The 144179-nt window shown below is 46.1% G+C and overlaps 1 long non-coding RNA gene across 1 annotated transcript; it reads left to right on the forward strand.

The window, feature by feature from the left end:
• The first annotated feature begins 47240 nt into the window (after positions 1 to 47240).
• LOC139279318 (uncharacterized) lies at positions 47241 to 113159 on the forward strand. The gene is made up of 3 exons (XR_011596442.1): positions 47241 to 47328; positions 75394 to 75500; positions 111335 to 113159. It is a non-coding gene; the product is annotated as an uncharacterized lncRNA (long non-coding RNA).
• The last annotated feature ends 31020 nt before the right edge of the window (positions 113160 to 144179 follow it).

Raw genomic sequence — 144179 nt, forward strand, 5'->3', positions numbered from 1 at the left:
TAGATGTATTCAAAATCATGTAAGGTTTTGATAGAGTAAATAAGGAGAAACTGTTTCCAGTAGCAGGAGGGTGGGGGAACCAGAGGACACGGATTTAAGGTAATTGACAAAAGAACCGGAGGCGACATGAGGAAAACAAATGTACGCAGCGAGTTGTTGTGATCTGGAATCACGGCCTGAATGGGTGGTGGGAGCAGATTCAATAGTAACTTTCAAAAGGGAATTGGATAAATATTCAAAGGGGAAAGATTTTCAGGGCTATGGTGAAAGAGCAGGGGGAGTGGGACGAACTGGATAGCTCTTTCAAAGAGCCAGCACTGGCACAATGGGCCGAGTTGCCACCTCCTGTGCTGTAAAATTCTATGATTTATGAAAGAAGCCTTTTGTCTCTGACTGTTTCTTGTTATTGTTTAGCTGTTTTTCCTCCCTTCCTTTAATTCTTAAGGCATCGACTTGTGCTGGGGTACAGTTCCCCAAGACTGGGCGCCCTCTTGTACTTCACCCAAGTCGCCTTGCTCCATGTAGGAGAAGAGACACGAGCATTGGCAGGCTATTTGTTCCATGAGGGCGTTGCAGCAGAGCACAGTACTGCCCTTAAGCAATGACAGCACACTGACCTTCCAGCTGGGCTCACTGGATAGTGATTAGGAGCAGATTCCCAAGTCTGGGATGTTGAGGTCAATTCCATTGCTCCTACTTCTGGACCCGGTGAGATCAGCTAACTCTACACACACCAGGGCAGCAATGGAGGTGCGACAATTTTGGGGGGTCCAAGCCAATGCCCTCCTGGTCTGTGTAGCCCGGGGATTGCACCAGTCGGGTGCATATACCCCTGAATTCACGTGGGAAAAGCATGAAACATGTGAATTCTGGCGGTTTGTATACCTAAAATGTCTGCCCATCTCTCTCAGAAGCTGGAGAACCTTCTAACCATTTCCAGCATTTGCACTTTTTCTTTTAACTTTGTGTGACATTGCAGACAGACACTCGTGGGGTTACGCCTTCGGTCTCATAATGTGTGCCATAGTGTATCATCATCATCATAGGCAGTCCCTCGGAATCAAGGAAGACTTGCTTCCACTCTTAAAATGAGTCCTTAGGTGGCTGAACAGTCCAATATGAGAACCACAGTCCCTGTCACAGGTGGGACAGATAGTTGTTGAGAGAAAGGGTGGGTGGGACAGGTTTGCCGCTTGCTCTTTCCGCTGCCTGTGTTTGATTTCTGCATGCTCTCAGTGATAGCAAGCACACATTTGGAAAATCAGGCCCATACAATAGGTACATTTATGTGATAACACACAGAAAGTATGTCCTATATTTAATTTTAAAAAAGAAGACTTGTATTTATATAGTGCCTTTCATAACAACATAAGAAATAGGATCAGTTGTAGGCCAGACGGCCCCTCGAGCCTGCTCCACCATTTAATACGATCATGGCTGATCCGATCATGGACTCAGGTCCACTTCCCTGCCCACTCTCCATAAACCCTTATTCCCTTATTGTTTAAGAAACTGTCTATTTCTATCTTAAATTTATTCAATGTCTCAGCTTCCACAGCTCTCTGAGGCTGTGAATTCCACAGATCCACAACCCTCTGAGAGAAAAAATTTCTCCTCATCTCAGTTTTAAATGGGCGGCCCCTTATTCTAAGATAATGCCCTCTAGTTCTAGTCTCCCCTATCAGTGGAAACATCCTCTCTGCATCCACCTTGTCAAGCTTCCTCATAATCTTATACGTTTCGAGATCACCTCTCATTCTTCTGAACTCCAATGAGTAGAGGCCCAACTTAGTCAACCTTTCCTCATAAGTCAACCCCCTCATTTCTGGAATCAACCTTGTGAACCTTCTCTGAACAGCCTCCAAAGCAAGTATATCCTTTCGTAAATATGGAAACCAAAACTGCACGCAGTATTCCAGGTGTGGCCTCACCAATACCCTGTACAACTGCAGCAAGACTTCTTTGCTTTTATACTCCATCCCCTTTGCAATAAAGGCTAAGATTCCATTGGCCTTCCTGATCACTTGCTGTACCTGCATACTAACCTTTTGTGTTTCATGCATAAGAACCCCCAGGTCCCGCTGTACTGCAGCTCTTTGCAATCTTTCTCCATTTAAATAATAACTTGCTCTTTGATTTTTTTTTCCTGCCAAAGTGCATAACCTCACATTTTCCAACATTATACTCCATCTGCCAAATTTTTGCCCACTCACTTAGCCTGTCTATGTCCTTTTGCAGATTTTTTTGTGTTCTCCTCACACATTGCTTTTCCTCCCATCTTTGTATCATCGACAAACTTGGCTACGTTACAGTCCCTTCCTCCAAGTCGTTAGTATAGATTGTAAATAGTTGGGGTCCCAGCACTGATCTCTGCGGCACCCCACTGGTTACTGATTGCCAACCCGAGAATGAACCATTTATTTCAACTCTGTTTTCTGTTCGTTAGCCAATCCTCTATCCATGCTAATATATTACCCCCAACCACGTGAACTTTTATCTTGTGCAGTAACCTTTTATGCAGCACCTTCTCAAATGCCCTCTGGAAATCCAAGTACACCACATCCACTGGTTCCCCTTTATCCACCCTGTTCGTTACATCCTCAAAGAATTCTAGCAAATTTGTCAAACATGACTTCCCCTTCATAAATCCATGCTGACTCTACCTGACCAAATTTTGCTTTTCCAAATGTCCTGCTACTGCTTTTTTAATAATGGACTCCAACATCCTTCCAACCACAGATGTTAGGCTAACTGCTTTTTGTCTGCCTCCTTTTTTAAACAGGGACATTACATTTGCAGTTTTCCAATCTGCTGGGACCTCCCCAGAATCCAGGGAATTTTGGTAAATTACAACCAATGCATCCACAATCCCTGCCGCTACTTCTCTTAAGACCCTAGGATGCAAGCCATCAGGTCCAGGGGATTTATCCGCCTTTAGTCCCATTATACAACTGAGTGCCACCTCCTTAGTGATTGTGATTGTGTTAAGTTCCTTACCCCCCTATAGCCCCTTGACTATCCACTGTTGAAATATTATTAATGTCCTCTACCGTAAAGATTGATACAAAATAGTTGTTCAGAGTTTCTGCCATCTTCATGTTCCCCATTTCTAATTCCCCGGTCTCGTCTTCCAAGGGACCAACATTTAGTCTAGCCACGCTTTTCCTTTTTATATACCTATAGAAACTCTTTCTATCTGTTTTTATATTTCATGACATCCCAAAGTGCTTTACAGCCAATGAAGTAAAGGCAGCAAACAATTTGCACACAACAAAGTGATAATAATCAGATAATCTGTTTTAGTGATGTTGGTTGAGGGATAAATATTGGCCAGAAAACCAGGGATAACTCCCTGCTCTTCTTTGAAAGAGTGCCATGGATCTTTTACACCACCTGAGAGGGCAGACAGGGCCCTGGTTTAACGGCTCAACCGAAAGATGGCACCTCCGATAGTGCAGCAATCTCTCAGTACTGCACTGGATGTCAGCCTAAATTTTTTGCTGAAGTCTCTGGAGTGGGGACTTGAATCCACAACCCTCTGACTCAGAAGCGAGAGTGCTACCCACTGAGTCATGACTGACACCTAATTAATGACGCTAATCTGTTTAATTTAAATGGGTTCCTGATTCTGTTGAAATAGTGAACGGAGAAATTTCGCTTGAACGAGTTAACCAATTCATGAAGAGTAGCACACCAGCTAATGTCTGTCCCCAAGTATTTGCTGGTTTTAGATGAAATATAAACAGATAAAAATCTGGTAACATCTCTCTGCATGCTGTACTATAACCGCCACCAGTAACCTGCAGGTTTATGTAAAACAAATGGCTGACTCTGACTGTCGGTTCAATTTCCATCTTGCGAAAACTAAAGGGCAAAATTAACCACTGTAAATGTTTCAAGGGGAGCAGGAATGGTTTTAATGGTACTCATTAACTGCAGCCAGCTGGACTCCACTGAGTATTGGATGGAGACAATTATTTAGTCTATACATTTTATTGGATCTCTTTTGTTCCCTTTTTTAAAAAAATTCTCTCTGAGCATTTCTGCTCCACCAGCCCAACGAAAAGACAAGAACTGTTATATCTGCAACACTGTTATGAATTTCGGTCTTCCGTAGATACCTTCACAGACAGACAGCGAACAAAGGGTGTCCCAACACATGGGTGAGAGGTGATTTCCGATAACCCAGATAAGCCAATGAATTAGCCTGTTGTTCTGTTGTTTAGTCTCTGGGAAAAAACAATTCATGTTTAATATATTAACTATGCTTCTTCTGCACATTGCTTTTTAAAAAAACATTGAAAGTAATTATTTTTCCAAATCTTTTCTGTTAGAAGAATGGTCAATGATCCTGAAACGTGACAACTAACTTATCATGCCTCTTAGAAGGTCCCAAAATGCTTCACATACATGGATTACTTTGAACTACGGTCATTTGTGTTATGTAGGTGAATGTAACCATTATTGGAGGTAATTGTGACTTTGTGCGACAGCGTAAAGTGGGCAAAAGGGAATCAGCAGCTCCTTTTAACATCTCTCCCAATTTTTATTTCCAGGGAAGTCCAATCAGGAGAGATGTAACACAGGCTGCCGACTCACTGTCACCTGTTAAGCACTATGGCACAAAGTCAAAATGACCTCCATTTTGTGCACAGCAAGGTCCAGGGTGGAATATTGTCCAGGACACTGGAGGAAGCTGTGGGATTTTCAGTGTTAACCTAAACAGACAAATGGGATTGTGATTGAACATCTCTTCCAAAGAGTGGAACTTCCAACCATGAGCACACCCTCAGTACTGCACTGGAATCTCACCCCAGACTATGTGCTCATGTCTTGGGGTGGAGCTTAAACCCACAATATTTTGAGACAAGAGTCTTACCAGCTAACACACAACCTCAAGGAACTTACCCTGACAAGGGGAACAGATTGGGCAATCTGCTTTCAAACACCTCGTCAATGTGTTCTTGTCTTCTGATGAAGCATCCCCTCCCACTGCCAATGTTAGCTTGTCTTTCTCTTTGAGGAGTTGACACACCTGTTGTGTATTTTTGGTATTCCATATTCTGCATATATTACACAACCCACCATATTTATTGGGGTATGTCAGCTGTGGCTCAGTGGATAGCATTCTTGCCGCTGGGTCTGAAGGTCGTGGGGTCAAGTTCCACTCCAGAGACTTAAGCACAAAATCTAGGCTGACATTCCAGTGCAGTACTGAGAGAGTGCTGCACTTAAAAGGTGCCATCTTTCAGATGAAATCTTAAACTAAGGCCCTGTCTGCCCTCTCAGGTGGATATAAAATATTCCATGGCACTATTTCGAAGAAGAGCAGGGGAGTTTATTCCGGTGTCCTGGCCAATGTTTATCCCTCAAACATCATCACTAAAACAGATTATCTGCTCATTATCACATTACTGTTTGTGGGACTTTTCTGTCTGAAAATTGGCTGTCGAATTTCCTACATTACAACAGTGACTACACTTCAAAAAAAGTACTTAATTGGCTGTAAAATGCTTTGGGACATCTTATGGTCGTAAAAGTTGCTATAGAAATGCAAGTTCTTTCTTCTGTATGTTTATCTAAAACATGCTAAAAGTCTTGTGTATAGCGTGACTTCACATAGTTGTCACACATACTTCCAGTAACATTTCCCTGTCCTGCCACCTCCTGTCATGCTTTACTGCCACAATCAAACTTACCCATCAAGTGTCAGCTTGAGTTGGTTGGAAGGACTTCAGTGTCTGAGTCAGGATGTTGTAGGTTCAAGTGCATTTGAGCATATAATCTAGTCTGACACTTCAGTGCATTACTGAGGGAAGTGTCATCTCTCTGACGAGATGTTAAACTGAGGCCCCATTTGCCAGCTCAAAATGGACATCCAATGGCACTATTCAATGGAGAACAGAATTACTCCACGTGAACTGGCCAACATTTTTACCTCAAACCCTGCTGTATGCAAATTAACTGTTGTATTTGCTTAAGGAGAAACTGTTTTCAGTGGCAGGAGATTTATATTAATTGGCAAAAGAGCCAGAGGTGAGATGAGGAGAATTAATTATCCGCAGTGAATTGTTATGATTTGGAATGCACCGCCTGAAAGGATGTGATGGAAGCAGATTAAATGGTAACTTTCAAAAGGGAATTGGATAAATACTTGAATGGAAGAAAATTTCAGGGTAATGGGGAAAGAGAAGGGGAGTGGGACTAATTGGATAGCTCTTTCAAAGATGTCAGCACATGTATGATGGGCCAGAAGGCCTCGTTCTGTGATGTAAGAGTCTATGATTCTATGATTCTACATAACAAAAATAATCCATTAGTGGGAAATGCTTTGGGATGTCCTAAGAATGTGATAAGACGTCATATAAACGCAAGTTCTTTCTTACTTACCTCTGATTCTGCTTTCCAAACCTGGTCTCGAAGGCATATAGTGCTATTGCATTCTTAGTTTTAATGGTCTCGTGCTCCCCTCTATCTCTGTAACCTACTCCAGCCCTACAACCCTCCGAGAACTCTGCACTCCTCTAATTCTCACACATCCCCGATTTTAATCGCTCTTGCCATCTGTGTCTTCTGCTGCCTAGGCCCTAAGCTCTGGAATTCCTTATCTAAACCTCTCTATCCTCCTTTAAGACCCGCCTTAAAATCTACCTCTTTGACCAAGCTTTTGGTCACCCATCCAAATATCTCCTTATGTGGCCCGGTGTCAAGTTTTGTCTGATAACACTCCTGTGAAGCGCCTTGGGATGTTTTTACTATGTTAAAGGCGCTGCATAAATGCAAGTTGTTGTTGTTGTCTGCTCTCCCACAATGGCTGGGTATAAAGTGACTATGCAGCAGCTGGCTGCTGTGATAGCCCCAGGGGTTGGTTTGTGTGATAGGGGAAGGTATAGGGAGAGGAATGGGAAAAAACACAACCACCTTAACCAGGCAAAACAAAATACAACTATTTTAGTTGAAACGTAAATCAAGTGCCCCTTGATTAAAGGGGGCACTAAAACCGACAGACTAACAAATTAAACTTTAAACATTAAATGGATCAAATTAAAATTTGGTTGCCGGGGGTGATGATGCACTCCAGTCCCTCACCGCGGTGCCCATCTCTCATGGAAGGCCACGAGCGTAACGGTGGACACCGCGTGCTCCATCTCCAAGGACACCCTGGCTTGAATGTAACCGCAGAAGAGAGGCAGGCACTCGGGCTGAACGACCCCTTCGACTGCCTGCTGCTTGGACCGGTTGATGGCCACCTTGGCCATGCCCAGGAGCAGCAAAACAAAATACATGCTTACTTTTACTATTTTACTGAACTTGCTGCATTCTTGGTGTACCACCTTGATTGAATAGTGTTCAATGAATTTGCTTTGCTACATTTGAGTGACTCTATAGTGTATTCCAGTTTGAAATACACATTGGCCCAGATCTTGCTGGAACGGGGCATGTCGCAACGTGCCTGGAAATGCGAGCAATCTCTTTTAAAGATGTCAGCACATGCATGATGGGCTGAAAGGACTCCTTCTGTCCTGTAATAGTCTATGATTCTATGATGCTACATAACAAAAATAATCCATTAGTGACAAATGCTTTCGGATGTCCTAAGAACGTGATAAGACGTTATTTCGCCCCATCGTGCATGTGCCGACATCTTTGAAAGAGCTCGCTCGCATTCCCAGTGAGTTACAGGGCAACATATTTTCTAGCCGAAAGGTGGGGAAGAAGTCTAACTAACAGGCACATTGCGAGATGTCCCGCTCCAGCAAGATCTGGGCCTCAGTGAAGGACGTACCAACAGTTTATCTCCTTAACACATGAGATTTAAGGATTAAGAAAGAAACAGAGGAATGGCGGAGAAGGGCGTGAATTAGAGTCAAATCAGGTACAGAAAGAGAAATAAAGAGTGGGAAAGTTTAAAAAAATAATTAAAAATTTTACATTTTATAAATCTCTAACAACAATTTACTACCTGCAGGAATGAGATTCCACAGTTTCAATTGTTCCCTTTCCAGACCAGAGAGGTTGAGTGACATTGCAGGAACATAAATCCCCTCATTAAACAGGTCCTTTTGTCATTAATTATCAGCCCTAACTTTTTGCGAGGACTTTAATGGGTAATTAATGCGCAAACACAGCCAGTTCTTGAAACTCACGGGGAGGATGAGGGCGAGCTGACGTTTTCGGTAAATGGTCCAGCAACTTGTGGCAATTTGCAACTCATGGGGTATCTCCTGTATTGGGACGCCCTATAAGATATGAAAGGCGCTATATGAATGCAAGACTTTCTTTTCTTTATCTCTTCCTCACCACAAGTTGCTGGACGATTTACACGTTAATAACAGTGAGTGCCATTAATTTTGCAGCAAATTCTGGGCCAATATCATCACTCCAAAACTAACAGAGGACCGTTCTGCCACTTCCGAGATCAGAACATTGCCTATTTAAGTTCCTTTAAAAAAAATTGGGCGAGGTTCATTCCAGGCTACATCGACAAGAAACTCTAAACTCTTGGGCACACAAAACAAATCTATTTTTTACACACAGACCGTTTGTCAGGTTGCTGAATATACTTAGCTCCATCCTGTAATTTCCATGCTGACAGTGATACAAGGGATAATGATCATTCTGGGTGCATTTAATAACATGCTAAGGATTCCTCTCCTCTTTTTCTTTAATCCATCAGCCCGGCTTAAAACGAGCCTGTGAGCTTTGAACCAGCTGCAGTTAAAGAAATATTAGAATAATCCACTCTTCATTAATTGGGAGGTTTCTGCTCATAGCCAGTGTATCTGTAGATTTGGTATAAGATTAACACCCTTCCAGTGCTGAAAGGGGACTTTAGGGTAAATACTTTTTTTTTTGTTTTCAAATTCTGTGAAACTAAGTTGATTTTAAGTGTATTGTTAAAGCTTTCAGCACTATGTGATTCGGTACATTTGCCCACTTTTACTTAACAACAGCATTTATACAGCACCTTTAACATAGTAAAACGTCCCAAGGCTTTTCATGGGAACGTTATCAAACCAAAATTGACACCGAGCCACATAAGGTGATTTTAGGGCAGATGGCCAAATGTTTGGTCAAAGAGATAGGTTTTAAGGAGCATGTTAAAGGAAGAGGGAGAGGCGGAGAAACTACGGAAGGAAATTTAGGAGCTTAGGGCCTAGGCAGCTGAAGGCACGGCACTAATGATGGAGTGAAGAAAATCAGGGATGCGCAAGAGACCAGAATAGGAGGGTTGTAGGGCTGGAGGAGGTTACAGAGATAGGGAGGGGTAAGACTATGGAGGCATTTGAACACAAGGATGAGATTTTAAATGTGCGGTGTGAAATTAATTGACCTCAGTAAAGTGGGCTGCATTGCTAATATTAAACCTAGAGACAAATAGTCGATGGGAATGTTCAAAGAAATATTTGGTACAACAGAAAACCACTACATATGCCTAAAAGGCAAATGTTCCACGTGTACAGTTAAGCAGCCATAGTCAATAAATTAGGTAAGAGACAGTATCAAGCTAAAAGATAAGACCTACACAAATGCAAGGAAAGTTGAAAATCCAGTTGACTGGGAGAACTATGAAAAGCAACAAAGAAAGTAATAAGAGGGGCAAAAAGGGGGATTGAAAAAAAACTGGCAAGGGATATTAACGCTAACAGTAAAAGTTTTTCAATAAATATATTAAGAGAAACAAAGCGGTAAAGGGACCTGTAGGCCCATTAAAGACAGATGCTGGTGCGATTATAATGAACAATATGGAAATGGCAAACTTGTTGAATGATACTTGCTTCCTCCACTTGTTTTCACAGTGGAGGAAGAGGACAAAGTACCAGTGGTACAAGGAAACCTAAAAATAAGTCAAAGGGAGGAACTTATTGATTTAATAAAAGTTAAACATGGTAATGGAGAAAATAGTGGGACTTAAATGAAACAAATCTGCAGGACGTGATGGCTCCCACCCTAAAAAAACAGGTGAGGAAATTGCAGATGCTTTAGTCATAATTTTCCAAAGCTCCCAAGATTCTGGAAGTGTGCCTTTAGATTGTAATACTGTGAATGTCACTCCATTATTTAAGGGAGGGAGGGAGAAACCAGGAAACTACAGACCCATCAGTTAACCATCAGTTGTGAGGAATTTCCTGGAATCTATCAGCAGAGACAGAGCTGATCAAAGAGATCCAACATGGATTTGTGAAAGATAGGTCATGTCTGTCTAAACTCGTTGAAAATTTTGAGGCGGTCACTAGCATGGTGGATAAGGGAGTGTCTATCCTGTTGTCTATGTGTCCCAGAAAGCATTTGCTAAGGTTCCGCACAAGAGATCATCAGCAAAAATGAGAGCGCATGGAATTGGATGCAATCGTGTGATATGGGTTGGTAATTGCTTAGGAGATGGTGAGTAGGGGTAGAGGGAATGTTCTCTGATTGATGGGATGTGACAAGTGGTATTCCCCAGGGATCCACACTGGGGCCTCAGCTTTTCACCATATCTAATAACGACTTGGATGAAGGAATATAATGTTGTACATCCAAGTTTGCAGATGACACTAAAATAGGAGGTACAGTAAGTTGTGTAGATAGGAGCAGAAAGTTACAAAGGGACATTGAGCCATTAAGTGAATGAGCAAAACTGTGGCAAATGGAGTTCTGTGTGGGGAAGTGTGAGGTCAATTCTTGGGACACCAGATTAACGATCGTTACTTCCTTGGCCTGTTCGGGTCCTCCCTTGACTCCCCATCACCACCCCCCCAATTAATCACCACCTCTCCCCCAATTGCCTCATCCCCTCCCAATCATCACCGATCTCCCCCAGTCACCACACTTTCCCCATCATTACATCAACCCCCACCCCGCCGCCCCCATCACCACCATGAGTTTTCTTAATAGTGAGAGATTGGGAATTGTGGAAGACCAAAGGGATTTGGGTGTCCATGTGCATGAATCATTCAAAGCTAATGGATGGTTATTGGGGGAGAGTGGTGGTGATTGGGGGAGAGTGGTGGTGATTGGTTGGGGATAAGGTGATTGGGGGTGGGGTAGTGATTAGGGAGTGAGGTGATTGAGGGAGGGGAGGTGATTAGGGGAGAACAGTGGTGGTGATTGGGGGAGAGCGGTGGTGATTGGTTGGGGGGTAAGGTGATTGGGGGAGGTAAGGTGATTGAGGGAGGGGTGGTGATTCGGGGAGTGCAGTGGTGTTGAGGGGAGAGAAGTGGTGATTGTGGAGAGTGGTGGTGATTGGGGGAGAGCGGTGATGATTGGGGGAGAGCGGTGGTGATTGGGGAGGGGTGGGGGTTGAGGTGATGATGGGGGAGGTGGTGTGATTAGGGGAGACCGGTGCTGATTGGGAGGGGATGAGGCAATTGAGGGAGAGGTGGTGATTAATTGGGGGGAAGGGGGTGATGGGGAGTCAAGGGGAGATCAGAAGGGGCTCAGGAAGTAACGATAGTTAATCTAGTGCTCCAAGAATCGAGCTTGAATCGATAACCTGCTGACTCAGACCCAGGACCCAAACTGACACTAAAGAGCACATTGAGCACTGAGCCTGAGGTGTTGATGTCTATAAGGGTGAGGATTGTAGCCAACGGGGAATTCCATGAAAGTGAGGTAGAGAAAAGCGAATCTTAGGCCTTTTCATGCAGTGTAGCTGCTTGTGCGTGAGAGTCCATGACAGTGGAAAGCGATAGGGATGATTGGAACAAATGTTAATCAATGGGCTGTGAGCTCTGTCCCGATGGCCTAGTTGGTCGAGGCACCAGCTGGGGCAGTACTAAGCCACAGAGACCATAAGCCATCAGGTTTGATTCTTGGTCTGTGCTGAGCGAGCTGATCTTAGCAGGGTCGCAGTTGGGTTGAGTGTCGCGGGCAAAGGAGCGGAGCCAACAACCGGGGCCCTGCTGCTGATGGCTACAGAGTCACTTTTGCTACTTAGCGCCCATATGTGGACGCCAGATGGCTGTGATGTTTTCCACAGACGAATAGCTCATTGACATTGAATGACTAGGCTCGCGCATGAAGAATGGGCCCCGGGGTGAGGTACTGCTTGCGTTCTGGCATCTGTGGACCCGATCCCAACACGACTCGGGAGAGGAGTGGAGTAAATTGGGGGAAAAAGCTCAATGGAGAGTAGGGTTGCCAACTCTGGTTGGACGTATTCCTGGAGGTTTCATCAAATGACCTCCCACCTCCAGCTGCCCCACCCTGATAAACAGCCATTTCCCCCATCTCCAATATTTTTATAACTAATAAACAAAAGTATTCAAAGAAAATGAAGGAATTTTTTTTTTTTAAATGCCCCTGTGCTTTTTCTCCCGAGTTTCCTCGCAACAGCGTCCTGGAGTTTAATCTTTAATCCCTGGAGACTCCAGGGTAATCCTGGAGGGTTGGCAACCCTGGCTCCGGCGGAGCTGAGCACAACATGGGGTACTGACTGTGATACTCTCACGGAAGGGATGCCCAAGTGCAAGCAGAACCGAGAGAGGGAAAGAGTTAAAAAAAAACCCCGCATTGTGTGTGGCAATCAAAATGACCTTTGGGTACTTTAGTGAGTTGCCCTGTTTATCTGGGCTGCTGACTGCAGTGGGGGGAAGGACAGAGAGAGAGAGAGAGAGACAAAGAATTCTGTGCTTGCTGGAAAGTCAACATTTGCTCTTTGAAAACCCATTGGGCTCACTTTAGTATTCAGCACGCACGGCACATCATGCATTGGAATGAGGGTCTGCGGAGCGAAGATTTGCCTACAGCGCTGTGTATCACGCTGATTGCAGCAACTATCGGGGCCTCTCCATAGCAACGCAGCGGTTGCTAGGATACCACATTACTGGAAGAGCTGGATAAATGCCCAGCAGCTTCTGTCACTGTCAATATTTTAAACTGGATTATAAATGACTTGGCACTTTCTGCAGCGTTGGGGCATTTAACGGGTGTCTGGGGTAGGGTAGTGGGCGGGTGGATGTTGGGGGTAGGGGTTTGTTGGGCATTTCTCCCTGGAGTTTCCTTTATTTTTGGTGAACCCAGTATTACAGTATTATTTCTCGGGGGTCGCTGCTCAAGGGGCTGCAATGCTTTTGAGTTTGTACCAGTGAGCATGGTGCAACTCGCTGACATTGTTTTCAATCTATTCTAAGGAGCCCGGGGACCTTTATTTCGATGGACCGTGTCTTTAAGCTCTGCTTGTGACATCTCGGTCGGCCCTCGCTGGGGATTCCTTTGATGGGACCCATCTGCGCAATCTGCCCCAATTCAGGGCCATCAGTTCAAGTGGGCCTGATTGCCCCCCAGACTCGTGCCGCACTGGTTAATTGGTGGAATACATACTGACATTTCTTGGTTTAAAGGCAAGTTAGTCTCCACCGAATTGCCCTAAAAAGTCACGCATCTATGCATTTAACTGGTGTCTCTCATTTGTACCCCTCCTGAGGGTTGCCAACCCTCCAGGATTGGCCTGGGGTCTCCAGGAATTGAAGATTCATCTCCAGGACGCTGCTGTGAGCAACACCCGGCAGAAAAATCAATCATAGCAGCATTAAAAAAAAAATTGTTCTTCATTTCCTTTGAACACTTTTGTTTATTAGTTATAAAAATATTGGACATGGGGAAAAAAAGCTGTTTGACTGACAGCGAAAAATCATCCCATCGGGTAATGAAGTGTCTGCTCGCTTTCCGATTGGCCGTGAGAAGGCGAGGCACTGCGAGGATGGACATGTCGGACGATCAATGGCGGGAGTGTGGGTGGGGGGAGGTAGGAGGCAGAAGCTCATGTGATAAAACCTCCAGGAATGCAAGTTGGCAATCCTACCCCTTGCCATTCCTCTGCATTCCCAATATCTTTATGCAGCAGATCGGGGCCCAGGACAGGCGTGAGTTCGGGGCCAGGAGCCCAGGGGCAGCACGGGCCAGCCCACACTGCGATATGTGTGCGCACTAGGTCCGTGCAGCAGAGCAGGTCTCCAGTCGTCTTGGATAACCCTTGCCACTGGCCCAAGACCTAGCTCTGTCAAGCCCGGGTGGTGGCTGGTGTGCAACGGCCACCACACGTTAAAAAAATCCATGCACAGGCATCTTCCACCCTTCAAGATTTAGTTCTGGACCTGGAATATTAGATCCTTCATTGAAACACCTGTGAACTAATCACTTTTTTGGCGTGGAAGCAAGTCATCCTCATTTCGAGGGACTGCCTATGATTAAACTTTAAACGTTCTGTTTACTGCCAGCCAGCCTGGGAGCAGCCATTTTGTGTCCTCTTGCTCATAAATGTGTTTTTCATCTCACAAGGCCAGATGGGATATTTTTAATAGATGTGAGGAAGTTTGTGTGAGGGAGGGGGGAATTTTCTTAGTGTCCAGGGATCCATGGGCGGCTCTGGAACGAGGGCGGGGAAATAAATAAAGAAAGACCAGGGGGTATCTTAGGACATCCTTGTATCAGCCATGGGCAGCATCTCACTTACTGAGTCAGAATTGGGTTCAAGTCCCACTCCAGGGACTTGAGCACAAAATCTAGGACCTTGCTGTGTGCAAATTGGCTGCCGCGTTTCCTACATTACTACAATGACTACACTTCGAAGGTACTACATTAGCTGTAAAGCACTTTGGGACATTCTGAGGTCATGAAAGGTGCTATAGATATGCAAGTCTTTCCTTTCGTGGGACTGAGCAGTATACACTGGAGGTGTTGATGATAACTGTCCAGACACTACTCACCCTATGCCGGTATACACAAGGGTCCGGCAAATTGCTTCCACTCTCTCGATAGTAATTTGGACCAAATTTACAATTTTATTTGGAAAAGCCAAGAGAATGGCTGGTGTGAGAAATGGAGATGTCAAATGAGTAAAGTGAAGGATGCTCTTTAGGCCTGTGTGATCTTTACTTAACATCTGACCCAAGTTTGGACAACTCAGAGCAGAGTTTTGCTTTGCATCTTACGTGTGCTATCTTTGCCCTGTGAGTGCCTGATGCAACAGTGAAGAGAGATCTCCAGTCAGCACAGGCCTGTGTTCCACCTGACCTCGGAGTTCTTGATGCTGACTCTGAGTGTCTAGAATGGAAAAGTGTTCCATGCCCCAGCACCAACATCTCTTACTTCGATGAGAACGAAAGCTCAGTCCAAAATAAGTGGAAGGAATTCTGCTGCAGTGCTATTGATCTGTTTATAGATTGTGTGTGTATGTGTGGGAGGGGAGAGGAAAGGGAGCTCTGTTGTGATGATTTGAGTTCGATATTTTTATGGAATCAGTTATCGCCTTTCGGGCCTCGTAGAGGTGGGAGAGTGAAGGGCGCAGATAGTCTCACCTACTGACCTGCGATGGGTCTCCAGATTCGTCCATGGGGTACAGTCACCCGGGGGGAGGTGGGTGGAGGGGGTGAGGCAGGGTGACCTACAGGCACCCAGTGAGCCCTATCCTAGTGGGGTGGGGTGGAGGGGGAAGAGGGGAAACACCAAGTAAAATGAATGATATACTTCCTTCAAGTGATTGTTATTCTGTGCATAGGTTGGAGGGAATAAATTCTGTCACCTCACTGCCACTCTCTAATAGAAGGTTCTGAAAGCTGACTGTCTTGATTTTCTGGTTGAGCAGCACTGCATACATGGCATAAGATATGAGCACGTCTATGAATGATTTACTTATAAAATGCACATTACAAGGAGCAGGTCTGCATGGCATGACACAGTTCAAACCTCAGCAAAAAAAAAATCCCCTCTGATGACCTGAGAAAATTGTACTTTTCTGGTTCTGTTCCCTGCCATACGCTGGGATACGGCGTTCCGCGGGCTCTGAACACCTCCCCCAGTACCTTGCCTCAATGCCCATTCTTCATCTGGATGCCAAGGTGGGCTGTTTAACCGCAGAAGGCACCACACTCCAGCCTGATCCTTTCTAAATCTGACGTGCACAGCTCATACACTTTGTCTGCGAGAGTCACTGGGCAGTGGAGCACGGTGAGTTTCTGCGCTCAACTGAGCTGCTGTGGGTAGCAGTCTCTCCGTGGTGGGTGGGAAGGGAGTGGTGAGGAGAATTAGAAGGTTGACTATATCTGGCTGCTCTTAAGAAGTAGAGAAAGAAATGTAGATGAATTGGGTGGTGCAGTTCACCTCTGGGATCCGAGTCCGGATCCAGTACAGACTTGTGGGGGAGGTGAAGATCTTCTTTATCTAGAATCATAGAATCATAGAAATTTACAGTACGGAAGAAGGCCATTTCAGCCCATCGTGTCCATGCCGGCTAACAAGAGGCTATCCAGCCTAATCCCACTTTCCAGTTCTAAGTCCGTAGCCCTGCAGGTTACAGCACTTCAAGTGCACATCCAAGTACTTTTAAAATGTGGTGAGGGTTTCTGCCTCTACCACCCTTTTAGGCAGTGAGTTCCAGACCCCTACAACCCTCTGCGCGAAGAAATCTCCCCTCAAATCCCCTCTAATGCTTCTACCAATTACTTTAAATTTATGCCCCCTGGTTGTTGACCCCTCTGCTAAGGGAAATAGGCCCTTTCTATCCACTATATCTAGGCCCCTCATAATTTTATACACCTCAATGAGGTCTCTCCTCAGCCTCCTCTGTTCCAAGGAAAACAAACCCAGCCTATCCAATCTGTCCTCATTGCTAAGAATCTCCACTCGCGGCAACATCCTTGTAAATCTCCTCTGTACCCTCTCCAGTGCAATCACATCCTTCCTGTAATACGGTGACCAGAACTGCACGCAGTACTCCAGCTGTAGCCTAACCAGTGTTTTATACAGTTCAAGCATAACCCTCCTGCTCTTGTATTCTATGCCTCGGCTAATAAAAGCAAGCATTCCATATGCCTTCTTAACCACGTTATCTACCTGGCCTGCTACCTTCAGGGATCTGTGGACCTGCACTCCAAGGTCCCTTTCTTCCTCTACACTTCTCAGTGTCCTACTATTTAATCTGCTGGGTGTAAGGGTCCGATGTGAAATGAGGAAGGGCAGTCTCTGGTTCTCGGTGGACATGGGCTGACTCAACAAAATTGTCCCTAACCGAAAATCTCAATCAGGTGAGCACTGGAGAGTTACAGCAGAGATTTACAAGGATATTGCCTGGACTGGAGAATTTTAGCTATGAGGACAGATCGGATAGGCTGGGTTTGTTTTCTTTGGAACAGTGGAGACTGAGGGGAGACCTTATTAATGGTGTATAAAATTATGAGGGGCATAGATAGTTGATAGGAAGGACCTGTTTCCCTTAGCAAAGGGGTCAACAACCAGGGGGCATACGTTTAAAGTAATTGGAAGGAGGGTTAGAGGGGATTTGAGTTGAAAATTTTTCACCCAGAGGGTGGTGAAGGTCTGGAACTCATTGCCTGAAAGGGTGGTAGAATCAGAAACCCTCAACAGGTTTAAAAATATTTGGATGTGCACTTGAAGTGCCGTAACCTACAAGGCTATGGACCAAGAGCTGGAAAGTGGGATTAGGATGTATAGCTCTTTGTCGGCCGGCGCGGACACGATGGGTTGAAACGGCTTCCTTCCGTGCTATAAGTTTCTATGATTCTGTGGTGCAGAGAAAGGAACAATCTTCTGAGGCTGGGGCTGAGACATATTATTCGGGTGAAATAGAAGGAGTATCTTGCTGGGCTGTAACCTGATCTGGGAGTGCTTGATGTTGACCCTGGGCGCCTGGCATGGGAAGGGTCCCATTCCCTGGCACTAACGCACTTTATCCTGACGAGCACATCTGATGCTCAAACGTGAGCAAAATATGAAGCCATCCTCACATCTCCATTACCAAACATTTTGGCACAGTATTGTCCCAGAGGTGTTCTCCTTTGGGGGTGTCCATTAGATAACATTCTCTCCCCACCCTCAGCCTCTGATGGACTATTTGATTATCTTTCTCGCCACTAATACAACAACCTTGTGCATCTCTTAAAGTTATCAACAGTGTTGGTGGAGGCTAAGGAGGAGGGGACCTCGAGGGGAGAGGAGGGGTGAGGGAAAAAAAACAATTCGCCACATTTAAAAAAAAACTTGTAATAAAATTTGAAATAGGAACGGAAAATGCTCAAAATACTCAATAGGTCAGATAGCGCCTGTGGAGGGAGGGAGGTAGAGGGCTAATATTTCAGGTCGATGACCTTCCATTCTGAAAAAACTTCATTGACTTGAAGCATTAACTCTACCTTCCTCTCTCCACAGATGCTGCCGGACCTGCTGAGTGTTTCCAGCATAGAATCATTCAGTATAGGAGGAGGCCATTCGGCCCATCATGCCTGTGCCGGTTCTTTGAAAGAGCCACCCAATTAGGTCCATTCCCCTGCTCTATCCCCATAGGCTTGCAAATTTTTTTCCCCTTCAAATATTTATCTGATTCCCTTTTGAAAGTTACTCTTGAATCTGCTTCCACCAACCTTTCAGGCCGTGCATTGCAGATCATAACAACTCGCTGCATAAAAATATTTCTCCTCATTTTTCCTCTGGTTCTTTTGACAATTATCTTCAATCTGTGCCCTCTTAAATCTGTCTTAAGTCTGTCAATTATCATAAACCTGTGATCCTCCTATCAAAATCCTTCATAACTTTGAACACCTCTGCTAAATCTCCCCTTAACTTTCTCTGCTCCCCAACTTCTCGAGCCTCTCCACATACTTATTTCAGCATTTTCTTTTTTAATTTCAGATTTCCAACAGCTTTTTGCAATTAAACTTCTCTTTGAAAAATGTCAAAGTTCCATTTCAATTATGATTCCAAGCGGCAGTCGCGGTTGAATTGGAAGTTTGTTCGAGACATGATAAGGTGCTAAGCTCTTTCTTCATAGGCCGCTAGCTAAAATATCCCCTGCGACGTATTCATTTGATAGTCTTCACTCTTTTCTGATGCTCCCCATCCTACATAATCTTCCCCTTCAAGGGAATTGTTTTTAAAGGGCAATGGAGAACGAGCAGTGATTAATTGAATAGCTCTACCAAAGAGCCAGTTCAGCCATTTTGGGTCGAATGGCCTCCTGCTGTTCTGTATCATTATATGATTCTATGATTAAAAGGGCGCCGATTCTTGCTTAATGTTCTATCTGATGTTAACTGTCTCTGAGCTTAAATAATGAGTGTGGATCATTTTTTGTGAGCCATACTAGACAACGGACCTTCCAGAATGAAGGAGACCATCGGGATGGGAGAAGAAGAGCTAACAGGAGAACAAGGACATCTTATGTTTACACTGCAACGTTCGTGTATTGGACTGTCCCACGGTACGCTATGGGAGGAGCAGTGGGCACTGACCGGAAATGGGGAGAATGTGGGATGGGGCTATGGTTTGACAAAACCACGGTTAAAAAGGTAAGTTTTGAGTTGGCTTTGGAAGGAGGGAAGCAAAGAAGTGGAACAGCGAGGCAAGGGTTGCCAACTCTTCAGGCTTGTCCTGGAGCTTCCAGGAATTAAAGGTTAATCTGCTGGACACTGCTGCGAGCAAACCCAGGAGAAAAATCATTTAAAAAAATGAATATTTCTGTCATTTTTATTTGTTTATTTATTTGTTTTGTCTTATAACACTCCTGTGAAGCGCCTTGGGACATTTTACTATGTTAAAGGCGCTATATAAATACAAGTTGTTGTTGTTTTTCTTTCAGCGCTTTGGTTTATAAAAATATTGGCGATGGGGAGAAGGCTGTTTGGGCGGGGCAGCTGGAGGCGGGAGGTCTTGTGGTGAACTCGCCAGGAATACGTCCAAACAGAGCTGGCGATGCTAAGCGAGAAGCAAACTGCAGATTGGGATAACTGGGGTTAGAGTGCTTTGCATGGCACGAGCAGGATATGTCAGAGCCAAGCTTTATCTCTTTGACTTTGGCACCACTCCAAGATCTCTGCACTCCTCCAACTCCGGCCTATGGCTCATCCCCCACTTCTTTCTCCCCACCATTGGCAGCAGTGCCTTCAGCCACCTAAAACCTGAGCTTTGGAATTCCCTCCCTAAACCTCTCCGCCTCTCTACATCTCTCACCTCCTTCAAAAGCCACCTCTTTGACCAAGCTTTTAGTGACCCCTCATAATATCGCCGTCTTTGGCTCGGTGTCAATTTTTATCTGATAACGCTCCTGTGACGTGCCTTGGAACGTTTTACTACGTTACATGCACTCGATAAATGCTCAAGTTGTTGTGCTGCTTCAGAGTCGAAAGGGTTAAACTCCTCGTCTCACTTGCTTGATTCTGTCTTCCCTGACATGCAATTTCTGCAGTGTCTATTGTATGGATGGATGCCTCGGGTAAGGCAGGTTGGCACAAGAAGAGGAAGAGGTTGGAAGGAAGGGGGGGTGGAGAGGGGAAGGGAAATTGCCCCTCAGCAGTTGAAGTGGTGAAGAAGGATATGATATGTGTGATCTCATTTGCTCGAGTGTTTGTCCACTGATTAATGATATCGGAGGGGCTGTGTCTGTATGGTCATTGTCATAGTCCAGCTGGGGCAGGAAAATCAGCAACGCATCATTTCTCTCCCATCTCATCCACATAAAAAAAAAGGTGAAGGGACATAAAAAGGATTGAAAGACATAATCTATTTCACCCCCTCCTCCCAGTGTTAACACACATCTTGTGAAAACCTGTAACGGGCTTGGGCTGGAAGAGGCTGTCGTGTGTCTGTGCTGCGCAGGTTCTAATCAAATTCATCAGGGCACCTTTATAAAATATACATGAGCAAAGCTTCAGCTCCATAGACTTCCCAGGATGCTTCACGGCACAGAACGGCAGTCTTGTGCCATATAAAGCAGTGTGCTCCCCTTGCCCACCAAAATGCAATTGACGGCAGGTGTTGGGTCTGTCATGTTTGGGTAAACATTTTACAACAGGAGTTTTGGCACCTTCCTGTTTATTTTTTTTTTTGTGCGTTTCACTTTTTTTTCTGTGTGACGTGCATACTTATGTATATATATATATAAAGTCCCCGTGAAAAACCCGCGCAGAGGAGCTGAGCGACGTGTGTTTTTTTTTAAGGTAAGCTGTCGCCTTCGGAGGGGAGGAAAGAAGAAAGGATCTTGGGTCTTGCACGGTGAGTGATTCGATTGCGGGATTTTTTTTTTCTCCCCTGTTTGTTTCTCTTGTGCGTTTTTTTTTGTGTTGCTTTTGTTCCCTTTTTTAAATTCTTCTTCTTCCTCTTCGCGTTCCAAGTTTTGTAAACAAGTGCGCTGGGTCCGAGCTGATCTCCTGGCAAAGGAACAGTTAGCATTCTCGGGGAAAAGTGGCTGGGTTGCGGATTGCAGAGAATAAGCTGGCACTCAGTTGGCATTGCGCCAACGGCTTGTATTGGGAGGGTTGCCAAGCTGGGTTGCCTACAGTGGAGGAAGCGAAGAGAGAACAGGAGAGGCGGGAATGTGGAAACCCAGCCAGTCAGTTGGCGCTCACACACACACACACACACACACACAGCCCAATTTAAATACTTTATTTGTCCTGCATAAATCCTCAAGTGAGAGAGAAAGAGAGAGAGAGAAAGAAAGAATTTGGACGGGGTTTTGTCACACCGTCTCAAAGCTCCATCAAAGAGCGCAGCCGAAGAGAAAGGAACAACCGTGGTCAGTCTCGGAATCCATGGGCCTTGTGGACAGGTTAAAAACGACAGAGACCTCGTGGATTCAAACTCGCCACAAATTTATCGTAGTTTGCAGTGGGGCGCGGTGGATCTAATTTATTTCTGCATAGATCATTTAGATTCGCATGATTCCGTATGCAGAAGGAAGGTAGTGTGGTTGGACACTAAACACCAGAATGGCTGATGTTAAATTGCACATTAGACTGGCATTGAATGAATCTTAACTCTCCGGGCACTGTGCCAGTCCGTTTGCCAGCTGAGCAAAGTTCCTGATTATTCAGCAGGGGCAAGGGTTAATTTTTGTTGCTGTGCTTTCCCCCCCACCCCGCCGCCCTCCCCCAATAGTCTTAGAATCTAAGATCTCAACTCAGTTTGACGGTCTTGCATTGCCAGCAGAATAACCCAGGACAATAGTGAGCCGGTTGTCACTTGCACCCAACTCTAATTACTTTTTTTTCTTGCTTTCAAGCGGGCTTTTAAAGCGCTTCGTACCCGCTGTGTTGGATTGCGCAGTTTGTTCAAGTAGCAGATTGTTTTGGGTGCCGTGCGCCAACTAACAGCTTGGCACTGCTCAAAGACTCGGAATTCATTTGATGGAAGCTGGCATTCGTTTCGTGCCAGGAGGCGATTGATTTTTTTTTTTCCCCCCCACTCGGCTTTCGCTAAGAGTCACGACGGAGGCAGTGACCTGACACATGTCCGAAGAATTGGATGCCCACTCAGCACCCCCGCTCACCCCCTGCAGACCAGCCCTTCTCTGAAGTTAACCTTGAGTGCAAGACCAGGAGCAGAAAGACCCTTTTGAATTGCATTTTTAGTGGAGCCAAGAAATGCTTTGTGCCAGCCGTGGCTCAGAGGGTAGCACACTTGCCTCTACGTCAGAAGGTCGTGGGTTCAAGTCCCACCCCAGAGACTTTGAGCACAAAATCCAGGCTGACACTTCCAGTGCAGTACTGAGGGAGTGCTGCACGGTCAGAGGTGCTGTCTTTTGAATGAGGCGTTAAACCAAGGCCCTGTCTGCGTCACAGGTGGAAGTAAAAAAAATCCCACGACACAATTGAAAGAAGAGCAAGATAGTTGTCCTCGGTGTCCTGGCCAATAATTATCCAATTGTTTGACTGCCACGTTTCCTACATTACATGTTTCGAAGAATGAGAGGTGATCTCATTGAAACATACAAGATTCTGAAGGGGATCGACAGGGTAGATGCTGAAGGGTTGTTTCCCCTGGCTGGAGTGTCTAGAACTAGGGGGCACAGTCTCAGGATAAGCGGAAGGCCATTTAAGACAGAGATGAGGAAGAATTTCTTCAGTCAGAGGGTTGTGAATCTTTGGATTTCTCTGCCCCAGAGTGCTTTGGATGCTGAGTCTCTGAATATATTCAAGGCTGATATCGATAGATATTTGGAGTCTTGGGGAATCAAGGGATATGGAGATCAGGCAGGAAAATGGAGTTGAGGTAGATGATCAGCCACGATCTTATTGAATGCAGAGCAGGCGCGAGGGGCCGTATGGCCTACTCCTGCTCCTACTTCTTATATTCTTATGTTGTTATTACAAGGGTGACTACACTCCAAAAGTACTTCATTGTCTGTAAAGCATTTTGGGACATCCAGAGGTTGTAAAAGGAACTATTTCAATGCAAGTCTTTCTTTAACACTCAACACGATTACAGGATCTGCCTGCATGTGATTGCGTGCATATGTAGCATTTTTGACTTTTCTCTGCCTCAGCCAATTGAGTGTTTGTAGTAGAGTCTAAGACATTATTTAAGGGATGAATAGATAAATACTTGAAGCAGAGGAAGACACATGGCCATGGGCAGAGAGCAGAGCTGGGAAATTAGTTTTGGAATGAGCTAGCAAAAGATGCTGGCACAGATATGATGGTCTGAATGGCCTCCTTCTGTGCTGTAAACCTCTGTGCCTACCTGTCATTTTCTGCACATTTCTAAAGTGTAAACCAGATACCAAAGATCTGATTTGAAAATAGAACTTCTCTGAAAGATGTGAATAGCCCAGCCATACAGAACCCAAAGATCTTGGTTTAGTTTGCTCTTCTAGTTGACTAATCTCAGCAACTGCCGTGGTACAATTGACCCCAACACTGCTCAGCTAGAAAGGCAAAAAATCAGCCAGAATTCCCAATCATGCTCATCAATCAGTGAACACTGCTGGAAATTGGGTGTGGAGATTGGGTGAGGATATGGTTCGAGAGGTATGTTCTTCTGATTCTGATCTTTTGTGCATGCCCCCCTTCCTTCACCCACCATTTGTAGCTGTGTCTTCAGCTACCCAGGCCCCACACTCTGGGATTCCCTCCCTAAACCCCTCCATCTCTCCACCTTTATCCTCCTTAAAACCTACCTCTTTGACCAAGCTTTTAGTCATCTCTCATAACATCTCATAACATTCTTTGGGTCAGCATCCATTTTTGTCTGATTATGCCTCTGTGATGTTAAAGCACCATATAAATACAAATTGATACTATGGTTGTTGTATATGTGTGTGAAGATTGAGTGAGGACAGGATTGGACATTGTATGTATACGTGTGTGTGTATACGTGTGTGTGTGTATAAGTGTGTGTGTGTGTGTGTATACGTGTGTGTGTGTATACGTGTGTGTATACGTGTGTGTGTATACGTGTGTGTGGAGATTGGGTGAGGGTCGGATTGGGTACCCATGCACCCATGGTCAGATAGGCTGCTGACGTTGTCTAGACCTGCCTATAAAGAATGGAGACTTGGGTGATACACTAGGGAACTACAGGTGTCCATAAAACCATGCCCTAGTGTGGCTTACTTGAAGAATCCTCTATGATATTGCTTATTTGGAAAGCCTTTGACAAAGCCCGCGGAAATCTAGGATTGAACTTGTGGCTGGACAAGAAATTGTAGACAAAATAAGAAGTGGAGAGTGGCAGTGAGAAGTGTCATGCCAGACTGTGGAGTTCTGAGGGGGAACTACAGAGGTCAATGCTTAGGCTACTGCTTCTTATCTATAAAAACAACCTGGATGATGATTCCAAATGTAAACTTCTTAAATGTGCAGACAGCTCTAAAATAGAGTGCAGTTGGGAAGGAGAATGGAGACGTGCCGACAGAAAGACTTGAATTTATAAACCATATCATGCTTCAGAGATGTCTCAAATCACTTCATAAAGAGTGAATTATGTTTGAAACGTGCTGACTGTTGAGTAGGCAAGGACTTTTAGCTTTACAAATTGGCAGACAAATGGCAAATCAAACTTAATGCTGACAAATGCAAAGCGTGGGAAGGAATGAGTAACATTGGTATACAATGAAGGGACTGGAATTAACACAGGTAGACTGTGAATGGGACCATGGAGTGAGAGCACACACATCCTTTTCAATGCCTAGACAACTTGGGAAAGCAATAAAAAGATAAGTGAATATTGGGAAACAGAGCCAGAACTTTAGAGTATGCCTCCTCAGCGCCTCCCATTATTGCCTCCAGGGGGCGGTAACGGGACGCTAACCGGGTTACAACCGGGCGTGGCGATAACATTGACCCAGCGGCGGTATGGCGTGGCACCCTGATTTCCTTCGCCCAGAGATTGTGACATCATCGCGTGCACATCGCCGCGGTAGCACCCCGGACCCGAACTTGTGTTCCCCCTCCCAGCAGTATCGCTGGGCAAAAACACTGGCAACTGCAGGAAGTGTCCATCGGGAGACCGGGCGCTTTGGGGGCAATAATTAAAGGCGAGGTGGCCGAGGTAAGTATAAAAATAAATTACCTTCACTTTTGCAGGTTTTAGGCCGGTCTTCTTTGCCTGCAATCGATCAAGCCGACACTCTGCCTCAGTGCACCCGGCTGATCGGGCAGGATCGCTGCCGTCGGGGAGAAGATAAGGTTTTTTTGCAGAGCCTGCAGCAATGCCTCTTCCCTTTAAGGGAGGGAAGGATCTTTTCAACGCGGCAGCGCTGCATGGCCCAGTGTGCAACATTGCTCCACTCACCGCCTCGCCTGCTGCCCATTGCGCTCCAGGAAGGAAGTAGAACCTCTGATTTAGCGATCCACTTCCTTCCTGGAGCACTACCCTCAAACCTTTTTAAAGTAGAAAAAGATTAGTGCCTGGCACTAATCTTTCCTACTTTTACAAGTTAACGCCCCAAATGGGGTGCTCCCGAATTTCTCCCCCTATAAGTCTACAGAAGTCAAGAGGTTACAGTGTCAGCCTTGGCTCAGTTGGTAACACTCTTGTGTTTGAATTGGAAGGTTGTTAGTTCAAGTCCCACTTGACTTGAGCACATAATCCAGGCTGACACTTCACTGCAGTACTGAGGGAGTGCTGCACTGTCGAAGATGCCGTTTTTCGGATGAGACATTAAATCCAGACCCCGTCTGCCCTCTCAGGTGGATGTAAAAGATCCTATAGCACTATTTGAAGAAGAGCTGGGTAATTCTCCCTGGTAAAACTGGGGCCAATATTTATTCCTCAACCAACATCAGGCTAAAAACATAATGGTCTGGTTTTTGCTGTTTGTGAGACCTTTCCAGCTACTCCATTTCCGACATTAGAACGGTGACTACTCTTCGGAAAAATACTTAATTGGCTGTAAAGCAGTTTGGGACATCCTGACGTCATGAAAGGCAGTAGATAAATGCAAGTTTTTTCTTGCTATCTTTCTTTATGCTGATCATATGGTGAACTCGATTTAAGTTCAAGCTAATCTGGCCTCATTTGGAATATTCTGGCCACCACATTTCAAACAGGCAACACGTGCATCGGAGAGGGTGCAGGCAAGAGCAAGACTGATCCCAAGTGTAAAGAGGATTTCCTCTGGCAAGTGGGTCGGTAACCAGAGGTCATGGATTTAAAATAATTGGCAAAAGCACTTGAGGGGAATTGAGAAGAAATTATTTACACGGAGGGTTGTTAAGATCTGAAATGCACAACTTGAAAGGGTGGTGGAATCAGATTCCAAACTTCCAAATTAGAACTTTCAAAAGGCAATTGGACATGTACATGAAGAGAACTCATTTGCAGGTTTATGGAGAAAAAACTGGGGTTTGCGACTAAATTGGACAACTCTTTCAAAGGGCCAGCACATACACGATGGGCCGAATGGTCTCATTCTGTGCTGTATGATTCTATGATTCTAGGATGAGCTGTAAGGAAAGATTCAAGAAATTTGAGCGTAGACAGAAATTAGTTAAAGGGGTCCTAGGTCAGGTAACATGAAATATTAAATCTCAAAGATATGGTGAACTCGGGTTATTATTTCAAGGCAAATAAGAACTGAGGGCATACATTTAAATTTCCCATTTTACAGCTGGGAAATTCATTACTCAAAGGGCGATTAATGCATTGAATAATCTCACAGAGACAGCAGTGGAATCTAAGACATTACGGGGTGATCAAAGTACAATTGGATGCAAGCCCGGATGGCCTGCCCTCTGCAGTGTGAGGCCGGGGTGATTTTAACTCTTCCGCCCAAACCCAGCAGGAAGCGGTCGCTGACCACACAGAGGAGCGGGGTTTGGGGTGGCAGGAGGCCGTGGCTGGAGACTCCAAGGAGCGGTCCCCAGCAGTCAGGTATGTTAGGCAAGGTATTCAAGGTCACAGAACCAAGGCGAGGAGATGCAGTTAAGATACAGATCAGCCATTATATAGAATTACATAGAATTTACAGCGCAGAAACAGGCCATTCGGCCCAACTAGTCCAGGCCAACTTTTATGTTCAACTCGAGCCTCCTCCCATCCTTCCTCATCTAACTCTATCAGCATAACCTTTTATTCACTTCTCCTTCATGTACTTATCTAGCCTCTCCTTAAACACATCTAGATTATTTGCCTCAACCACTCCCTGTGCTGGCGAGTTCCACATTCTCACCACTCCTTGGGTAAAGAAGTTTCTTCTGAATTCCTTATTTGATTTCTTGGTGACTATCTTATATTGATAGCCTCTAGTTTTGCTCTTCCCCACGAGTGGGAACACTGTGTCTACTCTATCAAAACCCCTCAGCCTTCTCTTTTCAAGAGAAAAGAGACCCAGCCTGTTCATCCTTTCCTGATAGGTATATCCTCGCATTTCTGGCATCATCCTTGTAAATCTTCTCTGCACCCTCTCCAGTGCCTCTATATCCTTTTTATAATATGGTGACCAGAAATGTACGCAGTACTCTAAGTGTTTTCTAACCAAGGTTCGGTACAAGTTTAGGATAACTTCCCTACTTTTCAATTCTGTTCCTCCACAAATGAACCCCAATGTTTTGATTTCATGATCTAATTGATCATGAATGGCCTATTCTTGTTTTTATATTCATACGTGGCGAGGGAATGGGTCAGAAGTTCATTGCAGTCGGGAAAAGAGGAAGAGAAGCCCAGGGCATTTGAGACCCAAGCCTCCCTTGTATGGCTCGGTGGAGCACTCCTGAACCTCTTAGGCCATAAATTACCAATCTCTTCTGGCCCTGGATCCTCTTGCTGTCAGGATTGGCTTGTGTGGGGAAGCCATAATGGATTTTCCCACACAGGCCTTGGGTTAAAATTACAGTCGGGCCCCGTTGATGTCATTGGAGCCTTATCTGCATAGGTGCCTTCCGGCAGGTGTCCCGCTCACCTGCTCCAAAATGCAGGTAAAAATTGCAACCAGTTTGGTCGCCGCAGCTATTTTCACCTCCCACCCCTCCCGTTTCCAATGGGCGAGAAGGGTTAAAATCAGCCCAGGTGTGTTGGAGCGCTAGACGAATAAGCTTGGTGATCTGAATGCCATTTTTTTTCTTCCTTGCATTTTTTCTTGTGAGTCATTGAGGTAGATTTTCCAGTTGCTGTGTTTCATTGCCATCCATTTCAATGGGGATGACAATCGACAACAACAACATCTTGTATTTATATAGCGCCTTTAACGTAGTGAAACATCCCAAAGCGCTTCACAGAAGTATTATGCGCTAAAAATTTGACACCGAGCCACATAAGTAGAAATTAGTGCAGGTGGAGATAGGTTTTAAAGAGCGTCTTGAAGGAGGAAAGAGGGGTAGAGAGACAGAGAGATTTATAGATACATAGAAACATAGAAAATAGGTGCAGGAGTAGGCCATTCGGCCCTTCGAGCCTGCACCGCCATTCAATGAGTTCATGGCTGAACATGCAACTTCAGTACCCCATTCCTGCTTTCTCGCCATACCCCTTAATCCCCCTAGTAGTAAGGACTACATCTAACTCCTTTTTGAATATATTTAGTGAATTGGCCTCAACAACTTTCTGTGGTAGAGAATTCCACAGGTTCACCACTCTCTGGGTGAAGAAGTTTCTCCTCATCTCGGTCCTAAATGGCTTACCCCTTATCCTTAGACTGTGACCCCTGATTCTGGACTTCCCCAACATTGGGAACATTCTTCCTGCATCTAACCTATCTAAACCGGTCAGAATTTTAAACGTTTCTATGAGGTCCCCTCTCATTCTTCTGAACTCCAGTGAATACAAGCCCAGTTGATCCAGTCTTTCTTCATATGTCAGTCCCGCCATCCCGGGAATCAGTCTGGTGAACCTTCGCTGCACTCCATCAATAGCAAGAACGTCCTTCCACAAGTTAGGAGACCAAAACTGTACACAATACTCCAGGTGTGGCCTCACCAAGGCCCTGTACAACTGTAGTAACACCTCCCTGTCCCTGTACTCAAATCCCCTCGCTATGAAGGCCAACATGCCATTTGCTTTCTTAACTGCCTGCTGTACCTGCATGCCAACCTTCAATGACTGATGTACAATGACACCCAGGTCTCGTTGCACCTCCCCTTTTCCTAATCTGTCACCATTCAGATAATAGTCTGTCTCTCTGTTTTTACCACCAAAGTGGATAACCTCACATTTATCCACATTATACTTCATCTGCCATGCATTTGCCCACTCACCTAACCTATCCAAGTCACTCTGCAGCCTCATAGCATTCTCCTCGCAACTCACACTGCCACCCAATTTAGTGTCATCCGCAAATTTGGAGATACTACATTTAATGCCCTCGTCTAAATCATTAACGTACAATGTAAACAGCTGGGGCCCCAGCACAGAACCTTGCGGTACCCCACTAGTCACTGCCTGCCATTCTGAAAAGTACCCATTTACTCCTACTCTTCGCTTCCTGTCTGCCAAAAAAAGTGGAGGTTCTAACCCATGGATTTTACAACCACCATTTTCCCTGAATGGTCAGTCAAAAGACTTCTGACAATTAACTCAGAATTTAGGAAGGGAGTTGCAGAGCTTGGAGCCTAGGCAACAGAAGGCACTGCCACCAATGGTTGAGCGATTATAATTAGGGATGCTCGGGAGGGCAGAATTAGAGGAGCGCAGACATCTCGGAGGGTTGTGGGGCTGGGGGAGATTACAGAGATAGAAAGGGGCGGTTTTTATATCGGGCGACGGATCTGCAATCCCAATTTCACATCCGGGCGGCAAGATGAAAACCTAACCCACTGTGGGCAGCAGAAGAGATTAGGCAGTGGGGATTAATCCAATAAAAATGCAACAACACTTCACTGGCCCCATGAGCGCTGGACTCTCCTGTAACGGTCGTGACCCTGCTTACTATGGCCTCAATTTTGGCCGAGCCTGTTTTTCGGCGCATTTACCGGAGTTGCGCCGCTTATGTATGTTCCGAGATACGCCGAAAAAAAATGTTGCAACTTTGGCCCCTGTCTGGCCTCTTCACTGCAGTCGCGCAGCATGGCCAGCCGTTCTGCGCTGGAAAATGTGCCGGGACGTCTGCTACATGCGCAGTGGTGATTAGTGATCACCGCGCATGAGCAATAGCGCTGCGAGTCTGCGAGTTGGCAATTGGCCATTAAAGAGCTGCTTGTGTCTTCGCGACCGAATTTCTGAGTTAGAATATCTTGCTTTCTTGTTATTCATCAATTCACTCAGCGGTTACTTCTTCTAAGTAATTCATCCAACAGAAGATATTAGATTTTCTGTTTTCACTCATTTCTCAGAGCTCGAATAATTCAGAATTCTGATCAATCGGCACTTTTCATAAACTACACCTTGCAAAACGAGAAGTGTCTGAAATACAGTGATTGTGAGATAAAGGTCCCAATATTTACGGGGAGGCGGGGAGGGAACTCATATATTCGCATTCGGATATCGCTCTGTAACGGAAATGAAAAGCCACTTCTACTTTTACTAAATCAAAGTTCCCTGTTGATTTATTCAACTGTGTTTACTGCTATTATCTAGAATTGCAGCCTCTCCCTCTCTGTGGCCCCTGATGCTTGCCAGCTCCGTCCCTCCCCCCGCCCCCCAGCCTCTTTGTTGATTTGCTTGCAGCCTCTCCGTTGAATCCCAATGCCGGCTAGTTCACTCACTCCCCACCCTAGCCCAGGCCGAGTGGCCTCCCGCACTCGCACTGGTCCGCTCCTTCCCGGGCCAAGTGCAGAAAGGTGAACTGTAGTTTGAAGATGAAGGTAGAACTTTAATTTTTTATTTCTTATAGAATTGTTCGTAGTTTTTGTTTGCAAACATTGCTAAGGGTAAGGCTTGGTTGTTTTAGGTCCAGGTCCTCTCCGCTTCCTGCTCCTAGCCCAGGCTGAATGGCCTCTGATGTACTTACCTGAGCCGATTTCTTTATCGCTCCGCAAGGGTTTTCTGAAGTGGCCACATACGCTGGCCTAAGTAGAAATGGAGTAATTATTAGCTGGCCAAAGTTGCCTAAATGGGCAGAACTGGTGTAGGTGGCTGGTAACGCCCCTTTTGAGAAAAAAACTAACCTAAAAAAAACGTAACTAAGTGTTGGTGTAAATTGATTTTTAAGTTACACCAGAAAAAGCAGCCTACTCCAAAAAAATCGGAGCAACTCCTGGCCAAAATTGAGCTCATAATGATACCAGAATGGAGGCAGAACTGTTGCAGAATCTGGGTACCAGAACCAAATGTAATCAGAGCATAGAGGTACTGGCCTCTACAAATCTCTGGAGAATAATTAGGACCCTCCTCACCCCCAAGCCCCATCTGAAGAAAAGCTGGTGTGAAACTACATTTAAACAAGAAAGCAACTGTCAAGCATTAATTTGCATAACATTGTCTGTTATTTACATATCTGTTACAACACAGACACACCGAGTCCAGATAAACGCACGCCTAATTTTCCTCAAAAATGTTCCACTTGGGTCGTGAGCTCCAAAAAAATTTACAATTTGCAAGCCTTTGTATCACAGTCTGTTGAACCATTCATTGCAATGGCCCACTCCAACCTAAATGTAAATGCTGTGAGTACAAATATATATTTGACACAAAACTCATTAAATCTCTTAAATGTCCTGATGAAATGTGGCAGTGGGCTGCAGCCGAGCACCAAAAACCCGGTAATTAGGGAACGCTTCATGCTTAGATCAATGAGCAGCAAGAGATTTGGATCATTAGAATTCTATATACGAATGTGAATTAATTGGGAGATGTTTGGTCCTCTGGGACTTGAGGGAGTGGGAGTGAATGGGAAGTGAGCTGAACCATTGTAATTCCCCACAGTAGGAATGAGTTGGGATTCTGCACATTGAGATTCAATGGGTAGAGCTTTTTTCTCCATTTGGGATTTTGTAGAATGAATGTGAGGGGTTGGCTCCATTGGGATTCTATACACTTGAGCTGAATTGGAAGAGGTTTTATTGGGATTGTGTACAATAAGAGAATTGAAAGCAGTTTTGAGTCATTAGATTGTCCATAAAGAATTGGTTTTGAAGGGGAGAATTGCTGGGTCTGTTTTTAAACAGTGCAGTGTAATATCACTGTAATCAGATGTTATGTATGTTTCATCTGGTAACATTTTAGCATTTAAAAAAAAACATTCATTCTCGGGATGTAGGCGCTGCTGGCAAGACCAGCATTTATTGATGTCCTGAAAAGGTGGTGATATAATGAGCAGCTTGCTGGGCCACTTCAAAGAGAAGTTAAGAGTCAAACACTTTTGGCGTAGAACTGGAGTCAAATACAAGCAGACCGGGTAATGGATGTTGGGTTTTTACAACAATCTGACAGCTTTATGGTCACTGTTACTGAGACCGCTTTCTATTTTTCCTCACAGATTTTTGAAACTGAATTTCAGATTCTCAAACAGCCACAGCAGGATTTGAACACACGTTCTGACTGGATTATTAATCCAGGCCTCTGCATTACTGGTCTAGTAATGTGACCACTACACTGCCGTACACCTCAGTGTTGATGTTGGAGAACGTGACACTTTTCGAATCCGCGGGTTTATCGTACAGTCCCAGTACCAAGGCCGCATTTGTAGGCTGCACACATCAGGAGGGTAGAAATCCTGGGCCAATTCCACCATACCAGCTGGCCGCACTTCCCTGGGACTCTTGCGATTTCACAATCTGGCCAACTGCTGGAACATGGGAACAGGAGCTCCTCAAGCCATTCAATGAGATCATAGCTAATCTGTATCTTAACTCCATCTTCCCACCTTGGTTCTGTAACCTTTAATACCCTTATCGTACAAAGATCTCAGTTTTTAAATTTTCAATTGACCCCCCAGCCTCAACAGCTTTTTGGGGAGAGAGAGTTCTAGATTTTCATGACTCTTTGTGTGAAGAAGTGCTTCCTCGCCCATGCATGGCCTAGCTCTAACTTTAAGGTTATGCGCCCTTGTTCTGGACACCCCACCAGAAGAAATAGTTTCTCTCTACCTACCCTATCAACTCCTTTAATCATCTTAAACACCTCAATTAGATCACCCATTAATCTTCCATACTCGAGGCAAAACCAGCCTAGTCTATGCAATCTGTCCTCATAATTTAACCCTTTTGCCCTGGTATAATTCTGGTGAATCTGCACTGCACCCCCTCCAAGGTCGATATCTCCTTCCTGAGGTGCAGTGCCAAGAATTGAATGCAGCACTCTAAATAGGGTCTAACCAGAGCTTTATATAACTTAACTAACTGTGGGTGAGATTCGCCGCCAGAAAGACGCACACATAACATCGTCACTCCAGCAGCAGCATTGAGCCAAGGCCAGGTACAGCACAGGCTTCAGGCCGATTGGATTTCCGTCTACTTCACATCCACAATACGCCTCAGTCCCAGCCTTTTGATGAATGCACTGTAAAATATCAGTGTGACATCTCTATGTTGTACAGCAGTCATCCTTGTGGAATGAGTGAATTTGGCGATTGGAGCTGAATTCCGAGCTGTTCCGTGTTGAATGGCTGTGCCTATTAATAGCCGGGCTCATTTGAAGCAAATGAAGCTTTAAAGGACTTTGGTGGCATTTTTAGCAGCGCGAAACTCTGAAAGGGTTACCTAAATTTAATCTCCTCGCTGTCCTGTCAACCTTCCCCTTATCCTGATCACGGAAGAAGGAGCCAGGTTCGGTAATCCACCCTTGTACCTTTCAATTTGTGTGATGCGCGGGTTTATCATCCCGCTGATGGTCGCATTAAGCTAAAACATTCAACTGATCCATCTAAGCCTGCCTGAAATTAGACCGGCATCTGTTGTTTTAGCTGGCGGGCGTGGACTGGAATCCATTCTCTAACAATAGTTTCTCGGTGATCCCTCTTTAACTTCACTCTTAATTACAGTAGAGTCAGAAGACTTGGTGGGTTGGAGGGGAGGGAGTATGGGTGATGGTCAGGGCCAACTTTTAACCCCAACCAACAGTCAGCTTGCAAGCAGTAACTTTCAGTTAAAGGGGCCATCACCACCTCCGAGTTCAAATTGTTGCCCTGGTGTAATCCAGGTTACGTCCAAATTTATGACTCCATCTTTCCTCGAATGCCTGAACGCCACTGTGCGGGCCGAGGAATTGTCGCTCCCCTGTCCCCCGACCACAAAAAACCGTCAATGATTCATTATGACATTTGCAATCTCATGCAGGAATAATCACGTCTTTTCCAGTTCTGGCGAAAGGCCGTCGACCTGAAACATGAACTCTGTTTCTCTCTCCACAGATGCCGCCTGACCTGCTGGGTCTTTTCCAGCGTTTTCTGTTCAGATTTCAGATTTCAGCACCTGCAGTATTTTGTCTTTGTAGCTAGGCCTTTTGGCTAAGAGCATTGGCGCAGAGTGATCCTTGATGTGTGCAAGGTGACCTCTGGCGTTTGTGATTTGACAGAGAATTGGAAAGATTGGCAACGAATATTAAAAAAAAAGCAGGAAGATTGGTCGATTGCTCTGCTGTGCAATCTGCTGGGGGCTGAGTGATTATCGGGGCACAGGGGGGCCAACTCTGCTCTGAATCCGACCCGTGGATGTACCAGCCCCGAGAGTCAAGGCTATTGACGCTGGGACACTGGGATTTGAGTTGTTCCCCTCTCTGGCAATGACACCCCACCACCCCCTCAGTTGAGGAACACAACCGAAGGCAAAGAAAAGCACCAGCATAAATGGTGCGGGCGACATTGCTGCGTCACAGATGATGTCATGGTGTATTCCCCTTCCTCTCCCCCACTTCTGTTCTGTGAAACTTTTAACATGAAACTACTACTTTTATTATTTTATTTAAATTAGTAAACAAAAAGAGAAAGTAAAAGTGCTGGAAATCTGAAATAGACTGAAAAAATGCTGGAAATAAGCGCCTGAAAGAGAAAAAAAGTGAACATTTCAGACATATATATAGATATCCTTTCGAGCTGAAAACGAAAAGGGGCCGTATTATTAACTTATGAATATGCAAATTGGAGCAGTCTTTTAAGTGGACAATTTCATCTTTTGATGTGCAAATCTGTAAATCTGCTGTGTTTTTTCTCTCTTTCTGATTAGCGCGTGTGATTAAATCCATCGCGCTCTTCATCGCAGTGTTTTATTTTGCTGGTCGTGTCTGATCGACATTGTTTGCAGGTCCTGCCGCAGACTGAAGGTATTAATGCTGCAGCCTTTGTAGGCTGTCCTGCAGCCAGACCACAGGACAAGTGGGGAAGGTGAAGGAGGGGGAGGAGGAGCTGGAGCAGACAGTCGGGTTTCAGGGCGGGCAGGGGAGGGTAGCAATCTGATAATTTAATAATCAGAGAACAGTTGTTCAATTTCAGCAAGGGAAAAAAAAAGCAAGTGCTGTGGAGGTGCACACTGACCCACTCCGCCGTCGCACATGCAGCAATATGTGTGTGTGCGTGCGCGTGCACTGACCTTTGCGCACCCACATAAGTTGTGCACACACTGCGCGCGCACGCGACTTTGCGCATGCAGGTATGTGCGTGTGTGCATCTCATTTTCAAAAATGCCCCAGTTTTTGGACGGAATAAAAGGATCATTTTTAGTGGGAAGCTTGTAAATTGGTAAAAGGCAAAGTATGTGGTTTAAAAAATGCACAGTTTATACTTGCCCCCCCACCCCTTCCGTAATTGATTTATGATGTGGAAGCGTTATTAATGAAGGCTTTCACCTTAATTTTTCAGTAATTTCAGAAAACAATCCCACCCCACAAATCCTTCCCCTGTATTGCAGACTGGCAAAAGCTGGTCACCTTCAGAAGGTGTTACATTAAATACCATTTGGGGGGGGGGGGCGGTTGAAAAGGATGTAACAAAGGAGGGCAGTGCAGTTTTTTTCAGGCAACACACTGGGATAAGGGGCATGGCGCATTAATGACAGTCCTGTTGATTGATTAGAACATAGGGGTAATCCATCAATGACAGAGAGCGAGGTGCTAACCAGTATATGTCACCCCGTCTCTCGCTGAATTTCTGCAGCATGATAACTCCCAGTTCAGACTAATAACGCGAATGTACTGAAATGAATTCATGTGGATAATTTATTTTAATCTATTTTTTTGTGGATTAGCCTTCGTGTTAGGTGAACTGTCTTAATAAAATGATGAGAACGAGGCTTCATGTTTGCACAGAAGTAAAGTTTGCGAGTGTAAAACAGGCGATCGCGAGTCAGTGTGTTGTTATGTTCTTATGGAAGCCTGCTTTACCTCTCCCGATTTTTATTTCCACCGATTTCAACGGCAATATAAATGAAGAGATGTAAAACAGCTGCCAACTCGCCCGTTTTACACTGCCCTACAAAGTCAAAATCTACCCCAATGAGTTCTGTTGTGCAGAAGGAGAAGATTGATTCTCGATTAACAAGATTTTAAACATCGTCTTGGTAATCACTGTTCATTTTTATTTAAAGTTGTTGAATAGCATTGCTTAATCACCGACTGAGACTGATGTTGTTGGGAAAGATGTCGTGGGTGAGCTGGATTACAGTCAGTAACTTCTGGAATCAAAGTGCCTCAGCTCCCGAGTATTCCAATCACATCTGCACTATTTAAAATTATCCCCCCGAAATAATTAAACAGAGGCATTTATTATTTCCCCGTGGGCCGAGCCACCACCTGGGGCCCCATTCCTCAGCCGAGGGGCCATTCTTCAGCTTTGAGCGTGAGAAGGCTTTGTAACCGTGGAGGGCATCGCGATTTAGCCCATTCTACTCTTATCAAAACCTCATCTAATGTGGTAATGACCAGATGATCTGTTTTAGCGATGCTGGTTGAAGGGTAAATGTTGGCAAGAACACTGTGGAGAACTCCCCTGCTCAATAGCGCTGTGGGATCTTTTACATCCACATGAGAGAGCAGACGGGGCCTCAGCTAAACGCTTCATCTGAAAGACGGCACCTGCGACAATGCAGCACTCCCTCAGTGCTGCTCTGAAGCGTCAACCGAGATTATGTGCTCAAATCCCTGGAGTGGGATTTGAACCCATGGCTTTCTGACTTAGAGGTGAGAGTGCTACCCACTGAGCTACAGCTGACACATTAAATATAGCTGAACTGACCAGTATTAACGCCGGACAATTGGTTCTCGTCCTTCTCCCTCTCCCTCCATTATATCCTGTCATGTTCCGCCACCTCATATTTTACTGCAGTCTCTCATTATTCAATATGACCTGATTTTTCTCACTGGACCTTCCCAATGTCAGGCCCTTGCACCTGGCTTGCATTGAGTTGTAGCAGCCAGTATTGGCGAGGATGCCATAAGGCAGATAATGTCCTGCTGTGTCCACGGCCAGTTTGGGGGAGTGCGTCTGATTAACAGCTGAAGCTTTCCCAACATGCTTGCCTGTCAACTGGGCCCAAGGCTTCTATTTTGTACTGTCATGCAATGAAGCACCAATTGTAAAATGAGGAGTTGGGCCATGTAGTGTGCGGGGTTCTGAGTGTGATGTTTTCATCTTGGAAAGCTGAATGACTTTACCCAGTTGGGAAGGGTCACCTATTATTAATTGCACAAGAACCTTGCATAAGAACATAAGAAATAGGAGCAGGAGTAGGCCATTTGGCCGCTTGAACCTGCTCCACCATTTAATAAGATCATGGCTGATCATGGACTCAGCTCCATTTCCCTGCCCACTCCATAACCCTTTGTTCCCTTATCACTAAAAAATCTGTCTATCTCTGCCTTAAATATATTCAATGACCCAGCTGCCACAGCTCTCTGGGGCAGAGAATTCCATAGATTTACAACCCTCTGAGAGAAGAAATTCCTCCTAATTTCAGTTTTAAATGAGCGGCCCCTTATTCTGAGACGATGTCCCCTAGTTTTAGTTTCCCCCTTGTCGAGCCCCCTCATAATCTTATATTGTTCAATAAGATCACCTCTCATTGTTCTGAACTCCAATGAGTATAAGCCCAACCTACTCAACCTATCTTCATAAGTCAAAGGGTAATGGTTGATGCATGTTTTTGTGACTGGAACGATGTTTCCAGTGGGGTTCCGCAGGGCTCAATACTAGGTCCCTTCGTTTTTGTGATATACATCAATGATCTAGACTTGAATGTAGGGGGTATAATTAAGAAGTTTGCAGATGATACTAAAATCGGCTGTGTGGTTGATAATGAAGAAGAAAGCTGCGGACTGCAGGAAGATATCAATCAACTGGTCAGGTGGGCAGAAGAGTGGCAAATGGAATTTAATCCAGAGAAGTGTGAGGTAATGCATTTTTGGAGGGCTAACAAGGAAAGGGAATACACATTAAATGGTAGGATATTGAAAAGTGTAGAGGAACAAAGGGACCTTGGAGTGCATGTCCACACATCCCTGAAAGTAGCAGGCCAGGTAGATAAGATGGTTAAGAAGGCATACGGAATGCTTGCCTTTATTAGCCAAGGCATAGAATACAAGAGCAGGGGGCGGGGTTATGCTTGAACTGTATAAAACACTGGTTATACCATAGCTGGAGTACTGCATGCAGTTCTGGTCACCACATTACAGGAAGGATGTGATTGCACTGGAGAGGGTGGAGAGGAGATTTACGAGGATGTTGCCGGGAGTTATAAGGACAGATTAAATAGGCTAGATTTGTTTTCTTTGGAACAGAGGAGGCTGAGGGGAGACCTCATTGAGGTATATAAAATTATGAGGGGCCTAGATATAATGGATAGAAAGGGCTGATTTCCCTTAGCAGAGAGGTCAACAACCATAGGGCATAGATTTAAAGTAATTGGTAGAATGTTTAATGGGGATATGAGGGGAAAGTACTTCACACAGAGGGTTGTGGGGGTCTGGAACTCACTGCCTAAAAGGGTGGTAGGGGCAGAAACCCTCACCACATTTAAAAAGTACTTGGATGTGCACCTGAAGTGCCGTAACCTACAAAGTTATGGACCTAGAGCTGGAAAGTGGGATTAGGCTGGATAGCATCTTGTTGGCCAGCATGGACATGATGGGCTGAAATAGCCTCCTTCCGTGCTGTAAACTTTTATGATTGTATGGTTCAACCTCTTCATCTCCAGAATCAACCTAGTGAACCATCTCTGAACAGCGTCCAATGCAAGTATATCCTTCCTTAAATACGGAGACCAAAACTGTACGCAGTACTCTAGGTGTGGCCTCACCAATACCCTGAATAGTTGTAGCAGGTCTTCTCTGCTTTTATACTGTATCCCCTTGCAATAAAGGCCAACATTCCATTTGCTTTCCTGATTACTTGTATGTACATACTAACCTTTTGTGTTTCATGCACAAGGACACCCAGGTCCCTCTGTACTGCAGCACTTTGTAATTTTTCTCCATTTAAATTACAATTTGCTTTTCTATTTTTTCTGCCAAAGTGGATAACCTCACATTTTCCCACATTATTCTCCATCTGCCAAATTTTTGCCCACTCACTTAGCCTGTCTATATCCCTTTGCAGATTTTTTGTGTCCTCCTCACAATTTGCTTTCCCAACCATCTTTGTATCATCAGCAAACTTGCTACATTACACTCGGTCCCTTCATCCAAGTCATTAATATAGATTGTAAATAGTTGAGGCCCCAGCACCGATCCCTGAAGCACCCCACTAGTTACTAAATTACCCATTTATCCCGATTCTCTGTTTTCTGTTAGTCAATCCTCTATCCATGCAAATATATTACCCCCAACCTCGTGAACCTTTATCTTGTGCAGTAACTTTATATGGAAATCCAAATACACCACATCCACTGGTTGCCCCTTATTCACCCTGCTCGTTACATCCTTAAAGAACTCCAGCAAATTTGTCAAACATGATTTCCCTTTCATAAAACCATGCTGACTCTGCTTGATTGAATTATGCTTTTCCAAATGTCCTGATACTGCTTGCTTAATAATGGACTCCAGCAATTTCCCAACAACAGATGTTAGGCTAATTGGTCTATAGCTTCCTGCTTTTTATCTGCCTCCTTTTTTAAATAGGGGCATTACATTTGTGGTTTTCCAATCCGCTGGGACTTCCCCAGAATCCAGGGAAGTTTGATAGATTACAACCAATGCATCCACTATCTCTGCAGCCACTTCTTTTAAGATCCTAGGATGTAAGCCATCAGGTCCAGGGGACTTGTTCGCCTTTAGTCCCATTATTTTACCGAGTACTACTTCTTTAGTGATAGTGATTGTATTAAGTTCCTCCCTCTCTATAGCCCCTTGATTTCCACTATTGGGATGTTTTTAGTGTCTTCTACCGTGAAGACCGATACAAAATATTTGTTCAACGTCCCTGCCGTTTCCCTGTTCCCCATTTTTAATTCCCCAGTTTCATCCTCTAGGGGACCAACATTTACTTTAACCACTCTTTTCCTTTTTATATACCTGTGGAAACTCTTACTATCTGTTTTTATATTTCATGCTAGTTTACTTTCATAATCTATCTTCCCTCTCTTTATCATTCGCAGTGAATATTTAAAGAAAACTCGAGTGTCCCAAATGCTCAGTGGGTATATGCATGGCCTCGAGTGGCACTGTGCCCTACAGACCAAGAAGGACCCAGATTGGATCCTTGATTTGAGCTGTTGCAGCAGGCGGGAGGCTGCACACCATCTCTGTGCCTCTGAGCAGGAACAGAAATATCAGCCGGGGTTCTCATTCCTGTACACTGCCCAGTAAGCCTTGGTCTGTGGTGTGTGTGTCTGTGTCTGTGTATGTGTTTATGTAGGTGCGTTTTGTCTGTGTGAGTGTAGTTTGTATGAGTATGCATGAGTGCATGTCTGTGTGCATGTGTTGTATGTGCATGCGTGTTGTATTGTATGTGTTTACGTGTGCGTATGTTGTCTGCGTGTGTGCTGCGTTTGTATTGTATTGTGTGTGTATGTGTTTACATAAGCGTATGTGGTGTGTGTTTCTTATGTGTATGTGTGTGGTGTATGTGTATGTGTGTGTTGTGTATGTTGTATGTGTATGCATGTTGCGTGTGTGTTTACTTACGTGTATGTTGTATGTGTTTATTGTATGTGTTGTGTGTGTGGGTGTTGTGTGCGTTGTGTGCATGTTGTATGTGTGGTGAGTGTTCATGTGTGTGTTGTGTGCGTGTATGCATGTTGTATGTGTGGTGAGTGTTGTGTGTGTGTGCTTGTATGTGTGTGGGTGTTGTGTATGTATATGTGTGTGTGCATGTTGTGTGTGTATTGGTGAGTGTGTGTGTGTGCATGTTGTACGTGTGTGAGTGTTGTGTGTGTGCATGTTGTATGTGTGTGCATGTTGTGTGTGTTTACTTATGTGTATGTTGTAAGTGTGTCTGCATAGGATGCTGGGCAAGGACAGTAACAGTCTCGGCTCATTATCGAGGCTCAGACCTGAAGAATGTTACTGGTGAGTTGGCAGCACACTGGCTTGACATCAACTGACTCGGAGGCTGGAATTTGGGATCTTAGTGATGTGTAGCTCAGTACCATCTGATGAGCCATCAATCTGAGGCAAAATCACACCAATTTGCAACAATTGCAAGAACGAGCGGTTGAACATATTCGAACCACTCTTCCTGAAGGGAACCAAAGTGACAGTGAGTGACCTTGCCCGAAATAAGCTCATAGCCAGGAACTGCCACTAACAGTGAAGTGAGCGCTTGTTAAATAAATGATCACAAACCTATTCCGTCACCTTTTACGATGGCTACGGGAGCTAGAGATTGTCTCCTGCTGTGCACACGCTTTGAATTGTTTTAATGCAAACCACTTGTGCTGTTCCCAGGATTAGGCAGTAGCATTTCCCGACACTTGGATCTGAAAACCTTGCCCAAATCCGGGCTATGTCACTTCAATCAACCTCTAGATGTGTGTGATTTACCACCCGCTCAAATCTCCTATTCCATGAGGCCAATACAATGAACTCAAAACAAAATCATATATTTATTTTTTTAGCGCAAATTAAACCGGTACTTAGTCACCAAATAGCTAGGACTTGGCATGATTTTAATGATGGGGTAACTCTTCTTTGAAAGTGATTGTTGGTACATTATAGAATGCTCCCAGTATCCTGGCCCATTTGCCAAATCGCAGATTGATCATCCGTTCCATCTAGAAAGAAAGTATTTGCATTTATATAGCACCTTTCACAACCTCAGGGCATCTTCAAATGCTTCGCAGCCAACGAAGTACTTTTGGAGTGCAATCACTGCTGTAATGTGGGAAACCCGGCACACAGTTTGCACACTGCAAGCTCCTGCAAACAGCAATGTGATAATGACCAGATAATCTGATTTTAGTGATGTTAGTTATGGGATAAATATTGCCCAGGACACTAGGGATAACTCCCCAGCTCTTCTTGGAAATAGTGCCGTGAGATCTTGTACACACACCTGAGATAGTAGACGGGGCCTCGGTTCAATATCTCATCTGAAAGACGGCACCTCCGACAGTGTAGCACTCCTTCAATATTGCACTGGGACTGTCAGCCTGGACTATGTGCTCAGATCTCTGGAATGGGACCAGAACCCACAACCTTCTGACTTGGAGGTGAGAGTGCTACCTGCTGAGCCAAGGCTGACATCGAAGTGGAACATTGTTGCTGCAAGATGGTTGCCATGTTTGGCTCCATAGCAATTGTCACTGTCAGGTGTGGAATAATTTGAGACGTTTGGTGTTACCAGCCAGGAGAGGGCACATTCTGTGAGCGCATGGTAGGAGGTTGGGCATGGATGTCAGGACACTCTGCAGGATTCTACACTGTTTGAAATCCTGACCTCTGGTCCCAGAATTCTGAAATGCACCCCCTGATACACAAGGCATTGCACTGGGAGAATGAATTTGTAGAACCTCCCCTTACATAAGTACAAGTAATGTGACTATTTCTGTTAAGGGAGCAGGTGTGGTACTTTGAGGATAAAGGGCTAGAAGTTGTGTAGTGCCCCGTTTGGGGTACTAACTTTTGCAGGAGTGCTAAAGTATCGTTGGGCACTACACAATTCCAGCGGACGTGAACTCCCAGTTTAGCGCTCCAGGATGGAAATGGGGTGCTAAATCAAGTGCTACCACTTCTCTTGGACTGCTAAATGGAGCAAGAGGGGCGGTAGCGGCCGAGTGATGCACTTCTTCCCTCCCTTAAAGGGAAGGGCCAATGCTGATGTGATTTGAAGGTAAGCCTGGGAATGGTCGTCGATCAGACCTGCGACCTGTACGAGAGTGCAGGGCTGCTCAATCGTGCCATGGGAAAAATTTAAAAAGCAGCACAGAGGGGTGCAAATAAAATGTTGGTCTACCTGGCCACCAATGCCTTTAATTACTGCTCCCTAAGCGGCCAGCCGAGTTCACGATGCCTCCTGCAGCTGCCATTGTTGACGGCCAGCGATGTTGCAGGGGGCGGAAGTGTATTTAAGATCCGGGGCACTGTGCACTGGATGACGTCAAGATCCCCGGGGTGTAGGAGATCGAGGAGGTAAGGTTTAGCGCCAATGCGAACCCAACATGAAAATTCGCAAGTGCCAGTAATTTTGTCACACCCGGTTGTTAAGCAATTAGCGCCCCGTTATCGCCTCCCTGGAGGCACTAATGGGAGGCTCAAAGGGGACCAATTTCTCTCCCAAAGTTCTTGCTCTTCTTTTTTGAAAATCCCTGTTCTTCCTGAAGACTCACTCTTTTTGGAGGCCCAGGTAATGCTGTAAGGTTGGACATTCTCAAAAACAATTTATATTTATATAGCACCTTTAACGTAGTAAAACATCCCAAGGCGCTTCACAGGAACTTCATCAGAATTTAAAAAAAATTTGACACCTTGCCACATAATGAGATATTCGGACAGGTGAGGAAGGTTTTAAAAAGCTTCTTAAAGTGAGCAGTGAGAGGTAGACAGGCAAAGAGTTTTTGGGAAGGGAATTCCAGAGCTTGGGGTCTAGGCAGCTGAAGGCACGGCCACCAATGGTGGAACAATGAAAATCGGGAACGCGCAAGAGGCCAGAATTGGAGGAGCGCAGAGATCTGAGAGGGTTGTTGGCCTGGAGGAGGTTACAGGGATATGAAAAGAAGGATGGAGAATTTTAAAATCGAGGGAGCCAATGTAGGTCAGCGAGCATGGGGGTGATGGGTGAACAGGACTTGGTGTGAGTTAGGATATGGGCAGCAGAGTTTTGGATGAGTGCAAGTTATAGAGGGTGAAAGGTGGGCCCTTTGGACCTAGGTTTAAGTCTGTTCCACATGAAGTGATGACAGGCTCCTCAGTCTGCAGGCTGCAAGGGCTTTAAGTAAGATGAGTTTGAGCAGTCTCAATCATGTTCCTCATGGGCATGACACTGAATTTATCAACAATAACTTTCATTTATATAGAGTGTATAGGGGCTTCACAGATAAGAAAATAGACAGTGAGCGAGGGAAAAAAGAGATTGGAGGGAGTAAATAAAAGCCGAGCCATAATAGATGGGTTTTGAGGATGTTTGTAAAGGAAGAGAGGTGGTGAAGTGGAGGGGAAACCCAGAGATCAAGACTTAGGTGACTGAAAGGTCTGCTGCAATAGTGGAGTGAATGTTAGGGGTAGGGTGCAGAGGAGGCTGGATTCAGAGGAAGGGAGAGTTTGGGGTGTGGGCTGTAGTGTTGGATGAGGTTGCAGAAATAAGGTGGGGTGAATTTAAATATGAGGCAGTGGGTGACAAAGAGCTAATGGAGGTCAGCGAGGACTAGGGTCATGGATCAGCAGCAATTAATAGGAACATAGGAACAGGAGGAGGCCATTCAGTCACTCGATCCCATTCCGCCATTCAATTAGATCATGGCTGATCTGTATCGTACCTCCATTTACCCGCCTTGGTTCCATAACCCTTAATATCTTTGTCGAATAAAAATCTATCAATCTCAATTTTTAAATTTTCAATTGACACCCCAGCCTCAACAGTTTTTGGGGGCAGAGTGTTCTCGATTCCCACTACCCTTTGTCTGAATAAGTAAGCGATCTTAGTGATGGAGACGATATGGGATCTGACAAGCACTTCATGGTTGAATAGGAATTAAAGGCCAGTTCTCCCTGAGGCATTGGCCAGGGAACAACAATGGAACTGAACTTGCGGCAGGGGTTCAAGACAACAGCTTTGAGTTTCCCAACTTTTGAGTCAGTGAAAGTTAAATCTCATTCAAGGCTGGTGTCGCACAAATAGCCTGACAGCACAAAGGCAGTGCCGGAGGGGTTAGGCTGGGGGATCAGAGGTATGTTGGACATGTAGATCTGGGTGTTATAGAGGCAGAGGGGCGAGGGCAAGGAGAGGTCCCAAATCTTTGTGTTGAACCCCATGTGTCAGTTTGTAAAGAGTGGCAGTATTGCTGTGGCTAATTTATGACAGTCTCATTCCTCTTATCAATTTAGACCATTTCACAGTGAGTTAAATTACCCAGTACATCTGCTTCAAACAGTTTCCATTGCTAAATTCTCTCCCCTATCCTTTCTCTTCCTTTTCTTCCTCTCTTTGTCCTCCTCTCTGCCCGCTCTTGCCGCTCTTCCTTTTACATAAGAACATAAGAAATAGGAACAGGAGTAGGCCATATGACCCCTCGAGCCTGCTCCGCCATTCAATAAGATCATGGCTGATCTGATCATGGATTCAACTCCACTTCCCCGCCTGCTCCCCATAACCCCTTATCACCTTATCGTTTAAGAAACTGTCTATTTCTGTCTTAAATTTATTCAATTTAAGACAATTTAAGCAGCTTCCACAGCTCTCTGAGGCAGCGAATTCCACAGATTTACAACTCTCTGAGAGAAGAAATTTCTCATCTCTTTAAAAATGGGCGGACCCTTATTCTAAGATCATGTCCTCTAGTTCTAGTCTCACCCATCAGTGGAAACATCCCCTCATAATCTTAAACGTTTCGATACGATCACCTCTCATTCTTCTGAATTCCAATGAGTAGAGGCCCAACCTACTCAACCTTTCCTCATATGTCAACCCCTTCATCCCCGGAATCAACCTAGTGAACCTTCTCTGAACTGCCTCCAAAGCAAGTACATCCTTTCGTAAATATGGAAACCAAAACTGCACACAGTATTCCAGGTGTGGCCTCACCAAAACCTTGCATACCTGTAGCAAGACTTCCCTGCTTTCATACTCCATCCCCTTTGCAATAAAGGCCAAGATACCATTGGCTTTCCTGATCACTTGCTGTACCTGCATACTATCCTTTTGTGTTGCATGCACAAGTCCCCCCAGGTCCCTCCACTCCTCCTCGTCCTGTGCCTCTTTCCACCTCTCTCCTCTTCTCTCTTTCTTTTCCTCTCCTCCTCTCTCCGCCTCTGTCCACCTCTCTCCTCTTCTCTCTCACCCTCTTTCTTTTCCTCTCCCCCTCGTCCTCTCTCCGCCTCTGTCCACCTCTCTCCTCTTCTCTCTCGCCCTCTTTCTTTTCCTCTCCTCCTCGTCCTCTCTCCGCCTCTGTCCACCTCTCTCCTCTTCTCTCTCGCCCTCTTTCTTTTCCTCTCCTCCTCGTCCTCTCTCTGCCTCTTTCCACCTTTCTCCTCTTCTCTCTCCTTTCTCTTTGTTCTCTTTCTTTCCCTCTCTCTCTCCTCACCCTCTGCCTCTTCCCACCTCTCTCCTCTTCTCCATCTCTTGCTCTTTCATCTTTTATTCTTTTCCTTTGTCCCTCTCTCGCCTCGGCCTATTTCTCTGCCTCTTCCCTCCTCTCTCTTGCTCATTCTCGTCCTTTCTCTCCCTGCCTCGGGGAGTTGCGCCTGCTGAAATAGCTAACCTTGATTGCTGCAGCAAGGACGAAAGATTGCTGGGAGATGTGTGTGTGGAGCGGGATGGCATTGTTCTTTTTATTTCAACAAAAAAAATCTCTCCAAAACATCTGTTCCCTAGTGGCAGTTCCGAGTGTCAAAGAGCAATGCAGATGCATTGTGAAAAAGCAATAAAGCGTAGCCTGAGGGCCCTCTCAGGAGGCAGTCAGTCAAATACACCAGCAGCAGCCAATATGAGTTTGCACACACTGGGTTGCACTAGACCCCAAAAAAATGTATACGTTTTATTAAGAGCCTTAACAACACACTCGATGTTAATTTTTTGTTGTTGATTATGGGACGCTGATGTCGAGTGTCCCTGTCTTATCCCCGGCCAGGAATGCCTGGCTGTGCTGGAGGAGGGGAGAGGTGTACATGGCCAGCGACAAGGAGCTTCCAGAGAGTCTGCGGGGACAGCCGCGACCCCGACACAAGGTATGCTAATCAAGGTGCCAGTTTCTCATTACACTCCCTAATTACTGTTTCGTAATTAACGGCGGAGATGCAAAAGAAAAGAGGAATGGAAACTGATCTGCCTGTGCCTCCTCCCCCGCCTCTCGCTGTTAAACCACCAGCCCCAGGCACCAGCCCCCAAAAGGCAGCCAAGCGAGCCGAGGGGCCTGTGGGGAATGGGGGAGGGGGCCAGCCAAATGGCAGCTTCACAGCTTCTGACTCGGCGTGCTGCTAAATTACTGTAAATATTTAAGCAAATTAAAATTCTGCTTGCGCCCGGGCTAATTGTTTTTTTTCCCCCCCTTCTTCTCACCCTCTCTCTCCGTTCCCCTGCAGCAAGCGCCGGAACGCACCAGGCTTTCTCTGAAATTGAGCTGTGTGCACTGCTCAATTATTCTCTTTAATTTGCATTTAAAAGATTGATTATTTATTTCAAACGGGGCGGGGAGCGCGACTTGCCGTTCTCAGCATTGCGGCATCTCCAATCAGGCTCTGATCCCTTGCTCTGAAACAGCCGCATGTGAAGCGCCCTTTGCCAGGCAGCTTTCCAGCTGCTGTCGGTGGTCTGTGTGCTGCTGTTGTGCCGTGTTTCATGTCCTGTCCTGTCACCCCGCTCCCCCACCCACCCACCCACCCATCCATGCTTTTTGCTGGGGTACACTTTCACAGGGGCTCACAGTCCTCCAATATCTCGCCCGACTGGCTGTTTGCCTCAGTTGGTAGCACCCTCGCTTCTGAGTTGGAAGATTGTCTAGAGTTTTAAGCACCAAAACCTAGGCTAGCACTCCAGTGTGGTGCTGCCGTCTTTCGGATGAGACATGAGAACATAAGAAATAGGAGCAGGAGTAGGCCACCTGGCCCCTCGAGCCTGCTCCGCCATTTAGTAAAATCATGGCTGATCAAATCATGGACTCAGCTCCACTTCCCTGCCCACTTCATATAACCCTTTATTCCCCTATCGCACAAAAGCTCTCTGGGGCAGAGAATTCCATAGAATTACAACCCTCTGAGAGAAGAAATTCCTCCTCACCTCAGTTTTAAATGGGCAGCCCCTTATTCTGAGACTATGTCCCCTAGTTTTAGTTTCCCCTCTGACTGGAAATATCCTCTCTGCATCCAGCTTGTCGAGCCTCCTCAATATCTTTATATGGTTTGATAAGATCACCTCTCATTCTTCTGAACTCCAATGTGTATAGGCCCAACCTACTCAACCTATCTTCATAAGTCAACCCCCTCATCTCCAGAATCAACCGAGTGAACCTTCTCTGAACAGCCTCCAATGCAAGTATATCCTTCCTTAAATAAGGAGATCAAAACTGTACGCAGTACTCCAGGTGTGGCCTCACGAATACCCTCTACAGTTATAGCAGGACTTCTCTGCTTTTATACTCTATCCCCCTTGCAATATAGGCCAACATTCCATTTGCCTTCCTGATTACTTGCTGTACCTGCATACTAACATTTTGTGTTTCATGCACCAGGACCCCTAGGTCCCTCTATACTGCAGCACTTTGCAATTTTTCTCCATTTAAATTATAATTTGCTTTTCTGTTTTCTCTGCCAGAGTGGATAACCTCACATTTTCCCACATTATACTCCATCTACCAAATTTTTGCCCATTCAATTAGCCTGTCTATATCCCTTTGCAGATTTTTTATGTCTTCACAATTTGCTTTCCCACCATCTTTGTATCATCAGCAAACTCAGCTACATTACACTTGGTCCCTTCATCCAAATCATTAATATAGGTTGTAAATAGTTGAGGACCCAGTACCGATTCCTGCGGCACCTCACTAGTTACTGTTTGCCAACCGAAAAATGACCCGACTCTCTGTTTTCTGTTAGTTGGCCAATCCTCTATCCATGCTAATATATTACCCCCAACCCCGTGAACTTTTATCTTGTGCAGTAACCTATTATGCGGCACCTTGTCAAATGCCTTCTGGAAATCCAAATACACCACATCCACTGGTTCCCTCTTATGCATCCTGATCCTCAAAGAACTCCAGCAAATTTGTCAAACATGATTTAACTTTCATAAAACCATGCTGACTCTGCTTGATTGAATTATGCTTTTCCAAATGTCCCACTACTGCTTCCTTAATAATGGACTCCAGTATTTTCCCAACGACAGATGTTTGGCTAACTGGCGGATAGTTTCCTGCTTTTTGTCTGTCTCCTTTTCTAAATAGGGGCGTTACATTTGCGATTTTCCAATCCGCTGGGACTGCCCCAGAATTCAGGGAATTTTGGTAGATTACAACCAACGCATTGACTATCTCTGCAGCCACTTCTTTTAACATCCTACGATATAAGCCATCAGGTCCAGAGAACTTGTCCACCTTTAGTCCCATTATTTTACCGAGTATTACTTCATTAGTGATAGTGATTGTATAGCCCCTTCTATAGTGATTGTATAGCCCCTTGATTATCCACTATTGGGATGTTTTTAGTGTCTTCTATTGTGAAGCCCGATACAAAATATTTGTTCAACATCTCTGCCATTTCCCTGTTCTCCATTATTAATTCCCCAGTCTCATCCTCTCGGGGACTAACATTTACTTTAGCCACTCTTTTACTTTTTATGTAGCTGTAGAAATTCTTACTATCTGTTTTTATATTTCATGCTAGTTTATTTTCATAATCTATCTTCCCTCTCTTTATCATTTTTTTAATTGTTCTTTGCTGGCTTTTAAAAGTTTCCCAATCCTCTGGCCTCCCACTAGACTTGGTCACATTGTATGCCCTTGTTTTCACTTTGATACCATCCCTTATTTCCTTCGTTAGCCATGGATGGTTATCCCTTCTCTTACAGTCTTTCCTTCTCATTGGGATATATTTTTGTTGCGAGTTATGAAATATCTCCTTAAATGTCTGCCACTGCTCATCAACCGTCCCATACTTTAATCTATTTTCCCAGTCCACTTTAGCCAACTCTACCCTCATACCTTTGTAGTCTCCTTTATTTAAGCTTAGGACACTGGTTTGAGAACCAACTTTCTCACCCTCCAACTAAATTTGAAATTCAACCATGTTATAGTCACTCATTCCTAGAGGATCCTTTACTATGAGATCATTTATTAATCCTGTCTCGTTACACAGTACCAGATAAGATAGCCTGCTCCTGGTTGGTTCCGCAATGTACTGTTCAAGGAAACTATCCTAGATACACTCTACGAACTCTTCCTCAAGGCTACCCTGGCCAATTTGCTTTATCCAATCAACATGAAGGTTAAAATCGCCCATGATTATTGCCATTCCTTTATTACAAGCCTTCATTATTTCTTGATTTATACTCCGTCCAACAGTGTAGCTACTGTTAGGGGGCCTATAGACTACACCCACCAGCGACTTTTTCCCCTTATTATTCCTTATCTCCCCCCAAACTGATTCAACATCTTGATCTTCTGAGCCAATATCGTTTCTCACTAACAGACGTTAAACCGAGGCACTGTCTGCCCTCTCAGGTCGACGTAAAAGATCAAATGGCACAATTTTGAAGAAGAGCAGGGGAGTTCTCCCCGGTATCCTCGCCAATATTTATCCCTCTATCAACATCATTAAAACATTATCCGGTCAATATCACATTGCTATTTGTGGGAGCTTGCTGTGTGTAAATTGGCTGCCATGTCTCCTACATTACAACAGTGACTACACTTCAAAGAGTACTTCATTGGCTGTTTTGGGACATCGGGTGATCGTGAAAGGCGCTATATAAATCCAAGTCTTTCTTTTTTTTCTGTATGTGCAAGCCTAAATTGTGAGTGCAGGTAGACTATTTGAGCATGGAAGGCTTCGTGGTCCTGTCCACACGGACATACATGTACATTCAGGATTGCGGCATCAGGAGCAGCAGAAGTCACTGGATGGTGATCAGGACTGGGAGCCCAGGTTAACTCCCAATCCCTCGCTAGCTCTATAGTGCTGCGGCTAATTGTATCACCTTTACCTCCTCCTCCCCCCCCCCCCCCCCTCCTCCCACTGCCCCATTCAGGGGATTGAATGCAGGACTCTCCTGGGCTATACGGTTCAGATCTAGGGGATGTCTATGAACTCCAGGTAGGTGGGATGGCCGCTTTTGTTTTTTTATTCATCTTATAAACTTGAGCAGTCAGGTGCATTTGCAACCAGTCGATTCTTTTAAAGGTAAATGCGTGCAAAATAAGTAAAAGTGTCTTTGGCGAATTGTGACAGCGAATGATCCCATGCGCTCCCCAACTCCATGTTGCAGGATGGCTGTCTATAGCTGATGCATGTAAAACCCTCACATATTCTGCAGTGAGCTCCAGATATTGGTGACTTTGTGAGAAATATCCTTGTTGGGAGTATGGGGCCATCTGAGGGACCTTTAGTAGGCTGACTGATCATGCTTGTGTAGTTTAACATTATTAGTGAACAAAATGTATGATATATTGTAAACAATTAATTACACAAAATTCACAACAATTTAATGCACCCAGTTTGCATGTAACTATAGGATTGATGCAATGTTGATATTGTTGCATCCCCTTGAGATGCAACACATTCTTCCCTGTGTATAGCATAGTGGTTATGTTACTGGACTAGTAATCCAGAAGCCTGGACTAATGATCCAGAGACATGAGTTCAAATCCCACCATGGCAACTGGGGAATTTAAATTCAATTAAATAAATCTGGAATTAAAAAGCTGGAAACAATAATGGTGAACAAACTACCAGATTGTTGATAAAAACCCATCTGGTTCACTGGTGTCCTTTTGGGAAGGCAATCTGCTGTCTTAGGCAGTCGATAGTATCAAGGATGACGTGCTCCCACCAAAAAGGGATGAGTTCACAGGTGTTTCAATGAAGGACCTAATATTCCAGGTCCTGAACTGCATATTGGGTGGAAGATGCCTGTGCGTGGATTTTTTTAACGTGTGGTGACCGTTGTGCACCAGGCACCACACGGGCTCGACACAGCTAGGTCTTGGTCCAGTGGCAAGAGTTAACCAAGACGATTGGAGACCAGCTCTGCTGCACAGACCTAGTGCGCACACATAATGCAGTGTGGGCTGGCCTGTGCTGCCCCTGGGCCCTTGCCTCTTCTGGGCCCTGAACTCACGCCTCTCCTGGGCCCCGATCATGTTGCTCTGCAATCTCTCACCACTCCTTCGCTCCAAACTCGCCGCTCCTGCTGTACCTGCCACACTCCAATCAGTGAACTGGATTATGACGATGTCCAATCCAGTCGTCCTCTTCATAGCTGTCGCTCTCCCGGACCGACTCGTGCTGTACCTTGCAGTGGTATGCTCCTTTTATGGCCCTGACCTGCCTATATGTGACTCCAGACACACAGCAATGTGGTTGATTCTTAACTGCCCTCTGAAATGGCCTAGCAAGCCACTCAGTTGTATTCAAGAAGGCTGCTCACCACCACCTTCTTGAGAGTAATTAGGGATCGGCAATAAATGCTGGCCTTGTCGGTGATGCGCACATCCTGTGAATGAATTTTTAAAAAAATAACACATGACACACATATACACACACAATGACACATTGATACATGTATACATAAACACACAACGTTTCAGGTCTTTGCTTCACATCTTGTTAAGAACAAGAAATAGGAGCAGGAGTAGGCCATTTGGCCCCTCGAGCCTGCTCCGCCATTCAACGAGATCATGGCTGATCTGATCATGGGCTCAGCTCCTCTTCCCTGCCCGCTCCCCATGACCCTTTACTCCCCTATCGCTCAAAAATCTGTCTATTTCCGCCTTGAATATATTCAATGACCCAGCCTCCACAGCTTCCTGGGGAGTTGTTGCACCTGTTGCTCTCTCTCATTGATTACAGTGTTATGAAAATATTATTTGCACAGAACATCAATCCCCTCTGGGACCTTACAGGTCACCAGGAGACCTAGTGGACTTCACAGAACAAAACACAACACATTAAGGGGATTAAATGGAGCTGCTTTGTACAAGCACATAACAGCACAGCCCGATATCAAAACATTTCAGGGTAAAATGTGATCCTTAATTTGTTTTAACAACAATAACTTGCCTACATATATACAGAAAATGCTGGAAATACTCAGCAGGTCAGGCAGCATCTGTGGAGAGAAACAGAGTTAATGTTTCATGTCTTTGACCCTTTGTCAGACGTTCTCCTCTCTACCTCTCTCTCCTCCTGTAAGATGCTTCTTAAAACCTTTTGGTCCTCATATCTCCTTATGTGGCATAAGGTGTCAAAATTTATATAGCGTCTTTCACAACCTCAGGCCATCCCAAAGTGTTTTACAGGCAATGAATTACTTTTTGAAGTGTCGTCACTGTTGTAATGTGGGAAACGCGGCAGACAATTTGCACACAGCCAGCTCCCACAAACAGCAATGTGGTAATGGTCAGATAATCTGTTTTAGTGATGTTAATTGAGGGATAACTGTTGGCCAGGACACTGGGGATAACTCCCTGTTCTTCTTCAGAATAGTGCGGGAGGATCATTTACATCCACCTGCGAGGACCGACGGGGCTTCAGCTTAATGTCTGATCTGAAAGACAGCACCTCCGACAGTGCAGCACTCCCTCAGTACTGCACCGGAGTGTCAGCCTAGATCTTTGTGCTCAAGACACTGGAGTGGGACTTGAACACACGACCTCCTGCCTCGGAGGCGAGAGCCGCTATATAAATGCAAATTTAGCTTGATCGCGCTCCTGTGAAGCACCTTGGGACATTTTACTATGTTAAAGGCGCTATATAAATGCAAGTTGTTGTTGTCAGTGTGCAGTAAACAGGACCTCTGTTTTTTTTCTCTCCTTTCTGATTGCTAAATAATTGATGGTAAACTGCAAGCTCGTAGCATAAATGCAAAGCTAGGTTAACGTCCTGGGCGTAGAGGTTTGCAGGAGTGAGCGGGTTAATCGCACACAGTGGCAGAAATCTCTCACGCAGTCACTGGCTCTGACTGCAGTAAAGCTTCAGGAGCCGGCTGCAAGAAGCGACTTAATCCCCCGTTTAATTAACCTTTCCCCCAGATCGGGGGAAGGGGGTGGGGGGCAGAAATCTGCCCAGCGACTGTTCTCTGATTGGCTGCTGCTCTGAGGGACGAAGCCGGTTATTGGCCTGGAGTTTGATTTTTTAAAAAGCCTTTAATTCTTCCTTAAAGGGGCAGTTCCTCCAATTATGGCAAAAATGCGGCAACACGTTAAAAGGGGATCGCAGCTTATCATGGTTCAGTGGAATAATAGATCGGGAAGGGGAAAGGTTTTAAGTGGGATAAGTGACCTTGAGCTGGGGGCGGGGGGATGGGGGTGGGGAGAGAGATATGCTCAGTGCATTTTAATGTTGCAATTGAAGAGTCTAAGAAGAGGGAAGGCCATCGAATACTGCGGCAAAAATTGCCATCGGAATTTTCCCCCCCCAATGAGCTCCCTTTTTATTGTTCTGTCCATTTTCTCTGCCTGGCTGGGGTTCGGTCCCGTGAGTTCTGTCTGCCCTGCGTTTCCTTGTCCATCTCTAATGTCTGAATTGACATTCCGGGTGAGCTGCCTGTCTGCTCCCCTCACCCACCCCAGGGACCTTGCCTCAGCTGCCAGACTTTTCAGCTTCTGAGCTCTCTCTAGGCGAGCGCGGGAGTCTTGCGACCCCCTCCCCCTCCCTACCCCTCGAGTGGGTGTCTCCCCTCGGCCTCTCACTCAGCGCGCCCCCCCCCTCACTCCCCGCGGCGACCGCACGCGCAAGCGTGGAGGTACCGGACTGACCGCGCGTGTGGCGGACAGCGGTGAGAGAGAGCCAGACTGGGCCTACGCTACTCGGTAGCAGGTGATGAGGGGTAGCCAAGCAGCCTCGTTGTGCATTCAGGGCACATCTTGCGAGGCCGGCAAGAGACGGGCTCTGCTGGGAATCGCATTATTAACCAGGCTTCATTTCATGAGAATGTAACAAGCTTTAGTTCTCTCTCTCTCTCTTTCCATCTTGTTGTTTGTGTATAAACAATTAACGACCCATAATACACACCGACTGATGGCCACTTTCTCTCTCTCTCTCTCTTGATTTGAGCATATCTCTTTCCCTGTTGTTCTTTCTTCCTCCTATTTTTCTCTCGTTCTATCTACTTGTATCTGTCTGTCTCTTTCTATATGACTTTCTCAGTCTTTCTACTCCTCTCTATCTGTCTGGTGTCTCTCTTTACCTTTTCTGTGTCTGTGTTTCTATCTTTGACTTTGTCTCTCTCTAGCTCTGTCTCTGTCTGTTGTCTCTGTCTGTCTGTCTCTGTATGTTTCTCTCAGTCTTTCTGTTTCCATCTGTCTGGCTGTCTCTCTTTCCCTTTTTCTGCGTCTCTGTCTCTGTCTTTGTCTCTCTCTCTAGCCCCATCTCTAACTTTCTGTCTGACCGTCTGTGCCTGCCCCAGCTGATCGACATTGGCTGTGCTGCTCAGTTATTTAAACCTGTGGGATTATATTAAATTCTGCATCTGAAAGGGAGGCCAATATTTTGTGGTGAACCAATTTTGTTTGCCCCGTTCACTTGTGCTCTGACGGTGGTGGTCCTATCGCAGGCTCGGTTCCACAGCTAATGGCTGCTCTTTGACACCTCTCCCAAGTGACTGTTCTTCATTGTGTGATTCGAGACAATGAGTGTCGGTGAGCTATTCAGCTATGGGAAGGCATCACAGCTGAGTCTGTTTATGTCCTCGCCTGACATCCACACCCAGGCGTTCTCCAGCCTGGACTTACAATGGAAACCCTGGCTGTTTTCCCGATCCCCTTTCCGAGATCAGTAGTGTTGTGACCCAATTGCAGCGCCCCGCAGCCACCCTCTGTGAGATCAGTTGACTCAGCACAGGCTCGGCATTGAATCTGGCACCCGAATGAGTCGGCACTTTCAGGGAAGGAAGTCAGAAAATTGGGGAAACAAGACTAAAGGATTCTCCTAAAACAAAGTGGAGGATGAAATGAGTTGTGCGGAGTGATACTGCCGCATTGCAGGCCCTGGTAAATTGCCCTGCGATGGAGGTTAATTCACAGCCTTTCCTGTTTAACCGAGCACTTCCTTTCACCGCTAATTAGAACGGAGGAGATTGCAGGGTGATTTGATGGAGCTGTGTAAAATTATGACGGGATGGGACAGAGTAGATAGAAGTAGTCTGTTTTCGGCGATTGAGGGGTCTACAACGAGGAGATGTAGGTATAAGATTACATTTGAGAGGTTTAGGACAGAAAGCAGGAGAAACTTTATCAGAGTCAGTGAATGAAGCAGAGACCATGGGTGGGACCTGCTCCCGCTCCCCTGCTGTAACCTTGCCAGAAGCTTGTTGGAAATCCTGTTTATCCACATAAGATGGGTTTCCGTCGCACTTCTGGCCAGCGGAGCGGGAGCAGCTCGTAGGAAAGCCCGACCCATGTCAATACTTAGAACAGGCTAAGAAGGTGGTTGAAGGAAGAGGGACTGAAGGGTTATGAGAACAGGGCGGACACATGAGATTTGGATACTGCTCGTGTGGAGAATAAACACCAAAACGGACATCATTTCAATGTAATTTTGCAGTGCACTAAAATCCAGCTCATTAAAGTAACAGCTATGTTTCAGACAAAAGCTTCACTTGCATTTAAAGGAATAGTCTCGGGCAGGGATTGCCAGCTTACAGCACTGGGTTCATGTTCATGCGATAGACCATAGCGGCAGGTCGGGACCATAAAAGGAGCGGTGAGCGGCGGCCCTTGCACAGCATGGCGAGCTGGTGCAGGAGGGCGACAGCAGAGAAAAGGGACGTCATCAAGGTCCAGGTCGGTGATTGGAGCGTGGGCAGGTACAGCAGGAGTGATGAGGTCGGGGCGAAGGAGCGGCGAGAGAATGTAGATGGATGTGATCGGGACCCGGGAGAGGCGTGAGTTTGGGGCCAGAATAGGCGAAGGACACAGGGACAGCACGGGCCAGCCCACACTGTGATATGTGTGCGTACTAGGTCTGTGCAGCAGAGCAGGTCTCCAGTCGTCTTGGGTATCCTTGCCACTGGACCAAGGCCTAGTTCTGTCAAGCCCGTGTGGTGGCTGGTGTGCCATGGCCACCACACATTAAAAAAATCCACACACAGGCATCTTCCACTCTTCAAGATGTAGTTCGGGATCTGGAATATTAGGTCCTTCATTTAAACACTTGTGAACTCATCCCTTTTTGGCGTGGAAGCAAGTCATCCTTGTTTTGAGGGACTGCCGATGATGTGCATCAGTAGCTCCAGCAACGTAGTCCTGTTCATGCTTATCTTTCTCATTCACTGGTTTTTCCTATTTGAATTTTGGGGGCTGGAGTTGTGGCAATGCCTTTCCTTAGTGTTGTTCCTTTATCAGTGGATTAATCCTAAATCAGAACACCAAGATCTATCAGCAACAATGGCTTGAAACAGAAAGAAAGAAACAAACTTGCATTTATATAGCGTCTTTCATGATCTCAGGACATCACAAAGCGCTTTACAGACAATAAAGTACTTTTGGAGCGGAGTCACTCTTGTAATGTAGGAAACATAGCAGCCAACTTGCCTCAGCAATATCCTACAACAGCAATGTGATAATGACCAGATTATTTTAGACTGACTTTTAGATTGGTTTAATTGGCAGCGAACTACTAAGTAGCTGTTTGGTGTTTAAGTAAATTTTAGTAAGTAAATTAATTTAAGGGTTAAGTCATGGCAGGAGAGCTCGGACCCATGTCATGCTCCTCCTGTGCTATGTGGGAAGTCAGGGACGCTTCCAGTGTCCCTGGCTACTATGTGCGCGGGAAGTGTGTCTAGCTGCAGCTCCTGACAGACCGCATGACGGCACTGGAGCTGCGGATGGACTCACTCTGGAGCATGTGCGATGCTGAGAATGTTGTGGATAGCACATTTAGTGAGTTGGTCACACCGCAGGTAAGGGTTAGGATAGATAGTGGATGGGTGACCAAGAGACAAGGCAAGGGCAGGAAGGTAGTGCAGGAGTCCCCTGTGGTCATCTCCCTCCAAAACAGATATACCGTTTTGGATACTGTTGGGGGAGATGACTTACCAGAGTAAGGCACCAGCAGCCAGGTTCATGGTACCATGGGTGGCTCTGCTGCACAGAAGGGTGGGAAAAAGAGTGGGTGAGCTATAGTGATAGGGGACTCTATTGTAAGGAGAATAGATAGGAGTTTCTGCAGCCGCAACCGAGACTCCAGGATGGTATGTTGCCTCCCTGGTGCAAGGGTCAAGGATGTCTCGGAGTGGCTGCAGAGCATTCTGGAGAGGGAGGGTGAACAGCCAGTTGTCGTGGTACATGTAGGTACCAACGATATAGGTAAGAAGCGGGAAGAGATCCGACAAGCTGAATTTAGGGAGCTAGGAGTTAAATTAAAAAGTAAGACCTCAAAAGTAGTAATCTCTGGATTGCTACCAGTGCCAAGTACTAATCAGAGTAGAGGGAGCAGGATAGTTAGAATAAATATGTGGCTTGAGCAGTGGTGCAAGAGGGAGGGATTCAAATTCCTGGGACATTGGAACCAGTTCTGGGGGAAGTGGGACCTGTACAAAAGGGACAGTCTGCACTTGGGCAGGACTGGAACTGATGTCCTAGGGGTAACATTTGCTAATGCAGTTCGGGAGTGTTTAAACTAATATGGCAAGGGGATGGGAACCTATGCAGCGAGATAGGGCGAAGTAATATGGAGTCAGAAACAGATGGTAGAAAGGTAAAAAGCAATAGTGGACGGCCGAGTAAACAAAGGCAAGAACCAAAAAGGGCCACACTACATCAGAATTCTAAAAGGACAAAGGGTGTTAAAAAAACAAATCTGAAGGCTTTGTGTCTTAATGCAAGGAGTATCCGTAATAAGGTGGATGAATTAACTGTGCAAATAGATGTTAACAGATATGATGTGATTGGGATTACAGAGACATGGCTCCAGGATGATCAGGGCTGGGAACTCAACATCCATCGGTATTCAACATTCAGAAAGGATAGAATAAAAGGAAAAGGAGGTGGGGTAGCATTGCTGGTTAAAAAGGAGATTAATGCAATAGTTAGGAAGGACATTAGCTTGGATGATGTGGAATCTATATGGGTAGAGCTGCAGAACACCAAAGGGCAAAAAACGTTAGTGGGAGTTGTGTACAGACCTCATGGTACATCAGTCATTGAAAGATGGCATGCAGGTACAGCAGGCGGTTAAGAAAGCAAATGGCATGTTGGCCTTCATAGCGAGGGGATTTGAGTACAGGGGCAGGGAGGTGTTACTACAGTTGTACAGTGCCTTGGTGAGGCCACAGCTGGAGTACTGTGTACAGTTTTGGTCTCCTAACTTGAGGAAGGACATTCTTGCTATTGAGGGAGTGCAGCGAAGGTTCACCAGACTGATTCCCGGGATGGCGGGATTGACATATCAAGAAAGACTGGATCAACTGGGCTTGTATTTACTGGAGTTCAGAAGAATGAGAGGGGATCTCATAGAAACGTTTAAAATTCTGATGGGTTTAGACAGGTTAGATGCAGGAAGAATGTTCCCAATGTTGGGGAAGTCCAGAACCAGGGGTCACAGTCTAAGGATAAGGGGTAAGCCATTTAGGACTGAGATGAGGAGAAACTTCTTCACCCAGAGAGTGGTGAACCTGTGGAATTCTCTACCACAGAAAGTTGTTGAGGCCAATTCACTAAATATATTCAAAAAGAAGTTAGACAAAGTCCTTACTACTAGGGGGATCAAGGGGTATGGCGAGAAAGCAGGAATGGGGTACTGAGGTTGCATGTTCAGCCATGAACTCATTGAATGGCAGTGCAGGCTCGAAGGGCCGAATGGCGTACTCCTGCACCTATTTTCTACGTTTCTATGTTTCTATATAATCAGTTTCTTAGTGATGTTGATTGAGGGATAAATATTGGCCCAGGACATTGGGGAGAACTCCCCTGCTCTTCTTCAAAATAGTGCTATGGGATCTTTTATGTTCATCCAAAAGATGACACCTCCGACAGAGCAGCACTATACTGGAGTGTCAATCTAGATTTTGTGCTCAAGTCTTTAGAGTGGGACTTGAACCTACAACCTACTGTTTCAGAGGCAAGAGTGCTACCCACTGAGCCATGACTGAAAACTAATATGAAGAGGGATTTAAAGCGTATCCGATACAGCACACAGATACGTGTATTCTCAACACGTTTACAGGAGGCTGAATCAATAGGCCAATTGGGCATATTTGTACAGTAATTTAATACGTTTCAGGTCTGTGTGGATATGCGCTGGGGGCAGCTCGGGAACCAATAAAACAACAGTTTTACCCTGAAGATATTCCCTACAGCATGTCCGCTTCACCTAATTCATAAGAAGTACTTTGATCTCCTCTAGTACTCCCCCCACCCCACCCCTAGTTTCTCCCCACCTCTCCTGAAGCTGCCCGGGAGATTAGACTCTGATTCCTGGAGACTCCTGGAGACAGTTGGCAAACCTAATGGGAGGTTAGAGGGGAAGAGACCACTGTGGGGGGAAAGAGAGAGGAATGTGTCTGAATGGTGCCTCAGTGAAGAGGCGAGATGGGTGGAGTGACTGTGGAGGCAGCTTCAGGGGAAGTTGCTTGATTGGTTTGTTGAATAGTGATTAACTTAAGTGCCACTTATTTTTCCGCTAATTTTTTCTTTAGATTCTATTCACTGTGCGGAAAAAGGTGTAAAATGAACCAGAATGCATCGTTTTTAATGCAGTGATCCAATAACTCCCAGAACTGCATGCTTCTGGATCTCTGCAGAAATGCATGTGTTAGTGGGTGTGACAGGGGATGCAGTGTTTGGAGGAGTGTGTACCATCCTGAGTTTGCTGATTGCGTTTCATTAAAATTCGGTCTTGGGGTGTGGCAAGGGCGACACTTGTTGCCCAGCCTTAGTTGCCCTTGAGAAAGTGGTGGTGTGCCTTCTTCTGGAACCACGGCAGTCTGAGTGGTGAAAGTGCTCTCACAATGCTTAGGTAGGGACTTCCAGGATTTTAACCCAGCAACTATGACATATGCCCAAGTCGGGATGATGTGTGACTTCGAGGGGGACCTGGAGCTGGTGGTGTTCCCATGCACCTGCTGCCCTTGACTTTCTAGATGGTGGAGGTCACGGGTTTGGGAGATGCAATCGAAGAAGTTGCTGCAGTGCATCCTGCTGATGGTACACACTGTAGCCACCGGTGATGGAGGGAGTGAATGTTCAGAATAGTAGTGGATGATACTTTCTAGCTTCAACAACATCCCACCTTCTTAATTTTAAGTACTTAATCTGCCCCTCATCCATCCTCACTGTGCTGAAATCATTGCAGTGTCCTCCTACTCTAAAATGCTCATTCTCAGGATCCTAAAACTGAAAAACATTTACAAGCTTCCAAGAACCAAACCTATCCTCTATTTCACTTTTCTGTTACATTTTCTTTCCAACGTTACTGGTGACCATACATCTTCACCTAGGTTTTCCCAATAGTTAAAATGAAATTCTAGAGCTTGCTGGCCCAGAGTGGTCAGGTGTAGATGGAGTCTCAGGGACACATGGACCAACACACCTACTGGAGGCCACATGTGAGGCTGACCAATATTGAGTTGAGTTGTTGTAGGGGGTTGAGGATAGTGAGGGTCAAATAAGATAGATTTTCTGTAGGCTGATTGAGTCAACCTTGATGGTTTGGGATTGGGTGTCACCAGCACCATTCACACATTGTATCTGGTTGACTGCCTTCTTATTGGTTAGCTTTTACATAGAAATATATTTTTTTCATGCCCCATTTGAGCCATTTTGGGAAACACTGTCAAACAGGCCTGAAGATCCCAGATTCGTTCCCTGGTCTGTGCTGAGTTAAATGATCACAAATAGGCGACAAGCGGTCTCAGTGTCCCTTGGTTAGGTCAGGGAAAATGAGCCAACATTCCTGCTCCAATTGTCATTCAGTAATCGCCCGCTGGACAGTGTGAGCGAAGGTTGGGTGGGAACAGAATGGGGCTCGTTTGTGATACCTTCCCATCTTGAATTGTCTACTGCAGTGTCTAGGCTTATGTCCCATTCTAGACACTTGAGCACATAATCCAGGCTGACACTCTCGGTGCCAGTATTGAGAGAGTGCGGCACTGTCTAAGGTGCCTTCTTTCAGATAAGATATTTAAAATGAGGCCCTGTCTGCCCTTCCGGGGGATGTATAAGATTCCATGGCTCTATTTGAAGAAGCACAGAGGTGTTATCCCTGGTGTCTTGGACCAATTTTTATTGCTCAACTGGCATCACTAAAAAAGATTATCTGGTCATTGTCACCTTGCTCTAAATTGGAGGGCATTCATGAAATTGTACTCCAGAAAATCATCTATCCCGTTTTTAGGCAGGCAGCCCGCACCCCAACCAAGAGGTCTGAAGCCTGAGTCTGGTCTGAAATTGGGTCTGAGTCTGGCCTGAAGTTGGGCCTGAGTAACATTATATACGCCAGCTGCCAGCCCCTATCGTCCTTCAGTCACAGCTTGTACATGTGAACAGTACAAATGTTGGACCGTTTACCACACTGGCAGCCCAAAGGTATGTCCCGGGAGGGGGGGTTGCAGCAGACAATGGGGCATTAGGGGGATGAAAAGTAGTGCAGGGGGGTGCTCTCACTCCTCCTGGCTCCACAGGAAGGTTTTGGTTACTTTTAGTTGGCGGTTGTAGAGGCCTCTGAAGGAACCTGAGCAAGACAGGCCCGACACCTGCCCCGCTCATTGCTGTCCAATTTCCCAGAGGGGGGCCTAAAATTGTGCTAGGCCCCTGATTTACACATGTGAGGGGCCTAGTGCCTGCTTTAGGTGGCCACCAGAGATCCTGAAAAATGGCATGACCCAATTTCGGATCAGAAGTTCTTCAGGCATCCTCGGGGAGCAGGATGTTGGTCCTCGAAACTGGGCTGCGGCATAGAATGGTCGCAGCGAGGTCCAATTTCCAGCCCAGTACCTACAGAGGAGAAGGAGAGGAAATAGGCCAAATGAAAGTATTAAAGGCGGATGGTTGTCCTTTTGCAGCCTGGGACCAGAGAAGCTATTCCCATTTGTGCCGCCCCCTTGACAGACACCTTTGGCTGTGATTCTAGTTTCTCTTTGAGGCACTTTGCTTCTCTCGACACGATTGCAATTTTCCAACCTTACTTGTGCCCGCAAATTCAACTTTCCAGCAGGAAATTGGGAGGAATGTGTGTGGGAGGGGGGGGTTAACCGTAATTGGAACATTAACAGAATCCAAAAGTCACCCTTCCTCTCCTGTGACCTGGTCTCAAGGGGATGGTTTGCATCTGTTTTCTATATTCGTGCCTATAGCAAGCTAATTAAACATTTACTGTACCTCAGCAGTAATTGATAGCTTTGCTCCTTTTTTAATTGGGTTAACAGCTGTTGTTTGGAATGATACGATAATTATCAGCTACTGTCTCTCGCCTAGGCTAATTAAACGCGCAGGAAGAGGAGCGTGCCAAAGTGCCATCAGTGTGAGAGCGGAGGGCATTGGCTGAACCCTGGCCCGGAAGCAGCATCGTGACCATCCCCTCTCCAGCCAATTTTCCAGAAGGTGCTGCCTCATGCTGGACTGCAGTTGCAAGGCACTGACCACTCTCCGATGGTGCATCCCCTGCTCCACTATCGGCGGCCGTGCCTTCAGCTGCCTAGGCCTTAAGCTCTGGAATTCCCTGCCCAAATCTCTCCGCCTCTCTACCTCTCTCTCTTCCTTTGAGAAACGACCTCTTTGACCAAACTTTTGGTCACCTGCCCTAATATTTCCATATGTGGCTGGGTAGCAAGTTTGTTTTGATAACGCTCCTGTGAAGTGCTTTGGGACATTTGGCTATATTAAAGGCGCTATACGAATGCAAGTCACCGTTGTTGTTTGTGGGATCTTGCTGTGTACAAATTGGCTGTCCGGTTTGCCTATGTAACAACAGTGATTGCACTTTTAAAGTAATTCATTGCTTGTAAAATACTTTGGGACATCCTGTGGAAGGCATAAGTTACTGTATAAATACAAAACCTTAATTTTGATTTGTAGTATTTTTTTCTAGTACCAAAATGTGTTCCTTTCCCCTACAACAGAAATTTGCATTTATATGGCACTTCTAATGTAAGAAACATACCGGCACAGGCAGGATGGGCCAAATGGCCTCCTTCTATGCTGTATTATTCTATGATTCTATTCCAAAGGGTCTTCACAGAGAAGAAAGTGGTGGAAGAGTTGGGGCAATGTTGTCCAGTACGTCAAAGTCACTAGCCACACGTGGCTAATTGCGAATCCAGAGGTGGCTAATTGCATTTCTGATGAATACATTTTAAGAATGAGTTATAGACATTGTTGTTGGTCATGCAATCTCAATACTCATAGTCGCACGGTGTGTGCATGTGAACTTTAACCTTTTTGTTCGTTTGGTGGTAAAGTGGTGAAACCAAAAACAAAGTGTTTTTCGATCGTTGTGAGTGCTTTACTTTCTTGATTACTGAACAGTGGTCGATGTTTATTCAGTAAATACCCATATGAGAAATATATTTAACCATATTGTGTGTGAGGCATTCTCAACTGAAATTGGTGCATGTGGCTAAAATGGTGTTGCGAGAATCACACCTGAGGCTGGTCAGCGATTCCCATTGGACAACACTGGTTTAGGAGAGATAACCGGAAACCTGGTTGAACAGATTTGAGGAGATCCTGAAAGAGACAGAGGGGTTTAGGGAGGGAGTTGTAGACCGTGTGGCTGAGACAGCTGAAGGCTCTTTTCCCTGTTGCTAAAAATTCTTTACGTTCTAAGCTCCTAAGGCAGGAGGCGGATAACCTGCTAATATATCGACGCAGATTGCTGTGCGTGCTGTGTGTGCTTTGACAGAAGGTTGTGTTTACTTGGCTGCAGTGAAGGCTCCACTACTGTGAGGCTGCTGGGTGAAACAGGCTGTTTATTCCCCTTTTTCACTTTAATATATATATTTTTTGGAGAGATCGTTGATCAAAGAATTGATGTACAGACTCCAGTGACAATTTCTTAACGATCATGTTGCTCAATCAGCTTTTTTTATGTGTACCAGTCAAGTTGGCGATACTTGGCGCAACCCACTTGCCACCCATGGCTTAGTGGGTAGCACACTCGCCTCGGAGTCAGAAGGTTATGGGTTCAAGCCCCACCCCAAAGACTTGCGCACATAATCCAGGCTGACAGTTCCAGTGCAGCACTGAGGGAGCGCTGCACTGTCGGAGGCGCCGTCTTTCGGGTGAGACGTTAAACCGACGCCCCGTCTGCTCTCTCAGGTGGACGTAAAAAATCCCATGGTACCATTTTGAAGAAGAGCAGGGGAAATCTCTCCTGTGTCCTGGCCAACATTTATTCCTCAACCAACACCTAAACACAGATTGGCAGCGACGTTGAGGTAGTTGCGCGTGCGTAGACTCAGTTGTTTTTTTTGGGATGTTCTCTTTGGGACTCATGGACTCTGGGGGGGGGAAAAAAGCAGAAAAATCATCGATATCAGCTTCCAGAATAATGCTCAGAACGCTTCTGCGCAGCTTCCGGTCGTTGGCAGCAGTCACTCCGAAACAGATGATCGCATTGTTGTTTGTGGGATCTTGCTGTGTGCAATTTGGCTGCCACGTTTCCCTATGTTACAACAGTGCCCACACTTCAAAAGTATTTTGTTGACTGTAAAGAGCTCTTGAGATGTCCTGAAGTCGTAAAATGGGCTATACAAATACAAGTCTTTCTAATATTTATTGGATTACCGCTGCATAATGGCAGAGGATTCAGAGGTTTGATCCGGTGTCATTAATGTGCATTGCTGTGCTAAGTGTGGGCGGGGGCACTCGCATTGGAAGAGCGTGAGCATAGGAGGAGCGTCTATCAGGGCCACTGTATCATGGCTCTTGGTTGGAGAGAACACTAATTGAGTCCCAGGAGCAGGCCCTGTGGATAGGGTTGCCAACTCTGGTTGGATGTATTCCTGGAGGTTTTATCATATGACCACTTGCCTCCAACTGCCCCGCCCCCACACTCCTGCCATTGGTTGCCCATCATGTCCATCCTCACGATGCTCCGCCTTCCCATGGCCAATTGGGAACAAACAGACTCTTTGTTAACCATCTCCAATATTTTTACATTAATAAGTGAAAGTATTCAAAGAAAATGAAAAAAAAAATCACTTTTTAATAATGCCCCTATGATTTTTCTCCAGGGTGTTGCTCAGAGCAGTGTTCTGGAGATTAATCTTCAATTCCTGGAGACTCCAGGGCAATCCAATCGATGGAGAAACAGAGCTCAGTCTGACGATATAACATGTCTAAGATACTTCCTCAGGACTATTCAAAATTACATTGAATTTACAGCGCAGAAACAGACCATTCATCCCAACCGGTGCTGGTATTTATACCCCATACGAGCCCCTCCTACCCCTCTTCATATCACCCTATCAGCATATCTTTCTATTCCTTTCTCCCTAATACGTCGGATTTTTGGCCTTCGGGGTTTTTCGGCGAAAACAGTAGCAACGTGAAACTTACCGTTTTTGCTGCGCTACCGTTATTAGGCTGAACTTTCGGCCTTTACGAGGCGCATTGGTAAGGGGGCATTGCACAAGCATTCGCAGCACAAAACGCGAGTTTTGGCAACTTTAGTCCGGGGTCATTTGCACTGCGAGAGAGGCCTTGGGAGGTGGAAAGAAAATAATTCCAAAAAACATTCCAAAAACATTTACAAGACCCTTAAGTATTTAATCCCGGCAAAAAAAGAAAAAAAGAAAAACTTTAACTTACTTTTTGCAGGTTTTTGTATTTACTGCTGCTGGCAGGGATGCACCGACAGGTTTGACATGTCGCTATTCTGGGTGCGGCATACGGGTCGGGAGAGTGACGAAACTCGGACACAAACGCAATCTGAGTCATTGCACGTCATCGCATGTTGGCGCACCTCTCCCCGGCGGTATTTGGAAGGGCCGCCGCAAACAGGTACCCGAGGATCCCGCCAGGAATTTGCGACCGGGTTTTCAGCACGGAGGGTCAAATTGCGGCGTTAACCCGGTCGCAAGCCTCTCGAAAATTTGGCCCATTTATCTAGCTTCCCCTTAAATGCTTCCATGCTAATCACCTCAACTACTCTTTGTAGTCGCGAGTTCCAGATTCTCACCACTAGGAACATAGGAACAGGAGGGGGCCATTCAGCCTCTGGAGCCTAATCCGCCATTCATGACTCCGTATCCTTTTATAGCCATTTCTAGAAAATAAAAGTACTGTCTGGATAGCAGAGCAATAGCAACAACATGCCAAATCAGAGTTATTGCTTTGAACTGAGGTGGATTTCCGAGCGTATCACCTCTCATTGATAGATGGCAGCCAAGCCAAGCTTTCCCTAAGGTCCTCTCACCCGCCATATTCATGGACACACCTTCCAGGCATTTATCAATCAGCTAGAGCTTATCCAGCGGTACTGGCACCAGTCTATCTGTCGGGAGCCACTACAATTAATAATAAGTAGTAATTATTTGGAAAGAAAAGAACCAGGCTAATCGGAAGGTTGACACTGTGGTCTTAGGAAGTTTGTTTCTCATATGGAGTAAGATATTGTCTGTAGGTTTTTTTTGGAGAGTGCTTCTTTTGGGAATCCTATATAGAAATTAAAAGAAAAACAAACATTCTGACTTTGCAGTGAGTCACCTGGATTGGCGAGGCACTTTCAAACCATGTGCACTGATAAATGTTGTCACTCTACCCCAGATTGTCAGCTTCCCCCTGTCCCGCTCCTCCACTGAATTCAATGAATTGTCATAAACTTTTGATATATCTGCAATGATAAAAACAATTGCAAGATTGATGTTCCTGTATGATATTCTTAACATTTACCAGTTTACATTGGACAGCAAATTGTCATCAAAAGGACCTCCATCCAACAAACTTTGAACTCAGGTTCCAAACCTTGCCTCCAGGAAAGTTGCAAATTCAGAGTTAGCACATAGACTGTAGGAGAAGGTAGTGGTGGACCTGCTCCTTAAACCGCTGCAGTCCGTGTGTTGATGATGCCCTCATGATGGCGCTCGGTAGGAAATTCCAGGATATTGACCCAGCGATATTGAAGGAAAGGAGTTAAATGTCAAAGTCAGGACTGTGTGTGATTTGAAGGGGCACATAGGAACAAGAATCGGCCATTCAGCCCCTTGGGCCTGCTCTGTCATTCAATTACATCATGGCTGATCTGTACCTTAACTCTATTTACCCTCCTTAGCTCCATAGCCCTTGATAGCCTTACCCAACAACAATCTATCGATTTCAGTCTTGAAAGCTCCAACTGTCCCCCCCGCATCCACAGCCTTTTGGGGAGTGAACAAGTGCTTCCTGATTTTGCTTCGAAATAGTCTAGCTCTATTTTTAAGATGATGTCCCCTTGTTCTTGATTTCCCCACCAGAGGCTAATGATTTAGATGAAGGAATTGAGTGTAATATCTCCAAGTTTGCAGGTGACACTAAACTGGGTGGCGGTGTGAGCTGTGAGGAGGACGCGAAGAGGCTGCAGGGTGACTTGGACAGGTTAGGTGAGTGGGCAAATACATGGCAGATGTAGTATAATATGGATAAATGTGAGGTTATCCACTTTGGGGGCAAAAACACGAAGGCAGAATATTATCTGAATGGCGGCAGATTAGGAAAAGGGAAGGTGCAACGAGAGCCGGGTGTCATGGTTCATCAGTCATTGAAAGTTGGCATGCAGGTACAGCAGGCGGTGAAGAAGGCAACTGGTATATTGGCCTTCATAGCTAGGGGATTTGAGTATAGGAGCAGGGAAGTCTTACTGCAGTTGTACAGGGCCTTAGTGAGGCCTCACCTGGAATATTGTGTTCAGTTTTGGTCTCCTAATCTGAGGAACGACATTCTTGCTATTGAGGGAGTGCAGCAAAGATTCACCAGACTGATTCCCGGGATGGCTGGACTGACATATGAGGACAGACTGGATCAACTGGGCCTTTACACACTGGAGTTTAGAAGGATGAGAGGGGATCTCACAGAAACATATAAGATTCTTGCGGGACTGGACAGGTTAGATGTGGGAAGAATGTTCCCGATGTTGGGGAAGTCCAGAACCAGGAGGCAGTCTTCAGATAAGGGGTAGGCCATTTAGGACTGAGATGAGGAGAAACTTCTTCACTCAGAGAGTTGTTAACCTGTGGAGTTCCCTACCGCAGAGAGTTGTTGATGCCAGTTCATTGGATATATTCAAAAGGGAGTTAGATGTGGCCCTTACGGCTAAAGGGATCAAGGGGTATGGAGAGAAAGCAGGAAAGGGGTACTGAAGGAATGATCAGCCATGATCTTATTGAATGGTGGTGCGGGCTCAAAGGGCCGAAAGGCCTACTCCTGCATCTATTTTCTATGTTTCTATGTTTCTATAGTTTCTCCATCTCTACCCTAGCAAACCCTTTATCATTTTAAACACCTCGATTGGATCACCCCACAATCTTCTAAACTCAAGGGAATACAAGCCAAGTTTATGTGACCTGGTCCTCATAATTTAACCCCCTAGGCCCCACATGAAGTTCATCTAAGTATCATTTAAGAGCAATCAACCCCTAACTGGGCAACACACAGTGAAGGCACCTTGTGACCTCAAAGGGACACACCAATTTGCACCACAGCTACACTTTAGCAATAGGATAATATAGTGCGTTACATGGTATATATATTATCGCCAAGGAAGATGTATTAAAAGAAACTTTTCAGCTTTTAAAATCACCAACACAATTCTTTAAATTGAGTAACGTAGATGAGGAAAGACGGGAGGAGGCTCAAGTGGAGCATAAACATCGGCATGGACTGGTTGGGCCGAATGGCCTGTTTCTGTGCCGTATATCCTCTGTGATCCTATGTAATATGTGGTTGACATATGGTTCCCTGTGTTACCATGCAATGTGGGAAGACATCACTGAGGTGAGAGTTTGTGATCCAACACTTTAGAGTCTCATCAAATGCAAGATTGTTGGAAATTCTGTAGACACAGTATCCTGTAGGTGGAAGGACTGATTGTTCCCCGTCAGTTCTTTCAAGCTTTAAAAGCTCCAAACAGAATCGTTACTTTTTTAAAATATTCATTTTCGGGATGTGTGCGTCACTGGCAAAGCCGGCATTTAATGTCCATCCCTAGTTGCCCTGAGAAGGTGGTGGTGGACCTTCTTCTTGAATCGCTGGTAGCGGCTTGATACAACTGAGGGGATTGCCAACCACATTGGTGTGGGACTGATATATAAGCTGGGAATACAAGCCACACTCCTGCAACATATCCTGATTCAAACCTTCAAGCACTATCATATTGGTGAACCTGCACTGCACCCCCTCAAAGGCCAATATATCCTTCCTAAGGTGCGGGACTCAGAACTGAATGTGGCACTCCAGATAGGGTCTGACCAAGGTCTGTACAACTGAAACATAACTTCCTCCCCTTTGTATTCCAACCCTCTGTCCAATGTTCCATTAGCCTTTTTGATTACTCTTTGTATCTGTGCACTTTTAGTGATTTGTGTACCTGGACGCCCAAATCCTTTTGCTTCTCCACTGTCCCTAGTCTCTCACCATTTAGTAAATATTCTGATTAGTTATTCTTATATCTAAAGTGGATAATTTCCCACTTTCCCACATTAAACAAGACAGTTACATCCCGCCAGTGTACATTCCTTTTATCTCGATTCTCTGTCTCCTACCATCTCACTAATTACCAACCCATCTCACAGGATTGCCTCCAATTCCTTTTATGTTTGCTAATAATCTCTTGCGCGGAACCTTATCAAATGCCTTCTGGAAGTCCATATAGACAGCATCCCTTGACCCTCCATAGTCCACCATATTAGGGACCTTCTCAAAACATTTATATAGATTAGTCAAACATGAACTACCTTTCACAAATCCATGCTGACTCTCTTTGATCAGCTTATTCTTGTCCAAGTCATCATCATCATCATCATAGGCAGTCCCTCGGAATCGAGAAAGACTTGCTTCCACTCTAAAAATGAGTCCTTCGGTGGCTGAACAGTCCAATACGAGAGCCACAGTCCCTGTCACAGGTGGGACAGATAGTCGTTGAGGGTAAGGGAGGGTGGGACTGGTTTGCCGCACGCGCTTTCCGCTGCCTGCACTTGATTGCTGCATGCTCTCTCCGATGAGACTCCCAGATACACTTCAGCCACTTGTCCAAGAGCTCAGTCACTCTGTCCCTGATGATAGGCTCCAAAGCTGATGTCAAACCAATGGATCTGTAGTTTTCTGCCTTCTCCCTCCCTCTCTTGTCAGCTGTGGCTCAGTTGGTAGCACCCTCATTTCTGAGTTAGATGGTTGTGGGTTCAAATCCCACTCCAGGGACTTGAGCACAAAAATCTAGGCTGACACTCCAATGCAGTACTTAGGAAGTGCTGCACTGTTGGAGGTGCCATCTTTCAGATGAGATGTTAAACCGAGACCCCATCTACCCTTTCATGTGGATGTAAAAGATACCATGGCAATATTTTGAAGAAGAGCATGGGAGTTATCCCTGGTGTCTTAGGCAATATTTATACCTCAATCAACATCACTAAAACAGATTATCTGGTCATTATCACATTGCTGTTTGTGGGAGTTTGCTGTGCAAAATCGGCTGCCGCGTTTTCTACATCAAAAAGTACTTAATTGTAAAGCGATTTGGGACATGCGGTGGTTGTGAAAGGCGCTATATAAATGCAAAACCTTCCTTTCCTTTTTAATGGAGTGTTATTTGCAATTTTCCAACCCAAAGGCAGGACTCCTGATTTGAGAGAGCTTTGGAAATTATGACTAATGCATCTAAAAGTTCCTCACCTATATCTTTTAATAACCTGGGGTGGAAAGCATCGGGTCCTGTCGATTTGATTATCATTATTTTCTCCATCACCACTTTTTAAACTTATATTAAAAATTCTTATTATTAGATTCCCTTATACCACTGGTATTTTGTCCTCTTTCTCTACTGTGAGAACAGATACAAAATATATTCATTTAACGAGTATTCCATTTCCTTATTGTCCATTATAGTCTCACCCTGTATCTGTCTTGAATTAGTCCACATTTCCCTAAATCAATGTTCCCATGAATGTTTTTTGCCGTGCATGCCTGTTTTTTTGCATTATAATGCTGTTGAGCCGGCTGCACGGGACCTCCAGACCGCTGGGTGGCCACGTGCCCATGCAGCTTAAAGGGAACATTGCTCCTTACCATTCTTTTACTCTTAATATATTTATTATTACATACATTTCCTATTCAATTGAAAATATCAAAACTAAGGTTGACATATTTTTATTATGCAAGGGTATTGAGGCTTATGGAAGCAAGGCAGGTAGATGGAGTTAAGATACACATCAGTCATGATCTCACTGAATGTCAGAACAGGCTTGAGGGGCTATATGGCCTGCTCCTGTTCCTATAAAAACCTTTACTGTTAGCTTCGATAATTCTTGCAAGTTTTTTTTCATATTTACCTTTTGCATCTCTTACTTTCTTTATATCCCATTGTTTCCTTTTATCGTCTGTACTCATCCAAAACTCCGCTGCCCGTATCCTAATTCCCATTCACCCTTCACCTCTGTGATTGCTGATCTACATTGGTTCCCAGTTGAGTAATGCCTCTCTTTTAAAATTCTCATCCTTCTGTTCAAATCCCACCATGGACTCGCCCTCCCTCACTCCATCTCTGTAACCTCCTCCAGCCCTACAACCCTCCGAGATCTCTGCGCTCCTCCAAGTCTGTCCTCTTGTGCATCCCCAATTTTAATTGCTCCACCATTGGCAGACGTGCCTTCAGCTGCCTAGGCCCTAAGCACTGGAATTCCTTCCCTAAACCTCTCTGTCGCTCTACCTCTCTTGCTGTGTGCAAATTGGCTGCTGCATTTCCTACATTACAACAGTGACTACACTTCAAAAGTACTTTATTGGCTGTAAGTCAATTGGCGATTTGGGATGTTCTGAGGTTGTGAAAGGTGCTATATAAATACCAGTTCTTTTTTTCCTTTCTTGATTTTGTCTTGTCTCCTACTGTATTCAGCCTTAATGCTACCCTATACTATGGTGCTTGGTCCTCTAAAACAGCACCTTCACGGTTCAAACCTCTACTCCTTCCATAGTAATCACCAAGCCACTATATTTCAGGAATGAAAGCAAGTATTTTTTTGTAATAGGATTAACTTATTCTTGTGAATACTGTTTAATATATATTAAAATTTCCAACTACTATGTGAGCAGGGGCATTAATTGCAATGAACAGTACAGTGGATCATTCATAATCGCGTAATGAAAAATTGATATGGAATATCTGCTATCCAGCCCTGAGCAATTAGTAATTATGGTGACCTTGTCTGTTTTTCTTTTTCTGATTCTTTGTGTGAAAGTCTTATTATTGTCAATCTTAATGACTGGCATTTTTGACAAATTTAATTTATGCTGATTAATGACACAAGCTTCCCAATTTGCTTTGAGCAATGCAGGCTGTGTATGTATATGTGTGTATATTTATTTATATATATGCGCGTGTGTGTGTTTATGAACAAGCCATCATCTGTGATGTGGAGAGCTTTGGGGTGTCATGAATATTAATTTGTGGAATAGTTGGAAAGCTATTAACATTCAAACAGTCACCGCCCACACTTGCAGTGAGGTGAAGTTCTGTGGCCTCTGAGATAACATCAGAACGTTACAAGTTACACTGATGTGGGTGTAATTTGGGAATTCAGGTGCTTAACTTGTTTAAAAACTGATGGTTTTACAAATTTGAAATCGCCCCTCTCTCCATTCCTGCAGTGTTTCCTCCGCTGGCTCACACGTCCAAGTTGCCAGCTACCCTCTGGTGTCTTGCCCAAGTATTTCTTCTTAACAGTGAGTGTCAGCGGGATATTTGACTGTGTAAGGCATCACAGCCAACCCCGAACTTGTCCTCACCTGACATTTACACGTGGATTTCGCGTTTCCGCTCTTACTGCCGGTTATATCAGCGCAACGTGGACAAAATCGTCCGAACCAGCGCAAAAGATCGAGGAATTTTAAACAGAAGTGAGTTGCATCCAAAACCACTTACGTTCGTGATTTCCGTGACCTTTTACACTGGTTTAAGATTCAATTTGCTGGGTCAGGCCTTGCCCACAAAAGTGGCCTCGACCCTAGAACGACATTGCGAGATTCCCCCCATTGCGCTAGTTCGAGAAAGCTCTTCAAAGCGCGCTCATTTTCTTAGCCATCCAGACACTAGTCGGCATGTTTTAAAAGATTTTTCACGTCAAAAATATTGAATTTACTAAGAAACGGACTAGTGTACACCAATGTAACTAGTAAATGGTTCAGTAAAGTTTCTTTTTAAGTCAGTTTCAGTGATTTAAAATCAGGTTACTTACAGTTGGAGGACGGGACACACTTATTAAAAATGCTTATTTTTTTGTGATAAACCCATTTTCAGCTGTATCAATAAAACCGCACCAGGTCACCACTCTTAAATATATAACGGAATACTTAGAATGGAAAGAAAGAAATGAAACGATTGTGTTCAATTATGCTGCACTGGTTTATGGAAGATTTTACGTTTGTGATTCTGCACATGATTTTATGGGAAACTTGTACTGTAAACCTAACCAGCGTAATTGTGGGCACATTTTGGGCGCGATTTCCCGATCACATCCAAAGCGAAAACTCTACCCCCAATTCTTTATTACACTCGCGCACTTTTGTCATCAGCTGCCATAGTCTGACTGTGTAACATTATTTTCTGATGACTAACCAGGAGAAGCACAAAGGCCAAGGTGTAGGACAGCACCAAGATAAGGTGAGGTTAATAAGAGATAATGGTTGGGTGATGTCAAACTTGGGTTTTAAAAACTTGGAGATTGCGGGAGGAAGAGAAGACAGAGAGCGGTTAAGGCACTCTCGAGTTTGAGCTTCTAAGAAAGATTAAGTTAGAGTAGGAGATCGCGAATGTAGCTGATTTTGGAAGATGTGAATAATTGAGATAGAGACCCTTAACTTATGCTGATATGGTCTGCTGGTTTCCGCCAGATGTATCTGTTTATGAGTCTTAAGCCCTTGGTTAAGGTTGTGACAGAAATTTGTTGTACTTGTTCTGCAGGTATGAAGCAGGCATTAAGTATTGGCACTCAGTATCGATCGGCCATTTACACATACACCCAGGACCAGATGGACGCTGCACTACAACCCTAAGAGATCGACCAACAGGTAAGGCACTTGGAAGGAGAATTCTGTTTTCAGTATGGTCATAGTAGGTCAATGGCACTTTCACTTACTTTGAATCTAGAGGCAACCGATTAGAGTCTGGAGTGCCACTCACATCAAATATACAAATAAGCTGCAAGACTCCTGGCGGGTTGGGCACTTCACATGTTGAAGTAGTCAAGGTTTGGGGAAAGGAAGAAGCAACATGGTCCATTTCAAGCAGTTTTAGGTAATTGTGAAGATACATTGATAGTGGCCCTGAAGGATCTGGTAGGAACTATTTATCCACACACCACCCAATCTAGACACCCTCCTGTTATACATCTGGGCAATCATCCATCAACACACCCACGAATCAACCCTACAACCACTTACCTATCCAGTAACCCACCTACTCACTCATTCAGTTACCAATACAGCCACGCACCCAACCCCAAAAATAACAACCTGCATTTACATAGCGCCTTTAGCATAGTAAAATGTCCCAAGGCCTTCCACAGGAACAGGTGAGAGGAGGGTCGTGTGGAACATAAACACCGGCATAGACCAGTTGGGCTGAATGGCCTATTTCTGTGCAGTAAACTTGATGTAATTCCATGTTATTATATAAAATTTGGCACCAAGCCACATAAACAGATATTAGGACAGGTGACCAAAAAAGGAGCGGCTTAAAGGGGTAGCGAGGCGGAGAGGTTTAGGGAGGGAGTTCCAGAGCTTAGGACCTAGGCAGCTGAAGTCACAGCCACCAGTCGTGGAGTGAAGAAAATCAGGGATGCGCAAGAGGCCAGAATTGGAGGAGTGCAGAGATCTCGGAGGGTTGTAAGGCTGGAGGAGGTTACAGAGATAGGGCGGGGCGAGGCCATGGAGAGATTTGAACACAAGGATGGGAATTTTAAAATCGAGGTGTTGTCGGACCAAAAGTAAATCAGCATCTTCCTCAGCCAGTTACACTTAAACATGCCCTTCCCTTCGGGCAGCTGTCCCTATAGCCAGTCTGAACCCCCTCACTGCCCCTTTGTCCTAGTGACATTTGGCTGAGGACAGAGGTCAGGGAACACGCCATTACCTTGCGACTCTGATCAGTGATGTGTCCCCCAGCCCAGCAGTACTGGCTGGGTTTGCCAGCTGCATGCATTCACACAGTGTTTCTAATAGTGTCATCATCCATGGGGACACTCCTTCTAGCTCTCCCTTCATCTCTTTCTTCATCTTTCTTCATACCTCTTTTATCTTTTTATCTTTCTTTATTCCCATATCTCTCTTTCTCTCTCTATCTTATTCCCACTTTCTATCTCTCTCTTTTTATTGTATCTGTTTTTATCATCATATCCCTCTCCCTAAATCTTATTTTGTTCCCCATTGTATCCTCCTACCTCTCCCTCTGTTTCTATCCTCTCACTTTCTTTCTCTCCTTCTCTCTGTTTCTACCTGTACTTCTCTTACTCTCTATCTGTCCTTATCTGTCTTTGCCTCTTGTTCTCTATCTCCTTGTCTGACTCTGCCTTTATTGCTCTCTCTCTCTCCATCGTTCTCTATCGCTCAGTGTTTCACTCTTGTTTTGTTTATCATTCCATATCTCTGTTTCTTGTTTTCTATCTGTATCTCTATCTCACTCTCTTGACCTCTATCCCCCCTTATCTCTGTCTATTCCTCTTCTCTAATTCTGCATGTCCCTGCCTCTGTCCCTTGTTCCCTATCTTGCCGCGCCTCTGACTCTGCCTCTCTTGCCCTCTATCTGTCTGTCTCACAGGCTGTGCTTCTGCATCAGAGTGAATTACAAAGTGGTTCTGTGGATGGTCTGTCAAAGTTGGTTAAGGTGATGTGGCTGCAGTGATACCTGACCCAGCTTGCCTTGGCTTGTTTGTGACTGCCATCTGTTGTAGAACAGATTTAGTCCATGTTCCCTGTTGTGAGAGACTGTTTAACACTGGAATGCTCAGTCAATGCTGTCGGCCTATCTTTCACCATGCCGTGCTAGGCCCCAACACCTTTGCCTTACTGATTAAATGTGGAATAGAAGTTGGTCACCACTGTATTTTAAGCCAAGTGCTCTGCAGCTTTTCAAGCTATCTGGTGCTGAAATGTAATGAACTAGAATGGTCTTTGAAGACAACAACAACAACTTGCATTAATACAGCGCCTTTAATGCAGTAAAATGTCTCAAGGCGCTTCACATGTGAATTAGCAGAAAAAAAAATTGACACCGAGCCAAAGAAGGAAATGTTAGGACAGGTCAAAGAGATAGGTTTTAAGGAGGTTCTTAAAAGGAAGAGAGAGAGGCAGAGAGGTTCAGGGAAGGATGGAGGAGATGGAGCAAAAACGTCAATGGTGGAGACTTCCATTGGCTCTGAACTAAAGTAATATTCAGCTAGCTGCCCCTCTTCAAGTCGCTCGTGTTGTGGCCACATTCCATCCTCCCCCTCCCCCTTGCTCTATTGTAGCCTACCCTTTGATGTTGATGATATGAACTCTGATCCAGTGTCTCAGTGCTTGCAAAGCAAGGTGCACCTCACAGCGGTCAACAACCCTTGTTTAGTGATGGCCCGTCGAAAGCGGTGTGCCTGAGATCGGGAACTCAATGGACCATGGGGGCGAGTGAATCCTTGTTCGACCCTTGCCCCTCCGTCCAATGCTAACTACACGTCATTGCCGTTCACATGTAATAATCTTTATAATGCAACATGTGCATTATGGGGCTGATGGTCTGAATGCTGCCTCAGGGATTGTTGAATTTTATTGTGTGGCGGTTTGGAGTCCGTGCTTGTGAGCTGGTGTAAGATCGTTCAACTTCAAGCTCTCTCGCTTCCTGTCCTGAAGATACTGAGTCTCGCTGGAGTATGATTCCATGGCTGCCAGCATCACTCCCTGGCATCTCTGGTCATTCTTCAGCCTAAACCAGTGAGTGTCGGCAGAATAAGAACATAAGAACATACGAATTTGGAGCAGGAGTAGGCCATATGCCCCCTCGAGCCTGCTCCGCCATTTTATAAGATCATGGCTGATCATCGACCTCACCTCCTCTTTTCTGCCCGATCTCCATATCCCTTTATTCCCCTAGATTTCAAAAATCTATCTATCTCAGCCTTGAATATATTCAGAGATAGCATCCACAGCGCTCTGGGGCAGAGAATTCCAAAGATTCACAAGCCTGTGAGTAAAGAAATTCCTCCTCATTTCGGTCTTAAATGGCCTACCCCTTATCCTGAAACTGCGACCCCTAGTTCTAGACACTCCAGCCAGGGGAAACAACCTCTCAGCATCTACCCTGTCAATCCCCTTCAGTATCTTGTATGTTTCAATGGGATCACTCTCATTCTTCTAACCTCCAGAGAGTATAGGCCCATTCTACACAATCTCTCATCATGAGGCATATTTGACTGTGAGCGGCATCAGAGCGGAGTCAGATCCCATCTTTAGTCAAAGTTTAGAACTGTATTTGTTTGAGAAAGTTCAATGACGAGGAGGTCTCAGTGGTGCAGCGAGTTAATGAAAAGAAAGAAAGACTTGCATTTATATATGACCTCAGAATATTCCAAAGCGTTTTGCAGCCTGGGCTGTCACAACATGGGCACAGTAGTGCAGTGGTCATGTTACTGGATTGGTAATCTAGACACCTGGACTAATAACGCATAGAATTTGAGTTCAAATCCCACAATCTGAATAAAAGCAATGACAATATTAAGAATGTAGCAATATTACCAATCCATTTAGCCTATCCATGAGCGAGTGAGAGTAGAAAATGGTGCAGTAAGGAATGAACTTACATTTCTATAGTGCCTGTCACAACCTCAGGACTTCCCAAAATCAGCACTGGGATAATGATTGTGCAGTTTTGTTTTTAGTGATTTTGCTTGAGGGATAAATACTAGTCAGGACACTGGGGGGAGCTCCCCTGCTCTTCTTTGAAATAAATATTTGTGGGAGCTTGCTGTGTGCAAATTGGCTGGCGCTTTTCCTACATTACAACCGTGACTACAATTCAAAAGTACTTCATTGGCTGTAAAGCACTTTGGGCGTTCTGAGGTTGTGAAAGCTGCTATATAAATGCAAGAACTACATTTCTATCACCAAAAAAATCCTTCAGTTGTGAAACAGTTAATGCAACCATTGTTTCACGGTGCCTGCTTTCATGGTGAATAAAAGGGTTTGATTTATGCGGAGAATTTTACAGGACCACTGGGACATTAATCTATAATACATTATGATGAAATCAGTCCCAGCTCCTGAATCTAGTCTTGGCTCTGCTTTTAGGTCCTTGTTGGGTTGCAGCTAATTAACTGGGCCACCTTATCAGCTCCGACACACACCGTACACAGAGAATGGGAATTAACACCCATCTCTGATAAGCCATTGTTTGAGCCCAAAGGAAAGCCAGCTCTCTATTCAGCTCTTCCAAAATGCTGAGGGCTGCAGCTCTCTGATCCGAGAGAACAGTCATTTCTATAAAGTGGCAACCGACAGTTTGGGTGTCATTACTTTTGTGAGAAATAAATTGCCTGAGCTTTGTGGTTACTTTCTTGTTCCATCATAATCAGCCAGTCCCGTGACTTTTCTTCCTCCTTAATTCAGCATAATTTTCTTAAATGCAGCCGTGCACCAATTCTCCCCAAAGTCCCTTGCATTCATGTACAATTTCAAAGAAAGAACTTGCATTTATAAAGCACCTTTCAAGATATCTCAAAGCGTTTCAGAGTCTATGAATTACTTAAAAAAAAATAGGATGTAATGTAGGAAACTTGGCAGTCAATCTAAGCACAGCAAGGTCCCACAAACAGCAATGTGATAGTAACCAGATAATCTGCTTTAGTGATGTTGGGTTGAGGAATAAATATTGGCCCAGATGATGGGGGAGAACTCCCCTGTTCTTCGAGATAGTGCCATGGGATCTTTTAGGTACACTTGAGAGGGCAGACGGGGCCTCGGTTTAACATCTCATCCAAAAGGCGGCACCTCCGACACTGCAGCGTCTTTTCTAACTTGGAGGTGAGAGGGCTGGCTACCCACTGAGCCATGGCTGGCACCAGGGAAACAGGCACATTTTGTTTTTTCCAGTTTCTTTGCCTCCTGCTCTGAAGGTGCTGACTGCTTGCTGGGGTGCCTGGCACCTCACCCAAGCAGCCAGTCTGTATGTGTGAGCCCAGGACATTTCAAGGTAAATGGTCACAGAAAAGATCAATACTGCTTTCATTCGATGGCTACACACACGTGTTCACACACACAGAAATACAAACACGTACACACACATGCTCACATACACACACACATACTCACAAACACACACATGCTCACATACACAGACATGCGCACACATACACACACATGCTCACATACACACCCATGCTCACATACACAGACATGCGCACACATTCACACACATGCTCACAACAAACACACATGCTCACATACACACGTGTATGCACATACATGCACATATGCTGAAGTGCACATATGTACAGACAAACACATGGACTCACGCACACAGATATATCCACACATGAACATACGAACAAACACACACACACACATGCACACACACACATACACATATGACCACACCCACACATACGCACACATGTGCACATACACGCTCTCGCATTTACACACTGTTCTGTTGGGGGAGCTGAGCAAACGGGTTATTCAAAACAAGCGAAAAGCGAGAAGAACAATTTCTAAAATAAGCAAACGGAGAAGCCATCTGTTTTAGAATCATAGAAATTTACAGCACAGAAGGAGGCCATTTCGGCCCATCTTGTCTGTCCCGACTAACAAGAGGCTATCCAGCTTAATCCCACTTTCCAGCTCTAGGTCCGTAGCCTTGCAGGTTACAGCAAGTGCACATCCAAGTGAGGGTTTCTGCCTCTACCACCCTTTCAGGCAGTGAGGTCCAGACCCCCACAACCCTCTGGGTGAAGAAATTTCCTCTCAAATCCCCTCTAATCCTTCTACCAATTACTTTAAATTTATGCCCCCTGATTGTTGACCCCTATGTTAAGGGAAATAGGCCCTTTCTATCCATTATATCCAGGCCCCTCATAATTTTACACACCTCAATGAGGTCTCTCCTCGGCCTCCTCTGTTCCAAGGAAAACAAACAGGGTCTATCCGATCTGTCCTCATAGCTAAGATTTTCCGCTCCAGCCGCAGTCTCAGCCTTCAGAAGAAAAGGTAGAAAAAAAGATTGAGGAAACAAATGAACGAATAAATTTCAATACCCTTTGAGATTGAGCGATTTGAATATTTATTTAATCTGAGCACTGACGATAGCGAAGGACTGGAGGTGTTACTGACTCCATCGGTGCAACATGGTGGCATGTGGTCTAACTGCTCAGGCAATTTTGGAGTCGACAATTTATGTCCTACACACCATGGCTGCCCAACCTTCAGTCCCACAGCTACATGCAGCCCCCAAGCCTTGGTAACTGGTCTTCAAAGCCAGGTAACTCTACGACTTGTACTTCAGTTTCTTATCTCGGAGATAAAAGCAAATTCCCGAGATTGTGGATTTACACTTTTTCTGTAGCTCCTAAAAACCTACAAAGAAAAAACACCCTCTGCTTTACTATTCCTTTTTTGAAAGCAGAGGGGTGCAATTTGTTTCAGAAGTAGGTATCGTTAACTCCAATAAATACCATTTTAATAAAAAGGGAACAGGTAATAGTTTGGAAATTAGCCAGAGTTCCTGTTCTTGATCACCGCCCATTGCCCAGAGCTGGATGAGGGCAGGGTCATGCCCAGCTAGGATGGCCCCAACAAATCCGTGTTACCATTTCTTGCTTGGATGCTAACAAATAGTCTCCGCAGGTGTTCCTGGAGACGGTCACTCTCTGTGGGAGTTTTCAAATCCACGGGTGTCAAAGGCCCTCCGGTACAAAATTACATAGAATGTAGAGTACCGAGCCAGGCCATTCGGCCCAACTGGTCTGTGTTGGCGTTTAAACTCCACAGGAGCCTTCTCCTATCCCTCGTCATCTCACCCTATCAGCATATCCTTCTATCCCTTTCTCCCTCACATGCTTATCTAGCTTCCCTTGAAATGCATCTATGCTGGTCACCGCAACTGCTCCCTGTGGTAGCATGTTCCACATTCTCATCACTCTCTGGGTAAAGAAGTTTCTCCTGAATTTCCTATTGGATTCAGTAGCGACAATCTTATATTTATGGCTCCCAGTTCAGGTCTCGCCCACAAGTGGAAACGTCTTCTCTACGTCTACCCTATCAAACCCTTTCATAATCTTAAAGACCTCTATCAGGTCACCCCCTCAGTCTTCTCTTTTCTAGAGAGAAGAGCCCCAGCCGGTTCCGCCTTTTCTAATAGCTATAACCGATATTCCCTCGGAGGTCCCACACAGCCAGCTCACCCTGGGACCAACATCGCGCATGTGTGGAATTTTGACTGGGCCACGCAGCCCGTTAGCGCGAAAAATTAGAGAGAACATTGGTTAGAACCTCTCAGTGTCTCTGCATCTTTTTTGTAATATGGAGACTAGAACTGTGCACAGTACAGGTATTCCGAGTGTGGTCTAACCAAGGTTCTGTACAAGTTCAACATAACTTCTGTGCTTTTCAATTCGATTCCCCTAGAAATGAGCCCTAGTGCTTGTGTTTTTTTTGAATGAGTAATCTTTGCCAGTGAGCCTAGTCCAGGTGTTAGCGTATTTTTACCATTTGGCTCGTGGGGGCCTGGTTGTTTAGCAGAATGAGCAGTGACCATGAAAGTGAAGCAGATTGTCACTATTCTCCAGTAAAGCTAAATTTGATTGGAACATAAATTTCACAAATGATTTGTTTTATGAGGATCACGTTAAACTGATGCCCCTGCCTGCTCCGCTGGTACATATTCGAAGAAGAGCCGGTGGAGGCTAGAGAAACGGAAGCTGCTTTTATTGTAGCAATGGTGGGTCAGGGGATCGCTGATGGAGATGCTCAAAATTATGAAAGGGTTTGATAAGGTAGAAAGGAAGAACTTACATTTCTGTAGCGTCTTTCACAACCTCAGAACATCTCAAAACTTCTTACAGCCAATGAAGTACTTTTGCAGTGTAGTCGCTGTCGTAACGTGGGAAAGGCGGCAGCCAATTTGCGCACAGCAAGCTCCCACAAACAGCAATGGGATAAGTGATCGGATCATCTATTTTAGCGATGTTGCTTTGTTAGTGATGATAACCCAACAGGTCAGAGGCTGGGTATTCTGCAGCGAGTGACTCACCTCCTGACTCCCCAAATCCTCTCCACCACTTACAAGGCACAAGTCAGGAGTGTGATGGAATACTCATCACTTGTCTGGATGAGTGTAGCTCCAACAACACTCGAGAAGCTCAACACCATCCAGGACAAAGCAGCCCGTTCGATCAGCAGCCCATCCACCACCTTAAACACCCACTCCCTCTGCCCCAGGCTTCTTTGGCAGCCCCTCCTAAACCCACAACCTCCACCACCCAAAAGGTCAAGGTCAGAAGGTGCAAGGGAACACCATCACTTCCAAGTTCTCCAAGTCACACACCATCCTGACCTGGACACATATTGGCCATTCCTTCATCATCCTGGAACTCCCTGGCTAACACCACTCTGGGAGTACCTTCAACACACAGCCTGCATTGGCTCAAGAAGGCGGCTGACCTTCTCAAGGTCAACTAGGGACGGGCAATAAATGCGATACCCACATGCTGAGAATTTAAAAAATTAAATCTACACTTTATGTTCCCCGTGGCTTTAATGTCCTTTTACGCAAAGGGTGGTCAAAGTGTGGAATTCTCTTCCCTCAAAAAACAGTAGATACTCGCTCAATTAATGATTTAAAATCTGATATCAATATATTTTCACTAGCCAAGGGTATGAAAGGATATGGAGCCAAGGCAGGTTGATTGGGTACATGATGCAGGTATGCCATGATCGCACTGAATGGTGGAAGAGGCTCGAGGGGCTGAGTGGCCTTCTCCTGTTCCTATGTTCCTATAATGGGATGGCCAAAATTGTGGCCTAACCAGGATCTTGTACAAGTTTATCATTACTTCTTTGCTTTTTAATCTTGGACCCTCTGTTCCCATTTATAAAACCCAGAACGCTTTTGGCCTTTTGCAACGCACCTGTGCTCACACTTTCAGAAAATTCTGGGGGCGCAATTGTGCAGCGCCCCTGTGACAGCAGCGAGGCTGGACTTCCTGCTCCTGGCGCCGAAGTCCCGCCCCGCCAGTGGAATTGGCTCTACCGCCCCCGAGAGGAAGTGGAGCGCAATGTCGCGTGTTCCACTTCCTCTCGGGGGCAGGACTGGGCGCTAACGGCGGGGGTTTTCCAGCACTTTGCGGAGAGGCGCGTAGCGCTAGCGGGAGCACAGCGCCCTCCTCTTCCGTTAAAGGGGAGGGCAGGCCGTGGACTCTGCACCGGGGAACGGGGCGTCGTGGCAGCAGCCCAGCACAGAAGCGGCGAACCGGGCTCCAACATCGCGGCACGGACCCCCGCGATTTGAAGAGGGCGAGGCTGCGACGGGCAAGCCGGCCATTTAAAAGAAATGTCAGCGCTGCACCGCCCCTTTAATTTTTGTCCACGGCAGCCTCACGGAGTGCTAACAAATTTTTGCTCAGGGGTGAAAACAGGTCGCTGCGCATCGTGAAGATGTTGTCATTGTCGGCGCAGCGGCCCGGATTGCTACCGGTTAGCGCCGCCGATAACTCCCGTGGAATTTTGCAGGAGTCGGTAGCGTCACCTCCCTAGGTGAAAAGCCATTCGTGCCCTGTTAGCGCCCCCCGGAGGTGTTCACGGGAGGAGCAAACGACCCGGATTTCTTCCCCCCCCCTCTTCTGTGTTTTAACTCCTTAGGTCTCTCTGCTCTTCCACGTCCTTCCGTGTTTTCTCATTGATTTTATGCTCCAGGGCCTGTATTTCCTGCCACAGACCAGAGACTTCAGTCGGTTCGAGCTACCCGATTTATAGCTGCTGCAAAGCTGCAACGTGAACAATTAAACGCTTTCTCCAGATTGACACCTTAATAAGATTCTCCATTTAGAAAAACGTATCAGCTTCTGTTGGCTTTCAATACCAGGTCCATGTAGGGCCCGTATGTCCTGAATTGGAGCCAGCTGTGGTGTGGACACATTGAGAGGGGAGGATTCCGGCTGGTCGCTGCCCGAATGATGAATTTGTGTCTTTTGTTGGTACTGTGAACCCTGCTGTTCACTCAGAATGTTCAGTGTAAATCACACTCCTGTCTCCCAACAAGCACTCATAAAAAAAATATTATTTTGGGACTTAAATTCCAAATTCCGTACAATCGCATTCATCTGTAGACCTGTAATTTAAGGCCGTAATGTACATAGTAATAGCAAGTACTGTAATATACTGCAATAAAAGTGGTCCTGTTATTCAGTACTGCATCACACAAGGCAATGCCAAGTGCTGTAATATAAGACTGCAATAAGCAAGGACATACCAAGTGCTGTAATATAATACTACAATATACATGGCAATGCCAAGCACTGCAATATAATACTACAATATACAAGGACATACCACGTGCTGTAATATAATACTGCAATATACATGGCAATGCCAAGCACTGTAATATAAGACTGCAATAGGCAAGGACATACCAAGTGCTGTAATATAATACTGCAATATACATGGCATTGCCAAGCACTGTAATATAATACTGCAATATGCAAGGACATGGCAAGTGCTGTAATATAATATTGCAATATACAAGGCAGTGCCACATGCTGTAATATAATATTGTACTATGGACCTTGGCCTTCATCTAGATTTCTCAACAATTAAAGAATCAAATGAAGAAGTAATGAGGGTAGCAGTTAACTTGGGTAAAAAACAGCAACAACTTGCATTTATATAGCGCCTTTAACATCGTAAAACATCCCAAGGCGGTTCACAGGAGCGTTATCAAACAAAAGTTGAAATCAAATGACGTAAATAGATATAAGGACAGGTGACCAAAAGCTTAGTCAAAGAGGGAGGTTTTATGGAGTGTCTGAAAGGAGGAGTGGCAGAGAGGTTTGGGGAGAATTCCAGCCTGCTCGGGCGTTGAGTTTTCTTCTAATGCTCTCCTAAAGTTCTCAGAGCTTTTGTCACCATATTAAAGGCATTCTCCTTCCCCGTCCCTTTAAATTTTATGTACAGGCAACTTTCCATCCCCTTCTGACGTATTCCCTACATCTGTCTGAATCTGCACTTAAAGCTGTGCTAAGCGATGACCTCAGAGTGATACAGAAAATTACATAAAATGTACATCATGAAAGCAGGCCATTCAGCCCAACTAGTCCATGCTGGTGTTTATGCTCCACATGAGCCTCCTCCTACCCCTCTCCATCTAACCCCATCAGCATAACCTTCTATTCCTTGCTGCCTCATGTGTTTATCGAGCTTCCACTTAAATGCATCGATGCTATTCGCTTCAACCGCTCCATGTGGTAGTGAGTTCCACATTCTCACCACTTTCTGGGTAAAGAAGTTTCTCATGACTTCCCTATTGGATTCATTTGTGACTGTCTTATATTGATGGCCTCTATTTTTGGACTACCCCACAAGTGGAAAAATCTTCTGTACATCTACCCGATCAGTACCCTTCATAATCTTAAGGACCCCTATTAGGTCACCCCTCAGACTTCTCTTTTCTAGAGAAAAGATTCCCAGCCTGTTCAATCTTTCCTAATGGTTATGACCTCGCAGTTCTGGTACTATAAGCAACATACTTAAAATGGTAGCCCATCAAAATGTGCCACTGGACATTCAGGACGCAACTGTGCCAGTAGAGGCACATTTGTTTCCCCTGCTTCCCCTGGCTGGAGAGTCTGGAACTAGAGGTCATAGACTTAGGCTATGTGGTCATTTAGGATTTCTTCACTTATAGAGGTGTGAACCTTTGGAATTCTCTACCCCAGAGGGCTGTGGATGCTCAGTCGCTGAGTGTTCGACTGAGATCGATGGATTTTTGGATACTAAGGGCATCAAGGGATATGGGGATAGAGTGGGAAAATGGAATTGAGAAAGAAAGACTTGCATTTATATAGCACCTTTCACAAACACCGGACGTCTCAAAAAGCTTTACATCCAATGAAGCCAAAAGATCAGCCATGATCTTATTGAATGGTGGAGCAGGCTCGAGGGGCCAAATGGCCTACTTCTGCTTCCAATTCTTATGTTCTTATGTAGAATTAAGGCTCATCAATCTGCAGTCTTGTGCTCAGCTTTAGGCTGTTGGAAGACCCATTGTCTGGCATCTGCTGATGGGCGACGACTGCCTGTTAACAGCGATTTACACCCTTAACCTACTAAACATCCCAAGATGCTCGACAGAGGAGGAGCAAGCACTGGGTAGCAGTGGAGGAGTTGGGAGTGGTGGCCTAGAGCAGCATTGAAGGGAGTGGCTGTGTGGAGGGTGTTTAAAGGGCCGGAGCGAGCCCCCGAGAGTCAGACCAAGCTGGGTGCCATCGACGGTGGGCCAGAGACTGGGGAGGGGTACACAGGAGCCCAGAGTCAGAGGAGCGAAGAACACTCACTGGGTTGCAGGGCAATACTGAGGGCGTTTCGAGAGTCACAGGCAGAGACAAACATGGTCAGCTGACAACTCCCACCACCTTGTGGTTGCCGTGGGTGACTCGCAAGAAGGATCAGAGAGATTCATTTAAACCATTATTGGACTGGATGCCTTTGAACCTTTAGAACAGTGAGCAATAAATGGCAGCCTCCTATTTTTTTCTCTCACCCGTTGCCCTAATGAATGATTTTTATTTCAACTTTACATTACAGCCTCCTTTTCACATGTTATGCAGCTTTGACATTTTGTTATCATTCTGATTTAATTTTTTTTGAAAAGGCACGGTAGAAAATTATTTTTGCCCATGTCCTGGGCTGGTAAATAACTCCAATCATTACAGCTCCCCCACCCCCCCCCACGCCCCACAATACCTACCCCACACCGACCCCTCCTGCCATCTCCTATCTGTCATGTTGCAAGCAAAGACAAACTAGCAGGCAGTGCCGTCGCCCGTGAGTAGGAAATGAAATATGTCGCAAGGGGCTGCGGTCATACATCATTTAATTTATTTGCTCGCTGCCTTTTCAGATTTGGTTAATAAGTTCAGCCTGTGTTCGTGGGCATCCAGCGAAGTGCGAAGAGATTAGGGAAATGTGTGTGGTGGGGTGGGGGGGTGAGGGAGGGGTTGGGGTGGAGAGTTGGGGAGGTGAGGGATAATCGAGTGGATTTCGATAGGTGGCCAATTTTGGTCATCACTGGACTGCTTCGCAAAGGAGAGATGGGAACGGCATTAATTGGGGTACGGCCGATATCTGGTCACTCGAAGATCTGAGGGGAGGGGTTGCAGTTTCCGCGGTAACCAGCTACACCTGCTGGATCAACAACAACAACAACTTGTATTTATATAGTGCCTTTAATGTAGTAAAACGTCTCAAGACGCTTCACAGGAGTATTATAAGACAAAAGATTTGACACTGAGCCATATCAGGAAAAATTAGGATGGGTGTCGAAAAGCTTGGTAAAAGTGGTAGGATTTAAGGAGCGTCTTAAAGGAGGAGAGAGAGGTGCATGTGTGGAGATAGGACCAGGATTGGTTGTGATTTTGCCCTCCCCACAAACCCTGGTTCTTTGTCCACTTGAAAGAACGAAAAAACTTTCATTTGTACAGCGTTTTGCATGACCTCAGGATGTCCCAAAGTGCTTTACAGCCAAGAAATACTTTTTGGAGTATAGTCACTGCTGTAATGTAAGAAATGCAGCAGCCAATTTGCACACAGCAAGCTCCCACATATAGCAATGTGATAATGGCCAAATAATCCGTTATAGTGATGTTCGTTGAGGGATAAATATTGACCAGGACACTGGGAAAATCTCCCCTGCTCTTCTTCGAAATAGTGCCATGGGATTTTTCTATGTCCACCTGAGAGAGCAGACAGGGCCTCGGTTTAACATCTCATCTGAAAGACGGCACCTCCGACAGTGCAGCGCTCCCTTAGCACTGCACTGGGACTGTCAGCCTAGGTTATGTGACCAAGTTTCTGGAGTGCGACTTGAGAGTAATTATGTACCTTACACATTTTCTGGACGGATCCATGATCCCACATTCCAGCTGCAACCCTGGATGTTCCAGGCAAAAGCCTTTGTCTCATAGCCCTGTCTGGGGCAGTGGAGTCAGGGGCTGGCACGCGTGGAGCAGCTTCTTATCTGCTAGGTGTGGAGATTTGTAAAGTATGTCATCATTGAGCGCCTTGGAGCCACAGGCACCTCACTGCAACAATGGAAGAATCCAAAATCCTCAAGCCCCCAACACTTCCTTCACCTTTGGTGTTAAGAATGGTCCCTCCTCCCTATCGAGGAATGTTTTTTATGCACCTATGAATATGCTCACAGGTTTGCAGAGCTGCTCCTCAAATTCTGGCTGCACTTCAGTCCCACACTCCTGATCTTTGGGCACCCTGCGCGGAGGGGAGCGGGTAGGTCCGAGGGCCTCCTCGTAAGACTGCTCCTGGGCACAGCCAAGGGTGCCATCAGCCGGTCCAGGCAGCGGGCGGTCGAGGGGGTCGTTCAGCCTGACTGCCTGCCTCTCTTCCGTGCGTACATCCGTGCCAGGGTGTCCTTAGAGATGGAGCACGCGGTGTCCACCGGTACGCTCGCGGCCTTCCGCGAGAGGTGGGCGCCGGAGGGACTGGAGTGCATCATCACCCCCGGCAACCAAATTTTAATTTGATTTGATATGTTTTAAAGTTAATTTGTTTTAATTGCCGAGTTTTAGTGCCCCCCTCCCCTTTTATAGGGGGCACTTGTAAAATTCATGATTTTAAAGCCCCAAAAAAACCACCAAAAAAAACACAAAAAAACCAAAAAAAATAATTAAAAAAAAAGTGCAGTTGAAAAGTGTCTGGAGTGTCCCCCAGATCAGGGGGCACTTGAACTAATGTTTATTTTCTCCAATCAAAAAGAGTTGTAGAGCTGCTCCTCAAATTCTGGCTGCACTTCAGTCCCACACCCTGATCTTTGGGCACCCTGTACGGAGGGGAGTGGGTAGGTCCGAGGGCCTCCTCGTAGGACTGCTCCTGGGCACGGCCAAGGGTGCCATCAGCCGGTCCAGGCAGCGGGTTATGGAGAGGGTCGTTCAGCCCGACTGCCTGCCTCTCTTCCGCGGTTACATCCGAGCCAGGGTGTCCCTGGAGATGGAGCACGCGGTGTCCACCGGTACGCTCGCGGCCTTCCGTGAGAGGTGGGCGCCGGAGGGACTGGAGTGCATCGTTACCCCCGGCAACCAAATTTTAATTTGATGTTTTTTGTCTGAAGTTTAATTTGTTTATTGTGCTCGTTTTAGTGTCCCCCCCACCTTTTAGCCAGGGGCACTTGTATAATTTGTGTGTTGGTGCCCTCAAAACCCCCTCCCCCCCAAAAAAAGCAAAAAACAAGGGGGCACTTGTTTGAAAGTATTTGAAGTGTCCCCCATCCCCTTTAATCAGGGGGCACTTGATTTAATTGTTCACAACAAAATAGTTGTAGAGCTGTTGAGTTGTAGGTGGCTTAGCCAGTCACGTGATGTTCACAAGACTCAATAAAACCCCAGCCAGTTGGGTTCAGGGGATCCACAATGAGGCAGGTGGTTGTGAGCCTGATGGATAAACCTTTGCTATAAACCAACTAGTTCTTAATAGCAATGTGTTGCTATGAATTCTTAAACAAAGAACCCATGAAGCAAATACATTACACCTGTGTTAGCACTGACATTAACTTGATTGAATCTCACCATATGTGCTCTGTGTTAGAGTGAAGAATGGCAGCAGATAGCTAGGGGAAATTTGTTCAGGGAGAGCTCCCTAGGGAGCTGCCATCTCATCCGCCATCTTGCAATATCTTGCCATCCTTCACTCTTCTCTCCCCCAATCTCCCCCCTCCACTGTTTAACCCCCCCCACGGCCCTAATAGTGGGTGCATTTCCCCCCCTAAAGCATCTCCCTTACCCCTAAACCCCGTGCTGCAAGGGAAGTTCACTGAGCCCACTGTCCATCCCCCAACCATGCCTGCTCACCTTCATCATTGAGCTTTGGACTTACCTTCCAGATCGACCTTCCTGCTGCCAAGCCTTTTGCTCCTCACTGGATGTGGCCGACTCGGCTGCTTAACCCGATCCCCGACGGTGTCCGGTGAACCTCTGACCAGCTCCGACCACAGGTTTGAGCACTACCTTCTCTCTTCGCCCTCACATTCGGGTCTTCATCCCTCCAGCAATGTTTGGGCCCTACTCCCTATGGCGACATTCGGATCTCTATCCCTGCGGCGACGTTCGGGCCTCCATCCCTCCGGCGATGTTCGGGCCTCCATCCCTCCGCCGATGATTGGGCCTTCTACCGGCCGCTGTTCCCACTCAACCGTGGAGCCTCTGGCGATCACGTGGTGTGCACAATGGCTGAGGCCACTCTGACCTCTCCTCCTTTCATGTAGTGGACCTCTGGCCATCCCAATGCCTGCCCTCGGTCAGGAGCTAATACCTGGGAGAGGGAAGCATTACCTCAAATCTGACCCCGAGACGCAGAGTGCCCACAGCGCCTGGTCTGCCCTCAAGGCCACCATAACCAGCGCCTGCGAAGAGATGCTCGGTCACTCAACAAGGAAACACCAGGACTGGTTTGACGAGAATGACCACGCGATACAGGAGCTAATAAATTGCAAGCGCAGTACATTTCTGAACTTAAATCTATGTCTATCTATTCTAAAGCAGCAACCCAATACGGGAGCAGCAAAGCAGCTTTACAGACTGCTGAAGGCCGAGGTCCAACAAAAAACCCACAACCTAAAGAATAGGTGGTGGGTGGAGAAAGCACAGGAGATTCAGCAGCTGGCCAACAGCCATGACGTGCGAGAATTCTTCAGTGCAGTCAAGGCCACTGTTAGCGTTAGTGTTTTCTTAGAAGAATCACTCAACACTCAGGGTCGGTTCCAATGCTGAAGCAGCTTTATTACGCTCAGCGGGAAGGAAAAACTCAGGACCGTATCCAGGTTTCTCTTCACAGAACAAAGAGTTACATGTACCTTTATATGTTTTACAACAGTTAAAAAACAGCTTACTGCAGTTACACAGCTCATCACGGCTGGACACAAGCCAATCATAACGATTATAGATTACATATAGGTTTTTTAATCCAATAGAATTCTCCTAGTAACCAGGGAACCATTGTCAATTTGGGTTGATCGATGACTTTATATGTTCTCTCCCTAGTTCTTTCATCTGGGAGAAATAATTGGTTTGTAGCCTTGTTTACAGCAAATGGTTTCCCTCTTATCTTTCTTCCTGGGGAATTAATTGGTTTATGGCCTTGTTCACAGGAGATGGCTTCCTTCTTATCTCTGCCTTCCCAGGCATTCCTACAGTGGGCCTCACAGGGTTATTGCTCGGTCAGTGAACGTTCAACAGTTCACAGTTTGACTACCTGATTTCCCATAATGCCTGGGCAGCCATTTTATGTGTGTGTCCATTTAAGCTTATGTGAGTTCTAAATATCCAGCAGGTGCCTAATGCCTAAGTCTATATATATCTTTCGACTCTCTACAACAATTCCCCCTTTCGGTAAAGGGACTAGCCCTAGTCCCCTTTTAACCGAAATACTGCCTTTATCTGATATTTGTGCACGGCCCGGTATTCCTTGCCTCAACGTGCTGGCCAGTCACGCGGTTTCAGGAGTTCCGGTTGCTCAAATCAAATTAACAAAGGCTAGCTCCTCCCGTCCCCTTATCAAACAGACTTGTTTAATATCCAGGGAACGGTGATTGGTCCGTTTCTGCCGTTTGTGGCGCCTGCATACCTGGCAGGCCATCACGCCCCATGTTATTGCTAAGATTAATTGTATTCCGACCAGTGTGTGTGAAATAATTCGAATCCATGGGTGGATGTTCACATTTATTCCCCAGTCCCAGACCTTTCTCCACCAACTCTGACTTTGTAAGTCTACCTCGGTATCTTCTTTGATTTTAGTTTGTAGCTGGTGATAGAGTTTTACAGATTGACCCACTCTGAGCCTCAACTCCCGTAATACTTCGGTTAGATGTGGGATAGGGACCTGCTCTGGCTCGTCATAATCCTGCAAATGATCATGGAGCTGATCAGTTACTTCAATAACTTCGGACTTCCGGCGCCTAACCTGGGTGATATGCGCTTGCCCAATCGCGACAGGTCGTAGTGGTGTAAAGCAAAAGTTTGGCTGCGGTATAGGGCACTGCAGGTCATTATACTGGTATGAACGCTCAGTAGTAGAGACGCAGTATCTTCCCCTCCCTCCGTAGCCTGCCCTCGCGAAGTGCATGTGTGCGGGCACTATTTCTAGTACACACCCGTCGGTTCGGTTAAACCCGCACTCGTCTAGTTCGCCTCGGCCCACCGGGTGAGGGCATACTGTGATTTCCCCCCTTTGCTTGCAATCTGCTAGGGAAATCCCGGTAAGTATGTTGTTTCGACGAACGGCAGAGGTGGTGGTCAGGTAGTAGCGTATGGAGACATTTTCCCGTATTACTCCGATATTCTCTAGTTGGTATAAGGGGAACGGCCCTGAGTCCGGCGTTGCTATGGGGATCAACAGGACTATCCCTATCCCGGTAGTCCTACCCATCTGGCAATCTGGAATTGCGGGGTATACTCGGGTCAGTCCCTTCAGAGTACAATTATCCAGTGTCCCCCTTTGGTTCGCCAACTGAGCTAAATGTGAACTGTCTATCCAATCGGGTACCTCCCCGCGTTGGATCTGGTTGAGGTTGTGGCGGATCTGTCCCACCATCCACAGACCATAAGCATGACAGAGTTGCCCCTGTCTTTGCTTTATTGTATCTTTTTGTTCTCTATCAATGAGGTGATTGATGGTTTTAGCGTGAGCTTCCAGGACTGAGATGCCATCCAACTGGATTTCGGCCCCCTCCTTTCCTAGGTTGGCCTGGTCTTCCTGGTTTTGCTCCACCCTCTCCAATAACCCCTTCATCACCCCTTTAAGCTGTTCTACCCTCTCATTTAGCCCTTGTATGTCTATCGAGTTCACTACGGAGGTTCCTGTATTGAAAACGGTAGCAACATCATTTACTATTTCCCTCTTCACCCTGGGTGCTAACCCCTGTCCCCGGAACTTACTGGCACCCATGGCATCGGCAGCCTGCTGCATTACGACTTTACTTAATACATTGTACATCTTCCTTGACTGTTCGGTACAATATTCCGGCATCTGGATGCCTGAAATATTGATCAGAACAGGCACAATTTCATGTTTAACATTATCATACAATAATTCCCCTTCGTTGTACATTGCAATCCCATTTTCTGGTCCCTTAGTAGTTATGGGACAAGGCAGTTCTTCGGGCAATGTAGTGATTCTTATGGGGCGCGGTGTCGGAGGGGGTGAGAAACATACATACAATTATATTGCAGCCGCCCCCGCCTCCTCGTAATACCCACACAGCCCCATTCCCTTCTTGCGGATGACTGATTGCTGGGATTGTCCCGGAGGCGCGCAAATTATGCCGAAAGTACATTCATCAGGCCCTTTGACATCCCTCCGTTTAATGCATCTGCTCCTTATACCCGTGGAGCACTGTACACATACTCTTATTCTTATTAGGATTCTTATTAGGATTCACTTGTAACCATGCATTAAAATAAGTCCTGTCCTTGCTCCAGTCCTTGGTTGCTGGGATGCACATTCCGTCCGTTAAATTAAACAAGACTCCATAGTTCATATAGTTGTTTATTTCCAGCGTGCTCTGCTGTCCGTCGGTGTTGCCCAGGGTACGTGCATGTCGCAGGGCTATCCATATTACGAGTAGCGCCTTTCGTATTCCCATTCCGGTAAGTATTATCTGTAATTTTAAACAGACGGCCTGGTCGTCACCAGGGGTTAAGTTTTTTTGCTCTACGAGTGTCCCTGTCACCCTGCAAAATCAGAAGGACAAGGTTATAATCGAACCATTTCGAGCTGAATCTGTAGGGCGTGCGCCCGTGTCTTTACCCACTTAAATATTACCCAAACTCCTATTATGACCAAGGCCAAAGCTATTCCTCCAAACATCGCTGTCTGCTTTACCGTTAGGTTGGGTTTGTGGACTACACCTACCCACCGTGGGGTACATTGGCTCTATTGCCAGAGGTGATGGTGCTATAGCTGCGCACTGCACTATCCATCTAGTCCCGTTATCTCTTCCAGCCTGTTTATCTTAGCTTTTAACTCTTCAATTTGTTTTATTGAATATCTATTTCTTTATTGTATCAGGCAAGTATTATTACATAAGCTAGTTCTGTTTTTATTTTTGTTTCCTCTGTTAGGTGAGTCTTTTTTTTCCCTATTAAGAAATCCAAATTAATAATGTTCAGTATAAAACGGCTGTCAATGGAAAGGGTTAACTCCTTTCCAGGTTTGTAAGAAGACCTGATGTCATTACGTGACTTCACGTAATCATCTGAAAAAAAAAGTCTTTGTGCCTTCAAAACTGGCTTCGAAATTAGGAATCCGTTAAACAGCATAAATCATTAGAGTAAACTCCAATGTTTTCTTAACTTCTAATTCAAGTACTTGCCAAAGAATTTTTTTTTTTAAATTGTTTTAAAACAAGACCACACATACAATAGCAATTTTGTTTACTGAAATTCAATTCTGTTTTTTTTTATTTCTCTCTTTCTCCTCGTTATCTTCAAAACCCTCCTGCTTGTTTAGACTGTTCGGGACATTTTGGAAATCTTTTCAAACTGCATTGAAACTTTTTCATAATTGAAAATTCGAATCCATGTAGAGTGTTTTTTACTTATTCCAATTTTTTTTTTTTCCTCTTCTAATTAAACCAATATCTTTTTTCACAGCAAACATCAACTAGTATTTAGTAAGTTATGTCTTTTTCCATTTAGTCCGTTACATCTTTTTTTTTTTCTTTCTTCAAATTAGGTTTTGTATTTTACACGGAGGGTTCGTAACTCCATAAAGTTGTTAATTTGTTTACTTTCAAAGTGGCGTCTTTATCTTTTTCTTTTTCTCCATAACTGGAATGGAGACCAGCTTTGAGAGTTTGAGTGCTGCCTTTCGTTATCTCAAAATGCTCCAGTTTCAAAGCCGTTACTAAAGCTTGCTGTTTTTTAACATTTTCCAAAAGTTCCTTTTACACCTTCGCAGATAGCTCGCCACTTGCCCAGGAGTTTGACCTGATCAGATTTAATTTAATCTTTTTTTTTTTAAATCCACCTCAGTATTTCCTGTGCCTTCTCTGAATATCTCAAAATCCCAATTCAAACTTTGTAATTTCAATCTTTATTTGAAACTTTTTTTTTTAGAAGCTCTTTTTTTTTAAAGCATTCTTTATCTCATTCCGAGACTAAATTTATGTCTTTCAACCCAATCAATCATTGCATGTTTTCTTTCGGCAAGTAAGTGAGCATGTCAAATAAATATTTTGCTCAACAAACCTATTCTTTATTTGTTTATTCTCCTAGCTCCGTAACTTATCATCCGAATAAATCCACACCTGCGTTTCTAACTTAAATGTCTTAAAACTTCCCACATACAGGACAACATTACAAAGGGTTTAAAAAAAAAGACTTTCACTCTGTTTCTAAAATAAACAGACACTTGCATTCCTCTTCCAACCAGGCTTTCGGAACATGAAAACATAAAACAAAAATTCATTCTGCAGTCAAAAATCACACAGACATTTCTCACTCAACGATCAGACATTTACAACAGTCTCTCTTCTTGTTTTGGCCGGCTCTATTTTTGGATCCATGACCTTTCAGGGAATTCGTAGTTTTATCTAAATAATTCCTCACATAACTAATTCCTGAGGATTCCACCCTGCTTTAATCATTTTTTCAATTAGCTTCTTTTGTTTTTCCGCCAGTTGGCGGGTAAGCGACCCTTCTGGTCCCCACTCGAGTTTACTTGTTTTCATGGCCATTCCTGGGTAGGACTGGTATCGTTAGGAATCTACTCTCAGCGGTCCGCTTTCTTTCTAGCGCGACTTGTAGTAAACTGTCTCTTGGCTACTGTCAGGTCACAAGTTCTGCTGTTACACAAACTTATACAATTCTTAAAAACGCGTTTAAGCAATTCCCGCAGTGCTCTACATATCCTTAACGACTACCTACCACCGCTCAGCCTGTTGGTCCGACCCTGTTCACAGGTTTGGATTCCGTTAGCCGCTGTACACCGCTTGGTTCTATCCCGGGGTATTTCAAATTACACTACTGGGTCCGGAAGATGTCTCTCGGTATCACGATCCCACGGTCTAAGTGTGTTCCCTACGCCTACTTGGTTCCTGGCCGTCACGTGGGACAAAAGTCCTCTTAATTCAGGCTCAGGCTAGGCGTTTGAGATATTAGACCGTCTCCTCATGTCGATCAACCAGCTTCCACCTTCCGCACCCTTTATACTTAAAAATTGTTTTTTATACTCACCCGGGTTTTTTTTCCAAGGGCGTCCAGCGACTCCGGGAAATCCTGCCGACTACGCCATTGTTAGCGTTAGTGTTTTCTTAGAAGAATCACTCAACACTCAGGGTCGGTTCCAATGCTGAAGCAGCTTTATTACGCTCAGCGGGAAGGAAAAACTCAGGACCGTATCCAGGTTTCTCTTCACAGAACAAAGAGTTACATGTACCTTTATATGTTTTACAACAGTTAAAAAACAGCTTACTGCAGTTACACAGCTCATCACGGCTGGACACAAGCCAATCATAACGATTATAGATTACATATAGGTTTTTTAATCCAATAGAATTCTCCTAGTAACCAGGGAACCATTGTCAATTTGGGTTGATCGATGACTTTATATGTTCTCTCCCTAGTTCTTTCATCTGGGAGAAATAATTGGTTTGTAGCCTTGTTTACAGCAAATGGTTTCCCTCTTATCTTTCTTCCTGGGGAATTAATTGGTTTATGGCCTTGTTCACAGGAGATGGCTTCCTTCTTATCTCTGCCTTCCCAGGCATTCCTACAGTGGGCCTCACAGGGTTATTGCTCGGTCAGTGAACGTTCAACAGTTCACAGTTTGACTACCTGATTTCCCATAATGCCTGGGCAGCCATTTTATGTGTGTGTCCATTTAAGCTTATGTGAGTTCTAAATATCCAGCAGGTGCCTAATGCCTAAGTCTATATATATCTTTCGACTCTCTACAACAGCCACCTTCGGCCAAAGCACCCAAGGCCCCACCCCACTGCTGGCCAAGAACACTCATCAAGGACACTGAGACATTTAAGGCCTGCTGGAAGGAGCACTTCGAAGATCTCCTTAATCGAGACTCTTCCTTTGACCCGAGTGTCCTCGACTCCATCCTGCACGAGGTAGAAAAGGCCATCTGTCAGCTCAAGAACAACAAGGCATTAGGAGCAGTTGGAATCCCCACTGAGGCACTAAAGTATGGCGGAGAAGCACTATTGGCACAAAAGTATGACCTCATTTCTCTTATCTGGAAGGAGGAGAGCATGCCGGGAGATCTCAGAGATGCTGTAATCATGACCATTTTCAAAAAAGGGAACAAGTCCGACTGCAGCAACTACAGAGGAATCTCCCTGCTGCCGACCACTGGGAACGTCATCGCAAGAATCCTCCTCAACCGTCTTCTCCCTGTGGCTGAAGAGCTCCTCCTAGAGTCACAATGTGGATTCCATCCACCAAGGGGTACAGCGGACATGATCTTCACACGCAATAACTACAAGAGAAATGCAGGGAACAGCACCAACCCTTGTATATGGCCTTCTTTGACCTCACAAAGGCCTTTGACACTGTTAACCGCGAGGGTCTATGGAGCATCCTCCTCCGTTTCGGCTGTCCCCAAAAGTTTGTCACCATCCTCCGCCTGCTCCACGACGATATGCAAGCGTTGATCCTGACCAACAGATCCACCACAGACCCAATCCACATCCGGACCGGGGTCAAGCAGGGCTGCGCCATCGCGCCAACACTCTTCTCGATCTTCCTCGCTGCAATGTTCTATCTCACTCTCAAGAAACTCCCCGCTGGGGTTGAACTGAACTACAGAACCAGTGGGAACCTGTTCAACCTTCGTCACCTCCAGGCTAGATCCAAGGTCATCCCATTCTCTGTCGTCGAACTACAGTAGGTGGACGATGCTTGCGTCTGCCACGTTCAGAGGCTGAACTCCAAACCATCGTCATCATCTTCACTGAGGTGTACGAAAGCATAGGCCTTACATTAAACATCCATAAGATAAAGGTCTTCCACCAACCTGACCCCGCCACACAGCACTGCCCCCCCAGTCATCAAGATCCATGGCATAGCCTTGGACAATGTAGACCATTTTCCATACCTTGGGAGTCTACTATCAGCAAGGGCAGACATCGACAACGAGGTCCAACACCTCCTCCAGTGTGTCAGCGCAGCCTTCGATCGCATGAGGAAGAGAGTGTTTGAAGACCAGGACCTCAAATCTGGCACCAAGCTTATGGTCTACAGGGCAGTAGTGATACCCGCCCTCCTGTATGGCTCAGAGACGTGGACCATATACAGTAGGCACCTCAAAGCACTGGAGAAGTACCACCAGCGCTGTCTCCGCAAGATTCTGCAAATCCCCTGGGAGAATAGACGCAACAACATCAGTGTTCTCACTCAGGCCAACATCCCCAGCATCGAAGCGCTGACCACACTCGACCAGCTCCATTCGTCCGCGTGCCCGACACGAGACTCCCAAAGCAAGTGTTCTAATCGGAACTCCTACACGGCAAGCGAGCCCCACGTGGGCAGAGGAAATGTTTCAAGGACACCCTGAAAGCCTCCTTGATAAAGTGCAACATCCCCACCGACATCTGGGAATCCTTGGCCCAAGACCGCCCTAAGTGGAGGAAGAGCATCCGGGAGGGCGCTGAGCACCTCGAGTCTTGTTCGCCGAGAGCATGCAGAGACCAAACGCAGACAGCGGAAGGAGTGTGCGGAAAACCAGATTCCCCACCCACCCTTTCCTTCAACCACTGTCTGTCCCACCTGTGACAGAGACTGTAATTCCTGTCTTCCTCGATTTCGCCAGCAGTGGCTCAGTGGGTAGCACTCTCGCCGCCGAGTCCGAAGGTTTTGGATTCGAAGTCTGACTCCAGAGACGTGAGCACTTAATTCAGGCTGACACTCCCGGTGCTGCACTGCCGACTCTGCTGTCTTTCAGATGAGACGTTAAACTGAGGCCCTGTCTGCCCTCTCTCAGGTGGACGTAAAAGATCCCATGGCTACTATTTTGAAGAAGAGCAGGGGGGAGTTCTTCCTGGCGTCCTGGCTGATATTTATCTCTCAACCCTTATCCGAAAGATTGGTTGCTGTTGTTGCGGTTGGCGGAGGGGGGCGGTACCGGGGAGGGGGTAAGTTGTGTGTGTGCGAGGTGGCGGGTGGGGAGGGGGAGTTGTGGGGGTGTTAACCTCCCTTTAAGAGCTGCCATCCTTGTAGTTATGTGACTTGTAGGCTTTAATCAACTCTGTAATTATAGCCGGCCCTGCAGTGTAGTAATTACTGGTATTGTCCGAGTACAGCTGCTGCTTTCAGTGAAGCTCTATTTTAACAGTTTTATTCCGGAGCCCCTTGTTACTCTATGATCCAGGTGCACTAATAGCAGACTGATCCTGGGCTGTGCGCTTTCTGAGAGATTTCATTATCATTTAATTTGAGGCTTGATTGAACGTGGGCGAGAAAAAGGGAGCCTCAGAAATAAATACCCTGAGAGCGAGGGGCGTTGATCCGATGGAGATTTCCATTCCTTTATTAGCTGTCCCAGCGCTCCCCACAACATATGCAGCCTGAGGAGGTGTCGCCTTCTGCTGTGAGTCCGATTTGACCTTCCAACCCCATATCCTCTCCGTCACCAAGACTGCCTAATTCCACCTCCGTAACATCGCCCCTACCTCAGCTGAAATCTTATCCATGTTGCTGCTGGCTCCAGACGCGACTATTCCAAATGCTCTCTTGGCCGGCCTCCCACCTTCCACCCTCCGTAAACTTGAGCTCATCCAAAACACAGCTGCCCATGTCCTAACTCGCACCGAGTCCCGCTCACCCATCACCCCTGTGCTCACCGACCTACATTGGCACTCGGTCGGGCAATGTCTCGCTTTAAAAATTCTCCATCCTTGTTTTCAAATCCCTCCATGGCCTCCCCCTTCCCTAGCTCTGTAACCTCCTACAACCCTCCAAGATCACTGCACTCCTTTAATTCTGGCCTCTTGCGCTTCCCCAATTTCCTTCGCCCCACCATTGGCGGCCATCTAGGCCCTAGACTCTGGAACTCCCTCTCTAAATCTCTCCGCTCTCTACCTATCCTCCTTCAAGATGCTCCTTAAAATCTACCTCTTTGATGAAGCTTTTTGGTCACATGTTCTAATATCTCTTAAAGTGGCTCGGTGTCAAATTTTGTTTGATAATCGCTCCTGTGAAGCCCCTTGGGAAGTTCTACTATGTTAAAGGCGCTGTATAAATGCAAGTTGTTGTTGTTGTTGTGAGTGGCTGATCTGCAAAATCGAATGGATCCGAGGCCTTTGGATGAGAGTGAGAGCAGAGCTCAGAGTTTATGAATGGCACTAGTTCACAAGTCCATTCCTCGGTGCATCACGACTACTTGCTTGGTGCTGTCCTTTGGCGGGGCAGTAGTAAGGGCGCGACAGTGGCCTCCGTTCCCCCAGTGCAAGGCAAAGGTCAGCCAGGTTCCCGCACTGATTGATGCCTAGTCACCCCTGCTGGACAGTCCATTTGTGTGGAGAGCTGGCAAGGTCACAACTGATGCTCGCCTGCAATGCCCGCCATGGTCAACTTGGCTGCCAGTACTCATAATATAGGTTCGCATGAGAAGAATGCGAGCGACATCCTGGGTGCCAGATCATGTGAAACATATCACACCGACAGAAGAGGAGACAATTGGAGGTAAAAACCTTTCACTCCCACTGCTACAATATCATATAATATATCATTAGGCCTTGTACCTCCAAGTTTACAGATGGTTGCAGGAGTTTGATCCTTTGGAATTCTGTACAATGGGAGTGAATGGGAAAGGTTTGATCCATTGAAATTCTGTGCAATGGGAGTGAACGGGAAGAGATCGGTCTATTAGAATCCTATACAGTGGGATTGAATGGGAAGGTTTGTTCCCCAATGGAATGCCCAGCTTGAGCCTGGGATGTATCTTTATGGAATCTGTTGCCGTTTTAAAGCAGATCTTGTTAACCTGAGTAAAGACTCTGATTGTGTTCTTTGACTCGAGGTGCAGAGGGCTCTGCTGATTCCTGTCCTTGCATCACTCTGTTTGAAGCCATGATTATTTTCAATAGTTTGCTGTGCTTTTGCTGTCTGATGTCAAAAGGCAATCGCCCGCCCTGATAGGTGATGGTGAAAGTGCCGGAGCAACTGAGTTACTGTGCAGCATCGCGATTGGCTGAGGGCTCCAACACTCGAGGGACACACCTGGCTACAGATGGTGCCGGCATAAACCATGGGAACCACTGATGTATTAACTCTTGAAGCCTGATGCACTTTCCCCTTTACTCTCCTCTTTTCTCTAGTGATTGTGAAAGATCGTGGGTTCAAGTCCCACTCCAGTGATTTGAGATTTGGCTGACACTCCAATGCAGTGCTGAGGGAGTTCTGCACTGTCGGAGGTGCCGTCTTTCAGATGAGACCTTAAACCAAGGTCCCGTCTGATCTCTCGGGTGGATGTAAAAGATCCCACGGCACTATTTTGAAGCAGAGCAGGGGAGTTCTCCCCGCTGTCCTGGCCAATTTTTGTCCCTCTACCAACATAACAAAAACAGATTACCTGGTCATTATCATACTGGTGTCTGTGAGGTGAAGGTTCACCAAACCGATCCCTAGGATGAGAGGGTTGTCCCATGAGGAGAGATTGAGTAAATTGGGCCCAGTACTACACAGAATATTTTGAGTTTGGGGCCCAGAAGAGGCGAGGGCCCAGGGGCAACACGGGCTAGCCCACACTGCGATATGTGTGCACACTAGGTCCGTGCAGCAGAGCTGGTCTCCAGTCGTCTTGGTTAACTCTTGCCACTGGACCAAGACCTCGCTCTGTCAAGCCCGTTTGGTGACTGATGTGCAACAGCCACCACACGTTAAAAAAAATCCACGTACAGGCATCTTCCACCCTTCAAGATGTAGTTCAGGATTTGGAACATCGTGTCCTTCATTGAAACACCTGTGAACTTTTTGGCGTGGAAACAAGTCATCCTTGCTTCGAGGTACTGCCCTATGATGATGATGGTTTGTGGGAGCTTGCTATGCGCAAATTGGCTGCCGCGTTTCCCACATTACAACAGTGACTGCACTTCAAAAGTATTTCCTTGGTTGTAAAGCACTTTGGGACATCCTGTGGTTGTGAAAGGCACTATATAATGCAAGTCTCTCTCTCTCTCCCTGCCACCTCCCTCTCTTCTGCTGTCTGATATGTGTTGTCATTTCCCACATACCACCACCATTCTTTTTCCCGACAGTGTCTCTTGCCCCACTTTGCACCATTTCCTTTCCGGGGCTGTCAGCCTCGATCACTTACTGCTCCCTCTGATTGCACAATGCAGTAAAAACAAACTAAAAATTGCAAAGTAGTCACCAGGAAAGTAATGGACAGGACTTGTTTTCCCGAGGTTTCATTACTTTCTGTTTCCTTCTCGTTCCTCCCTCCCATTTCACCTTTCTCTGTGTCTTTCTCTTCCCTCTATTCCCCTTTCTCCCTCCATCTCCTCCCTCTTTTCTCCCTTGCTTGCCCCTCTCTCCTCCTCTGTCTCTCTCCTCCCTCCCTCCTCCTCTGTCTTTCTTTCTCTCTCCTCTGTCCCTCTCTCCTCCTCTGCCTCTCCCCTCTTTCTCTCTCTCCGTCTCTCTTTCCCCCTCTTTCTCTCTCTCCTCCCTCTATCTCTCTCTCTCCTCCCTCTATCCTCCTCTGTTTTTCTCTCTCTCTCACTCTCTCCCCCTTTGTCTCTCTCTCTCCTCCTGTCTGTATATCTCTTTCCCTCTCTCCTCATGTCTCTCTCTCTCTCTCTTCTCCCTCTCACCCGCTTTTCTCCCTCTCCACTTCTTTCTCCCCCCCCACCCCCTCCCTCCTCTCTGTTTCTCAGTAGCTCCTCCACTACACAAGCTTTTTGACCTATGTTGCTGGCAGGCTCCCCGTCAGTTAACACACGGGTACGATACAGAGCCAGGAGGAGGTGGATGAAGAGAGTGCAGTGACATTGTGTGGAACCAGCGAGTGAATAATTACACACTCGGGGTATGGTGTAACTACACACTGGTATCTGATGGAAGGGAGTCACTATCTTTCTTCAGCACACAAAAGGACACGTGTTGGCGGCGATTGGTGCTATTATCATTGAGGCACTCACTGCTAGTTCATTTCTACCATTGAGCACTGGAAGAAAGCGATGGTGGGGGAACCTGGGCTGGCAGTAGCGGGAGCAGTGTGATCAGCAGGCAGCGGCGGCGGCCCGTGACCGGATGTACTGAGAACCAAATGCTCGCTTTAATTCTTCCCCTTCAGGAAGTAATTACATTCAACTGAGTCTGACATCAGGGCTGGCCTCTGAATAGGGAAGCTTGGCTTTATAAACTCCGCGGGTTATCTCCTCGTCCCCCTTTCCCATTTTGCCTCCTTTCTACAAAGCTTTTGAAAATAATCAGAGGGTTACAGAAGCCTCGTGTGGAGGGAGAGGAAGGGAGGGAGGGGAGCGATAGACAGAGGGAGGGGAGGGATAGACAGAGGGAGGGAGGGACGGCGGAGGAGAGGGAGGGAGGGATAGACAGAGGGGAGGGGAGGGCAGGGGAGGGGAGGGATAGATGGAGGGGAGGGGAGGGTCGGGGGGGGATCTCTGTGCTTCTCCAATTCTGGCCTCTTGTGCATCCCCAATTTCCTTCGTCCCACCATCGGTGCCCGTGCCTTCAACTGCCTAGGCCCTAAGCTCTGGAATTCCCTCCCTAAACATCTCTGCCTCTCTCTTCTCCTTTAATACACTCCTACTCCTTAAAATCCACCTCTTTGACCAAGCTTTTGGTCACCTATCCCTAACATCTCCTTATGGGGCTTGATTTTGTGTGACAACGCTCCTGTGAAACGCCTATATAAATGCAAGGTTTTGCTGCTGTTGTTGTTGAATCAGTGTTTGTCGCTGCACCCAGGGAGGGGAGCACTGTGTTAGATTAGTGATGTCAGCACCCAGTGTTTCAACCAACGCACTGGAAACTATTACTGTGACCTTGTGTCAAAGGATCTGAGGGGGAATCTGAGGAGTCAAAATATTTTGGTCAGTGATTAGACAGGCGTCAACAGGAGGTGGATAATGGAAGTTATAGAGAACGGGTCATGTGTGAACAGTATGCATGGTTTAAACATAGAACAAGTAACAGGACAAGTGCACAGACACAGGGTCAGACAGAGAGACACACACAGACAGATAGGGAGACACAGACCCACATGGACACACAGACAGAGAGACACTTGCACAGATCAAACAGGGACACACAGACACATAGACACCGACACACACAGACATAGGAACACACAGACACAGGGACACATAGACACCGACACACACAGACACAGGGACACACAGACACAGGGACACATAGACACCGACACACACAGACACAGGGACACACAGAGACACACAGGGACAGACAGACAGACACAGGGACACACAGACACAGGGACACTGAGTCAAACAGGGACATGCAAACCCACACAACACACTGACACACACAGGTACAGGAGCACACAGTCCCACACAGACACATAGGGACACAGAGATAGAGGGACACAGGGACACACAGGGACACACAGACAGACAGGGACACAGACATACAGACTGACACAAGGACACAGGGGCGCACGGACACAGGGAGACATGGACAGACAGACAGACCCAGGGACACACAGACAGGGACAGACAGGAACAGAGACACACAGGAACAGACACAGAGACAGGGACACAGACACACAGAGACACAGGGAGACACAGACCCAGAGACACACAGACACACACAGACATAGACAGACACAAGAACACACGGACGCACAGACACAGGGACAGCTAGACACACAGACACAGACCCAAGGACACACAAACACACAGGGGCACAGAGACAAACAAGGACACATAGATCCACACAGACACAGAGACACGGGGACACACTGACGCAGGGACACAGAAACAGGGACACAGACAGACACACACAGACACAGACACCCACAAACACCCACAGGGGCACGCAGACCCACATACCTACAGGGACACATAGACACAGACACACAGACAGGGCTGCCATCGGTTCTACTGTCCCAGCTGCCTTTGAGAACAGAGATCTTTGCACGAATTGTCTGTCAGACTAATGTATGGAGAGATGTGAGTGTGGGGGAACCAGCAGGTGTCACTATACACCTCCTGCCTCACCAGATCCTGAGGAGCCTGTTGAAGAGGAGCTTGGCTGATCACTGCCGGCCTGTGCTGTCAGTGGGCAGTGTCGGCAGCTGGAAGCGCAACCGTCAGTGATGACATGAGTTTAACCTCTTTCAAACTGAAGGACCTTACCAGAACAAATCCACAAACTAGTTGTCGATATATTTTAAGAAGCATTCCCTTAGAATTTTCTCCCCTCATCTCTTGAAAGGACTCGATGACATATGGCCAGGGCTCCTGCGATATCTTGTGCAACGGGTGATCCCAAACTGTCAGTACTGGCAGGCTATTCCTCCATGGGGGTCTCATCGATCCTGACTGCCGTACCGCACTTTACATTACGTCTCCCACCTCAGAGACTTGAGCACAAAAATCCAGGCTGACACTCCTAGTGCAGTACTGAGGGAGTGCCGCAATATCGGAGATGCTGTCTTTCGGATGAGACATCGAACCAAAAATCGTCTGCTCTCTTGGGTGGAGGTAAAAGATCCCATGGCACCATTTCAAAGAAGAGCAGGGAAGTTCTCCCCAGTGCCTTGGGCCAATATTTATCCACAGTGATTATTTGCACCACGTTTCTGACTCTCTCTGTGCATGCGTGTCCGTTTGGTACCGCGCATCCTCACTCGATCCGGCCGCACATGCGCAGCACCCAACGGTACGATGCGGTCCTGCACTGCCAGCTTCACTCTAATGTACTGGTACAGGACGGAGGGAGCTTTACTCACAGATCATGTCACGGAGTTGAGCGTCTACATCCTGTCTGGGTGGGATGAAGAAACCCATTCTGGTCAGCCCAATAAACCCCTTGTGCGTGCGATGCTCGTGGATTAATAAGAAAGACTTGCATTTATATAGCGCCTTTCACGATCACCAGACATCTCAAAGTGCTTTACAGCCAATTAAGTACTTTTTGGAGTGTAGTCACTGTTGTACTGTAGGAAATATGGCATCCAACCTGTGCACAGCAAGTTCCCACAAACAGCAATGTGATAATGACCTGATAATCTGTTTCTGTTATGATGATTGAGGGATAAATATTGGCCAGGACACAGGGGATAACTCTGATGCCCTTCTTCGAAATAGTGCCATGGGATCTTTTACATCCAGCTGAGAGGGTAGACGGGGCCTTGGTTTAATGTCTCATCCAAAAGACAGCACCCTCTGACAGTGCAGCACTCCCTCAGCACTGCAATAGAGTGTCAGCCTAGATTTTTTTAAGTGCTCAAATTCCTGGAGTGGGACTTGAACCCACAACCTTCCGACTCAGAGGCGAGAGTGCTACCCACTGAGTCACAGCTGACAGGGTTTCCATTTTTGCCACAGCACTGCTCCCTGCTCTGCTTTGTCTACTGTTGGGGGATCTACAGCAGGACATTCTGAGATTCACACACGCTGCTTCCAGTCAGCACCCTGGCCTCCCTTCTGCTTTTCATTTTGTGTCTGATGATGATTATTGGACATAGCGAGGGCCCTAGGCTAGGATAGTGCTTCGTGGATTAAGGCCCAGCTGTGAAACATGCAGAGCATGAAGACCGAATCTCACTTAGCGATGGGCTGCACGTGCACACACACACACACATGCACTCACACACACACACATGCACACACACACACCCGTGCACATACACCCGCGCGCGCACACACACGCACCTGGACTTGTGAACGCACGCACACACATAAACACCACACACACACACCAACCAAGACATAAACACACACATGAACACACACACACACACCATGTCAGCCCAGCCCTGGTGTATCGGCTACAAGTCTAGTCACTGTGACGTAAGGGTGTCCCCCAGTGTTCCCCCAAATTTTTGTTTTGGGTGTGAGGCCCCTTTAAGGCCCATTCACAGTTTCGAAACTTAACATTGAAACAGCTGGTCCTGGGCTGTGTGGGACCGGCAAAGACTGCAGCTTATAGGAAGCATTGGAGCCCCCAGGGCCTAGGGATGGAGGGCAGTGTGTGAGGGAAGAAATTTGGGAAGCAGCCAGATGAGTTTGGGCTCTTCAGTCATGACATGCATCAAGCACGGACTAATAAAGGAGAGGCAGCATGGATTTGTTAAGGTCAAATCGTGTTTGACTAACTTGATTGAATTTTTGGATGAGGTAACAGAGGGCGATTGTGGGTAGTGCAGTTGATGTGTATATGGGCTTTCAAAGTGCATTTGATAAAGTACCACATATTGGGCCCAAACTTGGTCAAAGCCAAGGCCCACCCAAGTGCCGCCCAAAGGGCCGCCGAGAGACCTGGCAGTACTTTGCCAGGGAGATTCCTCTAAAAGCTCTGCCAGTACCGCCCGGCGGCAAAATAACGACGTACACGTGAATCTGGGCGGCAGTGGGCGGAGCTCCCAATCTCGGCGGCAAATGCGATCCTCGCCAAAGTGCCACCGAGGATTGAGTCGGGCCCAGGGAGGGGGAGCATATAAAAATAAACATTTTCACCAAAAAAAGAACCCACTGGAAGACCTTCAGAGGACCCCAAACACATTAATCGCTGAAAAATAAATAAAAGCAGTTCACTAACCTTTTTTTTGCAGGTCTTCTTACTTACCGTCGGGGTTAGACCTGCCTCCAGGGAGTGGACCTTCCCCCTGCTGCCGCCGACTCCCGCCTGCACCAAAATGGCAGCTCGGTGGGCGGGAGGACACTTACGCGCCTTGCGCGCCAGCGACCGTCAGTGGGCGCTTCCCAGCGGTACTCCTCTCCCGCTGGCGGGAGGCCTCCACCAAAATAGCACTGAGGGGGAGACCGCCCAAAAAAACTCGCCGGCAGCCGGCGGTAAAGCCACCAAGTTTGGGCCCTCTAGGCTTGTTAGCACAATGAGATAAAAGGGGCAGTAACATGGTTACAAAATTGGCTAAGGGATAGAAAACAGAGAGTTGTGGTGAACGGCTGTTTTTCAGACTGGAGAGGGTTATACAGTGATGTTCCCCAAGGTCCTCGACTCCAGGGGCACTGTCTAAGAAGAAGAAGGATAGACTGGAGAAGCTGGGCTTGTTCTCCTTAAGCCGAGAAGGCTAAGAGGAGTTTTCATAGAAGTGTTTAAAATCATGAAAGGTTTGGATAGAGTAAATAATTAGAAACTGTGTTCAGTGGTTGAAGGGTCGATAACCAGAGTGCTCAGATTTATGGAGATGTGCTGTACTATTCTATGATTCGATGTTTCTATTCTATGATCTGAGAGAGGTCACATTTAAAGGAATTCAGAGGATACTCCCAGAACACTCTGTTCACATACTCCAGGGCGGCAGGGTGAGAAGACAACCACAACAACAACTTGTATTTATATAGCGCCTTTAACATAGAGAAACGTCCCAAGGCGCTTCACAGGAGTTTTATGAGACAAAAAATTTGACACCGAGCTGCATAAGGAGAAATTAGGACAGGTGACCAAAAGCTTGGTCGAAGAGGTAGGTTTTAAGGAGCGTCTTGAAAGAGGAAAGAGAGGTAGAGAAGCGGAGAGGTTTAGGCAGGGAGTTGCAGAGCTTGGGGCCGAGGCAACAGAAGGCACGGCCACCAATGGTTGAGCGATTATAATCACGGATGCTCAGGAGGGCAGAATTAGAGGAGCGCAGACTACTTGGGGTGGGGGGTTTGGAGGATGGTTGTGGGGCTGGGAGGAGATTACAGAGCTATGGAGGGCTGAGGCCATGGAGGGATTTGAAAATAAGGATGAGAATTTTGAAATTGAGGCGTTGCTCAACAGGTCCAGGGTTGTTACAAGGCAAGTTTCGGACAGATGTCAGGTAGGTGATCAACAGCTGGAATGGGTTCGCAGGAAGGGTGACTGAGGCTAGAACACTGGATGTTCCCTCGGGTGTACAAGATCAAGTGATGATCCAATCGAGGTGTTGAAGATGAATTGATGGGGTAGATAGAGGAAAACAATTTCCTCTGGTGGGGGGAGTCCAGAACAAGGGGGCATAACCTTAAAAATAGAGCTAGGCTGTTCAGGTGATGTCAGGAAGCACTTCTTCACACAAAGGGTCGTGGAAATCTGGAACTCTCTCCCCCAAAAATCTGTTGAGGCTGGGGGTCAAATGAAAATCTCAAAACTGAGATGGATAGGTTTTTGTTAAGCAAGGGTAATAAGGGTTACGGAACCAAGGCACGTAGATGGAGTTAAGATACAGATGAGCCATGATCTAATTGATTAGCGGAATAGGCCCGAGGGGCTGAATGGCGGCCTCCTGCTCCTTGTTGCTGTGCAGTGTGAATATGATGGAAATGGTATTCTGAGGGCAGGAGATCAAACAGTCCTCTTGTGTAACCTGTAAAAGCATCATCACATTGCCTACGCAGGATGTGAAGTGGTGTGCAGCTTTCCCGAGATCAAGCCCCATGTAGAAATGTCACTGGGGTCCCCTCCCCTTTAAGATCAGCTGCCGGAAGCGACGTCACCGCTCATGTTTCTGCTTTGTATCGTTTTTAGGAATTGACGAATGAGGGATTTGGCAAAATCGCGACTGAAATCCGAGAGTCGGAAGATTTCTCCCATGGCGAGGACTTCCATCACCAGTACCTGCACCGAAACCCCACCAGATACTGCGGCAAAGGCAACTGGAGATACCTGCTCCATGGGCCTCCAGACAAAGGATGAAATGTAACTCCCCTGAGCAAACTCAGTGGAGTCAACACCCAGGAAACACAACACACATACCAATTTTTAAATTTGCTCTCTATATCTTTATTCCACTTGTTCTTGGGATGTGAGCCACGTTGCCAAAGCCAATATTTATCACCCACTCCTATTGACCCTGAGGGCATTCAGAGTCAACCGTATAGTGTAGGACTGGAGTCACGTGTAGGCCAGATTGGGTTGGGGTGATGGGTTCCCTTCCCTCAAAGACTTGGAGAGAACCAGTTGGGTTTTTAACAACAAGCCTGCAGCTTTCCTAGTCTAGTTCCAATCCATTGATTGATTGAATTCAGTTTAACGACATGCTCTGGTGGGATTCCAACTCTGGGTTGCTAACCCAGTACCATAACCAGTTGGTTACCATACCAACTCGGTACATATACATGCAACAAACCTCAAAATCAAAGCATTTTAAATTTACCATAAAATTCCATATATTGGAAGGTATTGAACAAGGTCTTTAACACCATTAAAAAAATCCAGAAAATACTTCAAATTAAACAATGACACTCGGACATGGGCCAAAGGTCATGAAGTTCTTCAACGCATGGAATGGGCCTCTGGGCAAGGTAATGGAGGCAAAACCCATGGGTCATTGAAGAGACAGTGTGTGGTGGGGAGACTGAGGGTGGATGAGTGAGGCTAAAGGCTTATCTTGTGAAATGTCATCTTGGCCTAGAAATTACTCTTGCTCAGATTAACAGACAAATGCTAAACGGGTTCCTTTACGGTTCCTCTGTCCATTCTCTCAATGGAGACATAAGCTGTGTACTCTGAATGGGGCAGTGCTTCCTAGAAAACAATGGTCAGAGGAATATCACACACACTGGTGCTCACCCACAAGCCTCGCCAACACAAAATGCTAGGTTGTTGCCAACTGCTGTTTCTCCCTCGGAGATATCTATACACTGACTAGTGTCTTTCAGTCTCTCCCAGAAGATATCTGTACACTGACTGAGATCTCTCAGTCTCTCCCTCAGGGAGATATCTGCACACTGACTGGTGTCGTTCAGTCCCTCTCTCCCTCGTAGAGATATCCGTACACTGACTGGGGTTTCTCAGTCTCTCCCTCAGGAAGATATCTGTACACTGATTGGTGTCTCTCAGTCCCTCTCCATCACGGAGATATCTGTACTTAGAAACATAGAAACATAGAAAATAGGTGCAGGAGTAGGCCATTCGGCCCTTCTAGCCTGCACCGCCATTCAATGAGTTCATGGCTGAACATGCGACTTCAGTACCCCATTCCTGCTTTCTCACCATACCCCTTGATTCCCCTAGTAGTAAGGACTTCATCTAACTCCTTTTTGAATATATTTAGTGAATTGGCCTCAACAACTTTCTGTGGTAGAGAATTCCACAGGTTCACCACTCTCTGGGTGAAGAAATTCCTCCTCATCTCGGTCCTAAATGGCTTCCCCCTTATCCTTAGACTGTGTCCCCTGGTTCTGGACTTCCCCAACATTGGGAACATTCTTCCTGCATCTAACCTGTCTAACCCCGTCAGAATTTTAAACGTTTCTATGAGGTCTCCTCTCATTCTTCTGAACTCCAGTGAATACAAGCCCAGTTGATCCAGTCTTTCTTGATAGGTCAGTTCCGCCATCCCGGGAATCAGTCTGGTGAACCTTCGCTGCACTCCCTCAATAGCAAGAATGTCCTTCCTCAGGTTAGGAGACCAAAACTGTACACAATACTCCAGGTGTGGCCTCACCAAGGCCCTGTACAATTGTAGCAACACCTCCCTGCCCTTGTACTCAAATCCCCTCGCTATGAAGGCCAACATGCCATTTGCTTTCTTAACCGCCTGCTGTACCTGCATGCCAACCTTCAATGACTGATGTACCATGACACCCAGGTCTCTTTGCACCTGCCCTTTTCCTAATCTGTCACCATTCAGATAATAGTCTGTCTCTCTGTTTTACCACCAAAGTGGATAACCTCACATTTATCCACATTATACTTCATCTGCCATGCATTTGCCCACTCACCTAACCTATCCAAGTCGCTCTGCAGCCTCATAGAATCCTCCTTGCAGCTCACACTGCCACCCAACTTAGTGTCATCCGCAAATTTGGAGATACTACATTTAATCCCCTCGTCTAAATCATTAATGTACAGTGTAAACAGCTGGGGCCCCAGCACAGAACCTTGCGGTACCCCACTAGTCACTGCCTGCCATTCTGAAAAGTCCCCATTTACTCCTATTCTTTGCTTCCTGTCTGACAACCAGTTCTCAATCCATGTCAGCACACTACCCCCAATCCCATGTGCTTTAACTTTGCACATTAATCTCTTGTGTGGGACCTTGTCGAAAGCCTTCTGAAAGTCCAAATATACCACATCAACTGGTTCTCCCTTGTCCACTCTACTGGAAACATCCTCAAAAAATTCCAGAAGATTTGTCAAGCATGATTTCCCTTTCACAAATCCATGCTGACTTGGACCTATCATATTACCTCTTTCCAAATGCACTGCTATGACATCCTTAATAATTGATTCCATCATTTTACCCACTACCGATGTCAGGCTGACCGGTCTGTAATTCCCTGTTTTCTCTCTCCCTCCTTTTTGGTGTCTCTCAGTCTCTCTCTCCCTCACGGAGATATCTATACAATAACTGGTGTCTCTCAGTCTCTCCCACAGAGAGATATCTGTACACTGACTGGTGTCTCTCATTCCCTCTCCCTTACGGAGATATCTGTACACTGACTGAGGTCTCTCAGTCTCTCCCTCAGGGAGATATCTGTACACTGACTGAGGTCTCTCAGTCTCTCCCTCGTAGAGATATCCGTACACTGACTGGGGTTTCTCAGTCTCTCCCTCAGGAAGATATCTGTACACTGATTGGTGTCTCTCAGTCTCTCTCTCCCTCACGGAGATATCTGTACACTGACTGGAGTCTCTCATTCTCGCCCTCAGGGAGATATCTGTACACTGATTGGTGTCTCTCAATCCCTCTCCCTCAGGGAGATATCTGTACACTGACTGGGGTCTCTCAATCCCTTGTTCCCTCAGGAAGATATCTATACACTGATTGATGTCTCTCAGTCCTTCGTTCCCTCAGGGAGATATCTGGACACAGGCTGGTGTCTCTATGTCCCTCTATCCCTCACAGAGATATCTGTACACTGACTGGTGTCTCTCAGTCTCTCTTTCCCTCAGGCAGATACCTGTACACTGATTGGGGTCTCTCAGCCTCTCCCTCATGGATATATCTGTTCACGGATTGTTGTCTCTAAGTCCCTCTCCCTCATGGAGATATCTGTACACTGATTGGTGTCTCTCAGTCCCTCGTTCCCTCAGGGAGATATCTGTCCACTGACTGGGGTCTCTCAGGCCCTCTCTCCCTCGTAGAGATATCTGTCCACTGACTGGTGTCTCTCAGTCTCTCACTCCCTCAGAGAGATATCCGTACACTGATTGGTGTCTCTCAATCCCTCTCCCTCAGGGAGATATCTGTACACTGACTGGTGTCTCTCAATCCCTAGCTCCCTCAGGGAGATATCTGGACACAGGCTTGAATCTCTATGTCCCTCTCTCCCTCGTAGAGATATCTGTACACTTACACTGACTGGGGTCTCTCAGTCCCTCTCTCCCTCGTAGAGATATCTGTCCACCGACTGGTGTCTCTCAGTCTCTCTCTCCCTCAGAGAGATATCTGTACACTGACTGGGGTCTCTCAATCCCTCTCCCTTAGGGAGATATCTGTACACTGATTGGTGTCTCTCAATCCCTCTCCCTCAGGGAGATATCGGTACACTGACTGGTGTCTCTCAATCCCTAGCTCCCTCAGGGAGATATCTGGATACAGGCTGGTGTCTCTATGTCCCTCTCTCCCTTGCAGAGATATCTGTACACTGACTGAGGTCTCTCAGTCTCTCTTTCCCTCAGGCAGATACCTGAACACTGACTAGGGTCTCTCAGTCCCTCTCTCCCTCATGGAGATATCTGTCCACTGACTGGTGTCTCTCAGTCTCTCTCTCCTTCAGAGAGATATCTGCACACTAACTGGGGTCTCTCAGTCTCTCCCTCACGGATATATCTGTACACTAATTGGTGTCTCTCAGTCCCTTGCTCCCTCAGGGAGATAGCTATACACTGAGTGGGGTTTCTCAGTCTCTTCCTCAAGGAGATATCTGTCCACTGACTGGTGTCTCTCAATCCCTAGCTCCCTCGGGGAGATATCTGTACACCGATTGGTATCTCTCAGTCCCTTGCTCCCTCAGGGAGATATCTGTCCACTGACTGGGGTCTCTGAATCCCGATGTTTTTTTGTTGAAGGATTGCCTGAATAACATGAAGAAAGGGAGTCCCATCCTTTCAACTCGATGCTGATGAAGGAAGGTTGCCATGCATGCTGGCTGTAAAGATCCGATGTGAAATCTGTGTTCATTCTCTGCTTGGCTGTTTCCCGTTTGTAACATGAGGATTTACACTTTTTGTTCAGGGAGTGGGGTTTGCAAAATTGTTGGTTAAACAAAGTTCAGAGACTTGTAGAAGAAGCAACACATAATATGTCAGCTGGCCGATGGTGTGAGTGAGCCTTTCGCCTTAAATAAAATAATTTGTCTTCCAATCTGTTTCCGAGTTTCTTTTCTTTTCATCCATGTACACCCTGCGCCGTTACCCCCAGAGTCCCCGAAGGAAGAAGTGAGCTGGAGTTAAGTTACAGATCGGCCATGATCTAATTGAATGGCGGAACAGGTTCGCGGGGCTGAATGGCCTCCTGCTCTTTCTCTAAACGACATTAGTGAACAGGTTGGGTTTTTCCAACAATCCAACAGTTTCATGGTCACTTTCATTCAATCCCCACCACTTAAAACATCCATATTTAAAATGGCAGTTGCTTATATCGTCCCGATAAACATTGTCCATTCGCATTAACGGCAATTTCTAATTTGCCGGTTGCTGCGTCTGAAGTACTCCATTTATTTTTTGGACGCGATTATTTGTACTGCAAAAATGGCCTACATGCTCCACCCTTTGTTTCTGATTGGTCCCCTTGGAGGATAAGCTACATCCTGAAGTTTCACTGGAATGTGTAACTGGAACCACCCATCCCAAGGTCTCACTGACTTTGCAAATTGTAACTCGATCCACTTTGACTTCCTGAAGCGACAGAGGACAGAGCTCCCCAGAAGACAGCAATGGCCAGCCAAAGTGCCTTACCCCAGTCCAAGTGTAAGCCTGCCCCCAGTCAAAGTCCCGCATCCCATCGCAAGTGCATCCTCCCCCTGCCCCCGCCCCTCCTGCACCATCGATTGTGTACGGATTGTAAACAGGTTTATTGGGTATGAAGTGAATAGTTACTGTCTTGACTTCTGGATATCATCCACTCCAACAATGTCCCTTGTAGGGGGTTGGAAGAACATGATCCATCTTCCACCCACCGCCCCACCCGTGTCTCTCCCCCCCCCACCCCACCGCAACCACCCGTGTCTCTCCTTCCCCCCAGCCTCTCCTTCCCCAGCCTCTCTCTGCCCCCCCAGCCTCTCGCTCCCTCCCCCCAGCTTCTCTCTGCCCCCCACAGCCTCTCTCTCTCTCTTTCCCCCCAGCCTCTCTCTCCCTCTCAGCCTCTCTCCCCCAGCCTCTCTCTCCCTCCCCCCAGTCTCTCTCTCTCTCTACCCCTCCCCCAGCCTCTCTCTCCCCCTACCCCAGACTCATTCTCTCTCCCCCCAGCCTTTCTCTCTCTCCCCCCACCAGCCTCTCTCTCTCCCCCTCAGCCTCTCTCTCTCTCCCCTAGCCTCTCTCTCCCTCCCCCCAGTCTCTCTATCTCTACACCGCCCCCCCCAAGCCTCTCTCCGCCCCCCCAGCCTCTTCCCCTCCCCAGATTCGCTCTCTCTCTCCACCCCCCAGCCTCTTTCTCCCACATAGCCTCTCTCCACCCCCCAACCTCTGACTATCTCCCCCCCAGCCTCTCTCTCCCCCGCCCCCCAGCCTCTCTTCCCCTAGCCTCTGTCTCTCCCCCCCCAGCCTCTCTCTCTCCCCCAGCCTCCCTCTCTCTCCCCCAGCACCAACTCATTAGATCGCACCCTATTAAGGTGAATAACAAAACAAACATAAGTAAAAAACACCTTAATATTCAATTACCTCCGGTGTACTTAATGCTCTCTAAGTGATGTGACATTACAGTTTGTATTACGCACTGACTGCAGTTTAAGTAAAGCAAGTTGAATTGCATGCAGATCTGATCCACAACATTCTTGTTATTGTTTGCTCAATAGGGTAGATGTGGAGAAGATGTTTCCACTTGTGGGTGAGACCAAAACTAGGGACCATAAATATAAGATAGTTATTAATGAATCCAATAGGGAATTCATGAGAAGGAAAGACTTGCATTTCCTGCATCCTCAGTATTTTGCTTCTTTTTAAATGGAATCCTTGGTTTTGAATCTAGAAGATAGAATACGAAGGCAGAGAGGTGAAGTTGAACTTGTGCAGGACCTTAGGCCAGAGTGTTTCCAGCATTTTCTCTTTTTTGCATAATATAAATTCAAGTCTTTTAATATTTTTAACACAGCAACTGCTCGGATTGCAGTAGCTTCAGCCTACCACTGGAGGGTAGCATTGCTGTGCATTTTGAATCATGCCCAACGGTGGAAACACAGCAACAAGAAATTGTACTCCAAAAAGCTTGGTCTCCATTGAAAGAAAGTCTTGCATTTCTATAGCCCCTTTAACAACCTCAGGACAAAGTGTTTTACAGCGCATTGCTGGGAACGGTGCTTCACTCAGTGCGGGAGGAAAGAGTCGCTGTAATGACTCGAACGTCTTCATGCCATGGAATTAACTAACAAAGGTCAACAAGAAATAATTTGCATTGCTTGTGTACTCAGGGTGTCCCAGAGAACAGTTCTTGTGTTGCAATCATTGCTGTTCTGTGACCAAATTCCCACAGACAGGGAATCAGATTAAATGCCAGTCCGTCTGTTTCTGTTCTTGGTTGCGAGGAATGTTAAAGAAATGGAAGAACTTGCATTTATATAGCACCTTTCACGACCTCAGGATATTCCAAAGTGCGTTACAGCCCATGGGATTAAAGGGGCAGTGGGAGTGTAGATACTAAATTGGCTAAGGGACGGAAAGCAGAGTAGTGGTGAACGGTTGTTTTTCAGAAGGGAAGTATACCCAGGAGTCAGTATTGGGACCACTACTCTTTTTGATATATATTAATGACCTGAACTTGGGTATACAGAGCATAATTTCAAAGTTTGCAGATGACACGAAACACAGCGATGTAGTAAACAGCAAGGAAGAGAGTAACAGACTTCAGAAGGACATAGGCTGGTGAAATGGGCGGTCATGTGGCAGATGAAATTTAATGCAGAGAGTTGTGAGGTGATACATTTTGGTAGGAAGAATGAGGAGAGGCAATATAAATTAAACGGTACAATTTCAAAGGGGGTGCAGAACAGAGAGAGCTGGGGGTGTAGGTACACAAGTCTTTGAAGGGGGCAGGACAAGTTGAGAAGGCTGTTAAAAAGGCATGCAGGATTCTTGGCTTTATAAATAGTCATCATCATCATAGGCAGTCCCTCGGAATCGAGGAAGACTTGCTTCCACTCTTAACATGAGTTCTTAGATGGCTGTACTGTCCAATATGAGAACCACAGACTCTGTCACAGGTGGGACAGATAGTCGTTGGGGGAAAGGGAGGGTGGGACTGGTTTGCCGCACGCTCCTTCCGCTGCCTGCGCTTGGTCTCTGCATGCTCTCTGTGACGAGACTCGAGGAGCTCAGCACCCTCCCAGACGCACTTCCTCCACTTAGGGCGGTCTTTGGCCAGGGACTCCCAGGTGTCGGTGGGGTTGTTGCACTTTATCAGGGAGGCTTTGAGGGTGTCCTTGTAATGTTTCCACTGCCCTTCTTTGGCTCGTTTGCCGTGAAGGAGTTCCGAGTAGAGCGCTTGCTGTGGGAGTCTCGTGTCTGGCATGCGAACTATGTGGCCTGCTCAGCGGAGCTGATCAAGTGTGGTCAGCGCTTCAATGCTGGGGATGTTGACCTTATAAATAGAGTACAATACAGACCAACAGCACCCATCACTAATACATAATCAAACTCTTTTCTGAAATTAAAAGATAAACTATTGAACATTCTTAAACGGTATTATTTCTGGAGCAAATTTTTGGAAGTTGTGCTAAACCTTTATAAAACACTGGTTAGGCCTCAACTAGAATATTAGAAACATAGAAACATAGAAAATAGGTTCAGGAGTAGGCCATTCGGCCCTTCGACCCGCATCGCTATTCAATAAGATCATGGCTGATCATTCCCTCAGTACCCCTTTCCTGCTTTCTCTCCATACCCCTTGATCCCTTTAGTCGTAAGGGCCATATCTAACTCCCTCTTGAATATATCCAATGAACTGGCATCAACAACTCTCTGCGGCAGATGGTTAACAACTCTCTGAGTGAAGAAATTTCTCCTCATCTCAGTCCTAAATAGCCTACCCCTTATCCTTAGACTGTGTCCCCTGGTTCTGGACTTCCCCAACATCGGGAACATTCTTCCCGCATCTAACCTGTCCAGTCCTGTCAGAATTTTATATGTTTCTATGAGATCCCCTCTCATCCTTCTAAACTTCAGTGAATAAAGGCCCAGTCGATCCAGTCTCTCCTCATATGTCTGGGAATCAGTCTGGTGAACATTCGCTGCACTCCCTCAATAGCAAGAACGTCCTTCCTCAGATTAGGAGACCAAAACTGAACACAATATTCCAGGTGAGGCCTCACTAAGGCCCTGTACAACTGCAGTAAGACCTCCCTGCTCCTATACTCAAATCCCCTAGCTATGAAGGCCAACATACCATTTGCCTTCTTCACCACCTGCTATACCTACATGCCCACTTTCAGTGACTGATGAACCATGACACCCAGGTCTCGTTGCACCTCCCCTTTTCCTAATCTGCCGCCATCCAGATAATATTCTGCCTTCCTGGTTTTGCCCCCAAAATGGATAACCTCACACTTATCCACATTATACTGCATCTGCCATGCATTTGCCCACTCACCTAACCTGTCCAAGTCACCCTGCAGCCTCTTAGCGTCCTCCTCACAGCTCACACTGCCACCCAGTTTAGTGTCATCTGCAAACTTGAAGATATTACACTCAATTCCTTCACCTAAATCGTTAATGTATATTGTAAAGAGCTGGGGCCCCAGCACTGAGCCCTGCGGCACTCCACTAGTCACTGCCTGCCATTCTGAAAAGGACCCGTTTATCCCAACTCTCTGCTTCCTGTCTGCCAACCAGTTCTCTATTCACGTCAGTATATTACCCCCAATACCATGCGCTTTGATTTTGCACACCAGTCTCTTGTGCGGGACCTTGTCAAAAGCCTTTTGAAAGTCCAAATACACCACATCCACTGGTTCTCCCTTGTCCACTCTGCTAGTTACATCCTCAAAAAATTCCAGACGATTTGTCAAGCATGATTTCTCTTTCATAAATCCATGCTGACTTGGACCGATCCTGTCACTGCTTTCCAAATGCGCTGCTATTTCATCTTTAATGATTGATTCCAACATTTTTCCCACTACTGATGTGAGGCTAACTGGTCTATAATTACCCGTCTTCTCTCTCCCTCCTTTTTTAAAAAATGGTGTTACATTAGCTACCCTCCACTCCATAGGAACTGATCCAGAGTCAATAGACTTGAAAAATGATCACCACTATTTCTAGGGCCACTTCCTTCAGTACTCTGGGATGCAGACTATCAGGCCCCGGGGATTTATCGGCCTTCAATCCCATCAATTTCCCTAACACAATTTCCCACCTGATAAGGATATCCTTCAGTTCCTCCTTCTGACTAGACCTACTGTCCCCTAGTACATTCGGAAGGTTATTTGTATCTTCCTTCGTGAAGACAGAACAAAGTATTTGTTCAATTGGTCTGCCATTTCTTTGCTCCCCATTATAAATTCACCTGAACCCGATAGCAAGGGACCTACGTTTGTCTTCACTAATCTTTTTCTCTTCACATATTTCTAGAAGCTTTGGCAGTCAGTTTTTATGTTCCCTGCAAGCTTCCTTTCGTACTCTATTTTCCCCCTCTTAATTAAACCCTTAGTCTTCCTCTGTTGAATTCTAAATTTCTCCCAGTCCTCAGGTTTGTTGCTTTTTCTAGCCAAATTATAGCCTCTTCCTTGGCTTTAACACTATCCTTAATTTCCCTTGTTAGCCACGGTTGAGCCACCTTCCCCGTTTTACTTTTACTCCAGACAGGGATGTACAATTGCTGAAGTTTATCCATGTGATCTTTAAATGTTTGCCATTGCTTATCCACAGTCATCCCTTTAAGTATCCTTTGCCAGTCTATTCTAGCTAATTCACACCTCATACCATCGAAATTACCTTTCCTTAAGTTCAGAACCCTAGTTTCTGAATTAACTGTGTCACTCTCCATCTTAATAAACAATTCTACCATATTATGGTCACTCTTCCCCAAGGAGCCTCGCACAACAAGATTGCTAATTAGTCCCTTCTCATTACACATCACCCAGTCTAGGATGGCCAGCTCTCTAGTTGGTTCCTCGACATATTGGTCAAGAAAACCATCCCTAATACACTCCAGGAAATCCTCCTCCACCGCATTGCTACCAGTTTGGATAGCCCAATCAATATGTAGATTAAAGTCGCCCATCATAACTGCTGTACCTTTATTGCACACATCCCTTATTTCTTGTTTGATGCTGTCTCCAACCTCACTACTACTGTTTGGTGGTCTGTACACAACTCCCGCTAGCGTTTTCTGCCCTTTGGAATTCCGCAACTCCACCCATACCGATTCCACATCATCCAGGCTAATGTCCCTCCTTACTATTGCATTAATTTCCTCTTTAACCAGCAACGCCACCCCACCTCCTTTTCCTCTCTGTCTATCCTTCCTATTGTGTGAAATTCTGGGTACCATAATTAAGGAAGGATATCAAGGCCTTGGAGAAGGTGCAGCAGAGATTTACTAGAATGGAACCAGGGATGAGGGACTTCAGTTACGTGAATTGACTGGAGAAGTTGGGATTGTTCTCCTCAGAGCTGGGAAGGTTAAGAGGAGATCTGATAGAGGTGCTCAGAATTATGAACGGTTTTGATAGAGTAGCTAAGGAGAAACTGTTACCAGTGGCAGAAGGGTTGGTTATCAGAGGTCATGGATTTAAGGTATTTGGCAAAAGAACCCGAGGCGACATGAGGAAAACACGTTTAAACAAAGGGGCCAAATTTGTCCCTTTCTATAAGACCTGTTGCCGCCTGAAAGCAGCGACCACGGGTCAGTGTGCAATGGCTGCTGAGTCCGGGGAGGGGGCCGCCATTTAAAAAATTGCACTTCCTCAGGTTTGGAGCGGTATAGGGGATCGCTCAGCCTGTTTTCCTGCCGCGGTGTGCACGCGCCGATCCCTTACCGACTGGTGGGGTCCCTTTCACAAAATTGCTATGTGGGAAATTGTCCCTTTCCTGGAATTACCCAGCAGGAGCAGCGCCGCTGGTCGGTGACCCCGACAGCTTTTGCTGGTTGTACACTCTCTGTGGCTTGGCGGTGAGGCTGCCCTGAAAGGGCAGATGGCACTGCCGGCAACGCCTTGTTATTTTTTTTGTCGGCCGACTGCCAGGTCGGGCCAACAATTATGGCCACGGGTTCGGCCGGGCTGCCAACAGGCAGTTTGGCATCCCCCCTCTTGGGTGCCAGGTGACTGGCTCAACCAAAACCTTCCCCGGCGGCAGAGTTCTCAGCGGCCCTCCCCTTTAACTGATGGGGAGGGACGATGTGACGTGCCAGTGCGATGATGTCATCATGCGGCGCTAATGACTTTGAGCGTCGGCTACTTCCGACCCGCCCCCAATTCCGTTCCCACTAGTCACGCCCACTTCCACCCCGCTCCAAAAAAACCCACAACGGGCATGGGGCGGCCGGAACATTTCAAGAGCGGTAGGCGCGACTCGATTCGGGCGGTGGGACATTTCAGCCCCAAAGTGCTCTTGTGACTGGAATGCACGGCCTGAAAGGGTGGTGGAAGCAGATTCAATAATAGCTTTCAAAAGGGAAATGGATAAATAGTTAAAGGGAGAAAATGTGCACGGCTGCGGGGAAAGAGCAGGAGAGTGGGATTAATTGGATAGCTCTACCAAAGAGCCGGCACAGACACGATGGGCCGAATGGCCTCCTTCTGTGTTGTACCATTCTATGATTCTATGTCTGAAGTACTTTTGAAGTATAGCCCCTGTTGTAATGTAGGAAACGCAGCAGCCAGTTTGCACACAGCAAAGTCCCACAAACAGAAACCAGATAATTTACTATAGTGATGTTGGTTGAGGGATAAATATTGATCAGGACACTGAGGAGAAACTCCCCTGCTCTTCTTCGAATAGTGTCGTGGGGTCTTTTACGTCCACTTGAGAGGGAAGACGGGGCCTCGGCATAACATCTCATCCCAAAAGACGGCACTTCCGACAGTGCTGCATCAGGAGTGTCAGCCTAGATTTGTCTGCTCAAGTCTCTGGTTTGGGACTCGGGAACATTCGACTGCTGTCCGTGGAGTCACAGGTGATCTTGTTTTTTAAACAGGGATCCCACTCCGGTGGATTTGCATTGCACCCAGGACAAACGGTTCACAGCGCAGGTGCACCTGTAAAGGTAGACAATACTGTTGGAGCTGAGAAGCTGCCAAAGGGAACAAATGAAATGCTATATGGGAAGGAGCTAACTGAAGGATGGAATGAATAGAGGGAGTGACAGGCTCCCAGTGATTTATAGCCTTGTCCAACTTGTTTCTATTTCAAATCAGCCTGTGCTCGCAAAGTATAGACCTGAAAACTATACTGTAGAATGCTAATGTACAAATGCTCCACGCATTGGCCTAAAACCCGAGCCTCTGCTCCCTCTGGAGAAGTGTTGATCCATTTTATTTTAAATTAAAATAGCGGAAAGAGCAGAGGTCTAAGCAATTGGTGGAAGGTCTGCTTCTGGGACTTGGAGCTGGAGGAGGGAAGAGGGTATGCCACTTTGAAAACAATAGGTGGGGGGGTTCACATTTTCATGGGATCATTTTCAGGCCAGAGACACTGTGAGAGAATTTCATCTTGGGCTGGGAGTGCAAAACGTGCGGTAGTGAATCGGCAGCTGACATCACACTCCTATTTGATGTGTGTCAGCTGTGGCTCAGTGGGTAGCACTCTTGCTTTTTGAGTCAGAAGGTCGTGGGTTCAAATCCACTCCAGAGACTTGAGTGTATACTCTAGGCTGACACTCCCAGTGCAGTGCTGAGGGAGTGCTGCACTGTCGGAGGTGCCGCCTTTTAAATGGGTTGTTAAACCGAGGATCCATCTGCCCTCTCAGGTGGACCAGAAAAGATCCCATGGCACTATTTCAAAGAAGAGCAGGGGAGTTATCCCCGGTGTCCTGGCCAATATTTAATCCCTCAACCGATATCACAAAAACAGATGATTTGGTCATTATCACAATGATGTTTGAGGGATGTTGCCATGTGCAAATTGGCTTCTGCATTTCCTACGTTACAACACTTCAAAAGTATTTCATTGGCTTTAAAGCGCTTTGAGATGTCCTGAGGTCATGAACGGTGATATATAAATTCAAGTATTTCTTTCTTGCTACATCATGTGGAGGTAGAGAGAGAGAGAGAGAGATGCACACACTTGATTGGCACGAGGCTAAGCATTTACAGCCGGCACACCATGTCTGCAGTGTGGACCATCCACAGAATGCACTGCAGCAACTCGCCAAGGCTTCTTCGACAACACCTCCCACACCTGCGACCTCTACCACCTAGAAGGACAAGGGAAGCAGGCGCCTGGGAACATCCCCACCTCCAAGTTTCCCTCCAAGTCACACGCTATCCTGACTTGGAAATATATCACCGTTCCGTCATTGTCGCTAGCTAAAAATCCTGGAACTCCCTCCCTAACAGCATTGTGGGAGTAAGTTCATCACACGGACTGCAGCAGCTCAAGAAAATGGCCAAGCACCACCTTCTCAAGGGCAACTAGCATAGTTACCATGGCAGAAGCTGTGTAATGTCCTCAGGTAAAAAAAAGGACAATGACTGTTTACCCGAGTATAATTATCATCTGTCAACCACCTTCGCAATGTCCCGCCCAGTTGGTAAATAATATCCCTGCTTGAAGGTGCTGTTGGAACACAGTGCTCATTCGCTGGTACAGTACAGACAACTTACTAAATTCAAGTTGCTTTAAAATATAAAGGGGGAAAAATTTGTGTTCTCCAGCAAACTTGCCGGTGTCACTGGCGACTGGAGTTAACGGCCGCTGAAAATGGCCGCAATGCTAACGGAGCAAAATTGGGCTGGGGGGCTTGGAGATTGGTGACGCGCACTTACCTTCCTTGCATCGCCATCCTGGTGGCATTGTTGGAAGTGTCCGAGACAAAGTTCCTGTTCAGCTCTGGCATTGGAGCTTCCCAAAGCCTCTGGAAGCGAGGCGGTGGAACTCGCAATGAATTGTGGGTAAGGAAGAGGCCTAAGAATTAAAGGGGCTATGCACACTGAAGCAATACAAAATAAAATGCAGTGAATCAATTAAAAAAATATATTTAACATTAAAAAGCTCCAAAAATGAATATTCCGCTCTGAAAGCTGAATTGCCCTTCCAACCTCAACAAATAGGAAAGCTGCCTCAGCTCTCACACAAGCGGGGGAAGGGGCACCCAGGGTCTCACACGCAGCACTCCAGCTTTGTGCAGGGGGTCAACATCGTAACACAGGCCCTCTACCCGCAAGGGCTAGGAGGCCCTCCATAGAGAAGGATGCCAGCAGTGTCGCCCCTGGTTCCAGTGCCCAAAGATGCTTCATGACCTCAGACCATTGGTCAAGGTCAGTGAATGCATCTTCAAAAGTCGTCTCCTACCAAGTGCATCACTAGCGTCACACACTGCTCAACACACGACACCCACCCACAAAGCACTCACCGACCAATATTATGCACCAATTATGAGGCACATCTCCCATTCCCAGCCTCACCTCACCCACTTGGAGGAGACGATGCAGGTCATTCTTGGCCGGCGCATGGCTGAGCCCTCGGCCAGCGGCGGGGCTGAAGGGATACAAGATACTGGTACCCTCATACGTTATCCTCCTTCTCGCATGCACTTCATGCTTTCTCGCCCTCCCCTCATCACAACTCCACCCTTGTGCCATCCTCATTTCACACACCCAAGAAATGCAACCAGTGGGTGACCATGAAGAGGGAGAGGAGAGTGAAGAAGAACAAGAACAGAAGAAGATTGATTTGACACACCCAGCCACCAGCTCCTCAAGGTCAACCAGCAAGGCCATTTGCAGTGTTTTCCCAGGGCACTGCCAGTTACTGGCAGCGCAAAGCGGGAGAGGAATATAGCGGCCGCTGCGGGACCCACCAGGAAGAGGAAGACACAGAAGAGGAGGAAGCCGAAGAGGATGAATCAGATGGAAGGATGCATCCCAGACAGCTCCTTTCTGGTCGGGAACAGTGAACAGATGCTGTAAATGTGAAATGACAACATAAAATGCTGGGAATACTCAGCTGGTCAGGTAGCATCTCGTCCTGAGACGTGAGCTCTGTTTTTCTCTCCACGGATGTTGCATGCCCTGCTGAGTATTCGCAGCATGTTCTGTCTTCTCAAAGGCCTTCATTTACCATCTGAGCCCTTGTAAGCATCCAGCAGCATTCCCTACACACTTAAAACAACTTTTCACACCTATTGCAGCAGGCCACCACTTCAATAAAATCAAAAAAAACAGTCCAAAACCTTACATCCTAAGGATGTGTGTGTCCCTTTAAGAGCTGCAGACATTGCCACTGTCAGCCTCCTTGCTCGCCAGATTAACCGGGCATGCTTAGGACCCAGTGCTAGGGTCGAAGTTCGCGTTGGTGACATTAAGTTGCATTGCACGCCAATTGACGTCACTATGCTGCTATTGTTTTCCCAAGTGGCTGCCAGTTACCGGCAGTGCAAAGTGGGAGAGGAATATGGAGGCCGCCGTGGGACCCACCACCGGCTGGCGAAAGAGCAGCGGCTGCCATTTTATTGCCATTTCATGGCACTACGGAGTGGCGGTAAGTAGATGAATTTCTAGCCCAAGGAATTTGAAATCCCTTTTAGTCCCAATATTCATAACTATTGATCTAACACTTGCAGATGTCACATTTTAAAGTGTCCTATAAGAAAAGAAAGACTTGCATTTCTATAACGCCATTCACGACCTCAGGACGTCCCAAAGCGTCTTACAGCCAATGAAGTACTTTTGAAGTGTTGTCAGTGTTGCAATGTAGGAAACATGGCAGCCTATTTGTGCACGGCAAGGTCCTACCAACAGCAATGTGATAATGACCAGATAATCTCTTTTTAGTGATGTTGGTTGAGGGATAAATATTGGCTCACGACAGTGGGGAGAATTCCCCTGCTCTTCTACAAATAGTGGCCAAGGGATCTTTTATGGATGCATCAATTTGTACTAACTGAAATGCAGCCGTTTCTCTGATTGGCTCTCCAGACCTGTTGCTGATTGGTCCCCTTGGAGGATAAGCCACACCCTGAAGTTCCTCTGGAATGTGTAACTGGAACCTCCCAGCCCAAGTTCTGAGTGAATTTCCAATTTGTAATTCGATCCATTTTGACTTCAGAAGCCACAGAGGATAGATTTCCCCAAAAGCCACCAAGTTCCAGCTGAAGTCCCTTACCCCCAGCGTAAGTGCATCCCTCCACCAGCTGAAGACCCTTACCCAAGCGTAAGACCTTACTTCCCCACCTCCCCACCTCCACCCATAGATGGAGCATTGTGTACGGATTGTTAACATGTTTATTGGGTATGAGATGAATAGTGACAGTGTTGTGAGTCCTGAATTTCATCCACCCCAATGATGTCCCTTGTAACACATGCACCGAGCTTGCACACACCAGGGGGTAGGAAGAATGTGATCTGTCTTCTCTCAGTTCCCTCTCTCCCCTCCGATCCCCCCCCCCCCACCTGTGTCTCTCTCTCTTCCCCCCTCCCCCCCCCCGTGTCTCTCTCTCCCCGCACCCACCTCCTCAGGCTCTCTCTGTCTCTCTCTCCCCCTCCAAGCTCTCTCTCCCCCCCCCCAGTTCTCTCTCTCTCTCTCTCTCCCCCCCCAGCTCTCTCTCTCTCTCCCCCCCCCCCAGCTCTCTCTCTCTCTCTCTTCCCTCCCAGCTCTTTCTCCTCCCCACTAAGCTTTCTCTCCCCCCCTCAAGCTCTCTCTCTCTTTCCCCCAGGCTGCCCGCCCCCCCCCAGCACTCTCTCCATCAAGCTCTCGCTCTCTCTGCCCCCCCAAGCTCTTTCTCTCTCTCACCCCCAAGCTCTCTCCCCCCCCAAGCTCTTTTTCTCTCTCTCCCCCTCTCAAGCTCTCTCTCTCTCTCTCTCTCTGCCACCCCACCCCCCCCAAGCTCTCTCTCCCACCCCCCACCCCCCCCAAGCTCTCTCTCCCCACTTCTCGCTCTCCCTGCTGCCCGCTCTCCCCGACACTGCGGGAGGCTTGGGGCCTGCTCGGGGCTCAGTGTTGCGGGAGGCTCGGTGGATGCATTCGGCTGCTCAGTGAAGGCAACATGGTGTTACATGCGCAGAAGAGAGACTTAGTACAAATAGTTACTGTGATCTTTTATCCATCTGAGAGGGCAGATGGGGCCTCGGTCTAACGTCTCATCCGATAGATGGCACCTCCAACAGTGCAGCACTCCCTAAGAGGAGTGAGTTCGGGGCCCAGAAGAGACGAGGGCCCAGGGGCAGCACGGGCCAGCCCACACTGCGATATGTGTGCGCACTAGGTCCGTGCAGCAGAGCAGGTCTCCAATCATCCTCATTAATCCTTGCCACTGGACCAAGACCTAGCTCTGTCAAGCCCATGTGGTGGCTGGTGTGCAACGGCCACCACACGTTAAAAAAATCCATACAGAGGCATCTTCCACCCTTCAACATGCAGTTCGGAACTGGGAATATTAGGTCTTTCATTGAAACACCTGTGAATTCCACTTTTTGGTGGAAGTAATTCATCCTCGATACGAGGGACTGCCTAAGAAGACTCCCTAAGCACTGCCTCCGACAGTGCCGCACTCCCTCAGTACTGCCCCTCCGACAGTGCCGCACTCCCTCAGTACTGTCCCTCCAACAGTGCAGCACTCTCTTAGGACTGCCCCTCCAACAGTGCAGCACTCCCCGAGTACTGACCCTCTGACAGTGCGGCACTCCCTCAGTACTGAGCCTCCGACAGTGCAGCACTCCCTCAGTACTGCCCCTCCGACAGTGCAGTGCTCCCTCAGTACTGACCCTCTGACAGTGCGGCACTCCCTCAGTACTGCCCCTCCGATAGTGCAGCACTCCCTCAGTACTGCCCCTCTGACAGTGCAGTGCTCCCTCAGTACTGACCCTCTGACAGTGCACTATTCCCTCAGTCCTACCTCTCCGACAGTGTAGCACTCCCTCAGTATTGCACATCCAATAGTACAGTGCTCCCTCAGTAGTGTATCGGGAGTCGCTATATATATAGATCGATAGTTAACGATATTGGGACTAAAAGGACTTTCAATGTCATACTTAAAGCAATGTGAATTTAGAAAGTTGCCTGAATTGTACCAGTGAATGAGCACTGTGTTCCAACAGCATCTTCAAACAGGAATATTATTTACCTACTAGGAGGGACATTTCGAAGACGGTTGATAGATGGTAATTTACTGGGAAATTTCAAGTAAACAGTCATTGCCTTTTTTTAACCTGGGAGTAAGCCTAGATTATATGCTCAAGTCTCTGGAGTATTATTAGTATTATTTATAAAGAATTATAAAAGGAAGGACGTGAAGGATTTGGAGAGGGTACAGAAGAGATTTGCTAGAATGGTTCCAGAGATGAGGGATAGACTGGTGTTTAGGACTTGGAATGCATCGCTTGATTGCGTGGTGGGAATAGGTTCAATAGTCGCTTTCAAAAGGGAATTGGATAAATACTTGAAAGAGAAAAAATTGCAGGGCTATGGAGAATGGGTGCAGGAGTGGGATTAACTTGGGTCGGCGCAGACTCGAGGGGCTGAATGACCTCCTTCTGTGCTGTACTATTTTATGATTCTATGATTCTATGATTTCACATTGGTCTATTGAGTTGAAACCCAAGCTCCTACCTATATGCCAACCTTTTCTGATAAATGGCAATTATTCTCTAAATGACCTCAGAATGTTGCTACTTACTACAATAATACTTTGGCTTAAAGGTCATCATCATCATCATCATCATCATAATAGGCAGTCCCTCGGAATCGAGGAAGACTTGCTTCCACTCTTAGCATGAGTTCTTAGGTGGCTGTACAGTTCAATATGAGAACCACAGTCTCTGTCACAGGTCAGACAGATAGTTGTTGAGGGAAAGGGTGGGCAGGGAGCCTGGTTTGCCGCACGTTCCTTCCGCTGCCTGCGCTTGATTTCTGCATGCTCTCGGCGACGAGACTCGAGGCGCTCAGCACCCTCCCTGATGCAGTTCCTCCACTTAGGGCGGTCTATGGCCAGGGACTCCCAGGTGTCAGTGGGGATGCCGCACTTTATCAGGGAGGCCTTAAGGGTGTCCTTGTAACGTTTCCTCTGCCCGCCTTTGGCTCGTTTGCCGTGGACGAGTTCCGAGTAGAGCGCTTGCTTTGGGAGTCTCGTGTCTGGCATGCGAACTATGTGGTCTGCCCAGCGGAGCTGATCAAGTGTGGTCAGTGCTTCAATGCTGGGGATGTTGGCCTGGTCGAGGACGCTAATGTTTGTGCGTCTGTCCTCCCAGGGGATTTGCAGGATCTTGCGGAGACATCGCTGGTGGTATTTCTCCAGCAACTTGAGGTGTCTACTGTACATGGTCTTTGTCTCTGAGCCATACAGGAGGGCAGTTATTACTACGGCCTTGTATTACAATAATACTTTGGCTTAAAGGTACAGGACAGGCGACACACAGGCTACTCACTTTAGCAGCAGATTAAGGCAGTTTCTGAACACTACCTTCCCACTTACATCAGGCCAGCGTGTGTTACACTTTATATGGGTCCACCGCTCAAAAAGATATTTGATTGGTCGAAAACCACAGTCTCTGCTTACTTCTATCTCTCATCACCTGTGTCTCAAATGTCTACCACATCCTCGAGCTGGGATTTGGTTATATCACTGCAGTAGTAATCTAGAGATATAAGCTGAAAATGCTAGAAATATTCAATAGGTCAGGCAGCTTCTGGTTTCAGGTCGATGGCTGTTCTGACGAAGGGTCAGCGACCTGAAAAGTTAACTCTGTTTCTCTCTCCACAGATGCTGCTTGACCTGCTGAGTATTTCCAGCATTTTCTATTTTTATTGCAGATTTCCAGCAACCGCAGTATTTTGCCTTTATAGTAATCTAGAAACATGGGCTAATAATTCAGGGAACGTGGCCGGAATTTTCACTTCCGAATCGGGTCGGGTGCGTGTAGGCCGTGTAGCAGATCAGGAACGCACTGTGATGATCAGGCAGCTCCTCAGTGTGACTTTAACATAATGGCCCCAATAAAGCCAGCCATGCATGTTTATTGGTGCTATTAAAGGGTGTGGGTCTGATGATGTCACCGGTGACTCATTTCCAGCACCTGTATTTAAAGTCGCCTTGTACACATGTCATTTGAAGGTTGGTAAAGGAGTGTGTAAGCATTGTTGTAAAGGCTGGATTTTTTTTTTTTGCAAACGTAAAACCATGAATACCCAAAGGCAGAGGGCAGCATCCTGGTTTATAGAAGCCACGCTGCATATTCTGGTGGAGGCAGTATGAGCAGGCAGGGTGGTCCTCTTCCCAGCAGACGGGCTCAAGAGACCTCCCCAAAGAGGCAAAAAGAGCTTTGCTCAAAATAGCAGAGGAGGTCAGCAGGGAGGTCATGAGGAGAACCTGAATCCAGTGCAGGAAGAGATTCAATGATCTAATGAGATGAGGAAAGGTGAGTGCCAAGCCACTCTCACCTTCATCCTGATGTGCCTGTCAGCACATCCCCATCACTCTGGCTTCTCAAGCCTACTCCTTCATATCATTCCTCACACCAACATACCTTCCAGGTTCACCCATCACTCTTTCTCTACGTACCTACTCACATCACCCTCTGACTAACCACCACTCACACCACTGTCCAGCCGGTGGTGGAAGATCACTCCTCAGGGGATCCTTAAGACTTTGTGGGTGCACCGTCAGCAGACTGAAGCACACCCAGCACCGGCGCAGATGCGCACATCTTGGTGGGTCCTGTGCAAGACAGAGTAGTGTTGTCACCTGGTATTTCTCACATCACAAATGAGCAGGAGCAGATGGTGTTGACAGGGACAGCAGTGGAGACTCCTCACCGGAGGGCAAAGGATGCTCCCAGCTCTGCTCAGCTGCAGGCAGACGCTGGGCCTCAGGGGGCCTTGGAGAAAGAAGGTGATCCTGGAGGGGCAACAGGAAATGCAGGAGGCTCGGGCAGGTTTTGCAGCCGCGATGTCGCCAAACGTGCAGGGAATGGAGGAGTCTCCAACATGAGCACCACCATCTCACAGGCAATGTGAGATAGCGGATGCATTGACAGTCATTTTCCAACATTCCATAGACTCTGGATCAGTTCCTATGGAGTGGAGGGTAGCCAATGTAACCCCACTTTTTAAAAAAAGGAGGGAGAGAGAAAACAGGGAATTATAGACCGGTCAGCCTGACATCAGTAGTGGGTAAAATGATGGAATCAATTATTAAGGATGTCATAGCAGCGCATTTGGAAAGAGGTGACATGATAGGTCCAAGTCAGCATGGATTTGTGAAAAGGAAATCATGCTTGACAAATCTTCTGGAATTTTTTGAGGATGTTTCCAGTAGATTGGACAAGGGAGAACCAGTTGATGTGGTATATTTGGACTTTCAGAAGGCTTTCGACAAGGTCCCACACAAGAGATTAATGTGCAAAGTTAAAGCACATGGGATTGGGGGTAGTGTGCTGACATGGATTGAGAACTGGTTGTCAGACAGGAAGCAAAGAGTAGGAGTAAATGGTACTTTTCAGAATGGCAGGCAGTGACTAGTGGGGTACCGCAAGGTTCTGTGCTGGGGCCCCAGCTGTTTACAATGTACATTCATGATTTAGATGAGGGGATTAAATGTAGTATCTCCAAATTTGCGGATGACACTAAGTTGGGTGGCAGTGTGAGCTGCGAGGAGGATGCTATGAGGTTGCAGAGTGACTTGGATAGGTTAGGTGAGTGGGCAAATGCATGGCAGATGAAGTATAATGTGGATAAATGTGAGGTTATCCACTTTGGTGGTAAAAACAGAGAGACAGACTATTATCTGAATGGTGACAGATTAGGAAAAGGGGAGGTGCAACGAGACCTGGGTGTCATGGTACATCAGTCATTGAAGGTTGGCATGCAGGTACAGCAGGCGGTTAAGAAAGCAAATGGCGTGTTGGCCTTCATAGCGAGGGGATTTGAGTACAGGGGCAGGGAGGTGTTGCTACAGTTGTACAGGGCCTTGGTGAGGCCACACCTGGAGTATTGTGTACAGTTTTGGTCTCCTAACTTGAGGAAGGACATTCTTGCTATTGAGGGAGTGCAGCAAAGGTTCACCAGACTGATTCCCGGGATGGCAGGACTGACCTATCAAGAAAGACTGGATCAACTGGGCTTGTATTCACTGGAGTTCAGAAGAATGAGAGGGGATCTCATAGAAACGTTTAAAATTCTGACGGGTTTAGACAGGTTAGATGCAGGAAGAATGTTCCCAATGTTGGGGAAGTCCAGAACCAGGGGTCACAGTCTAAGGATAAGGGGTAAGCCATTTAGGACCGAGATGAGGAGAAACTTCTTCACCCAGAGAGTGGTGAACCTGTGGAATTCTCTACCACAGAAAGTTGTTAACACCAATTCACTAAATATATTCAAAAAGGAGTTAGATGTAGTCCTTGCTACTAGGGGGATCAAGGGGTATGGCGAGAAAGCAGGAATGGGGTACTGAAGTTGCATGTTCAGCCATGAACTCATTGAATGGCGGTGCAGACTCGAAGGGCCGAATGGCCTACTCCTGCACCTATTTTCTATGTTTCTATCTATGTTTCTAATGGCGACGATGTGCTGTTCCATGGAAAGGATGACCACCTGCATAGAGCAGCAAATGCGCCAGGCACATGAGCATATGCTTGTTGTGGACAACAGATGGCAGATGCTCATCGATCTCATCTTTAAGGGGGATCTAAATATACACTTGGGCCCTCATGGCCCCATTGCTGTGCAGCAAGGTGCTCTCCAGCTCCTTGCTAGCAAGGAAGTGTGGGTGCCCATGAGAGGGATGATGTTGAGAGGGACCATGGAAGTGAGGGCTCTTCTCAAAGCGCTCCCACTTCTCCCCCGTTGCCTCCCCCTCAGTCAGAGCCCCAGATGCTTCCTCGGATCCTGATGCACAGTCGCAGGAGGACCAGTCTTCGGCAGGGCCCTCACAGGCTCCAAAAACCCAGAGCACAGGTCAAGAAGCAATCAGAGGGCCAGTTCCTCAATGTACTGACTAGCAATGTGCTGCGAGTGGTTTCCGAGGTTACAGAAATGCAAAATCCAGAAACCTAAATCTGTGCACAGAATGGGACCAGCAAGAACCTCTCCCTTGGGTAACTAACGAGTGTAAGGTGTGTGTATTTATCTGCTACTCCTAGCTGTCAATAAATGCCCTCGCACTCTGGCCACTGGGCTTCCATCTCCCCTTCACAGGCGAGGTACCTGAGCAGCGTGCTTCCCGTGCTCATGTCGTTAAATTCTGTTGTTAAAACTGCTTCTAAACCCGTACACACGGCAATGTGGCATGAGTTCAAATCTCACCATGGCAGTTTGATGAATTTGACTTCAGTTTAAAAACAACCTGAAAATAAAAAGTTGATATCAGGAAAAGCTGGTCGTGACCTGCCCTTATTTTGTACATTCGTAAACCGAGTGTCGAGTGAGATCCACAGGTATGTTGCTTCCATTCACTCAGCCGTCTACTCTCTTCTACCTTACTTTTTGAGAAATTCAACAGGCAGCACAGAATTTCCTGTGGGCAATCTCCCAGCTTCTCCCTTTCCAGGCACAGTCCTACCCAGAGGCTAGAAGCCAGCCTAAAGAAATTCCCAAATTACTCTCGCCCTGGAAAATCAGCCAAGGTCGGAGGGCATTCTTGTGGCGGGCAGAATTCCCATTCTTCCACAGTTGGACCCAGAGTCCATAATAATGGGCAGTCCAGTCTATTGTATTCAGATGGGGAAGGAAATTAAAGTATCGAGTTTGTCAGTTTATTGAAAAAAATAAGTAGGCGAGGCTGCACCACGTCCCCAGGGCATAGACCTTGAACTTTTAGGCAAATAAATTGTCAGCAGGTTGCAATAATGCAGCTAGTTGTGAGTTGGGATGAAATTTGAGAGTTTGTAGCAAATGCCCAATCTGTCAAGTACCCCATGATCTCCCGGAGGTGCGAAAGATGCTAAATTAACGATTCCACGGTAGATGTGTTTCTGACTGACGAGATGATTCAGCACTTGTATTTGGAATTGATAATGTTTTAAATCCTTCACATTCAAGTAAGCGATACTTTTGACAGCATCAAAACGAGAAGGCACTGAAGGGAGTAACCATGAACACATCAGGATTAAATTAATTTCATTTAATTGAGCTTTAAACTGATACAATTATTTGCAATGAATTCAACTTTCATTTGGACATAAGTTACCCCATGGCAGTTCCTTGTCATCTTGTTGATTCACTCTCTTTTCCCGTACGATTTATTCTCACTCCAGCCCAAGCTCAGTGCCTCGTCAAAGACAGTGCTGGGTGATGCAGTGCGCTCGGCAATGGTCTTTCAACTCTTGGTTTTAACCCCAACCCAAACCCATGGGTTGAATGTGTCCTCTCCCTGCTGGTTGTAAGGGCTTTATTTTCCGAGGGCCTCCTCGTAGCACTGCTCTTGGGCACGGCCAAGGGGGCCATCAGCCGGTCCAGGCAGCGGGCGGTCGAGGGGGTCGTTCAGCCCGACTACCTGCCTCTCTTCCGCGCCTACATCCGGGCCAGGGTGTCCTTAGAGATGGAGCACGTGGTGTCCACCGGTACGCTCGCGGCCTTCCGCGAGAGGTGGGCGCCGGAGGGACTGGAGTGCATCGTTACCCCCGGCAACCAAATTTTAATTTGATTTTATATGTTTTAAAGTTTAATTTGTTTTAATTGCCGGGTTTTAGTGTTCCCCTCCTTTTATAGGAGGCACTTGTAAATTATATGATTTTAAAGCCCCAAAAAAACATACAAAAAAACAACAAAAAAATAACCCAAAAAACAAAAAAAGGGCATTTGAAAAGTGTCTGGAGTGTCCCCGAGATTAGGGGGGCACTTGATCTAACTGTTAATTTTGTCTCCTTAAAAGAGTTGTAAGGGCTTTATTATGAAATGTGTTTTCCAACCTCAGCCACGTTCCTGGATCCTCAGTCCAAAAGGGTCTTTAGTTTAACACTAATCGGCATCATAACGAAAATAAAAGAATTTGCATTTATATAGCGCCTTTCATGTCCCAAAGCGCTTTACAGTCAATGAAGTGTAGTTACTGTTGTAATGTAGGAAACGTGGCAGCCAATTTGAATATAGCAAGTTCACACAAAGGGCGATATGATAATGATCAGATAATCTGTTTTTAGTGAAGTTGGTTGAGGGATAAATATTGGCTAGGACACTGGGGAGAACTTCCCTTTTAAAATAGTGCCACCGGGTCTTTTACACTCACCTGCGAGGGCAAGTTGGGCTGTGGTATAACGTCTCATGCAAAAGACAGCACCTCCAACAGTGCAACTCGCCCTCAATACTGCACTGGGAGTGTCGGCCAGTATTTTGCGCTCAAGTCTCTGGAGTGGAACTTGAACTAACGACCTTCTGAATCAAAGACGAGAGTGCTATCCACTTTTATTTAAATATTAATATTTACTGAACATTAAGAACATTTACAACATCGTGATCATTCCATTGTTTCATACAAATCCATTTCGCCACTCTGCACAGCTGTTCCTCCAACACATAACATCAAAACCTGAAGTTTAATTTGTCTCCCCTTACATATTGTTGTAGGCATTAGGCACCTGCTGAATATATCTAAACTCATATAAGTTTAAAGTGGCCACATATAAAATGGTTGCCCAAGCATGATGGGAACCCCGTTAGTCAAGTAATGAACTGGGGCTGACCGAGCAATGACCGAGTGAGGCCCACTACCAGGAATGCCTTGGATACAAGATAATTATAACGAACCATTATAGTACACTGGTATAATCAGTGACTTCACACAGCCGAACCCCGAGGAACAGAGATAAGGGGAGAACCTGCCTCACATAACGAGGTCATTAATCAGTCCGAGCTGACAAAAAACGAACATACAGCCCCTGAGGTATCAGGGGAATTCTATTGGGTTAAAGAAACCTATATGTAATCTATAATCATTATGATTGGATTGTGTCCAGCCGAAGTGGGCTGAGTAACTGTAAAGAACTATTGTAAAACATATAAATATTGATGAGTTTCTTTGTTCGTCGGAGAGACGTGCCTGGATCCAGTCCTGAGGCTTCCTCCCTGCATGCGAAAATAAAGGCCGCATTGGCGTTGGAACCGACTCTGAGTGTTGAGTGATTCTTCTGAGAAAACATTCACACTAACAGTGGCGTCACGAACAGGTTTTCGGGGTCGCTCATGCGCTTGGAGAAACCGGGTGAGTATACCTTAAACAAAATTTTATAACGGGTGCGGAAGGTGGATGCTGGTTGATTGACACGAGGAGACGGTCCAATATCTCAAACACCTAGCCTGAGCCTGAATTAAGAGGACTTTAGTCCCACGTGACGGCCAGGAACTAAGTAGGTGCCGGGAACACACTTGGACCGTGGGATCGTGATACCGAAAGACATCTTCCGGACCCAGTAGTGTGATTTGAAATATACCCCGGGGTAGAACCAAGCAGTGTATAGCAGCTAACGGAATCCAAACCTGTGAACAGGGTCGGACCAACGGGCAGAGTGGTGGTAGGTAGTCGTTAAGGATACGTAGAGCACTGCAGGAATTGCTTAAACGCGTTTTAAGAATTGTATAAATTTGTATAACAGCAGAACTTGTGACCTGACAGTAGCCAGGAGATGGTCTACTACAAATTAAGCTAGGTAGAAAGCGGAGCTCTGAGAGTAGATTCCTAACGGTTCTAGTCCTACCCAGGAATGGCCACGAAAGCAAGTAACCTCGAGTGGGGACCAGAAGGGTCCCTTACCCGCCACCTGGCGGAAAAACAAAAGAAACTAATCGTGAAAATGATTAGAGCAGGGTGGGATCCTCAGGACCTGCCAGCAAATGGTGGGAGAAGGAAAAGAAAGATAAAAATGAAAAGGCTGTGGTCTTGATACTGCGAGCCCACGTAAAACTAACAGAGGAAGTAAATCAATATGTAAGAAATAAAAAAAAAACCTGATAGTGATTATCTTAAGTGAAGTATGGATCCAAGAATAGAGCCGGCCAAAAAAAAAATTAATAAGCTTTGTTGAATGAAGAGAGACTTTTGTGAATGTCTGTCGTTGAGAGTCCTTGTGTGATTTTTTGACTGCGGAATTAATTTTTTTTATGTTTTCATGCTTCCGAAAGCCTGGTTGGAAGAGGAATGCAAGTGTCTGTTTATTTTAGCTCCACCCACTTTTCTAAACAGTGAAAGTTTTTTTTAACCCTTTGTAGTGTTGTCCTGTATGTGGGAAGTTTTAAGACATTTTAAGTTAGAAACGCAGGTGTGGCTTTATTCGGATGATAAGTTACGGAGCTAGGAAATGCACAAAGGTTTGTTGAGTAAAAGATAAAAAAATACATGGTCCCGGTGGTTGAAAAAAAAAGAATTTATTTGACACGCTCACTTACTTGTCGAAAGAAAACATGCAATGATTGATTACATTGGGTTGAAAGACATAAATTTAGTCTAGGAATGAGATAAAGAATGCCTTTTTAAAAAAAAAACTTCTAGCTCAAAAAAAAAGTTTTAAATAAAGATTGAAATTACAAAGTTTGAATTGGGATTTTGAGATATTCAGAGAAGGCACAGCAAAGTACTGAGGTGGATTCAAAAAAAAAATTATTAAATTAAATCTGATCTCTTAAAGAAAAAAAGGAGATAGAAAACTCAAAGGTTTGGAAACAATCTAGAAATACCTTCAGGGATCAGGTCAAACTCCTGAGCGAGTGGTGAGCTATCTGCGAAGGTGTAAAAGGGACTTTTGAAAAATGTTAAAAACAGCAAGCTTTAGCAGTTTAGAAGAGACATTTTAACGACTTTGAAACTGGAGCATTTTGAGATAACGAAAAGCAGCCCTCAAAGCCTAATTGCTGGACTCCATTCCAGTTATGGAGAAAAGAAAAAGATAAAGACGCCACTTTGAAAGTAAACAAATGATTTTAAATTAACAAATTTATGGAGTCACAAGCCCTCCGTGTAAAATACAAAGCCTAATTTGAAGAAAGGAGATCTGAAAAAAAAAGATGTAACGTACTAAATAAGTGCTGAAAAAAAAATGTGTTTGTGATGGAAAAAGACATAACTTACTAAATACTAGTTGATGTTTGCTGTGAAAAAGATATTGGTTTAATTAGAAAAAGAAAAAAAAATTGGAAGAGGTAAAAGACACTCTACATTGATAATGATTTTAAATTATGAGAAAGTTTCAATGCAGTTTGAAAAGATTTCCAAAATGGACAGTGTTTATCAAGAAAAGTCCTGAACAGTCTAAACAAGCAGGAGGGTTTTGAAGATAACGAGGAGAAAAGATCTAAGCTATGCGAACTCAGCTCAGAAAGAAAAAAACTGGGAATTAGAGAATCTTACTGAATTTTTAAATTCTTATAGAAAATGGAACTGGCACGGATGTTTAGATTTTGTGCTGAGAGAGAAATAAAACACAAGATTTGCCCAGTGAACGGGACCGTAAAAAAAAAATGAAATGTTAGAATGTATGAAAATAACGAGAAGAAAAGATCTAAGCTATGCTAACTCAGCACAGAAAGAAAAAATGGAACTGGCACAGAAGTTTAGATTTTGTGCTGAGAGAGAAATTAAAAAAAAAAAAATTGAATTTCAGTAAACAAAATAGCTATTAAAAATGTGTGGTCTCGTTTTAAATCAATTAAAAAAAATTCTAGAAGTTAAGAAAAAATTGGAGTTTAATTTAAAATGCTGTCTTTCCCGATGAGAAGATTTTTATTATGACCACTACTAATGATTTATGCTGTTTAACGGATTCCTAATTTCTAAGCAAGTTTTGAAGGCACAAAGAAAGACATCAGGCTTTCTTACAAACCTGTAAAAGAGTTAACCCTTTCCATTGACAGCTGTTTTATACTGGACATTATTAATTTGGATTTCTTAATAAAATAAAGACTCACCTGACAGACAGAGGAAATGGTGGGATATACAGAATAAAAATAAAACTGAACTAGCTGGTCAAGAGTTATAAGCTAAGATAAACAGGCTGGAAGAGATGTTTTAAAAAACGGGACTAGATGGATAGTGAAGTGCGCAGCCATAGCAACATCACCTATGGCAATAGAGCCAATGTACCCCACGGTGGGTAGGTGTAGTCCACAAACCCAACCTAATGGTAAAGCAGACAACGATGTTTGGAGGAATAATGGTGGCATTGGTGTTGATTGGAGTTTGGATAATATTTAGATGGGTCATCGTGCAGGCTCGAGCACAGCAGGCTCAAACGCAAAACCGACGGCAGCCCAGACAGGGACATGAAGTGATAGAGATGGTATGACTATAAAGAATATGGTTAACCTAATCCTTACCTCCGATTCCACAGAGTGACAGCGACACAAGTAGACCAGAACCTAACATCTGGTGACGACCAGGCTATCTGTTTAAAATTTTCAGATAAAACACTCACCAAGATGGGACCGCAGTGGTGACTTCGACTCTGGGGACTCATGATACTGGGAACCTCAAGACCCACGCAAACACTGGATGATACCAACGGATTGCAGCGCACTCAGGAAATAAACAACTACATGAACTATGAAGTCTTGTTTAATTTAACGGATGGAATGTGCATCCCAGCAGCCAAGGACTGGAGCAAGGACAGGACTTATTTTAATGCATGGTTACAAGTGAATCCTAATAAGAACCGGGTATGTGTACAGTGCTCCACGGCTATAAGGTGCAGCTGCATTAAACGAAGGAATGTCAACGGGCCCGATGAATGTACTTCCGGCATAATTTGCGCGCCTCCGGGACAGTCCCAGCAATCAGTCATCCGCAAAAAGGGAGTGGGGCTGTGTGGGTACTACGAGGAGGTGGGGATGGCTGCAATATTATTGTATGTATGCTTCTCACCCCCTCCGACACCACGCCCCATAAGAACCACTACATTGCCCGAGGAACTGCCTTGTCCCATAACTACTAAGGGACCAGAAAATGGGATTGTAATGTACAACGAAGGGGAATTATTGTATGATAATGTTAAACATGAAATTGTGCCTGTCCTGATCAATATTTCAGGCATCCAGATGCCGGAATACTGTACAGAATAGTCAAGGAAAATGTACAATGTATTAAGTAAAGTTGTAATGCAGCAGGCTGCCGATGCAATGGGTGCCAGTAGATTCCGAGGACAGGGGTCAGCCCCCAGGACAAAGAGGGGAATAGTTAATGATGTTGTTACCAGTTTCAATACAGGGACCTCCGTAGTAAACTCGATAGATATACAAGGGTTAAATGAGAGGGTGGAACAGCTTAGAGGGGTGATGAAGGGGTTATTAGAGAGGGTGGAGCAAAACCAGGAAGACCAAGTAAACCTAGGAAAGGAGAGTGCCGAAATCCAGTTGGATGGCATCTCAGTCCTGGAAGCTCACGCCAAAACCATCAATCACCTCATTGATAGAGAAAAAGAAGATACAGGAAAGCAAAGACAGGGGCAACTCTGTCACGCTTATGGTCTGTGGACAGCTCCGCCACAATCTCGACCAGATCCAACGCGGGGAAGTACCCGATTGGATAGACAGTTCACATTTGGCTCAGTTGGCTAACCAGAGGGGGACACTGGATAATTGTACTCTGAAAGGACTGACCCGAGTATACCCAGCAATTCCAGATTGCCAGATGGGTAGGAATACTGGGATAGGGATAGTCCTGATGATCCCTATAGCCACGCCGGACTCAGGGCCGTTCCCCCTGTACAAACTAGAGAATATCGGAGTAATACGGGAAAATGTCTCCATACGTTACTATCTGACCACCACCTCCGCCGTTCGTCGAAACAACATACTTATCGGAATTTCCATAACAGAATACAAGCAAAGGGGGGAGATCACAGTATGCCCTCACCCGGTAGGCCGAGGTGAGCTAGACGAGTGCGGGTTTAACCGAACCGACGGGTGTGTACTAGAAATAGTGCCCGCACACAGGCACTTCGCGAGGGTAGGCTACGGAGGGAAGGGAAGATACTGCGTCTCTACCACAGAGCGTTCATACCGGTATAATGCCCTGCAGTGTCCGATACCACAGCCGAACCTTTGCTTTGCACCACTACGACCTGTCACGATCGGGTAAGCGCATATCACCCAGATTAGGCGCCGGAAGCCCGAAGTTATTGATGTAACCGATCAGCTCCACAATCATTTGCAGGATTATGACGAGCCAGAGCAGGTCCCTATCCCACATCTAACCGAAGTATTACGAGAATTGAGGCTCAGGGTGGGTCAATCCGTAAAGCTCTACCACCAACTGCAAACTAAAATCAAAGTACTGGAAGAAGATATCGATGTAGACTTACAAAGTCAGAGTTGGTGGAGAAAGGTCTGGGACTGGGGAATAAATGTGAACATCCATCCTTGGATTCGAATAATTTCACACATACTGGTCGGGATACAATTGATCTTAGCAATAACATGGGGCATAATGGCCTGCCAGGCATGCAGGCACCAAGCACAACGAAGAGGGACCCATGACCGGTTCCCAAATACTAAACAAGCCTGTCTAATAAAGGGGCAGGAGGATTTGGCCTTTGTTAATTTGATTTAAGCAACTGGGACTCCGGAAACCGCGTGACTGGCCAGCACGTTGAGGCAAGGAGTACCGGGCCGTGCACAAAATCTAATAAAAGTAGGGCGGTCGGTTAAAGGGGGACTAGGACTAGTCCCTTTACCGAAAGGAGGGAATTGTTGTAGGCATTAGGCACCTGCTGAATATATCAAAACACTAGGCATTAGGCACCTGCTGAATATATCTAAACTCATATAAGTTTAAAGTGGCCACATATAAAATGGCTGCCCAGGCATGATGGGAACCCCGTTAGTCAAGTAATGAACTGGGGCTGACCGAGCAATGACCTAGTGAGGCCCACTACCAGGAATGCCTTGGATACAAGATAATTATAACAAACCATTATAGTACACTGGTATAATCAGTGACTTCACACAGCCGAACCCCGAGGAACAGAGATAAGGGGAGAACCTGCCTCACATAATGAGGTCATTAATCAGCCCGAGCTGACAAAAAACGAACATACAGCCCCTGAGGTATCAGGGGAATTCTATTGGGTTAAAGAAACCTATATGTAATCTATAATCGTTATGATTGGATTGTGTCCAGCCGAAGTGGGCTGAGTAACTG

Source organism: Pristiophorus japonicus, chromosome 14 (assembly GCF_044704955.1).
Source record: "Pristiophorus japonicus isolate sPriJap1 chromosome 14, sPriJap1.hap1, whole genome shotgun sequence".
NCBI lineage: Eukaryota > Metazoa > Chordata > Chondrichthyes > Pristiophoridae > Pristiophorus > Pristiophorus japonicus.